The 144,179-nt window shown below is 35.5% G+C and overlaps 1 protein-coding gene across 1 annotated transcript; it reads right to left on the bottom strand.

Annotated features, from left to right (window-relative positions):
• Nucleotides 1-43,275: 43,275 nt before the first annotated feature.
• Nucleotides 43,276-122,502, bottom strand: Tecrl (trans-2,3-enoyl-CoA reductase-like). The gene is given in 12 exon segments (NM_001108860.1): nucleotides 43,276-43,515; nucleotides 44,250-44,295; nucleotides 44,648-44,733; nucleotides 48,015-48,072; nucleotides 53,859-53,902; nucleotides 55,811-55,883; nucleotides 58,329-58,434; nucleotides 65,882-65,997; nucleotides 78,302-78,405; nucleotides 81,458-81,502; nucleotides 108,300-108,351; nucleotides 122,079-122,502. Coding segments are annotated over 12 exon segments (1,086 nt in total). The 5' UTR covers nucleotides 122,307-122,502; the 3' UTR covers nucleotides 43,276-43,387.
• Nucleotides 122,503-144,179: the final 21,677 nt, after the last annotated feature.

Genomic DNA, 144,179 nt, shown 5'->3' with positions numbered 1-144,179 from the left:
TTAGACAAGATGGATGAAGCAAAGAAGTGCAGACCGACAGGAGCCGGATGTAGATCGCTCCTGAGAGACACAGCCAGAATACAGCAAATACAGAGGCGAATGCCAGCAGCAAACCACTGAACTGAGAATAGGTCCCCTGTTGAAGGAATCAGAGAAAGAACTGGAAGAGCTTGAAGGGGCTCGAGACCCCAAAAGTACAACAATGCCAAGCAACCAGAGCTTCCAGGGACTAAGCCACTACCTAAAGACTATACATGGACTGACCCTGGACTCTGACCCCATAGGTAGCAATGAACATCCTAGTAAGAGCACCAGTGGAAGGGGAAGCCCTGGGTCCTGCTAAGACTGAACCCCCAGTGAACTAGTCTATGGGGGGAGGGCGGCAATGGGGGGAGGGTTGGGAGGGGAACACATATAAGGAAGGGGAGGGGGGAGGGGGATGTTTGCCTTGAAACCGGGAAAGGGAATAATACTCGAAATGTATATAAGAAATACTCAAGTTAATAAAAAAAAAAAAAAAACCAAGGATGTACAACTTTCTCTGAGGTAAAATGCACAATCTTTTATGCACATGTCTTGGAGTAGAACAGTTGAGTATGTGATAGTTCTATTATTAGTTTAAAAAAATATCCACACTGATTCCCACAGTGGCTACATTTTATGATTTTACACTTTAGAGTTAAGGAAGACTAAAATTATGGTTATAGATATGTGCAACTATTACACAATAATATTTATAATTGCTTAAGTTCTATGTTATAAAAATTCCAATTATTTCTCTATCTTTACTTACATATACGTAATTTAAAATGTAACTAGGAATAAGTAAATGGACCAAATATGGAAAAATATAAACATTAAAAGCTTTACCTATTATAAATATGAAAGTCATTTTCCAATGGCTAAAATCATGTTTTTGGAAGTCAGTGTGGATAATAACGAAACTGATTAATCGTAAATATGATATGCTTGAAGGATGGTTATTCAAGAAAAAATAACAGAAGAACTACTAACATTTCTTTTGACATAAAATAGTTAATTTTTAATACTATGTTAAATGAATTTTAGTAATACTAAATTATTAAATTTTTTTATTAACTTGAGTATTTCTTATATACATTTCGAGTGTTATTCCCTTTCCCGGTTTACTTATGGGTGTTCCCCTCCCCACCCTCTCCCCATTGCCGCCCTCCCCCCAACAATCTAGTTCACTGGGGGTTCAGTCTTAGCAGGACCAAGGGCTTCCCCTTCCACTGGTGCTCTTACTGGAATATGCATTGCTACCTATGAGGTCAGAGTCCAGGGTCATTCCATGTATAGTCTTTAGGTAGTGGCTTAGTCCCTGGAAGCTCTGGTGGCTTGGCATTGTTGTACATATGGGGTCTCGGGCCCCTTCAAGCTCTTCCAGTTCTTTCTCTGATTCCTTCAACGGGGGTCCTATTCTCAGTTCAGTGGTTTGCTGCTGGCATTCGCCTCTGTATTTGCTGTATTCTGGCTGTGTCTCTCAGGAGCGATCTACATCTGGCTCCTGTTGGTCTGCACTTCTTTGCTTCATCCATCTTGTCTAATTGGATGGCTGTATATGTATGGGCCACATGTGGGGCAGGCTCTGAATGGGTGTTCCTTCAGTCTCTGTTTTAATCTTTGCCTCTCTATTCCCTGCCAAGGGTATTCTTGTTCCCCTTTTAAAGAAGGAGTGAAGCATTCACATTTTGATCATCCGTCTTAAGTTTCATGTGTTCTGTGCATCAAGGGTAATTCAAGCATTTGGGCTAATAGCCACTTATCAATGAGTGCATACCATGCATGTCTTTCTGTGATTGGGTTAGCTCACTCAGGATGATATTTTCCAGTTCAAACCATTTGCCCATGAATTTCATAAAATATCAAAAATATGTCATTGTTTTTGATAGCTGAGTAATATTCCATTGTGTAGATGTACCACACTTTCTGTATCCATTCCTCTGTTGAAGGGCATCTGGGTTCTTTCCAGCTTCTGGCTATTATAAATAAGGCTGCGATGAACATAGTGGAGCACATGTCTTTTTTATATGTTGGGGCATCTTTTGGGTATATACCCAAGAGAGGTATAGCTGGATGCTCAGGCAGTTAAATGTCCAATTTTCTGAGGAACCTCCAGACTGATTTCTAGAATGGTTTTACCAGTCTGCAACAATGGAGGAGTGTTCCTCTTTCTCCGCATCCTCGCCAGCATTTGCTGTCACCTGAGCTTTTTATCTTAGCCATTCTCACTGGCATGAGGTGAAATCTCAGGGTTGTTTTGATTTGCATTTCCCTTATGACTAAAGATTTTGAACATTTCTTTAGGTGTTTCTCAGCCATTCGGCATACCTCAGCTGTGAATTCTTTGTTTAGCTCTGAACCCCATTTTTTAATAGGCTTATTAGTCTCCCTGCAGTCTAACTTCTTGAGTTCTTTGTATATTTTGGATATAAGGCCTCTATCTGTTGTAGGATTGGTAAAGATCTTTTCCCAATCTGTTGGTTGCCGTTTTGTCCTAACCACAGTGTCCTTTGCCTTACAGAAGCTTTGCAGTTTTATGAGATCCATTTGTTGATTCTTGATCTTAGAGCATAAGCCATTGGTGTTTTGTTCAGGAAATTTTTTCCAGTGCCCATGTGTTCCAGATGCTTCCCTAGTTTTTCTTCTATTAGTTTGAGTGTGTCTGGTTTGATGTGGAGGTCCTTGATCCACTTGGACTTAAGCTTTGTACAGGGTGATAAGCATGGATTGATCTGCGTTCTTCTACATGTTGACCTCCAGTTGAACCAGCACCATTTGCTGAAAATGCTATCTTTTCTCCATTGGATCGTTTTGGCTCCTTTGTCAAAAATCAAGTGACCATAGGTGTGTGGGTTCATTTCTGGGTCTTCAATTCTATCCCATTGGTCTATCTGTCTGTCTCTGTACCAATACCATGCAGTTTTTATCACTATTGCTCTGTAATACTGCTTGAGTTCAGGGATAGTCATTCCCCCTGAATTCCTTTTATTTTTGAGGATAGTTTTAGCTGTCCTGGGTTTTTTGTTATTCCAGATGAATTTGCAAATAATCTAACTCTTTGAAGAATTGGATTGGTATTTTGAGGGGGATTACATTGAATCTGTAGATCGCTTTTGGTAAAATGTCCATTTTTACTATATTAATCCTGCCAATCCATGAGCATGGGAGATCTTTCCATCTTCTAAGGTCTTCTTCAATTTCTTTCTTCAGTGTCTTGAAGTTCTTATTGTACATATCTTTTACTTGCTTGGTTAAAGTCACACCGAGGTACTTTATATTATTTGGGTCTATTATGAAGGGTGTCGCTTCCCTAATTTCTTTCTCAGCTAGTTTTTCTTTTGTGTAGAGGAAAGCTACTGATTTATTTGAGTTAATTTTACACCCAGCCACTTTGCTGAAGTTGTTTATCAGCTTTAGTAGTTCTCTGGTGGAACTTTTGGGATCACTTAAATATACTATCATATCATCTGCAAATAGTGATATTTTGACTTCTTCTTTTCTGATCTGTTTCCCCTTGACCTCCTTTTGTTGTCTGATTGCTCTGGCTAGATCTTCAAGAACGATATTGAATAAGTAGGGAGAGAGTGGGCAGCCTTGTCTAGTCCCTGATTTTAGTGGGATTGCTTCAAGTTTCTCTCCATTTACTTTAATGTTAGCAAGGTTTGCTGTATATGGCTTTTACTATGTTTAGGTACGGGCCTTGAATTCCTATTCTTTCCAGGACTTTTATCATGAAGGGGTATTGAATTTTGTCAAATGCTTTCTCAGCATCTAATGAAATGATCATGTGGTTTTGTTCTTTCAGTTTGTTTATACAATGGATCATGTTGATTGTTTTCCGTATATTAAACCATCCCTGCATGCCTGGGATGAAGCCTACTTGATCATGGTGGATGATTGTCTTGATGTGCCCTTGGATTCGTTTTGCCAAAATTTTATTGTGTATTTTCGCGTCGATATTCATAAGGGAAATTGGTCTGAAGTTCTCTTTCTTTGTTGTGTCTTTGTGTGGTTTAGGTATAAGAGTAATTGTGGCTTCATAGAAGGAATTCAGTAGTGCTCCATCTGTTTCAATTTTGTGGAATAGTTTGGATAATATTGGTATGAGGTCTTCTATGAAGGTCTGATAGAATTCTGCAGTAAACCTGTCTGGACCTGGGCCCTTTTTGGTTGGGAGACCTTTAATGCCTGCTTCTATTTCCTTAGGAGTTATGGGGTTGTTTAACTGGTTTATCTATTTCTGATTTAACTTCGGTACCTGGTGTCTTTCTAGGAAATTGTCCATTTCCTGCAGATTTTCAAGTTTTGTTGAATATAGGCTTTTATAGTAAGATCTGATGATTTTTTGAATTTCCTATGAATCTGTAGTTATGTCTCCCTTTTCATTTCTGATTTTGTTAATTTGGACGCACTCTCTGTTGTCCTCTTGTTAGTCTGGCTAAGGGTTTATCTATCTTGTTGATTTTCTCAAAAAAAAAAAACAACTTTTGGTTCTGTTGATTCTTTCTATGGTCCTTTTTGTTTCTACTTGGTTGATTTCAGCTCTGAGTTTGATTATTTCCTGCCTTCTACTCCTCCTGGGTGTATTTGCTTCTTTTTGTTCTAGAGCTTTTAGGTGTGCTGTCAAGCTGCTGACATATGCTCTTTCCTGTTTCTTTCTGCAGGCACTCAGCACTATGAGTTTTCCTCTTAGCACAGCTTTCATTGTGTCCCATAATTTTGGGTATTTTGTACCTTCATTTTCATTAAATTATAAAAAGTTTTTAATTTCTTTCTTTATTTCTTCCTTGACCAGGTTATCATTGAGAAGAGCATTGTTCAATTTCCACATATATGTGGGCATTCTTCCCTTATTGTTATTGAAGACCAGTTTTAGGCCGTGGTGGTCCGATAGCACGCATGGGATTATTTCTATCTTTCTGTACCTGCTGAGGCCCGTTTTTTGACCAATTATATGGTCAATTTTGGAGAAAGTACCATGAGGAGCTGAGAAGAAGGTATATCCTTTTGCTTTAGGATAGAATGTTCTATAAATATCCGTTAAGTCCATTTGGCTCATGACTTCTCTTAGTCTGTCGACATCACTGTCTAATTTCTGTTTCCATGATCTGTCCATTGATGAGAGTGGGGTGTTGAAATCTCCCACTATTATTGTGTGAGGTGCAATGTGTGTTTTGAGCTTTAGTAAGGTTTCTTTTACGTATGTAGGTGCCCTTGTATTTGGGGCATAGATATTTAGGATTGAGAGTTCATCTTGGTGGATTTTTCCTTTGATGAATATGAAGTGTCCTTCCTTATCTTTTTTGATGACTTTTAGTTGAAAATTGATTTTATTTGATATTAGAATGGCTACTCCAGCTTGCTTCTTCCAACCATTTGCTTGGAAAGTTGTTTTCCAGCCTTTCACTCTGAGGTAGTGTCTGTCTTTGACTCTGAGGTGTGTTTCCTGTAGGCAGCAAAATTCAGGGTCCTCGTTGCGTATCCAGTTTGTTAATCTATGTCTTTTTATTGGGGAGTTGAAGCCATTGGTGTTGAGAGATATTAAGGAATAGTGATTATTGCTTCCTGTTATATTCATATTTGGATGTGAGGTTATGTTTGTGTGCTTTTCTTCTCTTTGTTTTATTGCCAAGACGATTAGTTTCTTGCTTCTTCTAGGGTATAGCTTGCCTCCTTATGTTGGGCTTTACCATTTATTATCCTTTATAGTGCTGGATTTGTAGAAAGATATTGTGTAAATTTGGTTTTGTCATGGAATATCTTGGTTTCTCCATCTATGTTAATTGAGAGTTTTGCAGGATAGTGTAACCTGGGCTGGCATTTGTGTTCTCTTAGGGTCTGTATGACATCAGTCCAGGATCTTCTGGCTTTCATAGTTTCTGGCGAAAAGTCTGGTGTGATTCTGATAGGTCTGCCTTTATATGTTACTTGACCTTTTTCCCTTACTGCTTTTAATATTCTTTCTTTATTTTGTGCGTTTGGTTTTTTGACTATTATGTGACGGGAGGTGTTTCTTTTCTGGTCCAATCTATTTGGAGTTCTGTAGGCTTCTTGTATGCCTATCGGTATCTCTTTTTTTAGGTTAGGGAAGTTTTCTTCTATGATTTTGTTGAAGATATTTACTGGTCCTTTGAGCTGGGAGTCTTCACTCTCTTCTATACCTATTATCCTTAGGTTTGATCTTCTCATTGAGTCCTGTATTTCCTGTATGTTTTGGACCAGTAGCTTTTTCCGCTTTACATTATCTTTGACAGTTGAGTCAATGATTTCTATGGAATCTTCTGCTCCTGAGATTCTCTCTTCCATCTCTTTTATTCTGTTGGTGAAGCTTGTATCTACAGCTCCTTGTCTCTTCTTTTGGTTTTCTATATCCAGGGTTGTTTCCATGTGTTCTTTCTTGATTGCTTCTATTTCCTTTTTAATTCCTTCAACTGTTTGATTGTGTTTTCCTGGAATTCTTTCAGGCATTTTTGTGATTCCTCTCTGTAGGCTTCTACTTGTTTATTAATGTTTTCCTGTGTTTCTCTAAGGGAGTTCTTCACGTCTTTCTTGAAGTCCTCCAGCATCATGATCAAATATGATTTTGAAACTAGATCTTGCTTTTCTGGTGTGTTTGGATGTTCCGTGTTTGTTTTGATGGGAGAATTGGGCTCCGATGGTGCCATGTAGTATTGGTTTCTGTTGCTTGGGTTCCTGCGCTTGCCTCTCGCCATCAGATTATCTCTAGTGTTGCTTTGTTCTGCTATTTCTGATAGTGGCTAGAGTGTGTCAGGAGTGCTGTAGACCTGTTTTCCTGTTTTCTTTCAGCCTGTTATGGGGACAGAGTGTTCTGCTTTCGGGTGTGTAGTTTTTCCTCTCTACAGGTCTTCAGCTGTTCCTGTGGGCCTGTGTCTTGAGTTCACCAGGCAGGTCACTTGCAGCAGAAAAGTTGGTCATACCTGTGGTCCCAAGGCTCAAGTTTGCTCGCGGGGTGCTGCCCATGAGCTCTCTGTGGTGGCAGCAACCAGGAAGATCTGCGCCGCCATTTCCGGGAGCTTCAGTGCACCAGGGTTCCAGATGGTGTTTGGTGTTTTCCTCTGGAATCAGTAATGTGCGCAGCATGCAGTCTCTTCTGGTTTCCCAGGCATGTCTGCCTCTCTGAAGGTTTAGCTCTCCCTCCCACGGGATTTGGTTGCAGAGAACTGTTTATCCGGTCTCTATTAAATATTTTTAATTGCAATGAAATGTACTAAATTTCTCAAATGAGAGGAAGTACTAATATTGAATTTTGATTTTTCACATTTCTTAATAAAATATTCCAGTTTCTAATGAAGTTAATCAATACTATATTTAGTAGTTTACAGGAAAACTATTTTATCTAAAACTTAATTTTTTATTTTTTACAGACTCATACTGAACTATTCAACTAAAACAGGCTCCTAGAAGCATATGGTACTAAAATAGATATTTAAAGAGCAGAGGAGGGCTGGGGATTTAGCTCAGTGGTAGAGCGCTTATCTAGGAAGCGCAAGGCCCTGGGTTCGGTCCCCAGCTCCGAAAAAAAGAACCAAAAAAAAAAAAAAATAAAGAGCAGAGGAGTATTTTTAATTCTGCAATGTACTAAACAATTAAAATGGAATATAATGTTATCATGTCCTTAAATGCTCATATATAAAATGTGTAGAAGTGAATGTCCACACATGAGATACAATTTTATATTTTATTATGTATTTTTATATATATTTAAAAATAGAAGTCTTTTATTACTTATATTGCCAATATAAATATGTATCATTTACATGTCTTGTGTCCACAGTGGCCAATCACCTCACCCTCTGCAGAATAATAAGTGTCCTTACTCTTTGAGCCATCTCCTCATCCTCCAAGCCCTTAATTATATACAGCAAAAGGACAGGAAGTCTAGTCATATTTCTTTTTGAAATATTGAACTCATTGCATCTAAATTTTAATTAGGATGTGAAAAGTGAATGTAATTGTTTGTAGATCAATATTTTGAGGAAATTTACAGAGAGTGTCAATATATAGTCCAGTGAGGATCATTCAATTAAAAACATATTTTTATTCATACATAAGATAACTGAGCAAATTCTGATTTTCAGTATAACAGTTGCCTGGAAACCAATGCATAGGAAGCTCATGAAATTGCCACATCACAAAAATTAAATAAAGTAAATAAAAATTAAATTAAATAAATAAAAATAAAATAAAGAAATTGTCACATCACAATTTGATAAATGCTATTAGTTTCCCATAATAGAGGCTGACTTTATTACCAATGATATTTATTCATATGACTGAGGAAAGGCATATTTGTATTGTTACTAAGGAGTTTACCAGTGAAGAGGGGGGAGTAGTGAAGGACTGGCTCAGCAGATAGCTGGACTAGAGTGTCACATGTAACAAACAGAACTAGGACCAACATACCAGGCTAAGTTCTCCAAAAGAATGAAACAAGGTGTTCCTTATACACATCTACACCTATTTGTATCTATTTTTATATCTATGCCTATCCATACATCTGACTTTATATCAATGACTCAGAAGATGAGTTTATATGACCAGGAATTAAATAACCTAAAAATGACCATCTGCTATCTGGAGCACTAAAGGAACATCTTAGAATAGGAAGCTAGAAGCCTTAGAGCAATACATACCGATAAGTCATTTCAGGCTTAATTTAAGGCCTGGTGACTGAAATCTGTGCCACCTTACTACACCTACTGATGAATGCACAATATAAAATGTCAGGAACCCCCAGTCCCAGGAACAATAGTATTAGCAAGTATCCCTGTTGCTACAGAAGAGTTGAGCACTTAGGAGGTTCTAGCTTTTTGGTTGCTTCATCTGTATCATCGAACTAATCATATTGTCCCACTCACTGCACTGAATTATGGGAATCAAATATTCCCTAACACTTCGGTACTAGGCTTAGTTGTGTCTTATCGGCAAGCCTCTGTGTAGAAGACTCATCACAGTTTCACTGAGGGCTTACTTCTCACTCAGGAGGACACAAGTGCACTCAGTTCCTAACCCAGTCATACTTAGATTTAGTTCATGCCTCTGAGCAGCTGAAACTTTCCACACTTACATAAACCTGAGCGAGTTGTGATAAGGAATTTTAAAAGACATGAAAACAACATGATTTATTTTGTACAGTACTAAGTTTTATGGTTGTTATGTGGTAAAAGCTGTCTGATACCGAAATGACATATGAATTCAACTCAGCCTATGACTACAGAGTAGCTACCTTAAGAGTTAGATGCATGGCTATAAACTTTAGCTCCAGCGAACTTGTCTATAAATATCATTTCTCAGTAAAGGACCCATTATACATTATAGATCACAGTAGGTCATCAAATATATGTTACTAGTAACTACATTTTAGTTATAACCGTCTGAATTAGCAATTGTAGACCTTGGTGAATGAGCCTTGCTCTCCAAAGTCGTGAGTCATCAAATAGTGGTATCCATATTGTTTTCAAGCATCAAAATCACCAGAACTTCAGAAAACTAGCATCATCCTATCAAGTCCTATCCATTGACTGTAACCAGAGAGGTATTCTCTGGTTTTGGATGAGAACTGAATGCTTTAACGGAAGAGTTTAGCTGATCCCTACAAACATGTTCTTTGGATTTGATTATTTGACAATAGAAAATGCATTGCTTAGAACATTATTCGTAGAGTCATACTGCTGGAACCATATCTAAATTGCTGCTTTGCTGAGCGAAATTTTCCCTTCCATATTTTCTTGGATATTAGAGATGTAATAGTTCAGTGAGCAGAAGAAGCAGCGAAGTCCCCCTACTTCAGTATGTAGCTATGCTTAGAGTCTTTGTAAATGAGACTTGGATGGGAAAGAGGTGCGTCCTCTATTTGCTTCTGCTAAATCGAGGACAAACCAATTTCCTTCCAGCAAACTATTCCACAATCAGTAAAATAGACATTAACTGTTTGGATTTGTTTTTAGTATTTTGCATCATGTGTCTTAAAGTACTCTAACCATCAATTCTTAATTTTAAGCTGAGATTCACCACCTGATTATCGCTTTCATTTCGGATTTTCTTCACAGTAAGTAGAGCAGCTACTAAAGTACAGACGATATATTCTGCTGGGTCTTAACATTCCTTCCAAGTATTCCATTTTATTCCAAACATACATCAGAGAAATGCATTGTTACCAGTCAAAGGTACTTAAAAGAATAAAAGCATTATACAGAAATATATTTTAACATTAAATTCTACACTTATTGTATAATGTGCATATTTCTGTTATTATACACAGTACTGAAGTTGTACACAATCTGTGGTAAGTTCCCTTCAATTGTAGCAGGTATCAAAGTATAACATAATAAGTAGAGTAAATTTCAGTAAACTATCAAATCTGAGAGGAGCTAAAGAAGAAGCACCAAATGAAAATAATGTGTTTTTCTGAATGGGATCCTGGAACTGAGAAAGAAAAAAGAAGTACCAGCCAATGATTTCTGGGTAAATTACAGGCTTTCATTAACAATAATGTTTAAGAAAGAGTCTTCCACTGTGCTATTCAAAAGGCTAATTAAGAAACACTGGGTGCAGAATATACAGGAAATATAAGTCATTGTAACAAAAATCTTATAATTATAACTTCTTTTCTAAATACTTTTAAATGAACAAGTTAGTTATTAATTATTATATTCCTGTAAAGGAAAAAAGTTAGGTTGATGTTACATTTGTCTGTGCTCCAACGAATTCCCTAACGCTGGAAGTTATCAACAAAGGTCACAACGTCATTCACTATTCTGGAAAAAGGTAAATGTAGCTGGAATGGTTGATATTGTCCACTTCATGGCATGTAGAGTCACTTAGAACATGTAATTATGACCATGCCTGTCAGGAAGATTCTGAATTATATTAATTGAGATATCAGAATTTATCCTGACTGTAAAAAACCATTCCATGGACTGGGTCTCAAACTGAATAAAAAGGGAGAAATGTCCAGCTGGCAGATCTGATTGCCCAGATGGGACTGCACCTTCAAACGGTGATTTAACACAAACCACTCTTTCTATACATTACTTCTTGTCAAATATTTGGGGACAGCAATAAAACAGTTGGTCTATTGGTATGGATATAAAGGGGCATTATGAAGGAGATAAGAGACTTCATATAGGCTTCTATTGTTTTGGTAAATAGTGGTGGTGGCAACATCATGGAAATTTAGTATGTAGAAATAAAACCAGTAAAGAAAAAAGATGAAAAATTTACTTTTCCACAGCTTCTCATTTTGCATACTCACACACAAGTTTATGTGTGTATTAGAAATATTAAACTAAACCATAGATGAATGCACTTGGCCAAGATCTTTACAAGAGACCTACTATGAACAGAATCTCATATTATGCATGATTTTCAAAACTATTTTCTATTGTGGAAATGATTAATACAATTGTTCATTTTCCTAATAAAAATAACTTTTGACAGATGTAATTGTGATAATGCATGATGATGAAAGTGTATCTCCTAAATTCTATGAGTCTGGAAGTGTGGCTGGAAATTCAGCCAGAGTTAATAATAGACCCATGCAGCCAATGATGGCTTAAGACTGCTGCTGTCCTATTATGCACTTAGTCTGTTTAACCTGCCTTTAGGAGAGTCATGAAACCAACCCCCTTACTTGCCTTGAATTCCTATGGAATCATCTTTGACAACCTTGGCTAAAGCATACATATAATTATAACCATTCAATTCTTCAGGCTTACTGCAATTTTTCATGAGTCCTTGAGACTCTGAATAACTTTTCTTGAGTCTATATGAAACTAAGTCACTGGAATGAAATATTAAATGGTTTCTAACTTCCATCAGGTGCAGGGTTAGGTGCATAAAACTGAATAGAAAGGAAACAAACCCTTGGGCCAACTGCTAAAACAAGCTATGATATTGGCTACACAGTAAATTATCTGAGTGATTATTTTAGTTAACCTTATGATAAAAAAGCCTAAAATCTCTTGAGATTCAAAATTATTTTCAAATAATACAGAGTCTATTTAATGATTTAAAATACTAATGAAAGATTATTGTGTTATGAAAACAAAGAATGGCAGTCAAACCTTAAATCTGAGTGAATTCTAACAACTTACCCTTCACCTAAAGTGGTGGAATATATTAAAACTAGGCCAAGGGGGGATCATAATATATTGATATCACATTAGAAAAGATATCAAGGACTTCCCATTAGCATAGCTCAAACAAACCCAAGAGTGAATTCTCTACTTTTCATCCAATGTCTTATGTCTCAGTGCAACTCATGGTCTTGGGTTCGTCTGTAGCTGTCTGTTGTATACTTCTCTATGTGACTGCCTGAGGTCTCATTCTCTGTCCCGGATTCTACATTCCTAACAAAGGGCTTTTTCTGTTTATTTTTGACAACATAAAAGATAACACATGGAGTGGAAATGCACAATAGATTATACAATTATTGAACAGTATCTTACAGAATGTGGAATTTCATTGACTCCAATTTTCTGGGTGCTTTTGTGAAGCCCTCGAAAAAGTAAACATGACAAGAAAACCAGTGCATCAACCTTTGTTGATAGGAACTGCTATTAACAGTAGTTCCTACCATGTAGGATGGATATTTATTCAGATCCACTCCTTACCTGTTTGTGGCTTTCAGAAAATGAGTGCTGTAGCACACGAAACATACATACAGCTGTCTCGATAGATCATGAAAGAGTGGTAACTTAAGATGACAACTATACATTAACGTACATTGTAAAGTGGAATTTCATCAGATATCCAGGCAAGCAAGTCAAGCTGCTTATAATATTGTTCTCTACTAAAGGTTGGTTGAAAAATAGGCTGAGAATATGGGGGGGTGGCGTAGGGAGGGGTAGAACATATGACCCTTAAATTTTAATGGCCATAAGATATATCATTAAATTCGTTCTGAAGTCCATCAAGCACTCCAGCGTCTTAGAGTATAAGATATTTTCACAGCAATGAATTACTACATTTGCCCTTAGGTATGCTGGCTTAGAAATTGTGAAAATGCGTTCCGCACTCTAAAGTAAAAGAAAAAAAAATACTCCAATTACAAAGTGTCATAAAACTGATGATACCGTTGAAAACACGTTTCTCATTTTCTGGGCTTTAAACTATTTTTTTTAACTCTCTTAGTAAAATGGGGTAATCACCAACTATGCCACAGCCGTAATTTACATACCGCCTGGACAATAGCTGCACTTGCAGATGTGTTTCTTGGTAATATTACACTTTCCCTTTAGGAAGCTGCAAGTGCTCGGTTGTGAAGCTGATGTCAGCAGATTCCTCCATTTTGATCTTCATAAGGTTATGCCTTGAAAATTAATGGGACAGCTCTATTTGAAATCAAAATCAATTTACTGTTTTCTACAGTGGAGAATGAATGAATTATCCAATACAATATGGGAGCCTATAACGACTCCATCTCATCTCACTGCTCTGCTTTTTAATAAACTGTTCGTGCTTTTCTCTTGCCTTTTATGACATCAAAGGGACTCTTCTGTAAAATTACAGCAATAAATTCCACCTTATGCTGGACAGTTTTTAGTTCTTCTTTTCTGTCTGTCATCTTGTTTTGCAAATAATCAAGACATGACAAAATTGATTAAAGATTTATCTTCTCTCCGTGAAATACTATAACTGCTTTACTTAGCAAAAATGAGCCATTGGAAAGCATAGCTAAGTTCAGAGCGAGCCTCGGCTATTTAACACACATAGAGAGAGCAGGCAATACTATAGTGAACCAAAATATTGCCTATATTACTGCAGAATATTAATTTTTTGGTATTTTTAGATAAGGTGAATTTAATTATTACCATCTCTCATTTGATTAAGGTACCAAACAGTTATAAAAAAGCATTGCCTACTACCATCTGCTGTCATATCTTTTAGAAATATGCAGAAGCAAAGAGACTAGTTGTAGTTTCGATACATAGTATATAATTCCTGACATAACCATAAATGCTAAAGGCAGACCCATCTCACAACTGTCACTACCTGAAGGTTAACATTGTCACCACAACACCAGCCACATTTATTTCTGTAATGACAAACTCTACAAGGTTTTAAAATTAAGAATCAACATTGCCATTAAGTAATTCAAGATGATCCACTATTTGAAAAAGATTTCCTATAAAAATGGAGATTCATTCAAAATTAGATGTTAATTGTTCTGATTTATTTCCATTATAACGGTCATCAGGTAACCGAAGACTTTGGAATGCATATTCCTCATCCTGTGCTCCCAAATAGCCTTCACATCTTCCCTGTAAACAGCTGACATTTCTAAAACAAGCACATAGGTGTGAATGTAGCAACACCATCTAGATTCAGTTTCGTTTCTGCCTTGCATTTTTTTAATTTGTATTAGTTTATCAACACTTGTTCAGCAAACTTAGACTAAAATTAAAAGGTGACCCAGCAGGACTGGGTGGTCACCAGGTCTGTGGGGATGGTGTGCTCTCACTTAGAGCTTTTCATTGGCACTTGGGTTGCTGTCCTTTCCTTACAAGTTGGTCTGCTGCTATACAAGGCTATGTCTCCTTTTCAAGTGCTCTGAGACAGTGAGTACTGTGTGGTAATGTGTCCTGGTCTGCAACTTCTGCTTCAAAATGTTCCATAAAGAACCTGCCTTGCTTATTTAATGGGAGCTCTTGATTTCCAAGGGACTTCTCAATCTATCACCAAGGTAATAAACAACAAATGTATGCAGCAATGCAGCATAAACAGTCTCTCTCTCTCTCTCTCTCTCTCTCTCTCTCTCTCTCTCTCTCTGTGTGTGTGTGTGTGTGTGTGTGTTTGTGTGTGTGTGTGTGTGTGTGTGTGTGTGACTGCCTGTCTCTGTCCCTGTCTGTCTCTGTCTCTGTCTCTGTCTGTCTATGTCTCTGTCTCTATCTGTCTCGGTCTCTCTCTGTCTCTGTCTCTGTCTCTCTCTCTTTCTCTCTCTCACACACACACACACACACACACACTCATACACACACATACATACTCACGCACATATATACACACACACACACACACACCTGTGTGTGTTTGGTAATTTTTCTTTTTCATAACAGCATTTAACTCTTTATAAATATGCCCACATTTTTGCACTCACTGCTACATTATCTCAAAAGTTACTTCACTGTAAATTTCCTACCACGTTTTACAATGTAGAACTAAATGACATGGAAATTTAGTCAGACAATCCCTATGTAATAATACCTATGTAAGTGTGTGTGATAGGAACCAGACATTTTCTTTAAAAAATAATAATTAAATAAAATTAAAATTACAAAAAAAGTGGCATTTGCCGCCATAGATAAAATGACACCACGCAAGCCATATATGTATTTTTATGATGAGACAGAGTGCCCACTGTAATTTTCTTGGCCATGAAAACAAGGATACTTATAAAGATAACTGATTTAAAAATTTACTATGCTGCCATTCATTTAATAAGACTTACTTTTTTAAAAAAATTTGTATTGTTGTCTTCTCACAATTTTCCTCCCTTTGAGACTTGGAATTGATATTAAACACTTAATTTACTTAAGTGCTTATTGTGAGATTCCTGTAAATTCTATAATTTTTGTGCTCAACCTTTTGGATTATGAGGCTCTAACCTTCTTTCTCAGTCACTTCACTCAATTTTGACAAATATAGAAATATTTGTCTCATAACTAATATTTGTCTAATGCCTACTACCATGCATGCCCTGTAGATTGCTGTCCGTAAGTAGGTGAGGCCAGGTGAAAGACAAGGCCAGAGCCTGTGATTGGACAGTGGGAAAGGAAGGATGGGCAGAGAGTTTTTGAGAGATGAAGAGATAGGAAAGAGAGGGATGGAGGAAGGAATATGGAGGAAGAGAAAGACGATCCAAATTCTGCATGGCTTTAAATAGCCACAGGTAGCTATGAATATCTTATTTGGGATGGATAATTACAGGACAATTTGTTTTATCTAGGTGGGCAGTTGATACCAATATCAACTGGCTCTGAATTCTTTTTGTGGACATTTTGTGGGGTGAGAACTTACTGACATAAATCTGATAAAGAAAAAAAAACAAGCCTCTAGAGTTGTTTTCTTTTTTAATTTTATTTTTCTTGGGTATTTTATGTATTTACATATCAAATGCTATCCCCCTTCCCCTCTCTCATCTCCCCTCCCCCTCTCCCTACTTCTATGAAGATGCTCCCACTCCCATCCATCCACTCCCCCCTCAATGCCCTGGCATTCTCCTACACTGGGGAAATGAGCCTTCACAGGACCAAGGGCTAGGAGGCTATTGATACTGAACAATGACATCCTTTGCTTCATATGCAGCTGGAGCCATGGACCCCTCCATGTGTGTACTCATTGGTTGGATGTTTAGTCCCTAGGAGTTGTTTGGGTCTGGTTGGTTGATATTGTTGTTCTTCCTATGGGGTTGCCAATTTTACTTGGATTATGGAGATCTGTGACTATAATCACAGGGGAAGGATGGCTGGCAATATGACCAGAGGCCACAGCAACAAAGCCATGAAATGGGCGGTTGATATATGGGGCTAGCCACGAAGACGGTGAGATGGCTGGGGCTAAAGTAGCCAGCTCTGGCATAGGATACTGCATTTTTAAAATAGTTAATGCAGCAATCCCCACCCAAACAAACCTTTTACTTATTGCTCTTCTGGCTTCTCCTCTCTGCTGTCTCTCCTGTGAACACTCCTGTCTCGCTCAGAAGCTTCCAATATTGGATGCTTCTCTATGGCTCCCTATATAACAATTATATTTTGAATTTCAATAGATGCCATCTTTCCTACTCACTGCTCATTCCAACATCTTTCAGGCAAGGACTGATAGAAAGAAAAGAACAGTGTGCTGGCCTAAGCTTTCTTTTAAACATTGTATGAATGTCTCTGTGTTTTCAATTGTTAATTCTGTAGTGACAGAGAGTTAAGTGCTAGGGGGATGGTATTGTCCTTTCCATGGGCCGACACTGGGTTTTCTATTTTGTGAATATCCATCCTTCCTCAACTGCCTAAAGGTGCCTGGAATTGAATCAGAGTTTATCACATTGGTAATCGGTTGTAATATAGGCCTCCAGCGGAGCAGAGAAGTATAGAGGTATAGAAGCAGATATAGAGGCAGACATAGAGGTATAGAAATAGTCATGTGGCAACAAGGCAGGTCATTGGTTAGATAACCATGTTAAATTAGATGAGTTAGCTGGGGACTTCCTAAAAAGAAGACATAGCTTTAAACTGTACAGAAGACTCTGTGTAATTATTTATACTCCTGGCAGGTCTGAAAAAGCCCTGTTACTTGAATGTTTGAGATTTAAATATTAACATATAGTATAAATTTTACGGTGGCCCTGTCAATAAGTATTGTGTAAAATTATGTACAAATTATTATAAATTGGCTTTAACAAACTCTCATTTTCTTGTTTTCTTCTTTTATCTTCCTTTTTATGACAAAGTGTTGTGTATTTCAGATGGACCTGGAACTTGCTGTCCCTCTGCCTTAGGATTCTTGCCACAGATTAGAAGAGTGTTTCACCATGCTAGCCCTTATGGATATTGTTCAAGTAAAGCCAGGCATTCAGCCATATCATTCAGACACTCAACTAACAGAACTATAACTCAAGCCCCAGCAAATAGCCTTAAGAGTAAAAACAAGACCTTTGATTCTATAAGTCTACATACTGAGACAATTATATGTATTGGGACCTTCAATGTCTTAAGGATTATTGAAATTAGTTATTATGGACCTTAGTGACATTTGTGAATAGGTAATAATTATGGTAGAATCATGCTGTCTCCTCAAAATAAATACCAGATAATTTAAAATTCTAAAATCTCAAATCTCTAAAAATTAAAACAACTTCAAAATAGCTAGTTCTCTTGAAGACTGAGTAGTAAGCAGTTCTGATAAAATGCAGAATGTGAATTGTGACATAATAAATCAGATTTACATGTTTGTAAAAACTCATTAAAGCAATAGGCTTATAGCATTCCATTAAGACGCAGCACCTGCTTTTGTTCAAGTTTGAGTTTGCAAGACAGTAAATTTAATCTTTTGCAACTCTAATCTCGTATCACACAGTTGTATGAAATATAAAATACATAAAAAGTAATCATGAAAACTGTTGACTCTGAAATATTTTTCTCTATATAAGGCTTTGTTTTAACTTTAAATGGGTGTTTCCTCAGTATTAAAGCTATCAAAAATACTTATGTTTTATGTTTCATTTTAGATCTAGGTAAATTTTACATATATTATCTTTTCATTTTATTTTGAACAAAAATTACATTTCAAAGATAATGCTTTTCTGAAAAAAAAAAGCTTGTGGCAAAATTATATCGTACATTGAAGACACAGAGAGGAAAATGAACAAAATGGCAAGCCAGCATAGAATCTATCGTTCTTCCTGAGCTGAGGTAAGCATTCCTAGCCAAATATTCAGAAGCAGGACAGTACTGAAGTGGATTACTTTCATTTATTTTTATTTTTTTATTAATCCTTTTATTTGTTTACATTTCAAATGATATGCCTCATTCCAGCCGTTGACAATAATAGGACAGTAATGGAATTCCAGGAGATGCCAAGCCAGATGGGCTGGCCTTTTGAATGGAATTGCTGGCTCTTTAAAGAGAACTGGGAGAATAGTCTTTCTGTCCCCTGTAACTTCTGTTTTTGCCAGGAAAGAACTCAGCATGCCTTCTCTCCAGAGGGTTTAACACTAAATATGCCATTTGGGATAGGCAGACTTTATTCAAACTAATCATCCTTGTGGACATAATAGCTTCCAGATCCTTGAGAAATAAAACCAGAATATTATAAATCATTTAACATATAATATTTGAGGAGAGCAGCTGCAAATAAACTAAGACTTGGGTTTAGAAATTTTTCATCTAATACAACTCCATACCAGAAGATGAGTTCATAAAAGACAGAAATTGTAATAGAGTTTGGAACAGAATCAGAGCCAATGCAACGAACATATATTAAATGGGGATTATTCGAATGGCTAGTCCAGCAGTAACTGTCTGTTAAATGCTCCAGAATTCACTATCTTGCGATGAAGGTCGAGAAATTGCCCACCAAGCGTGGTCTACAGTTTAATTTGAGTGTCCGGAGGCTATGGATTCTGATGTCAGAAAAGTCTTCACCAACAGCAACCAAAGGGTAGGTGGACTCTTGAACAGAGTGGGTGAATTTGCTAAGACATGAAAGCAATCAGATAAAAAGTAGAGTTTTCCCCAGATCTGCTGTCACTGGAAGACACTAACACATATTTGCACTGACTCTTACTACTGCAACTAACCTAATCTAGGAAATCTCTCACAGGTACATACAGAGACATGTTTTTTAGTTGACTCCAGACCCAGTCAAGTTAACAACACACAGACCATCACAAAGAAAATTATGCCCAACTTAAATAGTTTTAAGAATTAATATAGGCATATTAATCATGTGGCATTTAGCACTTAAATATTTATGATTAATTAATTTTTAATTTTATTAATCTTTTTTTATACTTTAGATTTTATCCCCCTCTGACTGTTCCACATTCCATACCTCCTCACACACACCCCTGCTCCATATCCAGGAGGATGTTCCCACCTCTTCGCCCCCCACCCCACCAGACCTTCTCACTCCCTGGGGCCTCCAGTCTCTTGAGGGTTAGGGGGTTAGGTGCGTCTTCTTGATTGGGTCCATACCCAGCAGTCCTCTGCTCTATATGTATTGTGGACCTCCTATCAGCTGGCCTTTGCAGGCTAGTTGGTGGCCCAGTGTCTTTGAGATCTTGGGGTCCAGGTTAGTTGAGACTGCTGATCCTCCAACAGGGTCGCCCTGTTCCTCATGAAAAGGTGCAACTTTTACATTCTACTGAAACAATCATCTACAAAAAAGTGATGGCTGTTCAGTGCAAACTGGTTGCTTTCGTTCATCAAAACTCTCCATCAAAATCATGGTAAAGTGGAGGTGTCTTGTTATTAAGGTTGTGTGAGTATGCATTTATATTTGTTTTTCAAACTCAATAATTCTCTGATATCTAATTGCCTTACAATTGCCTCTCACATATGAACCTAATGGGTGAAAGAGATTATATGATATAAGAGATGCTTTTGCAATTTCTATTAGAACTTTATTTAGAACGTTCAATGCTGACGGCGATAAGAAAAGCTGTAAGTATGCATCATCACAAAAGACAGAAAGAAAAACAATCCCTTCTTATCTGAATACAAATAATGGCTGAGCCACTGTAGCCTACTATTGCTGATAACAGGAGAGGTCATTTGAGACATATTTTCTGACAGAATGAGGACATTCATTTTATCCATGATTAGGTGAATAATGTCCCATGGCATTTTCTCCATTGATGCGACTTAGCAGTGACAGCCTCATTTGCTGTTCATCCTGACCTTCCCTTCATCCTCTCAGGATATCCCTCTCATATCAGAAATATACTTACCTTCTCCTTTCAGAAGCATATTTAAAATTATAGGTATCTTTGTATCTGTAAAGATAAACCGTGATTGTTTTCTAACTTACAATACACAAAGTTAACTCTTAGGTATATGATGAATTTCATTTTCTACTCCCTTGTCACAAGCATTTATATTTAAAACAATTTCAAACATTCTTTTTTTATATCCTAGAGAGATGACTCAGTTTGGAGGGGGCTTGCGACACAAGTATGAGTAACTAAGTTTAGATTAGCATCTCCAAGTCAAAAGGACAATGCCTAACTGTAATCTCACTGTGGTATTGTTGGGACTGGGCAGGAGAATCTTCTGACCTCATTGACCAGCCATAATAGATACAGTGTTAAAACTGACACTCAAGGTTAAATAAAGAAGCATAAGATAGGGGTTGAGAAACATCCAAATTTAATCTCTAGCCTCCACATGAAAACATACACAAGTTCATACAGATGTAAATACATCACAGACACACGCACAGAAACAGACACACACATGCACACACACTCTCTCTCACACACAAGGTCATGCTCGTCAACAGTATTCAGTAAAAGGTAAGGTTCTTGATGGGTGTGAGTTTGACTTCTGAATGTTAAAAAAGATACACAAGGGTTGTCTTCAGCAATATGGCCTTATCATCATTTAGGGAGAAAAGGCAATGGTCTTAACAATATTGCAAGTTATTTGGGATTTTCTATTGGGATTTTTAGCTGAAATGACACAATTAGATGAATGTTCACTAGGGTAAGAAAGATGTTTAGCTGGGGCTCTGTGTCTATATTTGATTGTCTATATGTCTTTCATAGATTTATTTGTTTTAAGAAATGTCCATACTGGTATGTTTCCATAGACCTCTTCACTAGCATTAAGTTCCGTGTATAGCCTACCTTATCACTTTCCTCAACACATCTTCCTACTCCTTCTTTTCCTTAGTCTTCTTCATGTCTCTTCATAACTTGATATTCAATTTTTCCTTCCTTGGGACATTCTCCTCATTCATTGTCCCTTAATTTGAACCTAACCTCTGTGGTTATACTGATTGTACTCACTGTGGTCATTGAATGTAGACTCAAAATTAGTTTGCATTGTACTTATGCAATTTAGTACACATTAAAAATCTTGAATTTGTGTTGATAAAAATCTATATCAATATGTAACATATATCTTGATATTTGAATTTGTACCATTTAAAATTAATTATAACTAGAAGAGAAAACAAAGCAAATTTACAAATGCATTACAAAAGCAAATGCTTTCTAATTTCCAAAACACACACACACCTACACACACACATACACACACACACACCTACACACCTACACACGCACACACACACACAGAGAGAGAGAGAGAGAGAGAAAATCAACAATGTAAATAGTTTTAGTGTCCCTAATGTTAGCATGAATAGTAGGATAAATCTTCCATTTATGACTGCAAAACAGATCTTAGAATACCTATGCATCAAGCATAAGGAAAAACATGGGGTAAACTGTAGAGGTTATGTACAATGAGTGTCTAGTTAGCATGCATGTAGATATTCAGACCCAGAAACTCAAGTTTCCCTACGTAACAAACTAGTAAAAACTTTAGCAAATTCTGGGTAAGAGAATTTCAAAACTTTTAACATAATGTAATTAAATTGTACAAATTAAGTAGAAATATATAGAATATGGTGAAAATTCCTTCCTTTCTAATAGCATTGTGAGCTAAAAACATGGTGGTAATGGAGGTGTTTTGGGTTTTGGCTTCATTATATCCCCAGTGACCAGTCTCTGGTGACTTAAGTTGTTTCCTAAATCTTCAAGAGAAGATTTTTTTTCTAAAGTCAATTGTGTCTGTTCCTAGACCTGGCAAAGAACAGTAACAAATAACCACTCTTAAAACTATAGTTTTTAAAGGTAATTCTCTTTGAAAAATGACTATGCTCATTTGGGAAGTTTTAAACTGGCAAATTTTAACATTTTAAACATTGTTGATGTTTTTATACATTATGTCTTAGTTAGAGTTTTATTGCTGTGAAGAGACAACACGACTACAGGAACTCTGTGAAAGGAAAGCAATAATGTGACGCTTGCTTACAGTTCAAAAGTTTATTTAGTCCATGATCATGCCAGGACTCAAGGTAGCATCTAGGCAGACATGCTCCTGAACAATTAACTAAGAGTTCTACATCTTGAGCCAAAGGCAGTCAGGAGGAGGCTGGTATTCCACACTGGGCTGAGCATGAGCTCAAGGAGACCTCAAAGCCCACAGAATGATATACTTCTTCCAACAAAACCATACCTATTCCAATATGGCGACACCTTTTAATAGTTCTGCTCCCCATGGGCTAATCATTGAAACATAGGAGTCTCAGGTAGTCAAACCTATTTAAACCATGAGAATTTCCTAGTTTCATTATTATTTATTTTAACCAGTCTTAAATAGATAAAAAGCACATATTATTCTATTAATTTTTTCCATACCAAATTTATGGCTGTTACAGAATTTATTTATTTATTTATTTATTTGATTCCATTTAGATATTTTCAATTGTACTTAATTGTGTCCTTAAAATATGTTTTATGCACATTTAAGCAAGTTGGGAATGTCCCTATATTTAGATCCCTTTTAAATCCATGGAGCACATAAATATTGATGATGACACTTATATGCATTTATCAATTGACATTTATTATGCAAGTTTCAAAGATTTATATTAAAATCTCAAAGCCAATATTGAACTTAACATTTCCCTAAATACCTCTTTCCATTTTTGTTATTTCGTATATATACTTTATGATTACTGAGGTTTTTATTGATTTAATCTTATCATATTTATATATAATTTTTAAACTGCTTGAAATATTTTTCTTAGTAAATTATTTGTTATTAACAAAGACACGCTCGTAGTTACAGCTTTCATAGTACATCACCTTAAGAATTTTACTTTATTTTTTCTTAAAATAATTGAGAATATGATACATCTCATTAGACTAAATTTCATATTTCATCTAGAATCTTCTTTTAAAATTGTTTTAAAAATTAAAGTTAAAATTTAAAAACTTTGAAATTGATTCATTTAAAATGATTTTCTCACTTTTATTTCAAAGAATAACCATCCATAGTAGTTTTACCTACAGCATATAAATCATTCCTTGTTTGTTGATTTCATGTATACTGATATGTAAATCTTAACAGCTTAATTTTGACTGCTCCTATTAAGATCTTACAGATATAATGAGTCTGGAGCAATAAAAAATCCCACTTTTTAATACACACGAAAAAATAACTAAAATGTTGTTCCAGTGAAGTGGGCTGCTGTTCTCCTTGTATATTTCAGACACAAATCTGCCAGATCTTTTGCTTACAAAACTGTTTTCCCAGTTTGTATGCTGCGTGTTCAAACTGCTAACATTTGCTCTGCAGAAGTATCTCATTTTATGTGGTCCAACCCGGTGGTATTTGGTATCTATTCCTGTACAAACTGAGTCCTATTCAAAAGGTCTTACGTATGTACCTTAATGTGTACTCTGTACTTTTCCCTTCTAAAAGTTTCAGAGTTTTGGATCTAACATTGAGATCAAAGATTCATACGAAACTAATCTGTGTGTGGCCTCGCCATCTTCTAACACCATCTCACTGACGCTAGATCTCCTCAGAAGACATGTATTGTGGGGTACACAAATAGTTGGTCTACAGCAAAAGTGGATTGTCTGATTTTATGCAGCACTGTATTGTGGGAAGATCAAGTGAATAAATATTCCTTATCTGTTATTATAAATAAAATATTTGAAATTCTGCAATCTTTTGAATGTGGCATGTGTAATTCATTGTTATTGATAAGGGTTATGCTACCAAATATGGTCTTCCATCTAATTGGAAAACATTCAACAGACATTTATCACTCATGCACTCCGTTCTAACACTGATAACATGAAATTAATTTTATAAAAACTTACGTATGAGTATAATAGTACCTTGTCTATTTTATTTTGCTTAATGTCTTTTAGGTTTCTTGTCACAAATGATGTTCTCAATGTTTTAAAACCAAATAATAATCTTCTGCATATATTTCTTTAATCCACTAATCAGTGTTAGACATTGTAATGGCTATTCCTGGTTGTCAACTTGACTGTATTTGGAAAGAAATACAATCCAGAATCGGAGGGCTCACCTGGGATCCAGATCTTTAGTCTGGAAGACACAAGTTTCTGACCTGGATCTTGGCATGGAGATCTCGAGGCAGAGTGGCTATGAAAAGCATAGGCCCAGGCAGGGTAGCACAAGCCTTTAATCCTCAGTACAAAGTCAGCCTGGGACAAGTCCCAGATCCAGGCATGGTGGTTCATACCTTTAATCTGGGCCATACCTTCTGCTAGAAACCTACATGAGGACATTAGAAGAAGAAAGATTTTCTCTTCTTCACTGCTTGCACTTATTGCCAGCACATCCATTGGAATCTACTTCTGCAGAAGACCAGCTGAAATGACTATCCTTGTGGGACTAAGCAACTGCTGGATTCTTGGGCTTCCGGTTCACAACTGACCACTGTTGGGGAGTTGGGGATGACTATAGACTGTAACTCATCATAATAAATTCCCTCAGTATAGAGAGACATTCCAGATGTTCTGTGATGCTAGAGAACCCTGACTAATACAGAAGTTGGTACCGAGAATGAGATATGATGGCTAGTATATGCTTGACCCAAGGACTGGCACTATTAGAAGATATGGCATTGTTGGAGTAGGTGTGTCACTGTGGGTGTGGGGTTTAAGAGTCCACACCAAGCTGCCTGGAAGTGAGTCTTCTACTAGCAGCCTTCAGATGAAGATGTAGAACTCTCAGCTCCTCCTGCACCATGCCTGCCTAGATGCTGCCATGCTCCTGCTTTGATGATAATGGACTGAACCTCTGAACCTGTAAACCAGCTCCAATTAAATGTTGTCCATGTAAGAGTTGCCATGGTCATGGTGTCTGTTCACAACAGTAAAACGCTAACTAAGACAAAAGTTGGTACTGGGAGTGGTTCTAGAACAGCAGAAGTATAAGCATAAATGTTTTAAGACTCTGAAGTCAGTTTAAAAATTTGCTAGAACTGTCTATTTCATTAGCACCTCTAACTACTAAAACCTCTCCAGATAATCTCTCCTGAGAGCTCTGAGAATATTGAAGGCCCATGGTGGAAACTATATTTCAAACTTAAAGAAGCTAATGCCTTTGATTATCTTGATCCATCCATTGTAACTGGCAATGAATTAGGTGACCCAGTATACCAAATTTTCTACAACTTGGGGGAAAATTTAGAAAATTATTTGCTGGCTTATTAGTCTTAGTATCTCTGGAAAAGAATGAGCTTATGATAATATTGAATGGTTCCAGTTGCAAATAAACAATATAAAGATTTCTAAATGTGACTGAAGAGAATCTTGTCTCCAAGAGCCATAGAGATCAAGTTGCAGAAAATCAAACTGAAGTTCTCATTATAAGGTTGGCTGAATTACAGTGAAAGTTCAAGTCTCAGCCTCAGAGGGTGTCAGCAATTAAAGTAAGGGCACTAATTGGCAAAGAATGGTATTCCCTAACTTGGGATGGCGATGTGTGGGAGGACTCTTTCGAAGCTGAGAACTTTGAAACTTCAGATTCTCAAGGATTTACCTTATCTGGTACCGTCAGCCCCACCTTTTGAAATAATGCCTTTTTTCCTATGAGGAAATTCATCCCTCAGAGTCTGATAAACCAGCAGTGACTTTTTCTAGTTTTTTTCTAGACCTATAATCAGACTCAAGGCAAAGCAGGCCCCTAGAGGGGAGATAGAAAGTATAGGCCATGAGGAAATGCACTACACCACTAAGGAACCTAATGAGTTCACTAATTCATTCAAGGAGAAGTCTGGAAAATATATGTGGGAATGGATTATAAGGGTGTGGGATAATGGTGGAACGAACATAAAATTAGTTCAGGCTGAGTTTATTGACATGGATCCTCTGAGTGGAAATGTTAGGTTTAATAAAGAAGCTCTCACAGTTTAAAAAAAAGTGTCAAAAGTTGGTTTGAATGACTGACTGAAGTGTTTATCAAAAGATGACCTACTGAAAGGAGTTGGAGATGCCTGATATCCCTTGGCTTAGTGTTGACAAAAAAAATTTAAGGCTCGGAGAAGTTGGAATGCTAGAGTGGATAAGTTGTGTAATAAAATCTAATCCTCTATGGTGGGAAGGCTAAGAAGATTGGCCCATCACGAATCCTGTAAGACACAAATTGGTATGAAGGGCACTAACACCTTTGAAGTGTTTTGCTTTTGCCCTTTTCCTGGTGTCAGATATTAGGGTTGGAGATGCTGCTACTCAATTGGATGAATTAGATGCAATGGGTTTAATTGGACCCTGAGGTAACAAGGGCCAGGTGGCAGCACTGAATCACTGAGACAAGGTGTTCGTAGTTATTGTAATGGGCAGATAGACAAAACAATGTTTATAATGACCTAGCCCATAATGGTCAGCACAGGAGAGGTGAAATTTATAAAGGCATGTCTCGTTTGGACCTTTAGTACTCGCTATAATCAATTGTAGTGTTTCCAGACATGAAATAGATAGGAACCCTACTGTATGTCTGTTTGATCTACATAAGCAGAAAATTTCTCAAACAAATGAAAGAAAGGCTACATTGGATGGTGGCAAAAGGCAATCTTGGCCTGTGAATCAATTTCAAGAAATGAGCCAGTTTGCAAACCCATAACCCCTTGAATGAAGGGATGGTCAGGTTTCTCTAAGGAAGGAACTTCGTAAGACACCCAAAAGTTTTGCTGTTAGCCTCTTTCCAGTTCTTCCTCAGAGGGACCTACAGTCTTTTGCAAGGGTAACTATACTGTGAGAAAGATATAATCAGTATCTATTGGATACTGGTTCTGAATTGACATTGATCCTAAGAGATCCCAAGAAACATTGTGGCTCTCCAGCTGTTAAAAAAAAAAAAGGCTTATGGATAACTGTTGATTAATGGAGTTGTGGCTGATGTCTGACGCACAGTAGGTCCAGTAGATTCTCAAACATATCCTATGATAATTTCCCCAGTTCCAGAATGTATAATTGAGATAGATTTAATTAGAAATTAGCAGAATTCTCACACTGGTTCCCTGACATGTGGAGTGAGGGCTATTATGGTTGGAATGGCTAAATGGAAGCCTTTAGAGTTACCTCTGCCTAGAAAATAGTGAATCAATAGTGAATAGTGAATAGTATTGTATTCCTGGAGGGATTGCAGAAGTTATTGCCACCATCAAGGACTTGAAAGATGCAGGGGTGGTGGTTCCACCACATCTCCCTTTATCTTCCTATCTAGAGTGCAGAAGACAGATGGATCATGGAAAATTGACAGTTAACTATTAAAACTAAATCAGGTAGGAACTCTGATTATAGCAGCTGTACCACATAGTTTCATTACTTGAGCAAATTAACAAATATTCTGGAACCTGTTGTACAGCTCTTGATCTAGTAAATGCCTTCTTCTCAGTACCTTTCTATAAGAACCTCCAGAAGCAATTTGCTATCAGTTGACAAGGCCAGCAGTATTTCTTTACAATTTCGTGTCAAGGATATAATATCTCTCCTGCCCTGTGTCATAACTTAGTCAAAAGGAATCTTGATCTTCTGTCTCTTCCACAAAATACCATAATGGTGCACTATATTGATGACATTATGCTGATTGGTCCAAGTGAGTAGGAAGTAGTAACCACTTTGGACTCATTGTTAATACATATACATACCAGAGGATGAGAAATAAATCCAACCAAAATTCAAGGATCATCTACGTCAGTGAAATTCAATAGGAGTCCAGTGATGTGGGACATGCAGAGATATTCCTTCTAAGGTGGAAGATAAGTTATTCCAACCGGCCCATCCCACCACCAGAAAAAGCACAACATTAGTGGGTCCATCTGGATTCTGGACACAGCACATTTTTCACTCGGGACTGTTACTCAGGCCCATTTACCAGGGGCCCCAGAAAGCTGCCAGCTTGTTTAGGGCCTGGGACAGGAGATGGCTCTTCAACAGGTCCAGGTTGCTATCCAGGTTGCTCTACCACTTAGAGCATGTGATCCAGCAGACCCAATGGTACTTAAGGTATCAGTAGATAAAGATGTTGTTTGAAGCCTCTAGCAGGCTCCTATAGGTAAATCACAGAAGAGACCTTTGGGATTTTAGAGAAAAGCTCTACTATCATCTGCAGACAGCTATTCTCCCTTTGAAAAACAGCTCTTGGCCTGCTATCGAGCCTTAGTGGAAACTGAATACTTGACAATAGCACAAGTTAGCATGCAACCTGAACTGCCATCATGAGCTGGGTGTTATCAGAACCCCCAAGCCATAAGGTAGAATGTGCACAGCAGCAGTCTATTATCAGATGTAGTGATATATGTGTGATCAGGTCCAAGCAGGTCCTGAAGGCACAAGCAAGTTACATGAAGAATTTGCTCAAATGCCTATGGTTTCTACTTCTGTTAAAATGCCATTTGTTGCCAAGCGTGCACCTGTAGCCTTATGGGGTTTTCTCTATGTTCAGCTGACTAAAGAAGAGAAGACTAGGATATGGTTTACTAATAGCTCGGCACATTATACAGGTACCACCCAGAAGTGTACAGCTTACAACTCCTTTTCCAGACAACCCTGAAAGATACAGGTGAAGGAAAATCTTCACAGTGGGAAGAACTTCAGGCAGTACTCATGGTATTACAGTTTGTTTGGAAGAAGAAATGGTCAGGTATATGATTGTTCACTGACACAAGGGCTCTAGCTAATGGATTGGTGAGAAAATTGGTGAGGAAGACATCTGGGGAAGAAGTATGTGGATAGATTTCTCCAAATGGGCAAAGGATGTGAAGATATTTGTGTCCCATGCAAATGCTGACCCATTCTGTGGACAGTCAGCCTCTTTCCCCAGCCATCCCTGTCACTAATCAATGGGCACATGAAAAAGTGTCTATAGTGGCCGAGATGGGGGTTATGTTTGAGCTCAACAACACTGACTTCCACTCATCAAGACTGACCTGGATACAGCTGCGGTTCAGTGTCAGATCCACCAACAGCAGAGACCAACACTGAGCACCAGATGTGACACCATTCCATGATGTGACCAGCCAGCCACCTAGTTGACTACATTGGACCACCTCTTCCATGGAAAGAACAACGTTTTGTTCTTATTGGAGTAGATATTTATTATGGTTATGGATTTGCTTTTCCTGCATGTAATGTTTCTGCCCAAACCACCTTAGGCACACGTACTTCAGAGAATACTCACCAGGGAGTTGAATTGTTTTATATGAATAGAAGGATTCAGAGGTTTGGAAGAGTGTGTGATCTTGTTGGGAAAGTGTATCACTAGGGATGGGCTTTGAGATTTCAAAAGCCTAAGCCATCCCAGTCTTGTCCTCTCTGCCTGCCGATCAGGATGTAGATCTCTTCTAATTCTCCAGCTCCATAACTAATATAAAAGTACTTTTTTTATTCACATGAACTAATTGTCTGCTCCCAACCTTCTTGCCAAATGAACTCATCCTCTCCAATACTTTCTGAACTCTGGCTGGCTGGTTCAACCCAACTGTTCTGACTCAAACTCCTCTTCAAGCTGACTCTAATTCAAACTGTCTTCTCTCAGCTCTTGACTGACTTAATTCCTCTAGTTGGCCTCAAACTAACTCCGTCAATCTGTTCTAATCTTCTAGCTCCTTCTTATTCTCTGGCTTCAGCTGCCTTTGCTGATCTGCACTGAACTGCAAGAACTCTGAAATGAACTCAACTCCTCTGCTCTGCACTCACTGCACTGATTGACTGACCGATCTCCACCAGCTGAACTGCCCTCCAATTGAGGCTTCTCCCTCCAATTAGAAGTCACTTCCCAACATGGTTTCTCCTTCTACAAACCCGAACTACATTCATTGTCTGGGAATAAAGGTATGTACTAAGGGTTTGTCTATATTCCAGCCTGAGGGATGAAAGATGCTTCTTTCCAGTTGGACCACATAGACCTAAAAGGTCTTAGGGTATGATCACTTGCCTAAGAAACTATGATGCTGGATTAAAATTCTACACAATTATTGTAATGGATTAAGCCTCTGAAACTGTAAACAAGTCCCCGACTAAATTATTACTTAAAAGAGTTGCCTTGGTCATGGTTATTTCTTCACAGTAATAGCAGTGAAGACATCACTCACTCCCCCTTTTTTGTAGTGCTAAGATCGGAGCCACAACACTTGGGATGCTAATTCTCACTCTTCAGCCATTTTATACATAGTAACTGATTTACCAGGGTGTGTTTTGGAACTGTGTCAAAAATATCTGAACATATTTTACACACACATACACCTTCATATTTATCCTCCTAGATTGATAGTAATTCAGCCTCCTAGATTAGAGTAATATAGTTTATTCAGCAAATATAAACGCATTTTACTAAGGTATTATTGAAGGATTGCCAAATATAAAGAATAAAAAAAATTCCTAGTGTTCCAAGAGCCTTCAGAATTTGTTAATATTTGCATCTTGTGGAGTCCATCTCTTTTGGGTAATGGAATCTCCGATTTATTTCAGTGCTATTAGAGGAGAGCAAATTGCTCAGGCATTCCCAGAACATTTGTAATTCCATCCACAAGCAGACCAAGAAGTTCTCTTTCATTTAGGATTAGTATCCTATAGCAGTTCTTGTCTACTAAAGTTACAGTAAACAACATTGACAACCAGCTGTTCCCTTCATATACCAAATCCAAACTGCTTCAAGTACATCATGACTTGGCTTAAACCTTCTCACTAATGTGAGTTTAAATGATATGATACAGTTCTCCGAAAGGAAAATTACATTTACAGTTACGAAAACCCCTTTTGGTAATACATGAATGAAAATATTATTGAACATTTAACTTGCTAAGTCTGCACTCGAACAGTGACAGGATACAGTGAGCCATTTCTTTCTTTATGGGATTTGACAGCTTGAAAAATTGTGAAGCATTATCTGCCTCAGTTGTTACATGTCAAATACACTAAGCATAAAATTGACAGATAAAAGTGAGTGGAAGCTGTCTCAGCAGATGACCTTTCAACTTTTAGTTTAATCCAGAGTTTTAAAAAATCTAAGGTTTGCTAAGATGCCGTGATACACACTCAAATCCCCTGAAAGAAGGACAAAATCAAGACTGATTGTGTTTTCTTGTGAGGAATATTTACTAAAACATTTAACTGGGATACAGAAATGAACATTAATATAGGGGTGCCACTTTTGATACTAGGTTCACAATATGACAACCCTTCTTACCTAAAATAATAAAAGAAAAACATTATGAATAATTTTAGTACTGTTTTTTTATAATATAGACTCTAAAGATATTGATTCTTTAAGTCTTGGAAACCGGGAAAGGGAATAACATTTGAAATGTAAATAAGAAATACCCAATTTAATAAAAATGGGAAAAAAGAAATATAAAGAAAAAGAGCTAGACACTTTCTCTTTCAAAAGCTAAAAGGCAAAGGATAAACTAAAAGCAGATGATCAGCTATTTCTCTAGTGAAAGTATGGGTATTGTTGTGTGATAGAAAGTGTTTCAATTTGAAAGAAATTTCCATCACATTTCTTTTAAAGATGCCATAGCCCCTCATATTTTAGATAAGCTTGTGATAACATAACTTTTTCTCAAAGTGTATGCCAGTCCAACCACTTCCATCAGCACAGGGCCGATGTAAAAGTGCAAGTGATCTTTTGTTGAGTTCTAGATAGACTGTTCTTCAAGTGGCTTTCTCATCTGAAGTAGCTAAACGACAATTCAAGCATTTGAAACAAGTTCAACTACCAAACAGATTTGAGTTTCTAAAATTACTTACATTACAATTAATTAAAAATACTTAAAAATGCAGATTTAGAAATGTGATTCAAAAGCCTTTAACCTACCTATATCATTTTTATTATTTGTGAACTACCTTTCAACATGGAAATGATTTCAGTTGCAAAAGAAACTGGACTGTGAACCATAATAGCCAATACTGCAATCATCAGGTCAATGACTTGAAGAAGATGTAAAATATCCTCATGAATTCTGCAAGTCACATTATTAACCACTGAAGGTCAATTTTAGCTGCCAGTTCTTTTTAGATATTTGTACGATAGCCACCCGTTCAATGTTTTTAACAGAAGCTCAGACCCTGTGCTACCATCAGTTGTTAAATAATTAACACTTTCAGATACGATGCTTCATTCTAATGAGGTGCATAGGCAAACTTTCACTATAACTACTTTTGATTGCTCCTATAATACTACATGATAAATGTTAAGACTGAAAGAATAATATGTTTGCTGATATAAAGCGAGACCAAAATTAGAAGCCACAAAATATGTCAATCATGAATTTTTCCAGTAGAAAATAGATTCACGAGTACAGATAGTATGTTATGAAGAAACTATAAAAAAGCATTATGCATACTTAATATAAAATGTGTACAATGTCACATATTCAAAATTTCATAGTGATGTTGCTAACACAATTCATAGTAGACTCACTCATCTTAATTAAAATTCAGAAATGATTATACATATTTGAAATAATGAATAGTTATAACTTTCACCATTTAAACTAATCCTAAGAATACCAATATAACACTTAAATATATAAATAGACACACACACACACACACACACACACATTATTCTAACCATGGCTTTATCTCTTTTCAGATCCTCTCCACTGTCCCATTTACTTTGCCTTCTTTCTCTCTCTTTAGAAAACAATAAGGCAAAAAGAAAAAACAAAAAAAAAAACAAATCAGAGAAAATAGAATAAAATTAGCAGAGAGACAGACACAGAGAGAGAAAAAGTAAAGAAATTAAAGAAGATAACCCGATACACATGCAGAGTCACACACGCACATATAAACCCATAAAACACACAAGCATGGGAAAACATGCAAAAAACCAGTAAGTTGTTAAAAGGTGACCAGACAAAACTTTATTGGATTAAAAACAAAAAGGTGTCTAAAATAACCATTGCATTTCTTTTGCATTGGTATTTATTCCTGCCCTTAAGCAAGCTTTGAATACTCAGTGAGATACTCCATTGTAGGAAAATAGTTTTTTCCATTGTAAGCAGTTTTTAACCAAAGATAGCATGAATTGCCATTCTGACACCTAGTTTCTTTACTGCCCTTGTTAGGGAAATGGAAATTTAAATGGAATATTTTAAACACCTTGGGCAAGCATTTTAGATGTCTAATTTTAGACTTGCTTCTGATAGAAAACCAAAGAAAATTGTTACCATAATCACATAGATTGATGCAAATGACTAAGTATCACATATGGTTTTGTTTGAGGAAAATAAAGAAGGGAAGGATTTCCATCTTCAGAATACTGGTTTCATTTCAAATCCCACTTTATATCAGGAGAGAAACACAAAAATTTGTCTTTTGAAAAAACATTACTTTTGAACTTTCACAGATGTTTTGCCTTGTAGTTTAATATTTTGCACTAATTCCAGGATTACTAATAACTGTAAGATGATTAAGAGGTGATCTATACCAGAATGAGTAAATAATTATGATAATGCTAAAAGATACAAAAGTCAATTTCTCTTTGATTTTTCAGCTGAGCACATGTAATGTTAAATTAAATATGCAACTTACATAAAGACTGTTAGATGTAAAATACATAAATACCTACAATATAGAATTTCATAAGCGTGTTTTTAATTCTAGTGAATGATATTTAAAAGAGAGCTAATTGAGAACATCTTTTTTTTACTTCTGCTCATTCAGTACACAATAATCAACTTCAGAGTTTTTAATGTTTTCTTCATCGCTTCGAATGTTATGAAGTAAGTTTTTAATGCATATCTTTTGAAATAAATATTTTCCTTCTAAGATATTTGAAGCTTAATTTTAATTTGGTATTTCAGTGGCTTGAATATTATAGTTATTACTTTTCTGTTGTGACACAACAGCCTAGCAAAATTGAACTCTTTATTTTATTTACATTTCAAATATTATTTCCCTTCCCAGTTTCCCCTCCACAAGCACTCTATACCCTTTTCCCCTCCCCCTGCCTCTATGAGGGTGCTTCCATATCTGCCCACCCACTCCTGCCTCAGGGGCCAAGTATTCCCTTATCTTGGATCATCAAGCATCTACAGCACCATGGGGTTCCCCTCCTAGTGATGTCAGATAAGGCCATCCTCTGCTACACATCCACTGGAGCCATGGGTACCCCCTGTGTACTCTTTGGTTGGTGGTTAGTACCTGGGAGCTTTGGAGTGGTGTTCTGGTTGGTTGATATTGTTGTTCTTCTTATGAAGTTGCAAACCCCTTCAGCTCCTTCAGTCGTTGTCCTAACTTCCCCAGTGGGGTCACTGTGCTCAGTCCAATGTTTGGCTGTGTACATCTGCATCTGTATTGGTTTCTCAGGGGACACCTCCTGTCAGAAAGCACTTCTTTGTATCAGCCATAGTGCTTGAGTTTGATGTCAGCAGATGGGATGGTTCCCTAGTTGGGGCAGTCTCCCTCCGGGTGGGCTTTCCTTCAGTTTCTGACTCACTCTTTGTCCCTGCATTTTCTTTTGACAGGAGGAATTCTGGATTAATATTTTTGAGATGAGTGGGTGGCCCCACCCGTCCACTGGGGGCAATTGATCACTTAGGACACAAGCTTGAAGTAATGACTATGTGTGAGGAAAAACTGAAGTCAGGAAGCTGATCGATCAGATTTCATCACCACACAGAAAGTAGAAAGTACACACAGGGAATGGGCCTAGGCAGTAAATTTTCAAGCCCAACCCCAGCGACATGCTTCCTCTATCAAGGCTCCCTCTCCTAAAGCTTTCATAATCGTCTCATACAGCACAGCATCATAGTTCAGACGCATGATCTCATGCAGGACATTTCACATAACCACAATGGGTATGGATTGTTTCCGATATCAATCAGTTCATGTGTTGAATGCATGGTCCTCTTTTCAATAGCGTTAAGAGGTAATGGAGACGAAAGATGAAGGTTCTAGTGGGAAGTAACTAAGTGACTGAGAAATATTGGTCTCTTGAAGCTTGCTCCTGAGAGCCTGGGAAGCCAGACAAGAGAACGCTGGCTTCCTTATCTTCTCTTGCTTTCTGTATTACCATGTGGTTCTTTTCTACATGCATTCCTATTAATGTTTTTGAACCTGATGTGTGGGTGATAGATGACCCAAAGCTGTACTGAGAACATCTGAAATTGTGAGGCCTTATTCACAAATAAAAAATGTGATGATCATTTCCTCTTACTCTAACATTTCTCAGATGATATATTTTTATAGCCTTGAATACACAACACCATTTGCTTCCCTCAGCATTTCTCAACTGCCTGTTGTTCTTGTCCAGATTGAGTTTCTTGTATGAATGGAATCCAGGCAGATGGATGGGATCACGTCATCAGGTTTCTATTAAAAGATAGTTCTATTTTAAATATTTTAAAGAAGAAGTTGTGAGAAAACAAGTACATTTGTTGCATAGTGGTATGTGTTAGGGTTCAAGAATAGCAGCATAAACCACATAGACTCTAATCTCAGTCAGTTAAAGATGGTTTATTGAGCACACATTCTAAGACTGATTAACCAGGGATGTTGCAGGAGGTCAGGATACAAAACTGCTAACTCCAGCAAATCCCAGGTTTTATCTGGGAGAAACAACACATAGGTGCATTGGCAACATTTACAACATTTGCAACATGTCTACACAAAGCAACTAGTCTTTAAACTAGTAGGCTCAGTCTAGAGACCAGGAGGCTAGGGGATCTTCAAAGACCACCGGGCTCCGTGATAAAGTACAACAAGACGTTATTTTGGTTAGGTTTTAATGTGTACCAGTATGCAACTGTAAGCCTATTTCTAGGAAATTTGCCAAAATTGTATAATGAGATATTTTAAAATGATAATAACAATAGTAATGGTAATAATGATAATAATCACTATGAATTATACGGTTATAGAACTGAAACTGATGTCTCATTGCAATTTTTAAATTCCACATTACCAGTACCAGAAACAGAAATGAACAAGATAATGAAACCTTGGATTTTCCTATGTATTGTGTTTGTAGGTGGGAGCCGTATCATTGTTCCTTAGTCACTGCTTTCAAAGTACATGAAAATTATTAAGGCTTAGTCCCTGTCTTTAAGAATCCTTTGGTTAGAATGTGTAGGACTGTAGGCAAATAAAAATTGCATTTGGAATACTATATGGTCATGAGCTTCTGTAGAGGAACATATGTGCTCAGCTTGAAGGCATGGGCCGCCATGGGAGGCTCCGTTATCAGTTCTTAAGAAGAGCCCAACTGGAGAAGGAAATGGGGGAATGGGGGAAGGTGGGTGGGAAGATGGTCCTGGGAGGAGAGAATAGAGTAGGGCTGCATCTGGAATGTTAAGTGAATACACACACGTACATACATACATACATACATACATACATACATACATAGAAACATACATAAGTAATTCAAAGAATAGCAGAACAGAGCCACAGAGTTGACTATTTTAGTCAGGTTAGCTGATGGGGCACATTCCAGACAGGAACAACCCCTCAGGGTTTACCACCTAACAACAACTTTAAAAAATCTTTTCACCCTCAAAATCACATCAGTAAAGATTATGTGTGCACCAGTTGGAAACCACTAATGTTTAAGGCATTAGAGATTATGTTTGAACCAATACAAGCTTGGGTGACTTTATTACTAGTGCATATTTTAAACTCAAACTCAGTAAGATAATTTATAATGTTCTAGAGAACAGACTGAGAGTTGTACAAGTTTCAGGTATAGAAAAACTTTTCCTTCCTCAAGTTTATTTTTTGTTTGAATTTAAGTTGACCTCTACATGTGGTCAAATCATCATGGCTCTTTTATTCAGGTACTTTGTTACATTCTCAGAAAACTCACTTATATAAAAGCCAAAACAAAATTTCATGGTAATAAAACTGTAAAATATTATTTTATTTGAATATCAGCAATCACATTGATAGTATTTATGAATTGTTTCTTTTAGGGAATTTTGCAAGGAAAAAATCATAACAGTAATATATTTTCCTCATGAAAATTTAAAAGAAACATTTATATGATTATGCATCAATAAGATTTCTATTATAAAATTATTAAAAATTTTCTATTTTATTTCATGCAGAATAAATAATTTCAGATATTCAAAGTAGTTTTCATTGTTTTGCATTTCTGAACGTTGTTGCATTAATTACAACCCATATTTGTGCCAATGATGTGGTTCCGTGTTAAAGGAGCTTGTCACAAAATATGAAATCATGGGATTAGCCCTGAAGCCCACATAGTAGGAGAAGAAACATGATGTGCACAACTTCTCTCATGTGTTCACACACATGCACACACACACACACACACACACACACACACACACGGATGCGTTCATACATTAAATAAAAATTTTAATATATTTAAATTCCAAGCATACTAAATTATGGAGTAAATCCTAAGTTTAGTAAATTGTGCTGTTTGAAAGGGACTATTAAATATAAAAAAAATACTACTGCGTACTAATTAATATGTGTAGAATATTATATTTGTACCTGAGTTTTCAAATATTGATTCATGCTGTATTTTTAAAGAATATATGAGTAGTATAGAAAAGTTAGGTATAAGAACAGAGGCAGAAGGAACACCCATTCAGAGCCTGCCTCACATGTGGTCCATACATATACAGCCACCAAACTAGATAAGATGGATGAAGCAAAGAACTGCAGGCCGACAGGAACCGGATGTAGATCTCTCTCAAGAGACAAACCCAGAATACAGCAAATACATAGGCGAATGCCAACAGCAAACCACTGAACTGAGAACGGGACCCCCGTTGAAGGAATCAGAGAAAGGACTGAAAGAGCTCGAAGGGGCTTGAGACCCCATATGAACAACAATGCCAAGCAACCAGAGCTTCCAGGGACTAAGCCACTGCACAAAGACTATACATGGACTGACCCTGGACTCCAACCTCATAGGTAGCAATGAATAGCCTAGTAAGAGCACCAGTGGAAGGGGAAGCCCTTGGTCCTACCAAGACTGAACCCCCAGTGAACGTGATTGTTGCGGGGAGGGTGGTAATGCGGGGAGGATGGGGAGGGGAAGCCCATATAGAAGGGGAGGGGTAGGGGTAAGGGGGATGTTAGCCCGGAAACCGGGAAGGGGAATAACAATCGAAATGTAAATAAGAAATACTCAAGTTAATAAAGATAAAAAATTAGTGATAATTTGGTTACTAGGTTAAATTCTCATACCTCTTTTGCAGAAGATAGCAGTTAAAAACTAAGGAAAAGTGTATCTTAAGATGCAACCCTCACGGGGTTGGGGATTTAGCTCAGTGGTAGAGCGCTTGCCTAGCAAGCGCAAGGCCCTGGGTTCGGTCCTCAGCTCCGAAAAAAAGAAAAAAGAAAAAAAAAAAAAAGATGCAACCCTCACAAGTTTGAGACCAGTCTGGCATACATAGACAGAATCCGGTCTCGGTTTTGTGATGAGAAACCTCTCAAAGAAATCAATAATAACAACAATAACAACAACAGCAACAATAATAATAAAAACAAGTAAAGGCAAACTAGTCTACTTTTGTATGTGTTAAATGGGAACAACTAAGCTATTATTTTCAGTTCAGAGAGCTGTTGATATACTTGAATGAAATACATTCATATCTCTTTGTCCTATGTTTAATAGACTTTTCACAGAGTTGTTTAAACTGTCTTTTATCCCCTAAGACACATTCTTCTCTGGTATGCACATGCATGGATCCATCCATAAGTCGTAACAAAGTGAAATGTTTAAAATGTAGTTGAACCTTATTTTTATTTTGTTTTTAATGAGCTAATTCTTTAGAATTTTGACGTATAATAAAATTAAAATGGTCGAAATCTATGGGAGTAGTATACAGTTGTAGAATTAAAGTATAAACAGAGTATAAAACTTTATCCTTTGAAGGTCTGAGATACAAAAGTATTGTTAATATTTTTCTTTATATCACGTTGGAGATCAACATAAAAACATATGAAGCAAATAGATAGAAAGACTGAGAAACATTTTTATTTGTTATTTTATTACAAAAATAGGTGTTTTATTATTCCTTTGTTATGCCAGAGTTTCTTTTCCTTGGTTAACATATTTGAAACTTAACTGTTAAGTTTTTATTTAGAGCATCCTTCATTCCTTCCCCGTGTAATGCTTTCTGATCTGATAATAAAATACAACAGAAACCTTTTGCTAAGTACAGAGTTACAGGGATAGATGATGGATTCTCAAACAAAACAGTCTTCAGGCAGGCTCTGATTCATACACGTACAGCAGGCACACATGAATGAGACTCAATCCACAGTCAGCAGACACAGCAAAGACACAGAAGTAAGAAGCACTTGAACCTTTGGCTTGAATGTGGCTTAACAACTTAAGTAGAAAATGCTTCGATTTCTTTCCTCATTGCAATGCCAATGTTTATTGGTGACTGAGTTTACGATGAATTCATTTATATAACTCATTATTGCAAATATTCGTATAATAAAAAAATAGTACTGTTTTTAAATATGGCAGTGTCAAATCAAGAGACAGTACAGGATGAGCAAAATAAACATATTTTAAGAGAGCAGTTGAGTCAGACTGTGAACCAGTATTGTATATGTGTTTGTATATATGTGTATGATATTTTTTAGAAAATGTACCTTCCTATTATCACAAATATAGTTATATTTGGCGTATAAGCTATTTTAAATAGCCGAGATTCTGAGTGTCACCACTGTGAACTTACTCAAATGGCTAGCTCCTCATTGTGTATGGGCACATCTACAACATTACAAGCTTTCTGATAGTGTCCCTCTCTTCTACATTATAGATGCCTATGGGGATACCTGAGACTTGTCTCTCTAAATGTTCACATATTTTTAGTCAATTATTGTGAAAATTATACCATGTGAAGCAGTTATAACAAGTAGAAGATTACTTATGAAGGAAAATCAAAATTTCAGCATTTTTCTGAGAAACCACACAGTTTTCCAAACTGGAAAAGAGATGTAATGACCGCAAGGAAAAGAGATCAGTTTCATGATTAGCTTGATTCTTTTTAATATATTAGACAAATCTTAACTCTATTCTGGCACCATATTAGATGTCTTTGTTTATTAATCGATTCAGAAATAGATATTCCTTGTTCCCACAAAAGTAGTTCTAAGGTCCTTGTACATTGATTTTGCAAATAATTCTGAGCATCACTTCACATTTTTCAAGCATCATCACTGAACTGTATTTAAAATGGATGTGCCTGTTAGCAGGGACTGCTGGCTTTGGGAATGCTTCTACACCTTTCTACATGAAGCTCATTGAAACAAAGGATGATTATAAGGTTCAACACAAATCTGGACAGAAATTAACTTTTAAGCAGCTTTAAAACTTGATTTTTAATTTTTATTGTTATGCACAGTTGGTACAAGTCATCTAAGGTACGAGTAACTTTACTTGAACCTATAAATCAGCACTTGATATAGTCTCTTTGAATATCTTGAGAAAAACAGAGATTTTTGTTGCTTTTATGCTTTAACAAAAATGTAAATAAAAGAATTATCATTATTAATTCAAAGAAAATTTTCATTTCAGGAGCAAAACTGCTATAATTGACATAAACCAACAGCTGAATATTGAGCTACACGGAGACGATAATTTTAATTTGAGTTGAAACATCTTAAAAATTTGATCCATTCCTGACAAGATGTCAATATGAAAACAAAAATCAGAAATTTTATTCCTTGGCTTAGGATTTAGACACAGCATTTTAATAAAGATATAAGCTTTATGTAAACCTCTTTCCTCAAGACTTAGATATTGATGATGATATAGATATGGAAAGATTGTAAGAGTACAGAAATGATAGAGAATTCCAAGGAAACAATGTCTTCAAACTCATCTGGCTGATAATGTGAGCTCACGGAAGTGAGAGAGAACCCACAAGTCAGCTGATCCGAGCCACATAAGTTTACAGCTCTGAGAGAGGGGTGAGAGAAAGAATAGGCAAAGAGTTGCAGGTACAAAGAGGTAGAGAGGTGGGGAGATCTGGGAGGAGTTTGGAGAGGAATATATTTAATAAAATTGTTTATCAATAAAAACAAAAGGAGAGCAAGCAAATGAACCCAAATATACTCTGAGAATAATTTGCGTATTATATGATATCTGGTTAGGTTGATAGAGTGAAGAATGAAGGTGAGAATGTCAGCTCATGCTTCAAGACCTTGGTTTTTATGTTTATCTTTTTCGCTACTTTACATAATTATATTTGACCTAAATTGTAGCACATTAAAACCATTACATTTTTGAAATTTCAGGATAACATCTTATTCTGAGAAAATATGGATAAAACCTAATGGTTCGATTAGATGAACTGTTCTGTTGCTTGTATGTGCATTAGAAATATTTTCCTATTTTATGATGTCTAATAAACTCAGTTGTCAAAAGTTTGAGTTCTAATCCATAGACAACCATTTTCAACAAACTTCAAACAGAATGTGAAAAGCTATGGTTGGTCAAGAGCAAATACTAAGCGTTTATGCTCAAGTTTATTTTCTACCTCTACTTGAGAATATGTCTGTTTTCCATTAAATTTTCCTATAAATGGACATTGATGAAATGAGGAAATAGCTTGTTTTGCTATGATATCAGGGACCAACCTGGTCTAGTCTCAAAGAGTATTTTTTCTTCATAAAAACAGACTAAATGAAATACAACTATAGAACAGCAAACTAAGAGATAAATTAGTCTGTGAAAGTGTCATTGGATATAAATATTCGACACATCTCTCTAAGTAGTCATTAATTTTAGTATTTTTGGTTTCGTAAATTAAATCGCTTTTGTTCCATGAGGAGAACATGTATTCTACAAACTTATAAAAGAGAGAAAGCTCTGGAGAAGACCACTGTATTAGTTAGAATTATCACCATATTATGTGCTTGCAGATTGAGCAATATACTGGGTGTTGAGGATTGGATATTTATTCCATATGTTCCATGGAGCGATAGGATAAAACAATGATATATGACATAAATTAGTGTTGTTTACACTACATGCATCAAATTGGTTTTTCATTAGTACCCTTACACTCTTTGTATTTCTATGACCTATGCCATATCTTCTTTATGTAAACCATGATGTGCCTGTCTATCAAGCTTTCATATTGATTTTTCAAAAATAAATGAATTTGAGATTTATCAATGCATATTAATATATGCATTTTTAGTAGTCTGGGGTCTTCAGTTTCCTGCAGTGATAGTATTTGATTGCTATTTTGAGGGTCAAACAATATAAAACTGGGAACATTTCAATGACAAAAAAAGTGTCACAAGGTCTAGGGACTAATAAAGGATGTTTCTGAGACTCAAATAGAAAATGGAAAGTTATCAAAACAAAAGTATTCTAAACACCGATCCAGGTGGCCAGCCCAGAAGCCTGATGGTTCAATTACTTTATGAAATAGTGCTATGAAATATTAAGGCAATAAGACTATTTTAAGATCAAGCTCTTGCAAATAATTCAGTGCTATTTTAATATTTATATTAATAATACTGCTTTACCTCTCTCATTCTAATTGCACTATTGGATCTCCATCATAAACTTGAACGGATTCTCACTCATGGCAGTCCTCCTGACTCAACTCTCAGTATGCTGGTAATTAGCCATGAGTCGCCAAAGCTTAGATTAATTCTTGCTTTTTTCATTACCTCTAGTTCGCAACAGAAATTTAGTTAAATTGCATTAATAACATCTGTGTGTTATTAAAATATTTTTATTCATTAATTATGATATCTAATCACTATTTTCTAATTCTTTTGAATGAATTGATATGCTGTACCTCTTGCTCAGATGAGCATAGCTATATTTACTTATAATATGAATGGAATTATGGCTGATTTCCTATGAACGTATGAGTTGAATTTCTTCCGATATATCTTATGCTTCTTTCGTGCCCACAAAGACATCTGGATGGTCATTAACATTGTAAAAATACCAACTGGAAGAAAAACAGAACAATCACATTATTATAATTCTGTAGATATAAAAAATGCTATTTTAAACAATAAAAATAATTGTAATAGAAAATATTGCCTAAATGTTTCATGTTTTCCTATTAAAGTCCTTTATATCTGTGACTTAGAATATTAGGTGTACAAAATTTATTTGAAGAATAAATAAAAAGAAGTTCTATAAAAGCTACTTATATATTACCTTCTCAGATATTTCTGAAATAAAACATGTCTTAATAAACTTCTACGTGCATATAACCATTTAAATACATTATATATGTAATAAATACTAAATTAATGATAAGTTATAACTGTTAATTGGAACAAAAAATAACATTGGCACTACGTATATTTCTTTAAGTGTATCACTCAGGTGAACAACATTCTTCCTCGTGTTAAAATATCCAGTGTTAAATATTATAAAATCAGCATTACCGAGGCAAATTTTAAAAGATGTGCACACAAGGTGTTGCTTCTAATTCCATACACAATCAACAAATAACTTCAATTCTGTTTCCTACTTTGATTAACTTTTGGTTATATAGGTAAAAATGATAAAAAAAATTCAGTGATTTAATGTTAAAATTACTCTCAAAATAAAAATGTATACATACTACACTCTTGAAAATACTTCAACATTAGTGAGAGTAATTTGTTTTCAGAAACTATTTTCCTACAGATGTAATCATTTTGATTAATTATCAATAAGTATTAAGATTACCTGGAAGTGTCTGGGTCATGATAGTGAAACTAATCCAGGTTCCGATCTGTTAATATAAAACCCCAAAGTTAACAGACATCCCTTGTTCATCTGGATAGTTCCTCACTTGTGGTCTTACAAATGAAATTCAAAAGCTCTAAACTTTAGAAACGTTATGTTACAAAACACCTGCACAAAATAACTTTTAAAAGTGAAAGCTATCAAGACCAAAAAAGGAAAAGATATTATTTTAAGATATTTGCTAAACTTAAAATTTGAATTAGGTAAAATATTATCATATCTGCCAATATATTGAGAAAAGATATATCTATTGATTGTACATAATGTATTCAAAGGTTAAAGTTGTGGGTTCATTATGTATAGAATGCAGTTCATTATTTAGTGTGCAAATACCATACCTCATAGGTGTAGTTAGGACAGGAAACCAGGAAAAACATCCATGTGAAGGGGTTATAAGTTGGACTCGGGAAACAAGCATTGCTCCCTTTTGGAAAGAAAAAAAGTCATTTATGTTGCAAATGCACTTATTCTGTATTACTTCATTTTGAGTACAATCATGTAACACATGAAATGTCATCTCTCCATAGCAATTTATTCTATAGATTTCTCAGCAAAACCCGTTTCAAATGTTATGACCTTTTGTTTCAGAGGGAATAGCTGTCATTTTCTACTATTTCTACATCTCTGTTGCTGCAGAATGATGAGATGCATAAGTATATTTAGCTGTTTAAGAAATTAATTGATAATTTTAATTGTTTTGTACAAAGCAACAGCTGCAACAGTTTTCTCTTCTTGGAGTATAAGATATGATTTTCTAATTCCATAGCTTTTTTCATTCTCTCAGTGTCAAAGTATACGTGCTTGGCATTGTAAAACCCTCAAAACTATTAAGAAAGTAAAAATCCAAAGGGAATTATATAATGAAGTCATTTGTGTCAGATGAATCTGATAGCATCGTGAGGATTATCCTGAATCCGTACAGTTAATATTCAGAAATGCCACACAAGTTATTGCAGCTAAGGATTCAGAAAAATTATTTACAACTTTCATTATATTTCTCATATTATCCCTTGATTTTTTTCATTAAATTTCTCCTAGTAAAATTCTTCTCAGGGAGCATTTTGGAAAATAAATTTATAATGATTTCAACTTGAACTTTGGGCTGTGACACTTGTAAAAGAAAATATGAATTACAAAATCACCATATTATATCTGTAGCAAAGTTTAATCAGAAAACAAATCACCTAATCTCATTTAGTTCCAAGTGTAATGTCATTGTAAAATGTCAATATGCTGTGTTCAATAATATATAACTGTGGTTGAAATACCAAGTGAAATATATATGAAGTAGCATGCAGATTCCTTTCTGAGTCATATTATGACAAGGATAAGTGTGCTGCTGATTCTCTTAGAAGATGTATGTAAACACGTTGTCTAATGGACATAGAGTAGTGAAAAGAAAGTTTATTTTGGAAGCTAATTCAGTGAGAAAGCATTACATTTTAGAGGGGATAGATGCACACGAGACAATCTGAGATAAGTTTCTGGGTAATGAATATTTATTTCATAATCATGGGACATTGATCAAGTGTTCAAAAGCCTACCTTTGAATGTGTTGTTTTACATGGTGACTGTGTCTTATAAACTATACATAATTATATTGATAATGATGTTTCAATATACACAGTTTTTGTTCATTATAATAATATGTATGTGCAGGTGCTATTAATTAGATACATTCTCCATTATTGCTTTCTCAAGTTACAATTATTTCTACTAAAGGAATATGGCAAGTTTCCTGTGTTTTTGGTGTTGATATGTGTTTCTGTGTGATGATGAATTTATTCTTTTGCCAATTTTTGACATAAGTTCTTTCCCTGAGCTCAGAGACAGCCAATTTGAAATTTTTCTGCGGCCAAAAAAAAAAAAAAAAAAAAAAAAAACTACCAGGAATTCTGTTTCAGTCTCACCAAGACTGAGATAACAAACATGCATCAAACATTTATGATATTTAATGTGGGTGCTAGGAATCAAAACTCATTCCCCATGCTTATGTAGTAAGCACATTACAGACTTAGTCTTTCTTCAGTCCCTGAATGTTAAATATTTTCTAAGATGAAATGGTATGCTGTACAGATCGAGCTCAAGACTTCAAGGCTTCTATTAACCAGTATTGCTGCCAGAACATTCAGCTCTCAACATGCCTATTTAGGCTTTCTTGACCAAAAAGAGAGACCTAGGGCAAGGTTCTGTCTAGATATTAGTGCTCTTAACATAAAGTTTTATCATTTTAAATTCAGAATGTATTGCAGCTCAACATTTTATGCTCATCCTATATTTGAAATGGTGAATGGAGAAATTTATTAAGATATCTATTAATCTCTAATTTCACTGTCACTTTTTCCTCCACATGTATGACATCACTTCCTGAAAAAGAATGTCTGAGTGTTCCTCTCCTCAAATCTGTATCCCAAGAAACCTACTCAGAATCCCCCCCCCCAGGAATTTCTTAAGAAAAAGATATCGGAATAATCTTTTAGTGTTGAAGAATTTTTCTGGAGAGCCTTCAGTAAATATAATATTAGACTTAGATAATATAGAGTATACTATTGCTTATGTAAGGCAGCAGTATCAATGGGCAGATATTCACTAGTGAAATGGTGATATGTAATAATGATGAGTGGGGCTCTTTGGCAACCTCAATACAGAGACTAGAACTAAGTTGAATTATGTAAATGTAATTAACAGTTTAAATATAGTAAAAAATGCAGATGATAATTGAAAATTAAAAGTAAAATATGCAGGCTTCTAAGGGCTTATTGATAGCAAGTGTGGTATGCCTATTTCCTCTCAATTGAAATCATCTTTGTTACATAGAGAAAGCTACTCATAAGACTTTGAAAGTATTCACACTCCCAAATCATCTTGTCAAGATAGCAGAAAAAGGGAAGATTCTTCAATTTTTTCAGTGAGACTCAGGATTGTAGGTTTTGTGAGTTCATACATGCTGGAGTGGATTTTTCATTGATTCATCTGCATGACTCTCACATGGTCCTATAAGACCCCTCATTCACGTGCCTGCTCATTACTCCAATAAATTCATTGTTTTCCCAAGATAGACTTATATGGAATGGTATCTTTGGTCTGTCGTGGTACTGTATCTAGGATAAACAAATGTCTATGATGTCTTCTAAGAAATGTCACAGAGACTGTGCAAAGAATGCTGATCACCTATTATGAAAAGACTGATAATACTCAAACTCTGGCCAGCATTAACTATGAAGTTCAATAAAGCCCTAAGACCACACTACTCCAGGCAAGCAGGGATAACTAAGTTGACTCACTGTTTAAATATTTTCCAAATTCTAGATTTCCTCAATGCTTGAGACTACAGAAGTGGCCCACTCATCCTTAATAAACGTTAATATCTTCTTTTCTAAAATGCAATCTAAAGAAAATTATCATGGAAAAAGCAGATACAATGAAAATTATAAATGAGGACATGTAGTTGGGAGGGAGATGTGATGTTGGATCCCGGAACTGATTGGAAGCATGGAGTGAAATATGATATGAAAAAATTCATGGTCTACAATATAAAAATTTCAAAGCATAAAAAATAAATTTTTAACGAACATATTCATCTTCCCTCCTATCTTTTGTCACCAGAAAGGATTCTATCAATTTGAAATCTATCTGACATATTTCTAGGTTTGCAGTGTGGGTACGTGAACTAACAAAGACCTTTATTAATATAAAATAATTAACCTGTGTGACTGGGATGAGCCAACACTGTATTGATGAAATGATTTCCAGCTTCACACATCTGCAAAATATATTAAATATTTTCAATGAGCAAAAGGGAATTTTACAAAAACATTGCATATCTAATCTACCAATAATTATTTACAGTAAGATAGAAGTTCCAAAGATATTCTTCACTACGTGGATAACGAGGTTCCAATGTCGTTATTATTCTGTCAACACTATCTGTGTTTAACATGTTTCCTGGGTACCCTAAACTTATTGTTTATGTAGCTAAAGATTGACTTAATAACAATATATGGTCTGAGTTCATTAACACTCAAGAGCAAATCTTTTAATGCGAAGATCACACCTTGATACCCTCTAGGTTTCAGCTCAGTTTCTAAGTTAATTGCAATACGAAGCAGCAGCATATAGACTGTGGCATGGTAATTCTTCATTGTCATTAGCCTGTTTCCAGTGTTTGAAAGCACAGCGATTGAGGCAGAAGCAGGTAAATGATGAACAGTTTGGTTGGGTAAGTAGCAGATAATGTAGCTAAAAATGAAGAATGGGTAAAAACATACGTGAAGGGAAGAGCAGCATCAGAAACAAACCATTTGTTATACGTTGTCATTGTGGTGACAGTGTCATTAGGAGTTTAAATTGTCTTGGAAAATAAAATACATTTTACTCTCCATATGAAGTCAGTGTGGCTATTACGAGTAGTAAGTGGGAATTAATCATTATTTTGTAAGTTAATAAAATTCTTACTAGGCAAATTAATTATTTGAAGTTAATGTTATGTTCATTATCCAGCGGAATATTATTTACTTAATAACCTATTATTTTGTTCAGTTACTATATGGATGAATATGCAATGAGAACTGACAATCACTTCTGTGTAACAGAATTGCTGAAGTGGTCATGCTCAATTTTTTTGCTGTTCAGTCTTATGCCTTTCTCATTAAATATTGTTGTCAATCAAATAAGAGACTTGGGAGAAGAAAAAGAAAGAAAAGAGGAGGAGGAAGAGATGTAGAAGTAAAATTAGGAAGAGGAAGAGAAGGAGGAGGAGGAGGAAGAGGAGGAGGATGAGGAGGAAGAGGAGGAGGAAGCGGAGGAGGAGCTCCAGTCAATAAATTTCAAAGGAAGACTTTTCACTTTTGTTTCTGGAATCTACCTCATTATCATAGTTTTACAATATGTCAATTGCTTCTAAATCCATAGAATTATTGCAAATTATTTTGTGAGCTTTGAACACCAGGGCACATTGAGTTTAGAGGAGTCAGAAGGTGGGGAACAGGCACTGGCATGAATGAAACTTGTGAGACTTGTTTCCCTCAGGAATTCTTTCTACACTTCTTTGGTATTATGTGGCTTAAATATTTAAATATTCATGTTCTCATAGTAGTTACTGATTTTAGTTTAAGTCACGACCATTTGAAGGGCCTGTTAAACAGTAATTTCTTTTAATTAAATCAAATATAATAAAAATTCTATATTAAATTTACTTTGCAGTTTTCCAACTTCAGATTATTTTAAAATTGCTTTATTTACACAGATCAGCTAAACTTAATTTTAACCACTGGTTTCTTGGTTATAGCCATATGGCTATACAATTGTTAGTTATATAAGTTGTTTCAGGTGATTTGAGATGGGATTAAAACAACAAATGACCTACTCTTGAATTTCAACTCAGTCCTTTATTAAAAAAATTGGTGCAAAATTATATGTATTGATTCTCATCATAGCCATGCTGAAAATGAAAGCACAGGCTTATTCTTCATTTTTGCTACATCAGTACATACAAAGTTTCCAAAAGCTGTTCTCTGGTTTTTCTAACTTATCACAGCAAGCCCCAGCTCTCTGCCTTTATTACAAGCTGTGATGTGTGATTCTATGCATCCTCCTGCCTAATCAAGTCCACCTTTTTCTGCTTGAGGCCCCTCCAAGCTCTTACAAGACAAACACCAGTAGTTACAGACAGCTGTCTTTTCCAAGAATACTTGCATTTTATCATAACAAGGAGAGAAAATTCAACTGAATAGATAACAAATGTTGATACTAGAGACAGAAAAGAAAACTCGAGTAAACAACCATTTGAACACTTAGCATACCTGCATGAAATTCCATTTCTTTCTGGTTTGTTAATAACTAAAGATGCTAAGAAAGGCAAGAGAACACCCATTGTCAGTAAAATGGTACCTATTCAAAAGATGGGCAAACCATGATTGCCTTTTCAAAATGAAAGCAAATGGAGTTGAAATGGAATTCAAAAATGTATTATTTATGCAAAGCAATCTGTTTTAGAATTTTTATTCTTTCCTTTTTGGTAGCTTTTGAAGCAGGTTGGTTTGGGAGAATGAAGTATGGACATATATACATGAAAACATTAATACGCAGTGTATTAAATTTAGAGCAGATAGAAAATACATATGAACTTCGAAGGAAAAGTAATTCTAAAATCTATATTGTTACCTGAATCTTATTTTTCCCGTTGTGTGATTCTTCTACATATTTTTTTATTAACTTGAGTATTTCTTATATACATTTCGAGTGTTATTCCCTTTCCCGGTATCCGGGCAAACATCCCCCTCCCCCTCCCCTTCCTTATGGGTGTTCCCCTCCCAACCCTCCCCCCATTGCCGCCCTCCCCCCATAGACTAGTTCACTGGGGGTTCAGTCTTAGCAGGACCCAGGGCTTCCCCTTCCACTGGTGCTCTTACTAGGATATTCATTGCTACCTATGGGGTCAGAGTCCAGGGTCAGTCCATGTATAGTCTTTAGGTAGTGGCTTAGTCCCTGGAAGCTCTGGTTGCTTGGCATTGTTGTACTTTTGGGGTCCGGAGCCCCTTCAAGCTCTTCCAGTTCTTTCTCTGATTCCTTCAATAGGGGACCTATTCTCAGTTCAGTGGTTTGATGCTGGCATTCGCCTCTGTATTTGCTGTATTCTGGCTGTGTTCTTCTACATATTTAAGAGGTCAACATGATATTTAAAGTTTGAAAAAGCACACAATAAAATACTTCTTAGACTGTAGCATTCATTTAGTAAGATCTCAATAAATATTTTATCAGTAGTCTCTGTCTTGACATTTAAATATATTTTATGACAATTTTGTGTAACTTGTGATAATTTTTCCTTAAGTATTATGTAACAAAATTGCAGTAGAAATGTGTGAAATGAAGCAGGAGGATTAATTATAGTTAATAGTTAATCAAAGGTCTATTCCTTCCTGAGGATGAAAGAAATCAAGCAAGTTGAGAAACAATTTTAATAGCATTCAATATGGTTTGAAATTTGTCTCAACAGGTAAAGCCTATTGTACATATCAATATCAATAAAAGCAAATATAACTTTTAAATGAATCTTAGCTTTCTTATATTCAATAGTATGTACAACAATAAAGAAAAATATAAAGTTTCACAACATAGCTTTTGTTCGAAAACGTGCAATTGAAGTATACATTTTCATTGAAATATACATTAATATATAAGTAACAATACATCTAATTATTTTCCTTTTCATCATTTTCACAATAACTTAGTACACTATGTACTGTTAGTTTAATTAAAGATAATTGACAAAACGAGTTAATGATTTTTTTACAAGTAAAATACACATACAGAATTCATATCATAATAAAAAACTTTTATACATGTTTGTTCATTTTATGAATGAATAAACCTTCTTTGAATTATCCAGTTATGTTTGCAATAATTTCAGATCTTCTGAATTTATATTTTATATCCATAATTGATCAGATCATTAAGTATTATGTTGTGTAATATTATCCATGACCTAAACTGAGTAAGAAATAATTACAAAATTTAAATCTGTCTGGCAAACATGTCTTATTATTTTTATTATATTTATTTATGTACATTCATTATTAAACCTATATATACATTTACACATTAAATAATATATTATATAATATGTACACAAATTAATAATGAACATTATTTTAAAATATTTATCACATATTAATAATATTATTGTAAGAATATCCTGAGCCAGCATTTCTCTCCACTTATTACCATGGTTTATATATTAAAGTGATTGAAAATTGACTTCTATTTACTAGTTTTGCTTTGTTGTTGACTAAAATTATATTATTTTCAACTATAAGGAAAAATATACAGTCATAAAATATAAATAAAATAAAAAATATAGAAATATAAAATATATAAAATTCTCTAATATCATCTCTATGTTCCTCTCCAGTACATTATAAATGAACTATATTTACTCTTACAAGCATTGAGTTAACGCACATTAGCTTGCTGGCCTTCACCAATTTTCCCAGCATTATCTCTAATATAGAATTGATAAATGTATATAAAAACAGGAATAGCTCAGCTGACAAGGAGAAAAACAAATTAGTTGCATGTTTCAAGTTTTTTAGAAGTTTGCTTATGTCTAATTATATATCAAGTACAATATGCTTTTAATATACATTTTGAAAAGCTATATTTATCTGTAAAATTTTATTTTTGCACTTGCCTTTCATATTTAACAGAAAAATTAATAAACTATAGCAAACTGGAGAAAATGCAATACATCAACATCACTGCATTAAGGAAATCATGTAAATAACAAAATACAGAAAATGAGATCATAAACTTGTTACAAACAGCAGAGGACTGAAGTATGACAAAGGATAAATTCGGAGCAACAACCAGAGGTGAACACTAGTACAAAACAGAGCCCAAAGTCAGCATGAGCTGAAACAGGTGGTTTTGCTTTTTTTTTTTTTTTTTTTTTGTGAACCTATTATTTCCAGGCCCAAACTTTTCTGAATACTTCATAGTTGAAAATTAGTTATAAAGACATTATAAAAAATGAAGCTATGAGCCTATTTTGTATGAACAATGTATAAGTATGAAGATTAAATATTTTAATGTCCTTAACATCATTTTGAAATTCTAAAATAAAAAATATGTCAAATTTACTGAATAAATATAGATAATAGTGTCCCACTATGTGCACATTTGTCCACTTATAAAATAACAGTGAACACATAGTAGGCACACTTAACAACCATGAAGTTAAGATAAACAGATAGATACTTTGTCTCTTGGAGTGATTTATTATAAGGGAAAAAATTTCATGTACTCAGGTCAAGTCTCATGAAATTCAATGATTAGCATGTGTACTTATATTAAATAGTGGGGAAGAAAATATATGGTGAGAACAATTTTAGAAAGAACCAGTTTTAGTACCACTAAATAAGTCAAACATATACTGACTTTTTCTACATACTGAATCAATAAAATGATAATGAATATTTTTGGATATTTATCTATTAAATTTGTGAAAATGTTTGTTATTAGAAGTTTGTGAATTCATAAAAGTGTGAATGATAAGAAGGATCATGGATCCTAATTTTTAACTGTTTACTATATTTCAAATAATTCTGGTTCTCTGTTCTAAGAGACAGGTAAATTTTATTAAGAATAGTTAAATAATCAGTAAATTATATAAACTTATTTACACATTTTTCCATTTTATAAGTATATGTGCAAAATATATACAATATAAGATAGATGTTTATTTTTTAAGTTATTTATTTTTATTTTATGTGTAATAGTGTTTTGTCTGTTTCATGTCTGTGTCAGGGTGGCAGATCTTGGAGTTACCGACATTTGCGAGCTGCTACGCAGTTACTGGGTTTTGAAACCAGGTACTTTGAAAGAATATTCAGTGCTCCTAACTGCTGAGCCATCTTTCCAGTCCTGAAATAAATATTTTTTTTGCATAGCTAAATACATTTTCTTCATACATACTGTCCTCTATCTTAGGTATTTGTATTTTTATTCATGCTAAATTTAGAACATCAATTAGATTTACTGTAGAATACATACCAAAAAATTGATAGCAGACACTATTATTTGCCTGTTTCCAAATGCTGCAAAGAAGAAAACGGTAATGAGATGATGCAAGATAATATTCCTCTCAGGATCACAGTCCTAAAGAAAGACATAACGCGGCATATTTACAAGGTCCAAACATTCACTAACCAAAACAATTGCCATAGAAATTTGAATATTTAATATACGTTTGAATTTCAAAATGTACAAATTAATTTTTGTTTAGTTATGTACTTTTCTTCTTATATTCTGCTAGTATCTAAAAAACAAATGGAATCTAAATTTATTTTGTGTAAGCTTTTGGAAAGCAGAGTGTGTCTTGCTAAGGTCCTGTTTTAACTACATATAGACAATGGCCCAGCAAAGAACAGCACATTTCAGTGTCCTTTTGTGTTTAATGATGTAATGAAAACGATCATATATTGTATTTTGTACCTTTCATATCTATTGTGTTAATTTTACAAATTTTGAGTGTGCTTTGCTATGTTATTGTTTGAAAAGCTTCCTAATTATCATGAGAAAAAGTAAAAGAGACATGACTTTTACATTTTTATTATATTTTATACCATTTGTAGACAGGTCTACACCTGTCCTATGCTGTGCATGTAGAGGTTATATATGTATTAATATGTAATATATAATATAAATATACACACATATATACATATGTATAAAACATACATAAACACGATGCAAAATATATAAATATAGACATATAATATACATCATGTGTGGTATTTTGTGTATATTTACTCATATGCAAATATTATATATTTATATATTGTATTATGATATAATAAATGCATTATAATTTTGTATATATAAAAATGTTTACGTATACACATGGACTAGAGTTCATTTAGTGCTGCTTGTGTGTACATGTTTTTCAGGCTGACCACTTAGGATTAGATGACGTCTCAAAGGTCTCATTTCTGGGGAAAACTGATTCTACCTTTCTTAACAATCATAATGAGGCAGTGGATAAGCTTTCTTTTAATATTTTTTAATCACTTCACTTTCTTTTTTCTGACGAATAACTAGCAATTTTCTTAGAATTTCTAGAGAAAATATCCATGTCAGTCAAATTTAGTTTTTCAAGACTACATGAAAATTTAAAGATTATGAAATAAAGCAGCTATGAACATAGTGGAGCATGTTTCTTTGTTGTATGTGGGGGCATCTTTTGGGTATATGCCCAGGAGAAGTATAGCTGGGTCCTCAGGTAGATCATTGTCCAATTTTTTGAGGAACCTCCAGACTGATTTCCAGAATGGTTGTACCAGTCTGCAATCCCACCAACAGTAGAGGAGTGTTCCTCTTTCTCCATATCCTGGCCAGCATCTGTTGTCACCTCAGTCTTTTATCTTAGCCATTCTGACTGGTGTGAGGTGGAATCTCAGGGTAGTTTTGATTTGAATTTCCCTGATGACTAAGGATGTTGAACATTTCTTTAGGTGCTTTTTGGCTATTCGAGATTCCTCAGCTGAGAATGTTTTGTTTAGCTCTGTATCCCATTTTTTAATAGGGTTATTTGGCTCTCTGGAGTCTGCATATGTAGCAGAGAATAGCCTTGTTGGGGGACCAGTGGAAAGGGAATCCCTTGGTCCTGCCAGGATTGGACCCCCAGTGCAGGGGAATACAGGGCGGGTTTAGTAAGGGGGATGGCAGTAAAGGGGATGTATAGGGGGAATATCCATATGGGGGAGGGGGATGGGATGGGATGAGGGCTTATGTACAGGAAACCGGAAAAGGGAATAACATTTGAAATTTAAGTAAAGAAATGTATCTAATAAAAATTTTAAAAAAGAAAAATGATTATGAAATATATGAAATTGAAAATTGGCATTTTCATTAATTTCTGTTAAGTATAAGACACACCCTTTTATGTAACTAAGAACTAAACTTGGATTTTAGCATGGCCTTAGTTAAAAAGAAATTGTACGTACATGGTGGCGTATATCTTGGGTGATTAATATAATAAGCCATCCAAGAAGTGAATCCCCAATAAAATGCACAACCCTACAAATTAAACAAGAGAAAATAAAAGTTATAAAAACAATATAATAAACAAAACGTTATTATCATTTAAATACCCGTGCATTTACATGGACACTCTCTTGTCTTAAAATTATTATTCTTGACTTTGTTATTTGAAAATTTATACTTATATTAAATGCATCTGATTACTGTAGCTTCTCATTTTCTTAATCTCTCTCCTTCCTCCTTTACAAACTTACTATTTGGCCTACATGCTCCCTTCCCTTCCCTTTCAATGTCTCTTGTGGGTTTTGTTGCTGTGGCTGTTGGCTTGTGTGTCTGTTCCTTCTATGAGACTCACAGAGTCTCAACAGGATCATCATCATACGTATGATCATCTCCTCAGTCAGCACAAATCTGAAGAAAATGAATGCCTTTCCCCAGAATCAATCAACAGTCATAGGAACTTATGCCTGATACTGTATTCCTGGTCAAAAACCAATGGCTGAGGCGGCTTTAAACTTTCCAGGTGAATTTACTATAGATGTTAAGGTAAAGTGACACTGTCTGAAGCTACCTTCTAAACATTTACATTTCTGCCCACAGACAAATGTTACCCCACTTTTAGTCAGAGAAATTTCTCCTTGACACTAGTGCTGGGCAATTCAAGGACATTGTTGGCTTTTCATTCCTGAACACGGTGTACATGCCCTCTGCCTCCTCTAAGTCTCAGGGTATTTTATTGAATTGACAGTATTTAGATTGTAAAAATGGGATGATACAAAGACTGTTTAATGCTGCTTTCTGTTCATGCTACAGACAATACAGAAATGTTTTCATAGACCATGGACTACCTACAATTGACTTAAACAATATTGTCACCTGTCCACCACATACCAGGGAGAGGCTCACAGGTTCTTGTTTACCCCCACTGAATTACTGGCTATTTCAGAACTTTTTTTTATAAAGTGGCCAAACTCAATACATGGAATGCTTCTGCCCAACAAAAAGCAGAATTTTACACTAAATTATGGTATCATTATGAAAATACATGACTTAGTTCAGGCTTTACAAATTTATAGGTATTTGAGACAAACGTTAATATTTTATAGTATATAATTATTTATTAAGAATGATTCTTTTCATCATGATAATAATAAACTGAAAGAAATGATCTATAGCAAAGTATTATCACTAAATAGAACAATCTCAACATAATCATCACCACTAATATACACTGATTAATTATAAAAGACAGTGTCAGACTTGATCACAGAAGCAAAAGCACTCACCTTGCACTATTACAAATTGAGAGTTCAGCAGTCTAGTTGTATAAGCATTCTAGAATTCACTGGGTTTTTTTTAGGTATTTGTATGAGAAAAATATTGTTAAGAGCATAAAATGTTAATAATAATCCAAATAAAAGATAAATTATATTAAATTTGAATTGAAAAATTGAGTTGTAGTGTTTCCTGATATGCATTTTCAATGTGGTGCTTGAAAACTTTCTTGAATTTTTTGGTAGTTTCTAGACCTTGGATATCTTTAGATTCTTACCTTTTGCTCGTGGCAGGTTCTAGCATCACATTGGATGCTATGATAATCATACAATACTATGCGGCTTTCTTCCACTTCAAATGGGTTTAAGGAATCAGATTCAATGCTAAAATGAATAAATTTCCATGCACGATCTACTTTATATCCTATGTTCCTGGATCATTTATTAACTAAGATTAAGTCACAAAAAAACACAAAAAAATAGTTGATATATGTGTACATATATACAGACATACATACATATGTCTGTATATGTGTGTGTGTGAATGTATGTACATACATGTCTGTTTATATATGTATATATATGGGTGTGCATATGAACATATGTACATATTTGTATATATTTGTATATAAAATGCATATCTAGACACATATGTGTATACATATATACATATATACACATATACACATATATACTCATATGTATACACACACACATATATACATATATATATATAATCACAACTAAAGAATGAAAGCCTAGTTTTGAGAAAAAGTGAATATTGAATAGATGATGATTTCTCTTCGTTCTTTGTTTTCTAACAAACATTAGATTAGAGGGAACCAAAGTTGGGAAAGTACCTCTCTAAGTTTTGAATGTAGGCAAGCCTTTGCGATAGTTCCTTGATTAATTACTGATGTGAAGGGGCTCAGGTCATTAAAGGTCTGGGCTCTCCGTGCAGGTGGTCCTGCTGTGCATAAGAAAGTCCTGCCTTGGCTTCCTTCAGTGAGTAACAGTAGAATAACTTTACAGTAGAAGGAAAAACCAATCCTTTATTTCCCTAGTTACTTGTGGTCACTGTGGGTTTTGTTTGTCTCTTTCTTTCTTTTGTCACAGCTACTGAAACCATAGCTAACACGATGATGCAACATAAACTGTGTTATATTTTGCAATATAAATCAAACCCACAAAGCATCTTAATGCTCACCTTTATCAAGTTTTTCATAGGACTATGTCCTGTAGAAACTTTGTGAACAAATAAAGTTTCCAGAAGGAGTCGGATGTAGTGGATACAGTGGCAGAAACAAGCCAAGCTAGAAAATAAACAAGTTAATAAATAATTAACTGCTTTCCCGGAACACACACTGCTGGATTGTTTGATTTTTAAAAAGGTCTTTTAGTTCTTAAGATTTTCTGACAGGCATAGATTATAAACTGTGCACATGGTTCCCTGTATCTTCTTGCCGTGGTCTGCCACAGTAAATTCTTGGACTCTACAGTCTTACTTCTGCTGTCATGTCATATACATATATATGTACATATGTATACATACATTATGCGTGTACATACATATTATGCCTGTATAATACAACTTTTGACAAATCATAGCAAATATTTTAATTTTTAAAGTATATCATAATGTCTCATTAGCAAGAAATCTTATTTAATGCTAATTAGGTATAAATATTTACTTGTTTTTTCTAAACAATTTAAAATTTTATTTAATAAATAAAATAACAAATAAAAATATATTGAAATCACTTCTGATATCAGAAATATTGCACAACCATGAATGTTTTCATAATCATATGCCCTAGGAAGTAGCCTAAATCTAATAATTAACAATGTGTTCATAAGAAATTGCCTAGAGATTGAAGCAGATAATGAACAAGTTTAAAAATAACCCATGCCTATGTTGAGAGTAGTTGACATTTTGCAATATTCAAAATTACTTTTTAATTGTTTGCTTGTCCTTGTGCAAGTCCTACAAGATTGAGAAAGTTTGAATTTCATATTCTATGCTGTCTTACTGCAGCCTGTCTTTGGTAGGTTTTGACTACCTGACACATTGCCACATTTGTGTCTTTATAGGCTTGCTTCCCTGTTTTTAAGGCTCCTCTTTTTGCCATTTTTATATAACTCCTATTTCAAAAGTAAATGCCAGATGCCTTTTAGCATGGCCAATTTTCTTAGACAGACTTTCTACTAACACATTTAACTATTTTTTTGTAAGTGAAAGGTAAAATTTTTTTAATATCTGAATTTTCTTTAATGTATTTGACAGTGTCTTTTAAAAGCCTTAAAGAAGCTTTTCAGCTTCATGAGGTCCCATTTATCAATTGTTGATCTTAAAGCCTGAATCGCTGGTGTTCTGCTCAGGAAATTGTCCCCATGCCAATGAGTTCGAGGTTCTTTCTCACTTTCTCTTCTATTAGATTCAGTCTCCCTGATTTTCAGTTGAGGTCCTTGATCCACTAAGACATAACTTTGTGCAAGGTGATAAATCTGGATCTGTTTTCATTCTCCTACATGCAGACTACCAGTTTTACCAGTACCTTTTATTGAAGATGCTTTCTTTTTATCCACTTTATGTTTTTGCCTTCTTTGTCAAAGATCGAGTGTCTATAAGTGTGTGGTTTTACTTCTGGGTCTTTGATTATTTTCTATTGATCCACCTATCTGTCTCTCTACCATACCAATACCATGTTGTTTACATCACTATTGCTCTGGAGTATGGCTTGAGATCAGGGTTGGTGATTGCTCTATTGATCCACCTATCTGTCTCTCTACCATATCAATACCATGTTGTTTACATCACTATTGCTCTGGAGTATGGCTTGAGATCACGGTTGGTGATTGCTCTTGAAGTTCTTTTGTGGTTGAGAATTGGTTTGGCTATCCTGAGTTTTTTGTTTTTCCACATGAAGTTGATAATTGCTCTTTCCAAGTCTGTGAATAATTGTATTGAAGTTTTGATGGGATTGCATTGAATCTATAGATTGCTTTAGGTAAGATGACCATCTTCACTATGTTAATCCTACCAATCTATGAGCATGGCAGATCTTCCCATTGTCTGAGGTCTTCTTTGATTTCTTTTTTCAGGGATTCGAATTTATTGTCTTACAGAACTTTCATTTGCTTGGTAAGAGTTACAAGATATTTTATACTATTTGTGGCATTTGTGAAGGGTTTTGTTTCCCTAATCTCTTTCTTAGCCTACTTGTCGTTTGTATCAAAGAAGGATACTTGTTTGTTTGAGTTAATTTTATATCCTGCCACATTGCTAAAGTTGTTTATCAGCTATACGGATTCCTTGTGGTCACTTACGTATACTATCATATCATCTGGAAATAGTGATACTTTGACTTCCTCCTTTCTGATTTGTATTCCCTTGGTCTACTTTTGCTCTAGCTAGAGGGCTAGTACTCAAGTTATATAAGTAAATCAAGAAGTGAGCCTTCAAAAAGCCCAAATAAACCCCATTAAAAGTGGGGTACAGCTCTAAACAGAATTCACAACAGAAGAATCTCAAATGGCTAAGAAACACTTAAAGAAATATCCAGTGGCCTTAGTTATCAGAGAAATGCAGATGAAGACAACCCTGATATTTCACCTTACACCAATCAGAATGTACAGGATCAAAAACTGAAGTGAAAACAAATGCTGGCGAGGATGTGGAGAAAGAACAACACTGCTCCATAAGGAATTGCAAACTGGAACAGCCACTCTGGAAATCAATCTGGAAGTTTGTCAGAAAATGTGAAATAGTTCTACCTGAAGATCCAGCTGTACCATTCTTGGGCATAAACCCAAAAGATGCCTGACCATACCACAAGGACATGTGTCCCCTCTTTTTAATAGCAGCCTAATTTGTAATAGCCAGAAGCTGAAAACAACCCAGATGTCCCACAACTGAAGAATAGATACAGAAAATGTCTTTCATTTAGACAATGGAGTAGTGCTCAGCTATCAATAAAAAGGACATCATGAAATTTGCAGGCAAATGGATGGAAATAGAAAATATCCTGAGTGAGGCAACCCAGACCCAAATGGATATGCATGGCATGTATTTATTCACTGATAAGATATTAGCCAAAAAGTACAGAATACCTAGGATATAACCTATAGACCATAAGAAATGTAACAAACAGAAAGGCCCAAGTGAGGATCCTTCAATCCCACTTAGAAGGGAGAATTAAATAATCATAGGAGTCAGAAGGAGGGAGGGCTATGGCTGGGAAAGGGGAGGGAGAAGAAAAAAGGGGAACAGGATCAGGTACGGGGTGGGGGCGATTAGGAGAGAAGTCCATAGGGCCAGGAGAATGAATGGAAATAAGCAGCCTCAGGGGATGAGAGATGGGCGAAGCTTCTAGAAAGTCCCAGAAACCAGGGAGTTAAAAGTCTGTCAGAACTCAGTGGGAGTGATCTTAGCCAAAATGCCCAACACTGAGAAGAGGAAACTCAATGAGTCTACCACCAGTAGATAGTCATGGCCTCAAGTGGAAAGACAGGTTTACTAAACCACAGTCAAAATTTCTGACCCAGAATTGTTCCTATCTAAAAAACCTACAGGGATAAAATTTGAGAAGAGACTGAAGGTAATGCAGTTCCATGATTGGCCGCACTTGGGATCCATCTCACGTTGGGGCGGGAGGAAGGTACCAAGGCCTAACCCTATTACTGATGCTTTGATGCTTCTAAACGGTGCCCTGGCATAGCTGAGAGGCCCTACCAGCAGCTGACTTGAGACAGACATAGATACTTACACCCAAGTATTGGATTGATTTTGGGGACTTCTATGGTTGAGTTAGGGGCCAGACTGAAGAATCTGAATCGGAGAGCAACCCCATAGGAAGAGCAGCAGTCTCAACTAACCCAAACTCCAGGGAGCTCCCAGAGGCTGAGCCACCAATCAGGAACAGACATGGGCCAGTGCGGGGGGGCCCCTGGCACAAATACAGCAGAGATCCGCTTAGACAGGCATCAGTGGGAGAAGATTTATTTAATTTTGTATAGACTTTAGGCACCAGGGAAGCAGAAAGCCTGCAGTGGGTGGCATCCTCTAGGCAGCAAAATGGAGGAGGAATGGGATGAGAAACTGTGGGAGGGGTGAGTGAGAAGGGACAATGACTGAAATTAAAAAAAAAACAGAACAATAATAAAATATATTTCAAATAAAATCAGTGATTATACTTTAAGCAGTTCAGTAGAGTAAAAATTTAAACTCTTCATTTATGTCATATAATATAAGCCATTTAATGTATCATAGCAAGGGCTTACTTTAGTTAAATAAAAATATTTGGAATAGTAGTAAGAGTAGAGATAATACATCAATAATCACCACATACTGCTAAGCACTGGTTTGCAATAGCAGGCAAAATTCCCTCCTTTCTGATGGGCCTTCAGTGGAATTAATGGTGTGTTGGCAATCACCAAGATGTAAATGCCACTATTCTACCTTTGACGATATTTTGCTAAGCTGATCTTTGAAGTGGTTTGTAAATTTTACGGTTAGATAGGCTATTGACTGCTTTTCTTAGGCTCCTTCTATCCTTCCTTACATTACTATGACATCTGGTCCTCAGGGAAAGTTTGCCAGGGAAGTTCCAACTGGACCTCTCAAAGGGGTGCGTCCAAAGTTTGTGGTGTATTCCGTAAAATGGCCTTCATTTGAGATCTTTGAAGTGTCCAAAAGTAATCACAACAGCCTATATTAATGCAGTTTTCTTACTTATTCTTATCAACAATTTGATATAAGCGTGTTCTTGGTCTTTACCAGTGCCATTTTGAGATCATTTGCCTTAGAATCTTGCAAAACATTTTCATAAATCTCTGACCGCTCAAGGTTATTTTTTTAAATAAAAGGACTCTTATGTTACTACAATGATATTAATTGTGGAAGCTTAACATATTTTGAGCTTTGGAAAACATGTAATACAGATGGAATTGTTACTAATATGTTATCAAACATGCTGCGTGTGTTTAAGAATAGTAATCACTATCAGTCAGTTCATTGGAAAATAAAATTATTCATCTTCCTAACTGTACCGAATATTCAAAATATGCTAGGATTCATTCTTAAAATACAAGAGTTATTGTGTTCTTCAGAGGTACTAAACTTATTCTCTAACTTAGACTTTTTCTTTAATCGAAGAAAAGTGAAGAGGTTTATAGTTCAAAGCTTCCTTGGCAAGTCTATCATTACTAAGAATCAGTTTCCTGTTGTCTCTTCTGAGGGGCTACAGCAGTCACCCTATTGTTCCTACAGTGTACTAAATGGCTTTAAAGCACACATCACTTTCATATGAACAATATCCAGATTTACCAATTGAAATCTAACCCACTAAATACCCAAAATGAAATAAATATTTATGCAATGAGTTTACCTATCAAATCATTCAAATTATTATAATGAATGTTTTGCATAAACTATGACATGTCAACAATTTATGGCACGTATTTTGGAAATTAAATTAAATTTAGAAAAAATATCAGAAATGATCATAGAAACATAGTTTAAAGATAAGAAACTGTTTACACACAGGTCAAAGTAGTAAGGTTTATGAAAGTAATTGGAATGGCTACTCTGAGTGAACAATATTGATGATATTGACATCGTCCCTGAAATGTAGTTAATAGAGGGGATGGTGCGAGAATTGGGAATGTCATGGTTGAACCACTTGTATAAAGAAATGCAGGGGGAGTCAGAAATGCATGGCTGAGTCTCAGTGTCTATAATGAGATAAAAATGTAAGGATGGAATTTGATGTCTTGTATAGCATCCACAGGATCTCAATGTTCTTTCTTAATTCCTTTGAGATACTTTTAAGTCACAGAATTTGAAGGTTGATTTTTTCTTAACCATATTTTTACAGTTCATCTTAGCCAAAGGCCTAGAAGAAATCCTTTGTACACGTTTTTAATGTTATGTTTTGAAGAAACACACCCCTTTTCTCTAACGTGCACATCTTCTCAGGCATGGACATAGATAGGGGGAAGAATAAAGGATGTTTTGTTTTCTCATCAGCCTATCTACCATAGTTACATAGCATGTCTTGCTAACTTTTCTATTTCTTAAATGAACCAGTCACATTCAAGTAACTACTACATTATTCTGGGTTTCAACTTATTAAAAGTATCCAATAAAATATCCTTTTCCACAGTTAAATTCTTTTTTATCTCCCTATGTAACACTGAAATCTTTTTAAACAATCTCAGCTTTAAGTATATCTTCTGGTTTTTAATTGCCTGACTTGTGTTGTTTATTGTTTGCTATTGCTTTCTATTCCTACTTGAGGTACAATGGACAAATGTAAAGTGGTTCGTATTTTATCATTCTCTAAAATGTATTGTTCTATATTAGATTCTACACCAGTGGTTTTTAGCTCAATATTTGTGAGGGGAATACTTGCTTGGTAAGGAAAGTCCTAATTTGAAGATGACATGATTTGAGATTATTCAACTTTATTATTTTTAACAGACTTAATTCATTTTGCTTTTTCTGTATAAAAGCCCTTATATGATAGTCACAGTTGGAGCTTGAGTCCTCTGAATGGAAATTTTGGTGAGGATTTTCACAGATGGTCAGTGAATTCCTGATAAGGAGGTTTGGTGTGCAGTCTGTGTCCATAGGTCTGAGGTAAAAGTCTTGCAGATGGCAACAAAGGTGGCCATGACAAAGTTGCAGTGGCAGTTCACCCTGTGGCTGATGAGTAACATCATTAATACTGGCCGTCAGCAACAGCATCTTGGGCACAGAAGCCGAGATGAAGGGAGTGCCTCTGGGAGCAGTGACGAGCACACAGACACAGCAGCTTGTCATTCTGCTTGGTTTAAGGTAGGGTTGCCCAGTCTTGTTTCTGAAGTAGCCTCTCCACACAGGGCTGATGGAAACTTTGACCAAGGCAGTAGCCCTGTAGTAATGACTATCTTTGATTCTTGGACCACTTATTACCAAGACTGGCATGGCTGTTGTAGTCCCCAGTAGCATCAAAAGCCTTGAAACTGCTCTTCTGGCCAGCCTAACCCAACTTCGTCACTGGCATGATTTTTAGAAACTAATTTTTAAGGATTCTTCCAGGAAAAAGTCAATAATCTTGGGTTCCTTAAGAGACATGTAGATCTCCTCTAAGGATTTGACTTTCATAATAAACACCTTGTCTTGATGTTCACCTCTAAGAGCCCCTCGGCTTTGTCCTCAGTGGTTAAGACTGCTACAGAATCCTCCAAGAGAGGCACAAAAACTCTTGAGTCCACTTGCCTTCGCAATGCAACACTGTTATCCAAAATGCTTTGTTTTTAAGGCAAGGTTCTCTGTGCTGCCTTGGCTGTGCTAATATTCATAGATCAGGCTGTCCTCAAACTCACAACACTGGAATTAAAGGTTTGCTCCTCTATGCTAGGCTCTTTAATTCCATTATATAAAATTTATATGGCTTAGTAATATTATACTATGAACCTAGAATGTTTTTTTCCTGTCCTATGCTGTACAGTTCCAATCTTCCTGATGTTTGGAGGCAGCTATGACTCAGCCATGCATGTGATGAGAAGGTGAATACCTGATCCCTTACAGTGTAATAAGAACTAAGATGCATTGGTCCAAATGTTAGATTTATTTTAACTTCTAGTGTGCCTTTAACTAATAATGCAATTATGGAGAATTATTATTAATAATTAATAATTAATAATAATTATTATTATTAAGTTATCTCATTATTAGGGCTACATTTGTCACCCTCGTGTTTCCCATGTGTCACTTACTGTACCACAGTGTGTCGGGGCCATCTAAAGCTCTCTTTGACATCATATATGTATGAGCTCCTCAAATAAAAAAGAAGGTATATTAACAGAGGTCCTGAGTATTCAGCCAAAAAGACCTGAAAATAGAAAATAGACTTAGATTAAAATTTTTTTATAAATATTTTAAGCTTCATGTGCATTCATGAGCATTGGTCAAATACATGATATAGTGAAATATAATAGCAGATACTGACTTGTAAAAACAAATAGGCTAGATATGGCTCCTCATAACTCTTCCTCAGAGGAATCCACTTAGAGATAAGAAGAATGGATAATGTAGACATTATTTTAAAAATGATTTTAAACAACCATTTTATTGTAATGAAACAGCAAATGAAAACATCCAAAGTTAGATTAATGTATCTACTTACACAATCATTTGCCCAGTACCAAAGTCCGTGCATCTGCATGAACTTTTAAATCATTGTAACAGTCACTGTAAGGCAGTAAGTTTCACTAAAGGTTTCATAGTATCACTATTCATTACACTTTTAGGCACTTATCCCTCACAAAACAAAATATTTGAAATAAGAAAAGCAATAGTGTTATATCCTCTGATGTTGACCTTCGTAACAAATAGTGCAAAAGCATCCTATCTGATTAAGGAAATGCATTAAATTGTGCTTTAATTCTGCCCTGCTCAATCTATATCCTCTATGAAGTGCTCCATTAACTGAAAAGAGCACATGAAAACATTTATGTTTCCTTTTTGTTGCCTTATTCTCCCTCCACATATTTCCTTTATGAAATCGACTAGCTTTACAATCATTAAAAACAAAATGATAAAACTTATCTATTAGAAACATTGCACTTTACAATATATAACTTTAGGTTTCAGTTATGCATAATCTGCATTTACTTGGGAAGAATCTGAATGACAGATTTTCTACATTATATTGTTCTATCGGCATGTCTGCCAGGATTGTTTTATTTAAGTTAATTGATCTAGAAAAGCCCAGCCTACAGTGTACAATACTTAATATGAGTCAAGGAGATCATGAGTCTCCTTGGCCAGTCTAGGTTATTGAATAATACTAAATACTTACACAAGTATATTATTACATAGGTGTGTAAATATGTATTATGTATACGTATATATTTTGGCTTAGATGATGGAATATGTAATATTATTATATACTTATGCATACATTTTTACGTTTTTAGTTATAATTCTGAATATCAAACAAGACAGATTAGCAATAAGAAAAACTGTAAAACTTGACTGTTTCTCTAAAATAAATTCCACATAAGAATTTATATTAATTTATGGCTTATGCAGTCCCTTCTTATTGCATTGTGAACAGATGATTCTGCTTACATGCTGGCTCTCGTCTGTCTGCCAGCATTCAGGAGGATGGGCCAGCAAAATTGCCATGAGTTTGAAACCAGATGAGATAAAATATGAGACACTATACCAGCAAGACAGAGGAGGGAGAGAGAGAGAGAGAGAGAAGAGAGAGACAGAGACAGAGTGAGACACACAGAGAAACAAAGAGACAGAAAGAGGAATGAATAGAGAAAGAGACAGTGAGGTTATTAATCATTGTGAATGTCCCATATGTTTCAGATAATGTTTTGTAGTAAAAAGGCTGTTTCCATTATATAAAAATGTTTAAATGTTTATTCCAATGCCATCTGATTTAACAAAATCAAATTTTAGCAAATTCTATATGATATATCAATATTAAAAATATTGTGGATAATAGTGAAATTTGATGAAAAGCCACTATATTTAAGCTAATAAAATTTTATCAGATATTATGAATAAAGTTCTTGGGAGTCAAAGGAAATTAAAATATGTTTTTTTTTCTCTTTGTCATCTCTTAAATAAAATTCAGGACTGTATGCTCACAGACATGAATACAATTTAAAAGCCAATATTTTATCACCAATACTTCGCATGCTGAAACATAGCAGTTCAAATGGGAACTCGATGTGAATTATAAATCTTGAATACACTAGAGAATGAAACCGACTTTTGGGCAATGTCTCAAAATATTCATTTGAGGGCAAATGAAAGAAAAGATAAAAGATACTTTATTAAACATAAAAAGTTATCAAAATTGTTTTATGATAAAAAAAGGACTGCATACATATATTACTGTGGTAGCTTACAAAATAGAATTCGTTTTCTGATGAAAAATAAAAAGAGCCCAGATGCTTACGCATGCAGAAGCCAAGCAAGTGATAAGTACTCACAAAGTCTGGAAACTCGACCATAAACAGTAAGGACTTGATGTTTATTTCAGATTCACAAATTCACAAAGAAATCCTAATTAATTGATTTTATATTGTGTTAATATGCTTTTCCCTCTTTTGTTTCTCCTCGTTAAACATATGAAATAGATTTTTTTGAATTTTTTGTTTGTTTGTTTTGTTTTGTTTTTGAAATTGTATTCCTTTAAGTAGACAATGGATGTCCTTTTGTGTCTTAGGGGCACCTTTGGAATCTTCATCTTGGTGAATTGTTTTCTTTTCTTATCTGTAGAATATTTACTATAGGGCCCCATCACACTAAAACCTGTATAGTTAAGTTCCGTATATAAAACTTCACTGTATTAGCATAGAAAGTAAATACTTTCTCCACTCTGGCATCTGGGTTATGTATATTAGTTGATACAATCTACATGTTGTCAGAATCCTGTGTCCTGTGTTCATTTAAACATGAGAAAAAACCACATTTGTATGTGTTCTTGTTAGATACCGCCATGTTCTTATTAGAGAGAAGAAGGTTGATAGATGTTTGAGTGTGTTGATTGAATACCATCAAGTATTCAATGACCATGTGAATTACCATAAAGAGACAGAAATGTTTCCATAAAAATAATTTTAAAAACATTAGTTACAAATTAGGTAATTTTGTGCTTAAACTTTCTTTAGTAAATTTATAATTTTTTGAAAATTATCTTTACTTTTATTATTATTATGCAGTTGATAGTTTGCTTTCTTATTTTATGTTTGACTTTACTTCTGAGAACAAATTAAATAGCATACCTCAGAATAATTGGAAATCAACAATAAAAACACTGTGGAATTAAACAGCTGTTAAACAAATGACAGCTGTGAATTAAATTGTTTGTAGTTTCCCAAGAGTAAGATCACTTTGCATTAGTAAGTGCCATCTACTATGGTATCATATTAGACAAGTATTACTTTCTTTTCTTTGTCTTTATTCCAACTCTCATGTGAATAATCCATTATGTAAATCATCCGTATGCACTAAGCAAATCCAACAAATCATAATAGTGAGTTAAAAGTAAAAATCTAATCAAAGCACTGTTTTAAGGTATTTCCAGGAATGAGAAGATGTTGAGTCATTACAAACCTAGATTAACTTGTTATGTTGCTGTTGTTATATTGTTGTTGTTATGTTGCTGTTGTTGTAGTTGTTGTTGTTATGTCGCTGTTGTTATAGTTGTTGTTGTTATAGTTGTTGTTATGTTGTTGTTATAGTGTTGTTGTTATGTTGTGATGTTATAGTTGTTGTGTTGTTGTTATGTTGCTGTGGTTATAGTTGTTGTTGTTATGTTGCTGTTGTTTTGTTGTTGTTATAGTTGTTGTTGTTATGTTGCTGTTGTTATAGTTGTTGTTATGTTGTTGTTATAGTGTTGTTATGTTGTGATGTTATAGTTGTTGTGTTGTTGTTATGTTGCTGTGGTTATAGTTGTTGTTGTTATGTTGCTGTTGTTTTGTTGTTGTTATAGTTGTTGTTGTTATGTTGCTGTTGTTATAGTTGTTGTTATGTTGTTGTTGTTATAGTTGTAAAAATATTCTCTGGAGCCGTGATTGAGTATGACTACGAAGCTTTGAGGATCATAAAAAAAAAAACAGCAGCACACTTTTTCAACCTTTTTTATAAAGAAATATTTAAAACAATATATGCTATCTATCAAGACTAAAGGTGACCTTAAAAATAGTTGTCTCCACAAAAAATATCTAAATAAGCAATTGTTTCAGTCATGGGCTTCATAAAGAATTTCCAATGTCATTAATGCCACTATTTATCTGGAATAAGTTAAATTGTCTTAATGTTCAATTTCATCTTGATTTTGAGAATTCATTAATATTTTTATAGAAAAACCCTACATTTATCCTAAATTTATGTACATTAGAACTGGAGATATCATGATTCAAATCAAGAATAACATCATATCTTAAGACATAAACTTATTGGAGATTCAAATAACAGGATTAACATACTTGTGCTTACATGCATATAACTTTGTGCTCAAGGAAGAAAAGGGAAAGATAGAAAATGTAGATACTGAAAATTATCAAATGTAGTATCAGTGAATATTTTTTCCCAATCTGTAGGGTGCCAATTTGCCATATTGATGGTGTCCTTTGCCTTACAGAAGCTTCTAAGTCTCATCAGGCCCCATTTATCATATCTAGCATATATAAAGAACTCAAGAAATTAATCTCAAAAAAACCCAAAATAATTTCTCAAAGAATTTGGTATAAACGGACATTATAATTCTAGAAGTTAAAAGTAGTTGTTTTCACTTAAAATAAATATATCAAAATATTAAAAAAATAAATAAAAAGAGGTTAAACAGAATTCTCAACAAAGGAATCCCAAATGACTAAAAGCACTTAAAGAAACATTCACCATCTTTAGTCATCAGGGAAATGCAAATCAAAATGATCCTGAGATCACACCAATCAGAATAGCTAAGATCAAAACAAAAGTGACAACATATGTTGGTGAGGATGTGGAGAAAGAGGAACACTCCTGCCTTTCTGGTGGGATTGCAAACTGGTACAACCACTCTGGGAATCTGGTGGTTCCTCAGAAAATTGGAAATAGTTCTATCTGAAGACCCAGCTATACATTCCTGGGCATATACTTGAAAGTTGCTCCACCATGTTAATTACAACTTTCTTTATAATAGCCAGAAGCTGGAAACAACCCAGATGTCCCTCAACCAAAGAATGGATACAGAAAATATCATTCCTTTATACAATAAAATACTATTTAGCTATTAAAAACAAGGATATCATGATTTTTGCAGGCAAATTAATGGAACTAGAAAATATTATCCTGATCAAGGTAATCAAGACCCTAAAGGGCAAGCATCATTTGTACTCACTGATAAGTGGATATTAGCTAAAAAGTACAGAATATCCATGATAAGACCCAAAGATCATATGAAGTCAAACATGAAAGAAAGCCATAATGAGGATGCTTCAATCCCACTTAGAAGGGGGAAAATCATGGAAGGCAGAGGGAGGGAGGGAAGAGAGCAGAAGAGGGGAAGGAGAGGGGAGGGGGAAAGGAGAACAGGTATTGGGTGGGGGGAACAGAAGAGAAGCACAAAGGGACAGAGAATGAATGGAAATATATAGTTTCTGGGTGTGGGAGGTAGGGAGATGCTCTAGAAAATCCCAGAAAACTGAGATGTGGGAGACTTCCCAGAGTCAATGTGGTGTCCTGAGTCAAAATGCCCAACAATGGGGAGAGGAAACGTGAGGAGTCCTCCTCCACTAGATAGACAGGCCCCAAGTGCAGGAACTGGTTGCCAATCCACAGTCAAAATTTCTGACTCATAATTGTTCCTGTCTAAAAGAACTGCAGGGACAAAATGGAGAAGACACTGAATGAAAGGAGGTCTAGTGACAGGTCCAAATTGGCATCCATCTAATTGCTGGGGGTCACGGGTTGGGAGTGATGTGAGTACAAAGGCCTGACCCTCTTACTCACATTATGATGAGCTAATCCTATGTGTATGAATTAAACGTAGGAGTCAATATAAAACACTGAAATTATGTCTTCAAAAAATGTTGTTAAATCCCCTTGTACTCAAGCTCAACAATTTTTCCATGAGGAGAAATTAATTTCAAATCATATATCCAGGAAGTAACAGGGTGAATATTTTAGGAAGAGCACTAAAAATTCAAGAGGGCCCCAAACAATTAAGTACACATATAATAGCACCCAATAATAAATCATTGAAGACCATCACATTTCCAATGACCTGAATTATAGATATGTAAAATAAATTGATAACAATTAAATAAAATCTAATATTCATGAAACAGGGTTATTCCCAAGGAAACAAGACTTAGAGAAAAGTAAATATTTTTCCCAAACCTATGTGATCCCATGTGAAGCATTCTCTAAATATAAGAAATAAATTGCATAAGAAAAGATCAGTTGTTAATAATTAAGAAACAACTGACCACTCAGAAATAGTATGATAGATCAGCAACTTCTTGGTGATTAAATAAATTTGTATCTTGAATTACATAGCCCAAACTAGAGTATATGCTAGAGAAAAATAGCTTAGAGCTATTAATGCATACACACACAGTGATGAATGCAAAAATGATGAAAATTAGTATTGTTAGATAACAGGGTGTGGTGAAAATAGGTTTTGAGCAATCATCAAAGTCATTTAGTGAAGAAGAAATGTTTCATTATTTGTTGACCACAAATATTTCATATAAGGTGCATGTTAAACTACAATTTCATTTTGGTACATCTAACAATTTCTATTGACGCTACAAAATGAATTATTGTTGTTATGCATTGAATATTTTATAAATGTTATGTTGGAGAAAATATGTCCATTATACAATTTAGTGGACACAAAGTAGTTGTGGTTGCAATGTTTTATTTTTAGCACTTAGTAAATTGACCCATTTAGGGCCAAAGAGTATGTGAATCATAAGACTGATTTCAAAGTGCCAAAAAATTTCCTGAGCCTTCTTTGTTGTGTAGATAACTTCTCTCTCAAATAATTGTCCAGTGCAGTTATCAAAGAATTCTACTTTACTGCTTCTCTTCTTCATTGCTTAGGCTGCTAGTGAAGCTGGAAACTTCTAATGATTTTGGGCTGAAGCCTCTCACCTTGAGACAATCCCTATGAAGAAAATTTACTCTTCATCATAAGTTTGCTCAAAAAATCTTAGAATATTTGAATCTTTGTAGGTTATATCTACCTATCTGTAATATCATTAACTAAGCATGCTATAGCTCCATATTAAATATTATATTTTTAAAAACATATGCATCAGTAGTTTCAACTTAACATTCCTGTTTCCAAAGAATATTATTTTAAATTTAATTTTTAAATTTAATTACTGACAATTTAATTACCCAAAGGCTCCACAGTACTTGAACATTAAAAGAAATTTATAATGAGAAAGACCCCTCTATAATCAGACTTCTCACCAGAGACTATGAAAGCCAGAAGATCCTGGACAGGTGTCATACAGACACTAAAAGAACACAAATGCCAGCCCAAGTTACTGTATCCAGCAGAATTCTCAATTAACAGAGATGGAGAAACCAAGAAATTCCATGACAAAACCAAATTTACACAATATCTTTCTACAAATCCAGCCCTAAAAAGGATAATAAATGGTAAAGCCCAACACAAGGAGGAAAGCTACACCCTAGACAAAGCAAGAAACTAATTGTTTTGCAACAAACAGAAGATAAGCATAAACTTAATCTCACATCCAAGCATGAATATCAGAGTAGAAGGCAGGAAATAATCAAACTCAGGACTGAAATCAACCAAGTAGAAACGAAAAGGACTATACGATCAATCAACAAAACCAGGAGCTGGTCCTTTGAGAAAATCAGCAAGATAGTAGACCCTTAGCCAGACTAACCAGAGGTCACAGAGAGTGTATCCAAATTAACAAAGTCAGAAATGAAAAGGGAGACAGAACAACAGAATCTGAAGAAATTTAAAAAAATCATCAGATTCTACTACAAAAGCATATATTCAACAAAACTGGATAATCTGGAGGAAATGGACAATTTTCTGGACAGATACCAGGTACCAAAGTTAAATCAGGAACAAATAAATCATCTAAACCACCCTGTAACTCCTAAAGAAATAGAAGTAGTCATTAAAAGTCTCCGAACCAAAAAGAGTCCAGGTCCAGATGGTTTTAGTGCAGAATTCTATCAGACCTGCATAGAAGACCTCATATCAAGACTGTCCAAACTATTCCACAAAACAGAAACAGACGGAGCACTACCAAATTTCTTCTATGAAGCCACAATTACTCTTATACTGAAACCACACAAAGACCCAACACATGAATTTCAGACCAATTTCCATTATGAATATTGATGCAAAAACACTCAATAAAATTCTAGCAAATCAAATCCAAGAACACATCAAAACAATCATCCATCATGATCAAGTAGGCTTCATCCTACTGATGCAGACATGGTTTAATACACGAAAATTCATCAATATAATCCATTATATAAAGAAACTCAAAGATAAGAACCACATGATCATTTTATTAGATGCCGAGAAAGCATTAGATAAAATTCAACACCCCTTCGTTATAAAAATCCTGGAAAGATCAGGAATTCGAGGCCCATATCTAAACCCAGTAAAAGCAATATACAGCTAACCAGTAGCTAATATCAAATTAAATGGAGAGAAACTTGAAGCAATTCCACTAAAATCTGAGACTAGACAAGGCTACCCAATCTCTCCCTACTTATTCAATATAGTATTCGAAGTCCTAGCCAGAGCAATCAGAAAATGAAAGGAGGCCAAAGGGATACAAATTTGAAGGGAAGAAATCAAAATATCACTATTTGCAGATTATATGATAATATATTTAAGTGATCCCAAAAGTTCAATCAGAGAAATACTTATCCTGATAAACAACTTCACCAAAGTGTTGGGGTATAAAATTAACTCAAACAAATCAGTAGCCTTCCTCTACTCAAAGGATAAACAGGCTGAGAAAGAAATTGAAGAAATGACACCCTTCACAAGAGTCCCAAATAATATATCATACCTTGGTGTGACTTTAACAAAGCAAGTGAAAGATCTGTATGACTTCAAGTCTCTGAAGAAAGAAATTGAGGAAGATCTCAGAAGATGGAAAGATCTTTCATGCTCATGGATTGGCAGGATTAATATAGTAAAGATTGCCATTTTGCCAAAAACAATCTACAGATTCAAAGCAATCCCCATCAAAATTCCTACTCAATTCTTTATAGAGATAGAAAGAGTAATTTGCAAGTTCATTTGGAATAACAAAAAACACAGGATAGTAAAAACTATACTCAACAATAAAAGAACTTCTGGGGGAATCACCATCCCTGACTTCAAGCAGTATTACAGAGCAATAGTCGTAAAAACTGGTATTGGTACAGAGACAGGCAGATAGACCAGTGGAATAGAATTGAAGACTCAGAAAGGAACCCATACACCTATGATCACTTGATCTTTGACAAAGGAGCTAAAACTATCCAATGGAAGAAAGATGTAGAACAATGCAAATCTATCCATTCCTATCATGCTGTACAAGGCTTAAGTCCAAGTGGATCAAGGAACTCCACACCAAACCAGATACACTCAAACTAATAGAAGAAAAAGTGGGGAAGAGTCTCGAACACATGGGCACTAAGGAAACTTCCTGAAGAAAACACCAATGGCTTATATTCTAGGATCATGAATTGACAAATGGGACCTCATAAAACTGCAAAGCTTCTGTAAGGCAAAAGAAACTGTCATTAGGACAAAACGGCAACCAACAGAGTTGGAAAAAAATCTTTACCAATCCTACATCTGATAGAGGGCTAATATCCCAAATATACAAAGAACTCAAGAAGGTACACTCCAGAGAGCCAAATAACCCTATTAAAATGGGGTACAGGGCTAAACAAAATATTTTCAGCTGAGGGTTATTGAACGGTCAAAAAGCCCCTAAAAAATGTTCAACATGGTTAGTTATCAGGGAAATGCAATCAAAACAACTCTGAGGTTACACCTCACACCAGTCAGAATGGCAAAGATAAAAAACTCAGGTGACAGCAGATGCTGGCAAGGATGTGGAGAAAGAGGACCACTCCACAATGTTGTTGGGGTTGAAAACTGGTACAACCACTCTTGAAATTAGTCTGGAGGTTCCTAAGAAAATTGGACATTCCACTACTGGAGGACCCAGCTGTACCTATCTTGGGCATTTACCCAAAACATACTTCAACATACAACAGAGACACATGCTCCACTATATTCATAGCAGCCTTATTTATAATAGCAAGTAGTTGGAAGGAACCCAGATGCCCTTCAACAGAGGAATGGATACAGAAAATGTGGTACATCTACACAATGGAGTTCTACTCAGCTATCAAAAATGACTTTATGAAATCCGTAGGCAAGTGGAATGAACTAGAAAATATCATCCTGAGTGAAGTAACTCAATGACAGAAAAACACACTTGGTACGCACTCATTGATAATGGATATTAGCCCAAAAGCTCAAACTACCCAAGATGCAATCCATAGACCACAGGAAGCTCAAGAAGGAGGATGACCAAAATATGGATGCTCCCACTCCTTCTTAAAAGGGGAAAAATATCTATAGGAGGGAATATGGAAGCAAAGTTTTGAGCAGCGACTGAAGGAATGGCCATTCAGAGCCTGCCCCACGTGTGGCTGATACATCTACAGCCACCAAAACTAGATAAGATAGATGAAAGCTAAAAAAATGTATGGTGAAAGGGACCGGATATAGATCTCTCCTGAGAGCCACATCCAGAGGATGTCCAATACAGAGGTCAATAGTAGCAGCAAACCACTGAACTGAGAACAGCACCCCCTTTGGAGGAATTAGAGGAAGGATTAAAAGAGTTGAAGGACCCTGGGTTTGATCCCCAGCTCCGAAAAAAAGAAAAAAAAAAGAGTTGAAGGAACTTGCAACCCCATAAGAACAACAATGCCAACCAATCAGAGCTTTCAGAGACTAAACCATTACAGAAAGACTATACATAGACTAACCCAGGGCTCCAACTGCATATGTAGCAGAGAACAGCCTTGTTGGGGCATAAGGGAAGGGGAAGCCCTTGGTCCTGCCAAGGTTGGACCCCCAGGACAGGAGAATATGGGGGGTGTGGTAAAGGGGATGTATTGGGGGAATACCTGTATGGGGGGAGGGTAGGGATAGTGGCTTATGGATAGGAACGTGGGAAAGGGAATGACATTTGAAATATAAGTAAAGAAATTATCAATTAAAAAAGAAAAGAATTAACTTGGAAAGGTAATAAATACAGCAACACTTTAATTAATAAATATAAACATAAATGTATGCTTAGAGAAAGTTTTTAACATATAACTGAGCATCCATGATTATTAGATTTTTTTACAATACTCATTTGTTTATTTAACATCTATGTCTTTATAGCATAGACATGCATTGCTTGTGAAAACCCCAAGAAGGTCATGGGCTGAGAATAATGAGAAGTGTGGTGGGTACAGAGAATTGAACCTGGAACCTTTGCCAGCTTTAAGTGCTGAGCTGTCTCTCCATTCCCCTATTTATCAATTTTAAAATTAAGTGTATTAAAAAACTACTCAAAACATTATGAATGATAAACCTAATTTTAGTGTCAATAAAACAAAATCTATCTGAATTATAAAAAAACTGGAAATAAAAAACTTTACAAATATATTACATTGTAATGCAAAACATAAGTGTTCATTTTTGAAGAGAATACATGAAAGATGCCTATTGTGAAATGAAAATGTTGACAGAGAAGGAAACACTCTCCGCATATCATTGTAAGAATTGCTTATCACCTTTGATTTTTCTTTGCACTAAGAGATCTATGGAGCTTACTTTGACTGCGGAAACTTTCTATTAATTGATTGCATTGATCATGAATCATTCAATCTCTTGGAGTGGTTTCAAGAACTTCCCCCTTTTATTTCCATTAATGTAGTCCTCCTGTTTCTAAATCATTACATTCAGAGGTAGCAATTTTAAGAACTACCTTCCAAAAAATAAAAAAATAAAATAAAGTAGGCAAGAGAATGTACCTATAAGTCCAAAGTTAGAACAACACCACTCAACAAAAAACAAAGTAAACAATGGACCCCTCTTTTTCAGTAGAATAATATGAAAAAAATTGCTTTCTTTCTTTATACCACAAAAATATAGTGTTTCGATAAAACTTTGTCCAGCGATTTTGGAATAACTATAGAAAAATGTTACAGATCTATGAGGAAGTTCTTTTGAAATATGGTGGTCTTCAATGATTTATTATTATGTATTATTATCTATGTACATAATTATTTAATTATTTTTGGATCCCCTTGAATTTTTTAGCTCTTCATAAAGTCTTCCCACAGTTTCTTCCTGAGTATATGATTTAATTAATTTCTCCTCAATATGCCAGAAATTCTTCAGTTTGAGTGCAGAGGAAATTAACATTTTCTTAAAGACACATTTGCAGTGTAGAATTTCAATATCAATGTATTTGACAGAAATGGTCAGAGATTAACTTAACTGAGTAGGGCACTGGGTTCAACTCCTGTCACTTAAATAAAACAAAGCCTAAAGAATAAACATAAAATTAAAAAAAACGAGATCATAGGTTCCAACGGACACTTACTGTGGTCCAACCAACTTGCTGACCCAAGTCTGTAAAATAGAGTGTGATAATTGAAGAAGCTGCAACACTTTGAATCGTGATATAATCCTTCAAGTACGGACCACCTAAAGTAAAAGCAATGAAGAAATAATATTTAAATATTATTTCATGACCCAGTCACAAAAAGTTTCTTAATATGAAACTGGTAACTACTTAGTTTTAACCAGTCTGTATTATATAGCAAATCTGAATATTATCAGACGAACCATTTTATTTGAGTAATTTATATACCAATGTTCCTGATACACAGTTTTCCAAAAGCATCAAAATGTACTGTCTTTAGCCTTAGTTAAAAGAAAGCAATGACCCTCAAGAATTTTCCTATGAAAGTTCAACTCAACCATTGCTTGAGTTAAGCTCTAGTGTATCTTAGAGAGAAAACCTAGATAATTTATATATTACTATGAATATATTGTGTTTTTATATAGAGAGAGTGAATGAAGATTGCTCTTACATTTCATTTTTTACTTATATAATAACAACAAGGAGTGAACATGACATAGAAAGCAATTTGAAATCAAAATAGTCAATATTACTATAACAATCAAACCTAAGATCATAGAATGTTTGTAAGATCAAATATTTGGATGTTTTTGTATCTTTTTTTGATTTGTATATTTATTGGGTTCTTTAAAAGAGAAATAAATTTGTATTGTTCTGTTTTCTTTGTAAACATAGGAATAAAGCATTGGAATATTTGTTTTTAATGTATTCTCAGCAATAGGACATTGTGAAAAGAAACTAGGTAAATAATCTCTCTCTCTCTCTCTCTCTCTCTCTCTCTCTCTCTCTCTCTCTCTTCCCCTCTCTTCCTGTGTGATTTATGTGTTTGTGCATTCTCTTAGACATGTGTGGGTGGAAGACAGAAACTGTTCTCAGTAATCTCCTTTAATTTTCCATCTACTTTTAAACTCCCAGGATCTTCCTGGTAATACCTCCCTTAGCCAGTACTCACTTGCCCCAAGTCTACATCTGCTGTGAGTACAGAGGATACACATTTGCATAACAAACCCTTTTCTCTCTGAGTCATTTTTCCCTCTAATGCCTAGTTCTACTCTCTAATTTAGGAGTAAGGAGTTCTGTCCTTTGCCTTCCCAGAAATTGTCACTATCTAAAGAAAAGTATACAGAGACAGTGTGCAAGCCAAGACAATGGACTTGCCACCCCTCATAGATCAAGCTTTATCTATTTAAGAGCCCATGATTTTCTTCCCAAGCAAGCTCAGGGCAAGCCTGTCTTCAGATAATTGCTCTAAACAATAGGCTCAATTCAGGAACACACCCTACATTTAGGTATTTGGCATGGATTTTGTATGCAAGGTGTGCACTACAATTTTCCATATTGGTAGTTATGAAATCAAAATCTGCTTATACCCATGTTTCAGTTTCTTAATATAGCATTTCAATGATATTAACTACTAGAAATTCAAGTCTACCAACTGGAACTCTGGGAAGCAGTAACACAGTAAAACAGTGTGGACAAAATTAATTTAATTCTGTGCCATTTTAAGTATGTCATGGGTATCTTCTTTCTGACTCTCAGAAGATGGATGGTCTCCTGATTGCTTTAGTCAACAGATTATCTGAGAAAGAGCTTGACAGTTCTAAAGCTAGGCCTCAAAATTCTTGACCGCCTCTTTTCTTATTCATATGGTCTGTTTGTTCTACTAAAGGGAAGGAAGCACATTGCTTGTCTCACAGTAGAGTTCTTGTGATTCTGTGCATACAAGATCAGTCATATGCTAATGGGTGATTTCAGCAGACTGTATGAGTCTAGCTATAGTCAACGAATTACAACCAGTTCAAAGAGCCACTGGGTAAATGTATGTTTGCTACTTAGTACACAAAAATTATATTAAGTTTGTTTTTTAACAGTATCTATTGGATGAGAAAATTAAGATTATAATTTCATGGGGCAATTGTTCATTATGCAAATTACACTATCAAATGCATTCAAGGAGCGCTTCTCAGTAGTCATGGTACCGATTTGCTCAGACTCACCGTTTCCTCTTTTATGGTAGTGCTTGAGGTTATTATATATTCATAAAAAAACGTTGATCGTAACTTTTAGCCTAATGGAACTGCGATGGTGGCTCTGCTCTTGCAAAAGTTGGCTGCTTTTCTAGAAGACCCAAGTACTGATGCCGCACTCATGCTGAGTAAAACTGTCTGTAATTTTAACTCTAGAAGATTCTACAATACACTGCTAACTTCAGTTAAATAATTCATTCTTTCCCTCAAAAAGGTAAATACTCAAATTTCTATCCAAACAGGTACTTAGAAGTTTTATTTTGCTCAATCCACTACCTGGTCCCAAAGTTTTAAGCCACCAGAAGATTTGTGCTAACACATAAATCCTTTAGTCCCATAGAGTATGCTTTAAATGGAAATTCTATTTGACACTGATGCCTGTGGCACTCTCACACAGACGTTTTTTGTGTTAGGAATTTGTTTGAATAATGCAAACATTCATTTAGTATAAGCCATACATTGTGGAGGACCATAAAAATAAGACATATATATGGTCATATATGTAGTGACAAAACAGTGTCTTTAAACTTTTTTTTTTGAGAAATAGGAATTTGACTTAAACTCTAGTGAAATTTAAGAATGATGAATATTAGCAAAGGAAGAAAAAATTCAATGTGTGTGAGGTGGCAACTCCTTAATAGGTGCTACTATAAAACACGACTAAAATTTTAAAAATGCACTCTACACACCTTGCAAATATCTAATTCTATCCACAGCTCTCATATAAACATAATGTTTTAAATGCTAGGTTGAGATCAATATCAATATTGGTGCAATATCAATAGAATTAGATTTTAAGTAAGACTCATTTTTACATTTGTATATTTATCTGTTGAAATTACTTCTATGAGAGAATGTTGCATTTTTCCCAAGTTCATTAATTTTTTGCCCCCCTTTCTCATAGTATTCTATTTGTTAAATCAAAATGGAATTTTCAAAAACTAATGTTCAATGATAAAAGGGAGAAACACTGAAGTGTTGGATTCAAATGAAATAGTATTTACATGTACACATTAGGTAATAAATGAGTTGACTTCTGAGGACAGATTCTCAATTATGTAAATTGATTGGTTGAAATTGGTCTTACCATATTCTAGTTGTAGGCCAATTCGAGAAGGGTACCACTTTGGACCTGTACAGTGAAAAATAACATTTAATCAGTAAACACAGAGACTTAGCTTTAAAACTTAGAGGGAAGACACGATCTTTATGAGAAAGGAAATAAGGTAGGTACTCAGTATCAAACACTCAGAGTAGTGGGAGGGTACTGGATCAAATTCTGACCTGACTATGAAGATATGCTCAGGTTATGAGCATGAACCAATTCTTGTGGTCCCAGAGAGCCAAGGTAGATAGTGTAATTAATTCTTCAATAATAATTTTTACATATTTATTTCACTGGAAATTTCTCTAGCTTTGGCACCTGAAAATAATTCTTCATTTGGAGTAAGTGCTCTGTCAGCATAAGACCCACAGTCTTAGACTATCCCTCAGAATGTCTACAGAAGTGAAGAGCTCCGTTAAAATAATATGAATGATCGACTTGGAATGTTGTGACTATATCAATAATTACAGGAATATCAATTTAAAATTTCTTTTTCAGCAACCTATATGAACAGATAGAATAATACTTTCTTTTCAAGAAGTCCTTAACATTTTAATAACATATTTCCATATTGAAAAATGATTTTTAAATTCAAAGATAGCCTGTTTCTACTGAAAATAAATTTTATGCAATTCTATTTAATGTCTATTGAAGTAAATGTTGAACAATTTTATCTAATTTTTAATGATAGATTAAATAAGTGTATTTTCAAGGAAATTCTTCCATTATTTATTTCCCCAAAATACATTTTAACTATTATCAACAGTGGGAACAATTTGGGCACACAAGGACAGTACCATCATCCTGAAGGCTCAACCAGAATTAGGAGTGCAAGGTCAGCCTGAGCTACATAGCACCATCCCGAGTTGTTAAAGTAAATACGTTTAAAAAGCAAACGTTTTAATTTTTTTATTTTTTTCCATCTTTATTAACTTGAGTATTTCTTATTTACATTTCGATTGTTATTCCCCTCCCCCCCCATAACTGCCCTCCCCCCAACAATCACGTTCTCTGGGGGTTCAGTCTTGGCAGGACCAAGGGCTTCCCCTTACACTGGTGCTCTTACTAGGCTATTCATTGCTACCTATGGGGTCAGAGTCCAGGGTCAGTCCATGTACAGTCTTTGGGTAGTGGCTTAGTCCCTGGAAGCTCTGGTTGGTTGGCATTGTTGTTCATATGGTGTCTCGAGTCCCTTCAAGTTCTTCCAGTCCTTTCTCTGATTCCTTCAACGGGGGTCTCGTTCTCAGTTCAGTGGTTTGCTGCTGGCATTCGCCTATGTATTTGCTGTATTCTGGCTGTGTCTCTCAAATGTTTTAATAATTAGAAGTGGTAAAGTTGTGCACTACTGAAATAAAAGAGTGAACTATTTCTGAGTTTACATCAAAAGGTACTTGTGTAAGGAGATTGTCATGGGAAAAATCTTAAATAATTTTTGATAAACTAAAGGGTACTTAGGTTTAATCATAAACAAAGTTAGGGGTGATGATTATGAAGTTTACACACAAATACTGCGACATCACTTTAGGATATGCTCCAGATAAAGCCATTGTTTTCTCACCCTTTGCACTATCTCACTACTTATGACTTATATATTCATTTGAAGTTTAATTTGTAAGCTACCACTATTTATTGAAAAAGTTTAAAAGGAGTTCTGCTACATTGTGATCTTCAGACAAGTAACATATGATGTAACAAAATGCCATAGAAAAGTCAACAGTTTTAATTTATCATGTGTGACAATTGATATTGAACCAAGTACAAGCCATTTGATTAGCATTTTAATGATAGTAATTGAGCTCCTATGTAATTTATACATAAGTAATCAGGTTCTGTTTATTTTAATAATATTCATTGAAAACATCACTTTCTTTTTTACATATTTTTAAATTTTATTTTTCTTGGATATTTTATGTATTTATATTTCAAATGTTTTCCACTTAATATGTCACTTTCTATAACAACTTATAATGCCATCTTGGATGGAAATGCCAAAGCAAAAATAACTATTGTTCTAAATATTTACATATATTTGTGTGTCTATGTATATGTATACATGTATAGTATGAATAGACACATACACAGATACATATATACATGCACATGAACATACAAATATATAATATATAATAAAACACACAAACACATACACATATACATATATACACATATATATATATACATACACATAAACAAGTTGTATACATATATATGTGTGTGTGTATCTATATGTGTATGGAGTGTATTATATCAAGAAATCAATTTGCAATTTTTTCAACTTGTGTGTGTGTGTGTCTGTCTATCTGTATAAGGGACTTCAATTATGTAACAGATCTTAGCATGTTTAAATAGCTTGAAGATATAAACAACGCTGATATTGGGTTACGGTGTCACAGGTAAATTATCATTATAAGAGTCTCCCCAATAAAAATGAATAGTTGAAAGAGAAAACTTGCATAATAGCTATCGTATTCTGATCACACCTTAAAAATCATTCCTAGCATTATTCAATAACACTGTGAAAAATAATGGAGCTTTGCTACAAGTAAAATATATTTCATTACATTACTTATCGCTGATGATTCACTAGGCAAGTAAAGATAACAGAGTCAATGTACTTACAACATTGTAACATCTTTTGAAAAAGGCAATGCATATGAAAAATCAAACTGGATAGACAAATAGTATCCATTTTATTTTGAAATTGTATCAGAAATAATATAACTTAATGCAGCATGTGCCCAATAACACAGATTAATTCCCCATTCACTCCTAGGAAATGACCAAAGGCAGGAGAGCACCAGCAGGTCTTAAATGCTTTTTGATTACAAACACTTGAGCAAAACATTGTGTCATCACCCTAATGTATCTTTTATACTGTAAAAAGAATATAACATTAGAATTAAATAATGTGGGATACTTTTAAAATCGAATAGAAATATTTTTACATATCTTTTTGACCTGTGAAATAAACTTGACTTAATGTACAGTAACTTTCCAGATTGAATCAAAATAATTGGAAATCTCATTGAAAACTCACTGTGAACTTGATGGCTGCCAGGTGCGTCTCAAATGACATCCTATTCTAGGTAAACTTTCTAAGACGGCCAAGTAAATTGAGACCATAAAGCGAGTGTGTTAGCAGAGCATTGGCGTTATAAAGGAGAGAGAATTTTCTAAACACACGATATAATAGACACATTGTGATCATATTAAATAAAAATATACACGAGCTTCACACCTGTTTCATTTTTCAGAACGTACAGAACGGTAAAAATGAGATATTCATGGGAAGCATGAACATGATAAATAGTGGTGGTTTTTATGAGATTTTTCAGAAATTTAGCATGTGTTCATCTGAAAGAGGGATGTTCAGAAATGAAAGCGATGCCTAACCCACCCCTCAAAATGTTAAATAGCCAGACCCGGTGAGAGAGAGACCCAACCGCCTGGTCAGGTGGGCACTCCTGAGGCTGCAGAGCAGAAGAGACCACCAACACTGCTCACCCCTGCCCACATCCCTGGCCCAAGAGGAAACTGTATAAGGCCTCTGGGCTCCCGTGGGGGAGGGCCCAGGAGCGGCAGGACCCCTGCCTGAGACACCGCTGGAACCTGAAGGAAACAGACCGGATAAACAGTTCTCTGCACCCAAATCCCGTGGGAGGGAGAGCTAAACCTTCAGAGAGGCAGACAAGCCTGGAAAACCAGAAGAGACTGCTCCCTGCACACACATCTCGGATGCCAGAGGAAAAAGCCAAAGACCATCTGGAACCCTGGTGCACTGAAGCTCCCGGAAGGGGCGGCACAGGTCTTCCTGGTTGCTGCCGCTGCAGAGAGCCCCTGGACAGCACCCCACGAGCAAACCTGAGCCTCGGGACCACAGGTAAGACCAAATTTTCTGCTGCAAGAAAGCTGCCTGGTGAACTCAAGACACAGGCCCACAGGAACAGCTGAAGACCTGTAGAGAGGAAAAACTACACGCCCGAAAGCAGAACACTCTGTCCCCATAACTGACTGAAAGAGAGGAAAACAGGTCTACAGCACTCCTGACACACAGGCTTATAGGACAGTCTAGCCACTGTCAGAAATAGCAGAACAAAGTAAGACTAGAGATAATCTGATGGCGAGAGGCAAGCGCAGGAACCCAAGCAACAGAAACCAAGACTACATGCCATCATCGGAGCCCAATTCTCCCACCAAAACAAACATGGAATATCCAAACACACCAGAAAAGCAAGATCTAGTTTCAAAATCATATTTGATCATGATGCTGGAGGACTTCAGGAAAGACCTGAACACACTTAGGGAAGCACAGGAAAACATTAATAAACAAGTAAAAGCCTACAGAGAGGAATCGCAAAAATCCCTGAAAGAATTCCAGGAAAACACAATCAAACAGTTGAAGGAATTAAAAATGGAAATAGAAGCAATCAAGAAAGAACACATGGAAACAACCCTGGATATAGAAAACCAAAAGAAGAGACAAGGAGCTGTAGATACAAGCTTCACCAACAGAATACAAGAGATGGAAGAGAGAATCTCAGGAGCAGAAGATTCCATAGAAATCATTGACTCAACTGTCAAAGATAATGTAAAGCGGAAAAAGCTACTGGTCCAAAACATACAGGAAATCCAGGACTCAATGAGAAGATCAAACCTAAGGATAATAGGTATAGAAGAGAGTGAAGACTCCCAGCTCAAAGGACCAGTAAATATCTTCAACAAAATCATAGAAGAAAACTTCCCTAACCTAAAAAAAGAGATACCCATAGACATACAGGAAGCCTACAGAACTCCAAATAGATTGGACCAGAAAAGAAACACCTCCCGTCACATAATTGTCAAAACACCAAACGCACAAAATAAAGAAAGAATATTAAAAGCAGTAAGGGAAAAAGGTCAAGTAACATATAAAGGGAGACCTATCAGAATCACACCAGACTTCTCGCCAGAAACTATGAAGGCCAGAAGATCCTGGACTGATGTTATACAGACCCTAAGAGAACACAAATGCCAGCCCAGATTACTGTATCCAGCAAAACTCTCAATTAACATTGATGGAGAAACCAAGATATTCCATGACAAAACCAAATTTACACAATATCTTTCTACAAATCCAGCACTACAAAGGATAATAAATGGTAAAGCCCAACATAAGGAGGCAAGCTATACCCTAGAAGAAGCAAGAAACTAATCGTCTTGGCAACAAAACAAAGAGAATGAAAGCACACAAACATAACCTCACATCAAATATGAATATAACGGGAAGCAATAATCACTATTCCTTAATATCTCTCAATATCAATGGCCTCAACTCCCCAATAAAAAGACATAGATTAACAAACTGGATACGCAACGAGGACCCTGCATTCTGCTGCCTACAGGAAACACACCTCAGAGACAAAGACAGACACTATCTCAGAGTGAAAGGCTGGAAAACAACTTTCCAAGCAAATGGTCAGAAGAAGCAAGCTGGAGTAGCCATTCTAATATCAAATAAAATCAATTTCCAACTAAAAGTCATCAAAAAAGATAAGGAAGGACACTTCATATTCATCAAAGGAAAAATCAACCAAGATGAACTCTCAATCCTAAATATCTATGCCCCAAATACAAGGGCACCTACATATGTAAAAGAAACCTTACTAAAGCTCAAAACACACATTGCACCTCACACAATAATAGTGGGAGATTTCAACACCCCACTCTCATCAATGGACAGATCATGGAAACAGAAATTAAACAGTGATGTAGACAGACTAAGAGAAGTCATGAGCCAAATGGACTTAACGGATATTTATAGAACATTCTATCCTAAAGCAAAAGGATATACCTTCTTCTCAGCTCCTCATGGTACTTTCTCCAAAATTGACCATATAATTGGTCAAAAAACGGGCCTCAACAGGTACAGAAAGATAGAAATAATCCCATGCGTGCTATCGGACCACCACGGCCTAAAACTGGTCTTCAATAACAATAAGGGAAGAATGCCCACATATACTTGGAAATTGAACAATGCTCTACTCAATGATAACCTGGTCAAGGAAGAAATAAAGAAAGAAATTAAAAACTTTTTAGAATTTAATGAAAATGAAGATACAACATACTCAAACTTATGGGACACAATGAAAGCTGTGCTAAGAGGAAAACTCATAGCGCTGAGTGCCTGCAGAAAGAAACAGGAAAGAGCATATGTCAGCAGCTTGACAGCACACCTAAAAGCTCTAGAACAAAAAGAAGCAAATACACCCAGGAGGAGTAGAAGGCAGGAAATAATCAAACTCAGAGCTGAAATCAACCAAGTAGAAACAAAAAGGACCATAGAAAGAATCAACAGAACCAAAAGTTGGTTCTTTGAGAAAATCAACAAGATAGATAAACCCTTAGCCAGACTAACGAGAGGACACAGAGAGTGTGTCCAAATTAACAAAATCAGAAATGAAAAGGGAGACATAACTACAGATTCGGAGGAAATTCAAAAAATCATCAGATCTTACTATAAAAACCTATATTCAACAAAATTTGAAAATCTTCAGGAAATGGACAATTTCCTAGACAGATACCAGGTATCGAAGTTAAATCAGGAACAGATAAACCAGTTAAACAACCCCATAACTCCTAAGGAAATAGAAGCAGTCATTAAAGGTCTCCCAACCAAAAAGAGCCCAGGTCCAGACGGGTTTAGTGCAGAATTCTATCAAACCTTCATAGAAGACCTCATACCAATATTATCCAAACTATTCCACAAAATTGAAACAGATGGAGCCCTACCGAATTCCTTCTATGAAGCCACAATTACTCTTATACCTAAACCACACAAAGACACAACAAAGAAAGAGAACTTCAGACCAATTTCCCTTATGAATATCGACGCAAAAATACTCAATAAAATTCTGGCAAACCGAATTCAAGAGCACATCAAAACAATCATCCACCATGATCAAGTAGGCTTCATCCCAGGCATGCAGGGATGGTTTAATATACGGAAAACCATCAACGTGATCCATTATATAAACAAACTGAAAGAACAGAACCACATGATCATTTCATTAGATGCTGAGAAAGCATTTGACAAAATTCAACACCCCTTCATGATAAAAGTCCTGGAAAGAATAGGAATTCAAGGCCCATACCTAAACATAGTAAAAGCCATATACAGCAAACCAGTTGCTAACATTAAACTAAATGGAGAGAAACTTGAAGCAATCCCACTAAAATCAGGGACTAGACAAGGCTGCCCACTCTCTCCCTACTTATTCAATATAGTTCTTGAAGTTCTAGCCAGAGCAATCAGACAACAAAAGGAGATCAAAGGGATACAGATCGGAAAAGAAGAGGTCAAAATATCACTATTTGCAGATGACATGATAGTATATTTAAGTGATCCCAAAAGTTCCACCAGAGAACTACTAAAGCTGATAAACAACTTCAGCAAAGTGGCTGGGTATAAAATTAACTCAAATAAATCAGTTGCCTTCCTCTATACAAAAGAGAAACAAGCCGAGAAAGAAATTAGGGAAACGACACCCTTCATAATAGACCCAAATAATATGAAGTACCTCGGTGTGACTTTAACCAAGCAAGTAAAAGATCTGTACAATAAGAACTTCAAGACACTGAGGAAAGAAATTGAAGAAGACCTCAGAAGATGGAAAGATCTCCCATGCTCATGGATTGGCAGGATTAATATGGTAAAAATGGCCATTTTACCAAAAGCAATCTACAGATTCAATGCAATCCCCATCAAAATACCAATCCAATTCTTCAAAGAGTTAGACAGAACAATTTGCAAATTCATCTGGAATAACAAAAAACCCAGGATAGCTAAAGCTATCCTCAACAATAAAAGGACTTCAGGGGGAATCACTATCCCTGAACTCAAGCAGTATTACAGAGCAATAGTGATAAAAACTGCATGGTATTGGTACAGAGACAGACAGATAGACCAATGGAATAGAATTGAAGACCCAGAAATGAACCCACACACCTATGGTCACTTGATTTTTGACAAAGGAGCCAAAACCATCCAATGGAAAAAAGATAGCATTTTCAGCAAATGGTGCTGGTTCAACTGGAGGGCAACATGTAGAAGAATGCAGATCGATCCATGCTTATCACCCTGTACAAAGCTTAAGTCCAAGTGGATCAAGGACCTCCACATCAAACCAGACACACTCAAACTAATAGAAGAAAAACTAGGGAAGCATCTGGAACACATGGGCACTGGAAAAAATTTCCTGAACAAAACACCAATGGCTTATGCTCTAAGATCAAGAATCGACAAATGGGATCTCATAAAACTGCAAAGCTTCTGTAAGGCAAAGGACACTGTGGTAAGGACAAAACGGCAACCAACAGATTGGGAAAAGATCTTTACCAATCCTACAACAGATAGAGGCCTTATTTCCAAAATATACAAAGAACTCAAGAAGTTAGACCACAGGGAAACAAATAACCCTATTAAAAAATGGGGTTCAGAGCTAAACAAAGAATTCACAGCTGAGGAATGCCGAATGGCTGAGAAACACCTAAAGAAATGTTCAACATCTTTAGTCATAAGGGAAATGCAAATCAAAACAACCCTGAGATTTCACCTCACACCAGTGCGATTGGCTAAGATCAAAAACTCAGGTGACAGCAGATGCTGGCGAGGATGTGGAGAATGAGGAACACTCCTCCATTGTTGGTGGGATTGCAGACTGGTAAAACCATTCTGGAAATCAGTCTGGAGGTTCCTCAGAAAATTGGACATTGAACTGCCTGAGGATCCAGCTATACCTCTCTTGGGCATATACCCAAAAGATGCCTCAACATATAAAAGAGACACGTGCTCCACTATGTTCATCGCAGCCTTATTTATAATAGCCAGAAGCTGGAAAGAACCCAGATGCCCTTCAACAGAGGAATGGATACAGAAAATGTGGTACATCTACACAATGGAATATTACTCAGCTATCAAAAACAACGGCTTTATGAAATTCGTAGGCAAATGGTTGGAACTGGAAAATATCATCCTGAGTGAGCTAACCCAATCACAGAAAGACATACATGGTATGCACTCATTGATAAGTGGCTATTAGCCCAAATGCTTGAATTACCCTAGATCCCTAGAACAAACGAAACTCAAGACGGATGATCAAAATGTGAATGCTTCACTCCTTCTTTAAATGAGGAAAAAGATTACCCTTGGCAGGGAAGGGAGAGGCAAAGATTAAAACAGAGACTGAAGGAACACCCATTCAGAGCCTGCCCCACAGGTGGCCCATACATATACAGCCACCCAATTGGACAAGATGGATGAAGCAAAGAAGTGCAGACCGACAGGAGCCGGATGTAGATCGCTCCTGAGAGACACAGCCAGAATACAGCAAATATAGAGGCGAATGCCAGCAGCAAACCACTGAACTGAGAATAGGTCCCCTATTGAAGGAATCAGAGAAAGAACTGGAAGAGCTTGAAGGGGCTCGAGACCCCAAAAGTACAACAATGCCAAGCAACCAGAGCTTCCAGGGACTAAGCCACTATCTAAAGACTATACATGGACTGACCCTGGACTCTGACCCCATAGGTAGCAATGAATATCCTAGTAAGAGCACCAGTGGAAGGGGAAGCCCTGGGTCCTGCTAAGACTGAACCCCCAGTGAACTAGTCTATGGGGGGAGGGCGGCAATGGGGGGAGGGTTGGGAGGGGAACACCCAAAAGGAAGGGGAGGGGGGAGGGGGATGTTTGCCCGGAAACCGGGAAAGGGAATAACACTCGAAATGTATATAAGAAATACTCAAGTTAATAAAAAAAAAAAAAGAAAAGAAAAATTGAAGGTCCACTCACCTTAGAAGAAAGACCACAAAACACCAAAAGGAATGTTCATCCAATGACAATGAAAAAAATAAAATTAAAATAAAGCAAGAAGGGGCAGAGGAGCTGATGGGAAGGGAGGCAAGATGTGAAGAGGTGAAGCCAGGCCAGGTAGGAAGCATGTCCGATGTATCTTGGTGAAAGCCCTTGCCTTTACACCTGTCACAGTGGCTCAACTCCTTAGAGAATGGGGAGGGGGAGGAGGGTCATGAGGGGGAAGATGGGTGATATGGGATAGGACACAATAAAAAAAAAAATGTTAAATAAACCAGCCACAGTTATTTAAGAGACTAGCTAGAGGCTTAATTGGAGGAAAATAGATTTTTATACGTGGTAAGCATGTCTTTATACTGAAAGGAGTGGCAATTGGATTCTTATCATTGATGTGTATCACACACATATGTTGGAATTAATGTACAGTAACTTTCTAGATTAAATCAAAATAATTGGAGGTCTGAATGAAAACCCATTGTGAACTTAACAGTTAACAGGCACATTTCAGATAACGCCCCATTCAAGATAATCTTTTGAAGACAACCAAGTAAACTGAGAGCATAAGCAAGGGTGTTAGAAAAGCTTCACCAGGCTAAAGGAAGATGCTTTCCTAAATATAAGTGAAAATAGTTACATTCTTCTCAAATTAAAGTGTATGTGTGCATCATACACATATATACATATATATACATATACATACATGTGTATATACATATCCATCATATCCATCATATGAACACATATATACACAAATATATGATTGGATATAAAACATAAAAATTAGGAAAAAGTTTGTTTTATCCACATTGTAGGATATCAATAAAATAAGTATGGAATTCAGTGAATATAGAGACTATGAAACCAAACAGTGTTTTCACTGCACTCACCAATTAGTTTTAGTGGATACTTTATTTTTATTTTGATTCTAAATATTTTATTCTCTCTGCTTTAAAATTTTAAAGTGTTGTTTCTATATAGAGTTTATATATACAATACATATAAATGATATATAAAATTATTTAGTATGTATATTATATATAACATTTGTATAGAAATATATATAAAGACTGATATTTAATTATAGAATTACATAATATTATATGTAATATATGTGACATATTTTAATTATATATTATAAATATATAATTATATATATGTAATACTCACAAAGTCTTTCCCTAATGACCATTGACATCTTTTGCAGGGTTACAAACACTATGAACAATTTTTCAACAAAGGTGTGTGCCTCCTTTTATTTTTTGGTGCTTGTGTTTCAGCAATTATATTTTCACATCGCCTCACATACATAAAAGTATTTTGTGTTCTTCATATTTTTCTGGTTGCTTTTATCTGTGTAGATTTCCGATTTATAGTTCACTCACTATTTTATAAGATCTTAAAAGATCATTAGACCATCTTTGAGTTTAAAAAATAATTTCTTCCTTTTAGAATTAAGACATCATAGAAAAGAATAACATCGAAAGAAGACACTGAGCAAATAAAGTATCATACACAATTATAACATAAAATTATAACAATATAACTATTCTAAATATAGAATAGTTTTTAATTTGCTTATGGAAGATAATATTGATAGTCATTATTATCCTTGTAATGAACAAAAAAATTTAAAAATAATAATGCAAATTCTGTGAATTATTCTCATTTTAACTTATAATTCCATGACTTATTTATGAAGGACCTTGAAATAGTGATCTTATATCTTAAAAAGGGAAGCTGTTTTATTTGAAAGTAGCATAAGTTCACAAAACTATCTTTCTATTTTTATAAATATTTCCCCAATAACTGCCGCTGTTTTCTCTTTCTGTTATTGGTAGCAGCCTAGAGTTTAGCTTTCCTGTAGCCGAAAGCCCCATTGCAATGTGAAATTTTTATTTTCACAAAATAAACTCGCTACACAGAGATAACAAAGCTATAAAGAAAGCACAAAGACAGGATGTCTTTTGTGTAATGCAATAATGCAGTTGCTACAGTATTTTATGAGTCAGTACCAACAGGGCATAACTTCTGGTGCTTTTTTTTGTCAAAACTAACATAACACATCACCTGAAATGACTCCTTGATGTGCTCCAACCTCTGGCTTCTTTGTTAGTTCTCTAAAATAATTGTTTCATTTGTTGGGAGTGATGCACTCACTACACAGTTTCAGTATAATTAGACATACATGTACTCATGGCAAACCATTGCCTCGCAGTTTTATAAATACCACAGACATAATGAGCTAATCAAGCTAAACTGGACTGTGATTCCAGGCAGGCACTTCGGGTTTAATATGAGATGTGGAACAGTGTTTATGAATCTGTAAGAAAGAAAGAAGTGTTTGCGTCCTCCTCCCCAACCACTGAAACTATTTCATGCAAATCAGCAACCATAAAATGGGAACACTTTTGCATACTAAAAAAGCAAAAAAAAATGTAATGGCTAGAATGTAATGTAATGTTGATATTACAGTGCTTGGGTAAGAGAAACAGGATAGCATAGAAGTATATAATCAATATTGCAGAGCAAATGTCTTTTCAGGAAGATAGAGACATGGTTTAAATAAGAAAACTCAAATAAATAAAGAAAAATGAACCTGAATAAACAAAGACTCTGACCTATTAAGAAATAGGAGGATAACCTAAAATAATATAACGATCTCAAATCTCTGGCATGTTTCTTCTCTGCAAGGATTTCCAGAAGTTTGTGCTCAGAACGAATAAATGAAGTGCAGAACACCTAGGTCATTCACTCAGAGGGTAGCTATGACTACCAGCTCTTAACATTGGGTTAGAAAGAAAGAGGCAAACTAATCTTTAAAAAGTCATGTATCATGAAAATTTCTACAGTCAACTAACCTATATATAGACCCATAAATCTAAAAACAATTTATGTCAGAGATTTATTTTCTGTCACTTTTGTCTCTCTGTCTCTGTCTCTCTTTATACATATACATATATAGCTATATGATGTATATCACTATAACTTTTAGATGGTGGCTTGTTCTGGTTTTGAAATAAGAATATGAAACCTGAAATGAATTTTTCAATGTGAGAAACTCTGTACACATAAAATACTTCAGTGTATAATATCTTGTATCACTTAGAAACCCAACCAAAGAATAAAAGCAGTCCTGGTGAGATATGTTTGCAATCTTATCACTTGGGAGGTAGAGTCAGGAAGATCAGGAGTTCAAAATCACCCTGTGCTATATAGATAGTTTAAGTGCCACCTGGTATAAGGAAACCCATCTCAGTAAAACAATTGCGCGCGCGCGCACACACACACACACACACACACACACACACACACACACACACACAGACACCAAAGAGAAAACAAGTAGCAAAAAGATTTCAGAAAAAGCCTGAGGTTAAAGAGAGCAAATTTATATAATACATAAACATTACTAGTCAGTGTTAAAAACAAGGTGCTTACAGTTACAAGTATATTTATCATAAGTGCATCCACTACTTAAAATCTGATGACTTTGAGGTTTGAATAAAGATATTAAAAACTAATACAAATAGCCCAGACCAAAGAGCAATTAGTCTGAGAAGCATGAGAAATCAGAGAAAAGAAGCATTAGGACTGAAAAATGCCCACTAAGAACTTCAAATTTTCATGTTCTTCATTGTCTCAAAAATGAACGGTTGATGATACCTACATGGAATCAATGTGCAACAAGCAACATTTAATTGGGTGAGATGAATATTACTTGAACCCAGCAAAAGTGAGATGACACTAATAAAGCCTACCATGATTCTCAAAGTAACCAGTAAATGGCAGCTGAGACCTATGGAATTTGAGCAATGAAGCTAGCTTACGTGTAGGCTGTCACGATTCACCCTGTGGAACATCTGGATAGAACAAAATGGCAGAGGAAAAGTAAGTTTGCTCTCTGCTTGACCTAGCACACCAATCTTCCTTTCTCACGTTAAGCACTTCTGGTTCTTGATCACCGAAGGATACATGTGGGGATCCAGTTGTTGACACTGATAGCCTCATAGATTGGTTTTGGTGTTTCAGTGGAAGGCAACAGATGTTGACATATTTCAATCACTGGAAGAAATCTCTTTAGATCAATTTCTTTATGTCAATTGTTCTCTCTCTTTCTCAGTAGTTATAAATATGTAGATATCTCCATGTAGTATTGGCCATGTGGTAAAGCAGGACTAATATACATATTACTTAGCTGTGTAAACTGCTGGGCACTAGTAGTGATGAAATCCGTACAAGTTAATGAAAGAGTGTCAAGGTTTCTGAAAGTCTACAACAAAGCTGATATTATTGGGAATCTTGCTAAGGTCGATGAGCTTCAACTTCAATTCATTTTTGGACTTTTCAAATGCAGGATTATTCTGTAATAAGAATAACTGCACTCATTCAGAAGACTGCACATTGTTGCCCCACAAAACCTTGTCACATATGAAATGGCTGGTGCTCAAGGTGCTTAGAGAAGAGCTCCCATGCTACCTGGACTCATAACACATCGGTGCATGCCTTGTTTGGAACAGCTTAACATGTGCAGTTTATTTTCTACTCTCTCTTTGATTTCAGTGGTTTTCCCCATGTAAAAGATCTCCACATGTGGCTGTTCCTCAATGATTATCTTTATACAAAATGTCCCTGAATAGTAGCACTTGCTTCTTTTACACAACCAGTCTCTAGGTAGAATAATAATCAAATATTCGCAATATTCAAAAATTATTACTCCACTATGTTCCTTTTGAGAGCTATCTCTCCTGAACAGATTCTCATGCTTGGCAAAGTTAATAGGACTTCAATCCGTTTCAGTCCACTCATTGCTGCTCATTTCTCTTTCTAGGAGTATATTCCTCGATACTCAATCAGCTGTAAAATATCTTTCAAGTTCAACACAAGAAAAGGCCTGTAAGTTCATGCATCAGTCTTTACAATCCTGCCTTACAAAATCTTCCTGTTCACAAAAATGTTAGCTCCGTAGTTATCCCTTTATTGCTACAATGTAGAGAGGCTACAGCAACCTGTTCCAGTGTCCAGAGATAGAACAGGAATCTGTGATGCATATCGAGTAACTCACACTTCTGTAAATAGCACTTGACTCTCTCCTCGAAGACTACTTAGCCTTTCCTAGAGTCCATAAGCTAGCGAGTGTGTCCAAATGCTCATACAGTATGTGTATCCAGGAGCACTGAGTCCTTAGAACTGTCTTTCTTGTGATTTAGCCACCTCCATTCTTTTGAAAATAAACTAGGAAACATGATACTACTAAAATAAAGCTACAGATCCAATCATATCTTCATATAATTCTAGTACATCATTCACAGAAGTAAAAAAAATCAGTCTTACAATTATGGAAATTTATGGATATTCACACTCAAATACACACACATGAACACACACACACACACACACACACACACACACTGCGGGGCAGGGCTATGAGTATGCAAACAATTCCAAGCCTAAGGAAAGTCAGAGACATCACATTCCCTAAATGAAAATGATATTAACCATAGTGATAAAGATATCACGCTATCATGATACTGGCACAAACAGATGGATAAACCAATGGAGCATTATGAAGGCTCAGAGATAAATTTCTTTGACTATAGAAGCCTAAGCTTTAACAAAGGATGCCTGTGGAAAGATACCATCCTTTCAGGTAGTGGTGATGGCAACAAAGTGCATATGCAATCAAATGGATAAAATTAGATCCACTTCTCTTGTGCACAAAATATCAATTGAAACTGCATCAGAGAACTTAATTTAAGGCACGAAACAATACAATTGTTAAACAGAAAAAAAAAGTAAACAGTTAGGGACATAGTTGCAGGTGAAAAATTAGTGTGAATAGAATCACAATAGTAATGGATATAGCCACAAAGGTTGGCCAAATGAAATACATGGAATAAAGACATCCTTAGAGAAAAGAAACCATCAATGGCATAAGTGGACAGCCCAGAAAATGAGAGAAAATCATTACCTTTAGACAAAGAGGAAATATCTATAGTATTTGAAGAACAGAAAACATTAATCATCAAAGGAACAAAGCTGCCGATGCATAAATGGACCAATAGGAAAAAAGCAGGCAACTGTCAAAAAAGAGCTACAGGTAATTATTAGAAAAATATAAAAGTGTAGCCAGGTATGGCTTTAATATAGTACTCTGGAGGTAGAGGAAGGTGGGTCTGTGAAAGTTAGAGGCCAATCGGAATTTACAGTGAATTACAGCTTAGCCCGGACTATTAAAAAAAAAGAACTTTTCTAAAAACAAATCTAAATTAAAGTGGTCAATCATGCTAGAAATCAGAGACTTGTGGATATGCAAATTTAAATTACTTTGAAATATCAACTCATGCTAGTGAAACCAGTCACTATCAGAAAAATAAGATTAAAACTATCACTGAAGAAAATATGAGGAAAGAAAAACCCGCATATAGTTGGAGGGAGACTAAAGCACAGCTTCTCTGTGAATTAACTGGGCAATTTCTAAAACATTGAAAATAGAATTATCTTATGGCCCTCCTATACCACTCTTGCTCACATAATCAAGGAAGGCCATGTCATGAGCTTAAGGCTATTCCTTATGGATGCCCAGAAAAACATAGTTCACCAGCTCATTTCAATTTTCTTTTAGAATTAGTGACAACGAAGCTAGGAAAGTTCCCCAAAACATGGAATAGCAATGATACACACACACACACACACACACACACACACACACACACACACACACACACAGATGTTTAAAGATAAGAATATTTTTCTGAAATTTCTTTATTGGTACATTAAATATTTTTTAAATGAAAACCACTTTCCCTTGAAAATATTGGAAGCATTTTAATTTTGGTCACGTATTACCTAAAGATAAATGAAAATTTCCATACTTCTAAGTAGTACTAAATATTCAGAGGTATTTCTTCTGTAAAACTTGCATAAATTTTATTAACTTTTAAATGTCTTACTAACTATACCTTGAGCAAATTCCAGAAAAGAAATTCAAGAAATGTCAATGCTTTGTAGAGATAAGCAGTTTGTAGGTGTTCTTTAAGATTTTATAAGTTACTCAATTAAGGAGGATATCAGTTTTCTCATTATTTCTTGAAATTTACTCAATAGTTTTTGGATTGCCTCCCTTCCGTGTCTTGAGTTATGCAAATTTTTGAGACTGTATACTGAATGACAGAAACAAAGTGTGAATAAAGGCAGAATTGAATAGATATTAACTTTAAGAAGTTTACTGATAAGATGTTACAGTCACTAACTCCCTTCCCCTCTTCTGTAAAGATCTGGAACTTAATGGGGACTGCTCCAGGTCACTTCCTAAACTTGGCTTTTTCTCCCTTTGTTCCCTTGGTAACTCAGAAACAGTAATAGCAGTAAAAATATTTGATTTTTTAAATGTTCTTTTTCAGTTATTAAAGAAAAGCATTAAAAGGAAATCAACCAGATGAATTAAATTCTGTGCCGAAAAATGTTGTACTCAAGAAAGTAAAAAAACAATGTGCACTTATTTCCAAATTCAGAAATTATCAAAAATTTTCTTTCTTAATTAAGAATCAGTAAACCTCAAAAGCAAAATTAAACTGTTCAGCATATTATAATTCTTCAGTAGAAATTCGTCCCATCTGTAAAAATGTATATATGACAGATACATTCAGGAGTCAGCATAAGAATTCAGCAGTTAAAATCTCTTTCAGCTAAGTCTGACAACAGGCATACAATCCACAGTGTTTACCTATTGTAGAAAAGAGTACTAATTCATAAAACATGTCCTATGACTTCCACTCTCATGCCATGGTACACATGTACGAATCCATATATTCATACACATACACACAAAAATAAATACCAAAATAAAATTTTAAAATCCATTCAGAACAACTATGTACAGGGTCTGTCTTAGACATGAGCATCATAAATTGTCTGCATGATGAATCATTGGTATAATAAAGAATTTAAAGAAAAGTCGGGAAAACATATTCCAAAACATTCATCTTAATAGATATAATAGAGTTTTCCGGAAATAAAACTATTTTCTTAAAATTATTTTTCATCAGTGATTAGCAAGCAAATGAAAGCAAGAGAGGGAGAGAGAGAGAGAGAGAGAATTTTCTAGTACAATTCATAAGTTCCAGTCCATTAGTCAAACATAAAGTACTTAAAAGTTGTAGACTGAAGCTTGCTTATTAGATGGTTGCAGAAAGAAGAGCATGTTTACAAAGTGATGGAAAGGCACAAACGACTGAGAAATGTCAGGCCAGCATCCTGGTATATCTGATCTAGGAAAGACTATATCTTGTTGAAGAACAGCAAAACATAACAATTGTTTCAGTGTTTTCACACAAGATGCTTCCACAAAACAAATGTATCAATATATTTTTCTTTGAGGATTCAAAAAAAAATAAGATTTTAAGAATTAAATTCTAAAAGCAACACAGTATGTCTAAAAAGCAGTTAAGAATTAAAGAGAAAATTTAATCCAACACTGTGATTGTTCTGGCAAGGGATAACATCTAAAGATCTTTTAGGTTAATGTGATCAGGCTAGAATGCAAATATGCTCTGAATTACAGTCATAACTTCCTAAAATCCAGATGTATGTTTAGTATATATCTTGTTTAGGATTAACCCTAACAATTATTAAGTAAGGCTAATTTATAGAAGAAAGTAGCCATCTTTGAAAGTGATTTCTAGATGCACCTAACCCTCAAGAGATTGTAGTCCCCAGAAAGTTTAGGTCTGGTGAGGTGGGGACATCCTTGTTGAGACATGGGGGGGGGGCGCTGTTGGGGGTGTGTGGACTTGGAGGGGAATAAAATCTGGAATGTAAAATTAAATATATAAATAAAATAAAAAGAAAGAGAAAGTGAGAGGGGCAGAAAAAGTGATGAATCAGACAAAAATTGACAGAATGAGTCAGAGGTAGGATATGTTCAACTCTTATGAGAACAGCATAACAAAGAGAGGTTACTCTGAAGAAGATCTCAGAAGATGGAAAGACCTACCATGATCATGGATTGGCAAGATTACTCTAGTAAAAATGACCATTTTGCCAAAAGCAATCTACAGATTCAATGCAATCCCCATCAAAATTCCAGCAAAATTTTTTTATAGAGATAGAAAGAGCAATTTGAAAATTCATTTGGAATAACCAAAAACCCAGGATAGCAAAAACTGTACTCAACAATGAAAGAACTTCTGGGGGAATCACCATCCCTGACTTCAAGCAGTATTACAAAGCAATAGTGATAAAAAAAAAAAACTGTATGGTATTGGTACAGAGAAAGGCAGATAGAGCAGTGGATTAGAATTGAAGACCCAGAAATGAACCCACTTATCTATGGTCAGTTGATCTTTGACCAAGTAGCTAAAGCCATCCAATGGAAAAAAAAAGATAGCATTTTCATCAAATGGTGCTGGTTCAACTGGAGGTCAGCATGTAGAAGAATGCAGATCGATCCATGCTTATCACCCTGTACAAAGCTTAAGTCCAAGTGGATCAAGGACCTCCACACCAAACCAGATACACTCAAACTAATAGAAGAAAAAGTGGGGAAGATTCTCGAACACATGGGCACTGGAGAAAATTTCCTGAACAAAACACCAATGGTTTATGCTGTAAGAATCGACAAATGGGACCTCATAAAACTGGACATGGTTGGGCACCATTGGAAGGAGAATCCTTTGGTCCTGCCAAGGTTGGACCCCAGTGTAAGGGAATGTTGGGGGTGGGGTAAGAAGGGGTGGATGAGGAGGGGAACACACTTATAGAAGAAGGGGAGGGAGAGGGATTAGGGGGCTTATGGACAGGAAACCGGGAAAGGGAATAACATTTGAAATGTAAATAAAGAAATATCCAATTACAAAAATTAAGGTTATGACAGGCAAAAAAAAAAAAAGAAAAGAAAAGAAAGGAAGCATGCAATGAAAGATAACAAGCAGCAAGCAGCTGTGGTTTGTGATGAGTTCGCATTGGAATTTTACAGAAACAGTTTTACCTCCAGGTTGCAGAGAGAACAAATTCACACAATAAAGTCAGAATGAGCCAGAGAATAAGTAGTAGCCAGATGATTAGAATATTTGTCAAAGTTAGCAGGAAACTAGCCAGAGCAAGTCAGTCAGAAGCCGAAAGAAGCTGATTGAATCAGTCAGCTTGGAAGCTTCCTTGCCTAAGCCTAGGGATAGAGCAGAGAAGGAAATGCTATAGGAACAGCCCAGACCCTGCAGTCATATAGCTCGTGTGTGTCTCTCTTCTCACTTCATCTAAGGAAATGAAAGTGACAATTACAAAGAATTACAGTGACATAATGTGTATATTATCTTAGATAAGCTCATGCAGGCCATTGCTCTCACATTCAAAGACCCTCACCAAGCATGCTCATGTGTTTATGCATAGACCTAAGTATTAGAGGCAAACGTGGTTACTGTTCTCTGTGATGCTTATGACAAGGACAAATGACAGGATGATCTCAAGTAGCAGTAGAGTCTGTTTCAGTAGTTTTTTTGTAAATCATAAACTTTTATATATTGAAGTTGTAGTTTTGAAGAACAAGTTTGTGAAAAATACTATGAATAATGCATGACTTTTTTCAGGAACTGAATATTAGTGTAAGGAATGTCAGTACATGCAGATATGATAGCCAAATATTGTAAGGTGTATTTGGAAAGTGTTGATTACTACAGCATTACAGTAAAAGTCAGAAAGGACAGCATTGGGATGTTTGTATCACAAAAACCAAGAAAATGATGCTGGAAATACACGGGAATGAACAATGCATAAATATAGCTAATGGAAGTGATCATATATATCATATATAGTGTTATGAATATTGGATATATTTGTCAGATGTGGAGTTATGAGCTATATCTGGATATACAAAAGGCTCAACATCAGTGAATACCCTGTAAATTTGACATAGAATATGAGAGAAAATTGTTTGTTATAATCCACAATATCAAGATTGAGTAACCGAATTTAGTTCCTAATTAAGTAGTTATTAAATGATAGATTATCAAATAAGCTAGAAATTGAGCATGCTAAACATAGCTTGCTACAGGATATGAAGATGGCATGCAAATATAGAGGTGAGGGTTTGATATGCAGCAGAAAATATGGAATGGAGCAAGGCACACTTCACCTTTTAATTATTTTAAGCCACGGTACAGTTTATACCTTGAAAGTGAAAAGCCCACTGGGACAAAAATCAGAAATAAGACAAAATCAGAAAGATCAAAAAGGATGAAGTCTTAAAATTAGGAAGGTAAGATTTATTGAATACCTAATTTTCATCAATAAGCACCAAGAAAATTCAAATCAAAGCTTCATTGAATGTCCTTCTCACTGTAGCCATGATTACGTTGACCAAGAAAAAGGAATCGCTGCCACTCTGTAAGCAGGGAAGAAAACTTTATATTCTATGTCTTGCAATCTAACTTGGTTCAGGCACTGTGAAAAATACCTATAAAGAAAAAAATAAAGAAAAAAAAGGAAGAAAACAAAGAAACAAACCCATTATCCATAACTCCCAGCTCTCCCATATGTAGCTACTGAGGCGGTTTGAATAAAAATGGCCCTCAAAGGCTAATATGGAGTGGTGTGGTATATTGGGAGGTGTGGCCACGTTACAGGAGGTGTGGCCTTTGGGAGGAGCTGTATCACTAGAGGGTGGGCTTTGAGGTCTCAGAAGTTCCATCCTGACCACTGTGTTACTGTCAGTTTCTGCTGCCTGCAGATCTGAGGGTAGAACTCTCACCTACCTCTCTAGCTCCACATCTGTCTGCATGCGCCCACGCTTCCTGCCATGAGAGAAAAAGGACTAAACGTCTAAAGCATAATCCGGGCCCAGTTAAATGTGTTTCTTGTAACATTTGCCTTGGTCACAGTGCCTCTTCACTGCCATAAAACCCAAAACAGATAATTCCTCCAACACGTCAAGACCAGAGACACCTGAATATGTACATTTATGCAAACACTATTTTCAATAACCAAGGAATAGATTTATTCTAGGTTCCAATTTACCATTACAGTAATGAATAAAATGTGGTGTATACACAGTGAGATTTTTACATGGCCCTGAAGAAGAAAATATTCCATTTGTAGGAAAATATGGATAGAATTAAGGATCAATATATTCATAAATAAGTCAATCCCATAAACACAAAAGACTTGTCTCACATGTATTCATGTGTCTTATAAGGTATTTGTGTTTCTTATGTATAAACATACATATATATATGTATATATAGATATATATATATGGGGAGAGAGAGAAAGAGAGAGAGAAAGAGAGAGAGATTCTTAGAGATGAAAAGTGAAAGAGAAGATAGGAGAAAAGAAAAACTGAAATATATATACTAACAAAGAAATTATTATTAATATCACAATGAAAAGCTGCTGTACAGAAAACATGTCAATGAATTTAGTTAACAAAATATTTTTTTTCTTGTAAGAAACAAAGTCTGCTGTTTGGAATGGTTTCTTTATTCATTTAGTGTCTTAAGACATTAATAATTCTAATTTTAGACTCCAGGGCCTGAAGACAAATAGTATGAAAAAGACATGACATGATGTTAATTAAGAATCAGAAAAGAAAGGTTATAAGCCCTAAAATGTGTGGATTTTCATGGATAAAGTTATTTTCCCATAAATGTATATGTGGTACTTTGAATCATTATGGCCCCCATACACTAATGTGTTTTTTTAATAATTGTCCATTAGGTAGTTGCACTATTAAGAGGTTTGCCCTTGTTGGAATGCATAGCCTTGATGGAGGAAGTGTGTCACTTTGAAGGTGGACTTTGAGGTCTTACACACTTAAGCTATGACCAGTATATATCATAGTCTCCTTTTGCTGCTTGTAAATTAGTTTGGAGAACTCTCAGCTTCTTCTCCAGAACGGTTGCCTAAAACTGTCATGTTCCCCAAAATGAGGATAACGGACAAAACCTCTGCAACTGTAAGCCACCCCCAAACAAATGTTCTCGCCTATAAGTGTTTCCATGGTCAGGGTATCTCTTCACAGCAATGGAAATCATAATTAAGGCAGTATGTAATGAACTTGAAAACATTCCATATGCAGCCACCAAACCCAGACACCTGCCAAGAAGTGCTTGCTGACAGGAGTCTGATATAGATGTCTCCTGAGAGGCTCTGCCAGAGCCTTACTGATACAGATGGGGATGCTTGCAGCCAACCGTTGGACTGAGCACGGGGACCTCAATGGAGGAGTTAGGGGAAGGACTGAAGGATCTGAAGGGGTTTGCAACCCCATAGGAAGAATAACACCAACCAACCAGACACTCTGCCCCCAAAGCTCCCAGGAACTAAACCACCAACCAAAGAATACACAAGGAGGAACCCATGGCTCCAGCTGCCTATGTAGCAGATGATGGGCCTTGTAGGGTATCAATGGCAGGGGAGCCCTTGGTCCTGTGATGGCTTGATGCTTCAGGGAATACTAGGGCAGAGTGTGTGGATGGGTGAGTGGGTGAACACCCATGTGGAGTAGGGGGAAATGGGTAGGATGAGGGAGGCATGGGAAGGGAAACAGAGAAGGAGGATAACTTTTATACCTCTCCTGGGCATATACCCAAATGATGCTCCAACATACAACAAAGGAACATGCTCCACTATGTTCATAGCAGCCTTATTTATAATAGCCAGAATCTGGAAAGAACTCAGATGTCTTTCAGCAGAGGAATGGATTCAAAAAAATGTGGTAAATCTACACGATGGAATACTACTCAGCAAACAAAAACAATTAGCTTGAAGGGGCTCGAGACCCCATATGAACAACAATGTCAACCAACCAGAGCTTCCAGGGACTAAGCCACTACCCAAAGACTATACATGCACTGACCCTGGACTCTGACCTCACAGGTAGCAATGAATAGCCTAGTAAGAGCACCAGTGGAAGGGGAAGGACTTGGTCCTGCCAAGACTGAACCCCCAGTGAACGTGATTGTTGGGGGGAAGGCGGTAATGGGGGAGGATGGGGAGGGGAACACCAATAAAGAAGTGGAGGGGGAGGGGTTAGGGGGATGTTGGCCAGGAAACAGGGGAAGGGAATAACAATCAAAATGTAAATAAGAAATACTCAAGTTAATAAAGATTAAAAAAAAAGTTTTAATTGTGATTGGCTATCCATGCCTTGCTCACAAAAAAGTAATAATAATAATAATAATAATAATAATAATAATAATAAATATATATTTAATTCTGTATAGGCAACTTTCTTATAATATGAATGATGTTACTATTTGCACTGCACTGTGACTGAACTTGTCATAGCATGGGGATGGCTACATATAAACCTATATATCAATTAAAATTTTCTATTTTTTAAAGAAATAATTTAATTATTCATTGAGTTTAGCTTCAATTTTCATACAATGAATCAATATATGATTATGAATTAGAATATATTCTCCAAAATACAAGTTCTGTTCAATAAAACATGTTAAAATGCATCTTTAAAATTATATGATATAGGCCCTTCCAGCCAGTGCCATCTGCCAGGACAGAGTACCAGCTTGTCTGATTCTCTGAAGACACCACAGTCTCAAGGCCTCCAGAAGGTACTTCACTCTCAGGACAGTTTTTCCTCTACACACAGGACAACAGACCCCACAGTCTGAAGGCCTCCCAGGAGAACAGCTACAAGCAGGGCAGCATCTTGACTTCCTCTCTGAAGACCCAACAGTCTGAAGGCCTCACAGGAGGTCGGCTACAGCTAGGGCTACAGGCCTACCAGGAGACTGGCAGGAACCCAGGGTCACAGGAGGGAAGCTCCAGACAGAGACACCCAGACCAGCAAACACCAGGTATAACCAGATGGTGAGACACAAGTGCAAGAACATAAGAAACAGAAGCCATTATAAGAACAAAACCTGGTTCTCCCACCCCAGGAAGCCCTGGACACACCAACACAACTGAAAATCAGGAAACTGACCTAAAATTCTATCTCATGAAGAGAGTAGAGTCCTTTAAAAGAGATGTAAATAATTCATTGAAATAAATACAGGAAACACGAGTAAACAACTAGAAGCCCCTGAAGAGGAAACAAATAAATCTCTTAAAGAAATACAAGAAAACACAATCAAAAAGGTGAAGCAATTGAAGAAAGCATTCCAAGATCTAAAAGTACAAGTAGAAACAATAAAGAAAACACAAATGGAGGTAACCTTGAAATGGAAAAATTAGGAAAAAGGTCAGGAATTACAGATGTAAGCATCACCAGCTGAATATAAACATCAACTGACTCAATTCTCCAATAAAAAGTTGTAAACTAATAGACTGGATATGCACACAGGATCTAGCATTTTGCTGCATACAAGAAACACACTTCAATATCAAAGGCAGACGCTACCTTAGAATAAAAGGCTGGAAAAAAGTCTTCGAATCAAGTAGTCTGAAGTAACAACTAGAGTTGCCATCCTAATATCCAATGAAATGAATTTTCAACAGTTATCAAGCGATGAGGAAGGACACTTTATATTCATCAAAGGAAACTTTCACTAAGAGAAAGTCTCAATTATGAACATCTATGCCCCAAATGCAATGGCATCCACATTTGTTAAAGAAACTTTACTAAAGCTCAAAACTCACATTGAGCCCCACACAGTAATAATGGTAGACATCAATATCACACTCTCAATGATGGACAGGTCATTGAAACAGAAACTAAAGAGAGACACAGTGAAACTAATAGAGGTTTTGAACCAAATGGATTTAACAGACATCTTCAGAACATTTTACTCTAAAACAAAAGAATATACTGCCTTCTCAGTACATCACAGTACCTTCTCCGAAATTGACCATATAATTGGTCACAAAACTGCTGGGAAGGCCAGCAGTCTCAACTGACCTGGATCCCCCGAGATCTCTCAAACACTGAGCCAGCAACCAGGCAGCGTCCACCAGCTGATACGAAGCCCCGAAACATATAAAGCAGAGGGCTTCCTGGTTTGGATTCAGTGAGAGAAGATGCACCTAACTCTCTCTAGAGAGACTTGAGGCCCCGGGGAGTCGGGAGGTCAGGTGGGAGGAATGGAGGTGGGAGGGTAGGTTCATCCTCTTGGACACTGTGGGGGCGAGGTATGGAATAGGGAGTGGATGGAGCAGGCTGGGAAGAGTATGAAATCTGGACTGTAAATAAGGAGTAAAAAGTAAAAATAAATAAAATTTTAAAAATTATGAAAGTATGGAATCTAATGATATATCCTAATCCTCAAGGCAGTGGCCCATTATTATATATCAATACAAGTTTATAAATAATAAATGCACCTCACTGAAAAACTTTCATGACAGAAATGAGCTATGCATATAGGGAATCATCTATTTGGAAAACATCTCTACCATTGACCTCTTTAAATAGTCAAATTTGTAATTTCCAGTAATTTTATTTTCATTTTTTGAGAATTAGAATGAATTCATTATAAAGGCTATATAGAGAGTATATATACATGTATGCAAAATGCAAATATTTTCAAGCAATTTATGGGGATATTTGTTTTCAAAACAAAGTTACCCATCAATAGGTTTAAGCACTGTAATTTATAGGTTTTTAAAAATAGTTTTTATGGAATAAGTTTGACTTATTTAAATAGTTGGAATAAAATCATTGTTTAACATTTTGTTCTATTATAAAAGAAATGATTTTACAGTTAATGTCTTTATATTTTAAAATGTCTTCATTACAAGGAACATTGAACTACACATTAAAACAATTTTGTATATACTTTAAATTAAGAAACTGAAGATTTTTCTTGGGGTATTGTTCACAAGATACGCACCTGGCTCATGAATAGTGGCATGAATTTTTATAACCAGTACTGAAAAAGCTGTTGAATATTAAACGTCAAAATGTGTATGAAATGTAAGGGTCATTCATTACATTTAATAATTACTAATTACTGAATTTCTTAGAGAAAATATTTGAGCCAATTTGAAAATATGTTAACACATGTTTTAATAAATAATAAAACTCACATGCTTTGTGAAACTTCTGTTTGACATCATAAATAGTTGACGTTTGTGTTACCTGAAAGAAGGAAAACAATTATAAGAAAAACATGATGATTGCTAAACAAATATTTAATAAGCTGACATTGGTAAAATGTCATTAAATTTAAATTTTAATAACTTTAAATTTTTTATTGGATATTTTTTATTTACATTTTAAATGTTATTCCCTTTCCCGGTTTCCCAGACATAAGCCCCCTCTTCCATCCCTCTCCCCTTCTTCTATAAGGGTGTTCCCCTTTTTAAATTCTACTTTAATACTACATTTGAAATTTTTATTTACATACACCAATAGTAGTTTAAGTACAATCAACATATTCCTCTAAAGCATGTCTTTAAAATTTTCATCTTTTCAAAATATTGGGTTTCTGTTCTCAACAATAAGAAGAATATTGAGTAAAAAGTTTGACTGATTAAAACGAAGCAAAATGATTTATTGAGAGACAGGTGCTGTATGATGTGCATTTGACTCATACAGAAGATACATTAAAACTTTTATGATACATAGAACCGTTTTGAAACAAGTCGTTAACATGATCTCATTATTCAATTTATGGTATAATGTTCCACAACAATTCTCAACTGACTACAATAAAAGTACACTAAAACACATACATCATATAATAGGTTTACCGAATTTTTATCTCTATTTACTGAAAATAACTCATTTACAAATGCACCTGGGTTTTACTTATTTACATTTGGAAATTACTGATGCTAACAGTTTCATCCTAATACATCAAGCCATGATAGTGCTTCTTGACTTTCAGTTTACATCAATTTTCAGAGTTCAAAATTCTTTTTTACCACTCATTCCTTTCATTTACTAATGAATAGTCTTTGAAAGTACAAAATAATATCACTTATTATGACTTGATTTTTTTTTCTCCAGTGGTTTAGGAGATTGGTGAAATATATGGTTATCATGTAAGTAAACATGGTTAACAAGATTGGGTGATTGATTTCTATATATGGATATTTTAAAAATAATTCAAAAGATGCATGAGAGATCATGCACAATAATAGTTATCCAATTACTTTGCAATGCATTACAGTCAAACTACAGTTAACAATAGATATATTTAGTTTATGTTCCCTGCTTACTGAAATTATGACCAATATCTCAGTACTGTTAAGATGTTTATGTTATTGACAGCTACCACCCTTGGCACAGACCCAGGTAGGCTACCTGTACTTTCCTTCCCTTATTCCTTTCTGATGCCCAGTTTTTCTTATGCTTCTCACTGAAAATGCCTCACTCCATCCTCCTGACCCATGCCCATCTCTTTGGCACTGGGCTGCCAATCCTGGTACAGAAGCAGACTACTCATAGTTCTTCATCTTCTCACTGCCTCAGCTATTCACCCCATTCTTTTGTGACAACCCATCTAATCAGACTCACTGTCTTCTATGGAGCTCACAGCTATCACTATTGGTAGAGACCAGTGCACACTAACTATGCCCTCCTTTATTTATTCCATTCTGACTCCCTTAGGGTACCAATATTCTCGCCTTTGCTGCCCAATTCAGCCTGTCCTCCCAGATCACTCGATTCCCTTGAGACTCACTGCCTTCTGTGGTAGAACAAGGGTTACCTATTTCTCTGTTCTTTCAATTCTCCATGGAGCTGGATACCAAACACTCCTGTATAAACCTCACAACTCAGTCCAGTTTCACTACCACAAAGCACACAATTAATTTGGGTCTTCTCCGAGTACTAACCAAGATTTCCAGTCAGCACTTCAGATCTGTTTTCAGTTGGAATCTGAACACTAAAACTCAAGTGACGCCAACACTGAAAGATATCACTATGATACTGATACACAAGATTTCATACCGTATAATAGCAATCAAAGACCTGAACACCCACATGGCGTCAAGAAACATCATACACATTTTAACTCCAGATACAAAGATATACGCTCAAAAACACAGAAACATACAAGTGAGATAATATGCCTTTTCCAGAAACCAAAACTCCTATTTTAATATTCTCTTAAAAACTAGTTTGGCTAAAGTATAAGACAATGATTTCAAGATAGGAACTATGAATGAGGTCAAGGACTTCAAAGAGGTTATGAATAAATACCTCAAAGAAGACATTATAAAAATGAATTAAGGAAAACAATTCAAGATATGAAAATATAATCTCATAAAGAAACTGAATCATTAAATGAGAAATTGAAATATAAGTTTAAGTAAGACACTCAAGAAATAAAGCAAAATCTTAGGGGAAGTCTTACTAACAGATTGAATAAAGTGGGAGAAATAATTTCAGATTCTGAAGAGAAGGTAGAAGAAATCAATTGGAGGATCCATAAACAAAGTATGGAAAGTTTGTGACTGCTAAGTCAATGCCCCAGTAACTTTCTCTGAGTGGCCTTTCCCTTTCAGACAGTTTTCATGAATCTCCTACAGGATAACTGAATATCACATTAATTTAGTCATTGTCATAAGTCATTGTTATATATACAAATAAAGAAATACTTGTGTGTTTCTCTTCTTTTGCGTTTGTTGTGAGAAGATTCATGAGTGTGTTAATACACACACAAAAAAACATACATGATATGTATTCACTGATAAGTGTATATTAGTCCCAAAACTCACAATACCCTTGATTTACTACACAGACCATATGGCGCTTATGCAGAAGGAAGACGCGGGTGTGGATGCTTCAGTTCTACATTGAGTTGGGAATAGGATGAGAATGGGAAGTGGAGGAAAAGGAACCTGGGAGTGAGAGGGGACAGGGAGGAAATAAGGGGGCTGCATCAGGTACTGGAGAGGACCAGAAAGAGGCACAGAGGGTCAGAAAATTGAATACCAAAATTTAGCAGTGGGGGATGAAGAATTTGGGACAGCCACCAGGGAAATGTGAAGCTACCAAGACCCATTAGGGATGACGTTAACTGAAATGGACAGTAAAGGGGAGATAGAACCTGTAGAGACCACCTCCAGTAGATAGGCAAACCCCCATCCAATTGATGGGGCCACCCACCCATCTCAAAGTTTTTAATCTAGAAGTGTTCTCATTCAAAGGAAAGACAGATACAAAAATGGAGACAAGACTGAAGGAAGAGCCATCAGGACACTGCCCCACCTCGGGATCCATTCTTTCTGCAGATACCAAACCCAACAGTGCTGCTGTTACCAAGAGGTGCTTGCTGATAGGAACCCGGTGTGGCTGTTCCTTGGAAGGTTCTTCCAGTAACTGACCAATGCAGATGTGGATGCTTGGAGTCAACCATCTTCCTGAGCTCAGGGACCCCAGCAGGGATCTGGTGGAAGGACTGGAGGAACAGACAGGAATTGTAACCCCATAGAAAGAACAATGTCAGCTGGCCTGACCACCCAGTGCTCCCAGGGACTAGACTACCAACCAAAGAGTGTACAGGAAGGGATTCATATGGTTCCAGATACATATGTAGCAGAGGATGCCCTTGTCTGATGTCAACGGCAAGGGATGCCCTTGGTCCTGTGGAGATTTGATGCCCCAGCGTAGTTGGATGCTGGAGGAGTGGGGAGAGAGAAGGTGGGTGGTTTATGGAGCACCCTCATAGAGGCAAAGTGGAGGAGCGAGAGCATGGATGTGGGATGGGAAATCATTTGAGATGTAAACGAATGGAATGATGAATTAATGAATGAATCAATGAATAAATCAATCAATGACTCAATGACTCAATGAATCAATGAAAGACAAACTCCCAAACTGGAAACTTTGAAATTATCATCATTAACATTTCTTATAAGAAATCAATCACAAACTAATAAGCGAGGAAGGTAAAGCTTTCTAATTGGACCAAGTATGTGCATATGAAATTTAGCAGATTGCAGTTGAGGCTTGACTCACTGCTCATTTACTAACATTTACGTTGATGAAAGCAAAATTTCCTGCAAAAAATTGAAAGTTGTGACTACATTTCCCATCTGTTGTTCTTTTTAAATAAACTATTCATACTATCTCTGCTTGCATAACTATATTTTTCTCATGTGTCCTAGAGCTACTAAAATTGAACAGACATCTCTGATGTACTGTCAACAGTATCTTTTTGAAAATGAAGTTGTTATAAAAAGAACAACAGCCATTTCAACCTGTTTTTTAAAAATTTGCAATTTTTGATCCAGAAATCATCTGTGAATATTGGGAAACTGTTCTCCCAAGTATAAAAGAAAACAGAATAAAGATAAGTTGATAACAAATGTTTAAATATTAAGATGTTATAACACTCCTCGGAGGAATGCATAATACACTCGAACAGGCTTCAGTGACTAGCAAGAACTGCCACTTAGTAGTTTTAAAACAGAAGGAAAAACATTGCCCCAAGAGTATCATACCAAGGATTAACCTAGAAAAGAACAGCAACATCTGTAAATTTCTATTATAAATTTTTAGTTTATAATATTGGATAATAAGCTGAAAAATTGCCTTAGAATTTATAAGAATTTCTTAAACGAGCAAGTAACATTTTAGTACTGAGATTAATAAAATCCCAGCTTATTTAAGATTTCATTTTCAATTAAGTTTTTACTTAAGAAATAGTGGAACAGATTCTTAGCTAAACAGTTCTCTAGACAGAAGATCTTATCTATTACTCTGTGGCTGTGGATGTAAATCATCTCCTGGGCTTGCTTTGAAGGCAGGAAAGCCTATGTTTGATCTCCAGCACCACATCAAACAGTAGGATGGGTGCTCCTTTCCTCCTAGCACTTATAAACCGAAGGTGGAGGATTCGAACATTCAGAGTCAGTTTCAGAAACACTGCAAGCCTGAAGCCAGTCTGAGTGATATAAAATTGTCTCACAAGGCAAGCTGCGTGAAACTCTACAGAAAACGTGTATAGATTATTACTATTAATTAATAAATTAAATAGGAATATAAGCTGTTCAGTATGAATTATCTGTTAAGTCAATATCTATTATCGATTACATATTCATTTGCAAGTATATGATTCTTCTATCATAAAACATTTATGTATCATAGTAATCCTTCCACAGATACCAAATATACCTTTCTGTCAAAAGTTGAGCACTAATATGTATGTTAACTTCTCTCAAACATGTACCCTAGAAATTTAAGAAATATAGGCATCTGAATAAATATGATTATAAACAATAACAAAATAGTTCTAGTAAGTTACATGAAACATTTACTAGAAGTGCAGCTTAAGACAGAAAACTAAAGAAAAATATTTTTAAAAAATAATTTTAAAGGTTTACAGTTTTCCCATGTTCAGAGTAGATTTAGCATCACATCTGTACTGACTTAGGTTTGATTTCTGATTAAATTAAGTTCAGATTGTAACTTTTATTCAGGGATGTTTATGACAAGCAGGTAATAAATCTGTATCCAGTGATGCATTAACCTGTACAGACAAATAAATAGCTCATCAAGAAAGCAATTTGTCAAATGCCTTTCTAGAAAAATTGCTAATTACGTAAGATTAGGAGTTTCACAATCAAATAATGGACAACTGCAAAGTTACAGGCCTTCAAAGAGGAAAAAAAATTTAAATGTTCATTTCAGAAGCTTTAAAAGCACATAATGACAAAGATAAACGGTCACAAGAGCACAATTCTTAATTAATTCCTGATTTATACAAATTGAAAAGAGAATGGAAACAGAAGTATAACATTCTTTTAACAAAAAGAAAGAACAATGCCAGATGCACAGACAATTCAAAACAAATCTCTTGAAAAGAAGATACCTGACTCTCAAACACATCACACTGTAACTGATGGGTCCATCAGGTCACTTCCTTAAATCTCAGCAGATTAACAGGGCTTATTTAGCATCAAAATACACCAATAAAGCATGATTCTAGTGGTTTGGAGCCTGAGAAATTTGCACATAGAAAAACCTTAAGGGGACAACTTTTTTATTTGCTTTCTTGGGTAAACTCGTCTAAGGCATCTTTATTGCATGATGGCTTTTGTTAAAACTTCAAAGGTCAACAGAGTAGAGCACTTAGAGGGCATAATTGTTCCTTTAGGAAATTGCCATGCTGTCATGATGACCTTCCCATGTGGTGAAGGCATTGGGCACATTAAATGGAAGAGTTTTCATTAGCTCTTCTAAATATCATAATATGTATACATATACATTTGCACATGGAGGCCATGGAGGAATGCTATTTACTGGCTTGCTTCCCCTGGCTTGGTGAGCTTGCTCTCTTATAGAACAAGACTACCAGCCCAGGGACGGCACCACACACAATGGGCTCGGTCCTCCTCGCTTGATCACTAGTTGAGAAAATGCCTTACAGGTAGATCTCATGAAGGCATTTCCACAAGTGAGGCTCCTTTTTCTGTAATAACTACGGCTTGTGTCAAGTTGACACACAAAACTAGCCAGTGCGCGCACACACACACACACACACACACACACACACACACACACATACACACACACACACACACACATATATATATATATATATATATATGCAAAACAAAACAAAAAACATCATTAAAAAATACTGTAGTGGAACTCACCTAGAACCATGTTTATAGTTTATTTTTTAAAAAGTTTGTGTTATGTTTACTTGTGTCAAATGACACGTACATGCCATTTGAAATAATAGGAATATCTGGAGTGTGAAAAGACTTTGGTTCAGTGTGAGCTCAAGCTAGTGTCTGAGACAATGGCTCACTTCTGGAATATAATCAGTATGCAGCGTTTCCTTACTTGGTTTCTGGGAGTTCCTCACATATCAACAGGCATTGATGTTCAGGCTCTTATATCAAATGAGCATGACATTCACAAAGATTCCATGTACTTCCTCTCATTTACTTTGACCCATCCTTCAGTTACTTTAAGTATGTAATGTATGACAAACAAGATGCAAATAATCGCTTTGACTTTCAGAGAATGATGATGGCATCAAAGATTCGGCATGTGTACTCTGTACTGTAGAGAGGCTCTTTTTCTGTAAATCTTAATCTGTGGGTGATCAAATCTGCAACGAAGAGCTCATTAAAATAGAAGGAGGAATACTTGTTGAAGAAAGTGCATATAAGCAGCAGAGCAGAGAGTAAAAAGAAAATCTTAAAGAAAGGAGAAGATGAATATGAATAAAAGTTTTTTAAGATTAAAGGATTGCAAAATATTTTTGAGTTTATTTAACAATAGTCAATTCAACAAACTTTAATGAGTATACCTTCACATAACTGGCCATGCTGATTTGGGTAGGATTGTAGAAGGATTCAATGCCTTTGGCTCAAAAGGCTGATGAGTGTTGAGAGTTTAATGGACTATTCTGGGGAAACTTCGGAGATGGGATGGCTAGGGAAATGGAGCCATAGGAGACTTTGCATGTGAAGAGTTAGAGTGAAGTTTGGGATTCCTTCCAGACTTATCAGAGCCAATTGTATTTGAATGGAGAGACTGTGGAAGTGAAACCTTTACTTTCCTATGAAAATAGATGCAGGGTAGTTGGACTTATTAGGAAGAGACCAGTATCATAACGAAGAAACCTTCTGGTAAGTACTTCCTTGGGATAGCTCATAGGGGATATTATTTACAGATGGCGAACCTTGCCCCTCAATCTGTCAAACAAACTTACCATAGGTAAATTTCTCCCATGCAGTATTGGTTCTGATGGCATCAACGCAGCAGAAACAACAGAGTCGTGATGACAGAACATGACATGGACGATGGCTTAGTAATTAGGGAGCATATTACTCTTCTATGTGATCATGACTTTGTTCCCAATATCCGTGTAGTGTATTTTATAATTATATGTAACTCTACATCCACAATTCTGAAACTACTTCTCTGCACAGGCATTTGTACCTGCACCTATGTACACATACACACACATGCACACACACAGAGAAAGAGAGAAAGTACATACACACTAATTAAAATAAAATAAAATCAATACTGCTTATGAGAGCAGAGGTAGAGTTTGAGTTAGGACAAGTAATTTTTCAAAGAACTTCTATCTAAACAATAGACTTCTCCACAAAGCCTCTTCCCTATCGATTGTTAAATCAGTTCCGGACAGAATTTCCCTAAAACCAACAACTAACACACTCTGGTTGATTTGACAAAGAATATTTAATAAAAAGAATACTTATAGTATTTTCTATTTTAAAATGTATTATTATTACATATGGGCATGATGTATGTGTTAGTACGCATGCTAGCCTTTCTACTTGTCTGAGCCAAAAAAGGAAAGGAAGTAAATCATTATAATTTAAGCCAGTAAATTATATCTGTCCTCGGTCCGGAACTGTTCTAGGACATGAAGCAGCGTCTTCCCTGCACCCCCTCCATCTATGTCAACCAAACATACTTTGCAGATTATCATATCCCCTACTTTCTATGTATCCAGTTCGCTATCCACTGTTGATCAAATGCACATAAATATTATGTTTGCAAGGAGGGTCCCTTCTTCACAAATTGCTAAGCCCTCCATCTCACTCATTGTAGAGATTTCCATTGTATAGCCAACACATAGTTTAAACATAAAAAGTTTCTCTTACATAGCAATATATTTAAATGTAAATGTAGACTTAACTTGGTTAAATATACACAATAAAAAACTGTAATATAACAACTAAACTTATGAAGATGGTCCCTGTCACTAATGGGTTGATGGAGAGGGAAATATTTGTTGGCCAATTAGGTTTAAAATTGAATTTAAATAGTTGTTAAGATTAAAAAATTTTGGAGGTCTTTACAGAACAAGCAGAAAATGCTTATTAAAGCACCAGTAGTTAAAAATAACTAAAAGAAGATTTTTTACGTTTTCCATACAAAACTATGATGAGTATTTATTTTATTGTTCCTATATATCTAAATATACTACATGTATGTTTCTTATATAAATAGTGTGTTATCTATTGATATGACAATTAGCCTAATATCTTATTCCACAATGCATACATCTCTCATAGTAGCCCATAATACCCATAAGTACACACTAGTGTTATGTCAAATAAAAATGCTATGGAACTTAAAAAATGGAAATATGCTTTTCAATAATTTTGTGATTTCTTTTTTTAGTTTTGATATGAGGGCTTTTGCTTGTCTTATTGAATATCATTTATCTTGTCTGGTTGATGTCTCTTAGAGGCCTGCACTTTTCTGAAGTAAGCAGAGGGAGAGTGGATCTGGGGGAAACTGGAGATATGGGAGGGCTGGGAGGTACACAGAGAGAGGAAAATGTAGGTCATCATGTAATATTTGAGAGAAAAATCTATTTTCAATAAAATAAATTAAAGGGATATTAAGTCATAATTTATTGTTTTACTAACATAAGGCTAATGTTTTATTCATTTTTACTATTTAACTAATGTAACTTTATTTCACATATGTAAAAACATAAACTATACAAAACCCTTCGGCTATATCAACTCGTTGGGAAAATACATAGTTTAGTGTTTCCTATGCTATAAAGAGTAAATGATAGTATTCCATTTTGAGAATTAAGATATATTGAGCAATTAAAGAAATCACTCAGCTTTCTAATAACATTCTGATATATCTGAATTACATATTCATAAGCTGCTCGCCATATTTTTCTATAGCACAGAAAATGCAGGAAAAAAAAACTAAGCAGAGAGGAATAATTGTGGAAGAAAGGGAGGATACTGGTGAGAGGTAGAAGAAAAGAAGTAAGACCTGTTATTGACATTAATGTAAAATTTTGGAAAAAATACCTAGAAATCTCTCGAAAAATACATAACCATTTTAGATCAGATAAAATTAACACACTGGCTAAAATTTGCAAAATATATTTAAAGTGGCACCACTTACAGTTTTAAATATTTTTCAGAATTTTGGATACAGTATTTAAAGACACTATTTAAGGCAGTCTAATTCTAACATTATCTCTACTGCTCTGTGGCAGTAGGTCATAGGTGGACAATTGGAGAGGTGTTCGTGCTTTGTTTTTATGAGTCATTTAAAAAGATTCTCTTGGACAGAAGGGTAAACAAAAATACAATAACCTCTGTCTCTTTTGAATAAAGATCAAGGAGAACAGAATGGGAAGACATTAGACTATCTATCACTCACATTGCTTTCTGCCCTTGCTCGTTCTTGAAAGAGTGACTTAGCAGCAGGCCAGCTTCTGGCATTTTTAGATATAGGAGCCAAAGATAAGAGCTGTGTTAATGATTCACCATTTCCTTAAAATTATTTTTATGCAGCATCTTCTATTTTGATGTTCCAACAATCTCTTAGCAATGACATTAAACAATGTATTTAAAATTCCTCATTGTATCATCGTTAATAATTTATGTTGCTTTAGTCATTCATAAAAAACTTAATTAATAAACATCTAGATGACTCAAGAAAATTATGACATCCTTACCATCATATTAAAATTTTCTACTGATTAATGATACACTAATTTAAGGATAAATTTTATTCAACTATCTTTAGAGTAAATGCAGAGAAATCTTTCAATAATGGAATAATGTAAAAGAATGTCTTCCTGTGGGGATAGATTTATATTTGCCTTAATTACAGCTAGGAAATCACAAACCATTTTATACTGCTCCAACTTAAAACTATCATTCTAGAAGAATAGAACAATATCCAGACTCTTGAATGGGGGTCATCTACTAAATACATAACCATTAAAACTGTACCAAGCTCTTGATCTAAATGCAAAAGATGCCGAAGGGAAAGAAACAATAAAACCTGTGAGTTTGTAAATCCAACATACTGTAATCAGACCAAATTTGGAAGGAAAAATAATCTTCTATAGTAACACCTGAGGAGACTATGGAGGGAAGGCATGTTGGAACATATTAAAGGCTCAGCCTCAGAAACAGCCTGAGGGAAAATGTGACAGGGAAATCCAAAAGGAAGGCATGGCCTAGTTACCAGGTGGAGTGTATTATCTGACACAATGTAACAGCTAGCTCTGGTTGCCATGTAGGGAACACACTGTAGGTGATAATGACATATGCAGGCTGCAGATTTGAGCACCCTGGCAGTGGAAGTGGCAGGGATTTGTCACAGCCTGGATATACTTTGAAGGTATTGTCAAGAAGATGGATTGTGTGTGGAGCATGAGATTAAGGGATGAGTCATGACTCCCACAAGTAGCTAAAGAGCTTTGTAGGGTAGTTTCCGTTTATTTACTTGGAGATCTCTAGGGAAGCTAATTAGTGGAAGAGCTACACAGAGCTCACTCCTGGAATTTGGAAATACTATTTTAAACTAAATATATCAAATATCTTATCAAATCACAAATCTGTCATAGTAAAATAAATGTATTAGCCTTCATTTCTTTAAAGTTCATATGAAGAAATACTGTATGTCTAAATCACAAGTATAATTAAAATATAACTTTGTTCACACCATGTTTAAGGCACTGTCCTAAGATGTCCCACGTATTATCAGCTTCAGATATGCTAAACTATGCATGACTAGTAAAAGATACAGACACATAGGAGAGGATGGAGACCATGATGATGATAGACAGACAGATAGGTGGTAGGTTGGATCATAAATGCCTGATGAGTTGGATGACGATGAATCAACAGAGATCAAAAGTAAGTACATTAATTTTTAGAAAGTCAAAGAAGTACTGTTATAGTAAAATGGTTTTGGCGTTAAACACAAGTATCCTGAAAAGATTTCTATTTGGTTAATAATAGAAGATGCTGCAATCCCACTGTGACAGTGTGATTGTAAGGACTGGGATTCAGCAGTCTTTCCACTGCTGCTCTGGATTCTGTAAATTCCAGTTCTGAGAACTAAGGAAGATAAAGGCCTGGGTGAGTTGGACCTGGATAGAATAAGAGAAGAGAAGCACAGAGAGTAACAAGAAGAAGACTCGAAAACGTGACATTTCATATTTACTCTATACTTTTCATGAGAAAGATCAAAAAAAGTATAAAACTACCAATCAAAATCAGCTATTATAATTAAAACTTCAAATTATTTGAAATTATTAAAGGACAACCAAAACTGTACTTTTATCCATCTCTTTACTTTCATGCACCTTCATCATGATGGAACCCTCTTATGACACAAAACAAAACAAAACAAAACAAAACAATCGCAGAGTAACCACTCTTAACAGTGCAAAACCAGAGGTTTAATCTAATATGCCAAAATCTTATAACATGTGTAAATGGATGTGGCAGCTAGTAGTGCTTAGCTGGCTTAGTATCCACTGTGCTCTGGGTTGGCTTTTCCAAAAGGAAGGAAAACAAACAAACAAACAAACAAACAAACAAACAGTGGGGCAATGGGTATAAAGGAAGAGAAGAATGAAAGAAAATTGAAAGTAGGGTGGTGAGGAATCCAAAGTCAACTCTTTATTAGAATAGTTGTTTCTATAAAATTATACCACTTAGATGTGAGCCCCAGGATTTTACAGTTGAAGGGTGAGATTCCTAAGAGGGTAGTTTCCTATTATTTTATATTATTTTTCTTTTCAGTTTAATTAATATCTATGAAAATGAAATTTACTCTTATTTCTTCAAGGATGATATCAGATATGAGAATGATAATTAACAAGTGTTTACCTTTCTTACTTTAAGGTAAAAATCCTTATACTCTCTGCCATTTGCTATTGTTTAACTCAATCATTTGAACGTTTTATCCATTCAGACATTTAATAGGAAAATGTTGCAAATGTCAGCTGTTTCTAGAAAAGACTTCGAGTTACAACAATTTTCTTATTCCTACAATAATGTTTCAAAAATCAAAGGAAATACTTTTATATCAAACAGAAACAGATTACATGAAGCCAATAGATAGAATTTTCTTTATCATAAAACATATTTCTCACTTACAGAAATATAGATGTATATGATTTGCAACTATGTACACGTAGATGATTGGAATCTCCTTAGTGTTACTTGTGACCTGTATTAAAATATACCAACTTATAGGTTTTTTTGTACCTAAAAGTAAGTCATTATGTACAAGTAGTAAATTACCGCTATTACCAGAGTTAGTAATTTCAAAGATATATAATGTTTTTGACAGTTATGAAGAGCAGTGAACAGTACTCTTATCTAGCAGTCCACCTGCAGCATGTGTAAATAGAATAAGTGATTGGATATTTTGTTTTGACAAACAACAACCAGTAGTGTTTCTATAAAACAAAATATATGAGTTTTTTGAAAATATCAGTGCTGTAATGAATTAAAGTTGCTGTCTTTTCAAATATATGAAAAACATTTTGATGTATGATACATGCCCTTAAATCTCCAATAAACATATGTTCTTACTCCATTTTTCTAATCTAAGCTATACAGATTACAGCATTCTTCTTGAAACATCTGTGCCTGCAGATGCAGAGAGAGAGGACACTTTAAAAGCTACATTCTTTAAGAATTTAAAGACTGCTCTTAAAAAGGTAAAATCTTTAGAAAAGTAAAGAAAATTAAACAGTATACTAAAATGTTTACAATTTGGACACATAGTAAATACTTTTAATTTTTTTTTATTTTTGCTTCCTATTTTCTACAAATACTTCTGAAATGTTATAGGTTTTATTGCTATAACATCATGAAAAGAAAAAATTTTGTTGTGTTTTGTTCTGTTTTTACTTATGGATTATGGGCAGTAAGCAGAAATTAAAATGATTATGGTAAATATGAAAATGATGCAAATGTTTCTTCTTGATACAGTATATAAGGCATCTTCTTTTTCACTCAAGAATTAAGTTTGATAATTAGAAAATGCATTCAGCAAAGTCCTGTCTTTTAATTTTGAAGTCAGTAATTTTGAGTCTAATAAGAAACATTTAAGAAGAAAATAAAGCTTACCTTATCCACAATACATATCTGTTTTCTTGTATGAGCATCCAGTATTTCGATCTCAAAGTGAGTCGTTTTTGAATGTTTGACTGCTGTAGTAGTTTTTAGCGGGCCTGCTGAGAGTACAAGTTGTGACAAGGAGTGGAAATTTCTTGTATTATTCTTCATTGTGGACTGTGGAAGTCCCTGGAATAATAATTCCCTCTTGCGTTCCAGGGACTTGTGCCTTTTGAACATTTTGTGAACTAGCAGGGGAATCTGGCATGTAAACAGGAGACACTTGCACGAGTCCTCCCGTTGCGCCTGTTAAATACTGCTGTGGACGCCCTGGAGGTCAAGTGGCATGCCATTCCAGCGGTCTAGTTTTATTTAGCAGGCTAGAAAACAATGTCTGATCTGATTTCTATATATAACACTATTGAGAACTGCTGCAGTGGAGTGCATTGACTTCTGCATTTGAATTATTTCTTGCTTTCTCTCTTTATCTCTGCTACTTATGAGCACTCTTATCTGGAATTCCAAAGCAAAGAAGAACAGAGTGCTTTTATTATCTCTCAGTTCCCGATACAGTAATCTTCAAACCTATTACATCCTGGTTCGCATTCATCCAATATTATACTCTAGCAGGATAACACCATATACAGTCAATTATAAAGCTTGCAAAATATTATAGGATATATGTAAATTCAGTCTACAGTTAAGGTCATAACATATACATAAAGCCAATTATAGGATGAGTTTCACTTAGTGACAGAATTAGAAACATTGCTTAGAATGAAAAAAAAAAACTGGCAGGCATCATATATTGTAACCACATAAAAGACAAACTGAGATACAATTGAACAATACTCTTAAATATATATATATATATACATACATATGTATATATGCATATATATGTTATTTATGAGCATATGTGTGTTTATATGGATATATTTATATATAAGATATATATCTTTATCTATATAAAAAGATATATAAAGAAACATACATATATATGTAAACACACATACATTTGTGTGCATATATATATATATTAGTCATGTGTGTGTGAGAGAGAAAGAAATAGGGAGAGAGAGAGAGAGAGAGAGAGAGAGAGAGAGAGAGAGAGAGAGAGAGACTCATGTTTGACAGATGTAAAGAGAAAATTCTGTGTATACCTGAATTATTGTTTGGACAAAAAACATTCAGAAAACTGAAGAACAGGCAGGACATGGCATATGATTAAGACAATTTATTAGGGATAATCATCAGTTTGAAAAGGGATTTAAATTAGAAGAAACTGCATGGACAGTAAATGTTAAAACTATTCATGATATACTCAAGCCAGAGAACTAGCTCTGTGAGTAAGGGACCTTACAACCAAGACTGAAGATCCGATGAGGGGCCTAGGATCCCCATGGTAGAATGAGAAAACTAAGTTATAAACTGCCCTCTGACACACATAGGCTTCTCAACACCCAACACAAATACTTACACACACACACACACACACACACACTATAATTTAAAGATTAAAGATTACAAGATACAACACACTCATCTCAATTTGTTTAAAATGGTTAGGGGGCTGATGAACAGGAAACCAGGAAAGGGAATAACATTTGAAATGTAAATAATACCCAATTTAATAAAAATGGAAGGAAAATAAAGTAAGAAAAAATAAACTGTTCTCAAAATGTAAAGTATGACATAGAAATCCATCCAAAAATATTTGATAATAACAATAATCATTATAGAAAGGGAAAATGGTAGGGGAAGTCATAGCTTAAAGGTAGAAAATTATATATATATATATATATATATATATGTATAAATATTTTATATATATATATTTATGTATATATAAATCTGTAATTACTTGTTTAAAGTATGAGAAAATAAAAACAAATTTTGAATCTAGAAGTAATTTCGAATGTAAAGTGCAATCAGATTTTCTTAGTTGATTTATGTAATGCAGTTAACAATGACTTATCACATACATGACATCAGCAAATTAAAAAAATTTGTGGTCATTCTAAAAACTGATTAAATATCAGGGATAAAACACAATCTTCATTTTAATGAAATGTGGTTATAATAAATTGTAAATGAGACTTCAAAAGGTACATCATTTTTCTGGTCTTATTATTTTGTCTTCTTTAACAAGAAAAATTAATTACTTCCTTATGTCAGAAACAAATTCATTTGGGGTCATTTTTTATTAACTTATGTTTATATTTTGAGTATGTGTGTGTGCCTGCTTGTTCACCACTATAAGTGCCCACAGATGTCTGAAGGTGGTTTGGATCTTCTGGGAGGAGAGGTTTTGGCACGTGTCAGTCATTTGAAATACTTAGAATCAAACTAAGGTCCTCTGCAAGAGCCGACAATGGTCTAAACTGCTGATCCATCTCCCCAGCACTTCATTGGTTCACTTCATAAAAAAATCGAACTTTGTAGAACAATGTTAATATATAGAAACAATTTAACATTATTTTTATAATTTTAGTTTAGTTTTTAATTATGACTATATCTATTTGCAAAGATTATAAATATGTCTGCGCACATAAGCAGAATACCACATAAGCCAGAATAAGAGACAGATCCTGAGAAGGCAGAGAGAGGTGAAGGAGTTGCGAACTGAGAACAGAACTCTAGTTCTCTGCAAAAACTTTAAGAACGGAAAGCCTTTCATGGGTGCTAACGTGCCCTGGCACATCAAGTCTCAGCAAGACTAGACATATTCCTTCCCCACTGAGGCCAAACAAGGGAGCCCAGCTAGGGGATAGGGACCCAAGGCGAGGCAAGGGAGTGAGAGTTAGGATTTGTTCAACTTCTTAGAAGACTCATATGGAGAGCAAGCTGCATATTGCTACATATGTGCAGGGACCAAGAGATCAACTCCAAGCCTTCTGTTTGGTATACTGTAATTGAAGAACCAATTGGAGGATTATTTTCAAGGTCAGGGCTTGAGTTTTAAATTCTGAGATGAGAACAATGAATGGTATCTTGTTCACCCAGGTATAGTATTACATAGAATAACATGGGATGCAAAGTGCCTTGTAATGTCCATAAATATTTCTCAATGGCTTGAGTCCTTGAGAACATTTTATTTTTTTATGCTCAACATATTGTTCATAAACAATACTTTAGAAAGTCACTTTCTAGTTGAAATTTCTTAGTATATTTTCTTTACAGATTAATTTTGGTCCTTTTGCTTGCCATACAAACATTGTGTCTTACTATGGTGTTTTTATCTTTGTGCTTTTCTCTCCCAATCCACCAGTCCTAATCTTCTGCCTCCAACTCCTGGCAGTCTCCTTCTATCGGCTTTCCTCCCATATACATCTGTTTGTTAAACCCTTACCTCCATTTTCAATACTACTTGGTCCCTTGTTGTGTAACTTAGACTTAACCTTACACCTTCAAAGTTGAAGTTACTTTAAGTTCATAATACTCCATGGTAAGGGTTAAATATGTGCTCTCTTGTATGAAGTTTTATGCTAGGACGGAGGACCTCCCCTTCCTTTGCTGTCAGGCAATGTCATTTGCCCCTGCATAGGGGGATGCTGGAGCAGTATGGTTGGAAAGTGTGGGTGGGTGGGGGAGCATTCCCATACAGGCAAAGGGGAAAGGGGAGGGCAGAGGTGGTGTGTGTGTTGGGGATTGGTGGAGAAGTAACCTGGAAGTAGGATATCATAGGTTGAGAAGTTGGTGTAGGGGTAACCAGGAAGTGGGATATCATTTGAGATGAGTTTCTATGCTGGCTTTTGCATACATTTGAATGGCAGGCTTAGTAGACAACAGAAAAAAATGTTAGGTAATCATAAATCTCCTGTAATGTATTTAAACTGCACCAACATTAAATGGCAGTTCATTTCATTCCACATTTTCCTTAACAATTTGCATTTGTTGAGATTATAGAATTCAGAAATAGTATTGTGAATTATGCTACCATAACTCATTGTTTGAGCAAAAAGATAATCTGAAGGTACTCATGTCACATTAGCATTTGCTAATGGGCTTGGTCTCATGCTTTTGTACATATATACTTTGTATGATTCCTAACTACTGAGTTTTAAGCCTAAAATCTCAGAAATATTGGCTATTTCTTAAATATGTTTTATAAATCTATACTTCTGGTTGGTAGGCTGTATTGGAATTGTATTAGAAACTTCTTTTTTTTTAATCTGAATCATATGTATAAAATTGAATACAGTGGATATCAGAACTGAGAAACACTGTATGTGACCAAATAGATAAGAGTGTTCAACTAGTTAATAAAACTGCAGACAGTCAGTCCTCAGGATTAATTAGCCAGAGAAGAATGAGAGAAAATGATGTATGGGCAGGCATATGATATCACAATTCTAAAGTTTTCTGAAGTAAATGTTAAAAAATAACTTGAAGCAAATTCCCCAGAGTTCCGCATCAGTAGGGCTGTGAAGCACATTTCTTTTTTCTTTTCTTTTTTTGTCTTTATTAACTTTAGTATTTCTTATTTACATTTCGATTGTTATTCCCCTTCCCGGTTTCTGGGCCAACATCCCCCTAATCCCTTCCCCTCCCCTTCTATATAGGCTTCCCCTCCCCATCCTTCCCCCATTACCACCCTCCCCACAACAATCACATTAACTGGTGGTTCAGTCTTGGCAGGACCAAGGGCTTCCCCTTCCACTGGTTCTCTTACTAGGCTATTCATTCCTACCTATGAGGTCAGAGTCCAGGGTCAGTCCATGTATAGTCTTTGGGTAGTGGCTTAGTCCCTGGAAGCTCTGGTTGGTTGGCATTGGTGTTCACATGGGGTCTCGAGCCCCTTCAAGCACTTCCAGTCCTTTCTCTGATTCCTTCAATAGGGGTCCCGTTCTCAGTTCAGTGGTTTGCTGCTGGCATTCGCCTGTGTGTTTGCTGTATTCTGGCTGTGTCTCTCAGGAGAGATCTACATCCGGTTCCTGTCGGCCTGCACTTCTTTGCTTCATCCATCTTATCTAGTTTGGTGGCTGTATATGTATGGGCCACATGTGGGGCAGGCTCTGAATGGGTGTTTCTTCTGCTTCTGTTCTAAACTTTGCCTCCCTATTCCCTGCCAAGGGTATTCTTGTTCCCCTTTTAAAGAAGGAGTGAAGCATTCACATTTTGATCATCCGTCTTGAGATTCATTTGTTCTGTGCATCTAGGGAAATTCAAGCATTTGGGCTAATAGCCACTTATCAATGAGTGCATACCATGTGTGTTTTCCTGTGATTGGGTTACCTCACTCAGGATGATATTTTCCAGTTCCATCCATTTGCCTATGAATTTCATAAAGTCATTGTTTTTGATAGCTGAGTAATATTTCAAAATGACACTTTCCCTTAAATCAAATGCTCTGTATCCATTCTTCTGTTGAGAGACATCTAGGCTGCTTCCACTTTCTGCCTATTATGAAGAATGCTGCTGTGAACATAGTGGAATGCATGTCCTTGGGGTATGGTGGAGCATCTTCTGGGTATATGCCGAGATGTGGTCTAGCTGGGTCTTCAGGTAGAACTATTTCCAATTTTCTAAGAAACTGAAAGATTGATTTCCAGAGTACTGTACCAGCTTGCAATCCCAGCAGTTATGCAAAAGTGTTCCTCTTTCTCCACATCCTTGCCAGCATGTGCTATAACTTGAGTTTTTGATCTTACCATTCTGATTGGTGTCAGGTGGAATCTCAGGGATATTTTGATTTGCATTTACCTAGTGACTCCTTCCTTATTCTTCTGTGATAATTCTCTATTTAGATCTGTACCCCATTTTTAATTGGGTTATTTATTTTTGGAGTCTAACTTCTTGAATTGTTTATATATTTTGATATTATCCCTCTATTGGATGTAGGGTTAGTAAAGATCTTTTCCCAGTTTATGGGTTGCTGCTTTGTCCTATTAATGGTGTCTTTTGCCTTATAGAAGCTTTTCCATTTTAAGAGGTCCCATGTATCAATTGTTATTCCGCTATTAAAAGCAAGGACATCATGAAATTTACAGCCAAATCGGTGGAACTAGAAGATATCATACTGAGTGAGATATACATGGTATATATTCACTGATAAGTGAATATTAGCCAAAAAGTACAGAATACCCATGATACATCCCACAGACCTTAAGAAGTTAAATAAGAAGGAAGGCCCAAGTGAGGATGCTCCAATCCCACTTAGAAGAGGGAACAAAATAATCATGGGAGCAGAGGGAGAGAGGACATGAGTGGGAGATGGGATGGGGAAGGAGAAAAGATGACAGGGTCAGATACGATCAGAGACAGAATAGAAGCCCAGAGGGCCAAGAGAGTGAATGGAAATATACATCTTCTCTGGATGGGGGTGAGGGTGTGGAGGAAACCTCTAGAAAATCCTAGAGACTTGGGATATGAGATTCGCCCAGGACTCAATGTGGGTGACCTTAGACGGAATCCACTCATCCTAAAGTTATCATCCTGTCTACTTTGCATATGACTGCAATCCACATATCCCTGTCCTCTCCTGTTTCTCTTCCTTATCCTCCTCCTCATACCCTCCTATTCCACTTCCTCCTTCACTCCATTCTTCCCTTCCTCTTCTTCTTGACTTTCTACTTCCTAAGTGTTTCTTCTGTTTGACTGCACATCATTCTGACATAATTGCATTTGTAGAACACACCGTCTTTCCTGTCTCACTGTAGTTAGTCTTCCAGGCACAGTATCATTGGAGACTGTTATAACTGAAGAGAATATACTGATCTCTAAGGTCTGCGACATTTTGAGTAGTGTTCCTTCATCAACAGATTAATCATGGTGGGGGAAATAGTCTGGGTAGCCTTCTAATATATTTTTAAATTTTATTTGTTTAAATAAGTCATATAAAAGAATGTGCTCATCAGTCCAACTTGACCAGTTTATCTCTACAAATTTGTTCCCTTTTCCATCTTTATTACATCTTAAAAACAGACCGCCAACCTATAGGCATGGAGTTTGTCTACAGAAAGGACTAAAGGAAACTTGGAGTTAGTGACATTCTGGGTAAATGTGCATTTTGACATCTGGATGCCCTTCAACTATTGGCCTACTTTAAACTGGCAAAACCATAGTCTAGATGGGCCAGTCTCAAAAGGGATGGCAAAGATTTCTTTGGGAGTCCAGATATGATGACTTGTGGGTGATCGTTCAGTGTATGTAAAGACTAGCTGCTGCAGCTATGGCTCCAGGATACTCGCAGGCTGAGATGGCTCAACTGAAATTCTCCATTAAGAGTAGGAAGGTCCTGCCTTTTGCTTTGCCTAATAAATTTGCTGAGATTCTTGGCTGTGGTGGTTAGACAACCCTATCTACTCTAGCTTCATTTATATGCTTTTATATGCATTTATATGCATTTATATGTCTTTTCTTTGTTTGCTCCTATCCTTTAGCCAGGATTTTGGGACTCAAGCTAGGTGGGTCACATTAATCTATTCAACACATTATTTTTTCTAAGTGCTTAGCACACCATATTATCTAAGAAATTATTACAGATGTGTATTGATTTAGAGATGAAGAAAAGGACAGAGAACAGCAATTTTATCATCTATCTAAAACTTACTGTAGATGGATAGGATAGGTCTCAGTTTTGTCCCTAGCACTGGGGCTGAGGGATGAGAACTGCTCTGCCGTTCCAGGTCAGCCTTGGCTACAGTCTGAGGAGATGTATCTTCAAAACAGAGAACAGAGTCAAATTCGTAGCAAATGCAATCAGCAACTATTAAGTTTATAAAATATTTCTAAATTTTATAAAAGCATTTAGAAGTTATATTTATTTTAACAAAATTAGGAATACTCTAATGTACTCCCTCTCGTGGTCTCTCTCATTTTTAAATTCTAAATCCTAATTACACAGCAGTTCTTTTTCTAAATTTCTATGTACTGCTTCTCCTACCTAATTAAATGAACCTCAGACAGTGTCAGTATTTCATGTAAGCTACATTGTTGCTGAGTGTATGGAAAAATTATATGATTTATTCACACAGTATTTCTTGTAAAGAAAAATACTGAATAGAATATAAAAATGGAAGTCAGGATATATATATATATATATATATATATATATATATATGTATATATATACATATATATATCATGATATAATATAAAAATAGGGTGGGAAAATTCCTAAGCACTAAAAATTACTGTTTTTACTTAATATATTAATAATACTATATTTACAATTAAAATACCAGTAATAGTGACTGATCCAGAATAATAACCTTTGCAGTTTTCACTGTCAAGCTATTTTTGTTTACAAGTGTTTTTTTACTTAAGATTTCAATTTTAAAATATGCTTTTTATTTGAGTGCAGTGATCACTGGAAATTCATCTTAGTTTTCATCATATCGGACTTCCTGTGTGTGAAGAGAATTCTGGAATGACCTGGACTATCAAGAAATTGGTTCTTCTGATTCAAATGTTTTGACTAAGAAAAAGAGAACACTAAGTTTTTGTTCAGATAAAGTTATATAATAATTTTGATAATTTTATTCATAGGGGTTCTCTAAAGGAACAGCACTGAAAATGCATATTTTAATGAAAGATAATTTAAGAAAATATTTACAGGAATAGCAAACATAGTAGTAGAGCATATGCTGTCTAATAAGGATCATCTACATGTAGCTGATGCTTCAAATCAGGTAGCCACTAATCAATGATCTAAAGTCAATCCATGGAGCTGGTTTTCTTCAGAACACAATGGAAAACTGATTACTTTTGAGTTTAATGTCAGCAGGGGTTTTAAGGGCAGCAACTGTCCGTGATCCACTCATCTGCAAGAAGGAAAACAAAAATTTAAAACTATATTTTCTTGAAACTTTTACTATGTTTTTATTAAGTTACTCCATTTATTAATTAGTCTACCATCTATATATCTATTGAGCAATATATTCCCTCCCATATTGAAAGAACCTAATGGATCAATGCACCCTGATTGCTAAGAATTGAAATGAGTGAAAATCATAACCTACTTATGGGACACATAAACAAGTACTAAAGAATAATGTGTAAACAATGTCTCATGGCACAGAAATATTTGTAATTTGTATCCCTTTTGCCATTTTGAGTAAGAGAATAATGTTGGTACACTGGGTGATGACCTAGAACCCAGAGGCCTCTGTTGAAGAAGCACCCAACTTTCCTATAGACACCTACTCATATGACTTCATTGACATCAGTGCTACAGAAGTTCTAAGGAACAATCAATAGGGTCAGCAGGATGTGTTTATACATATGTGTGTTTGTATATAGTAAAAATCCAAAAACAGTCATGATTTTGAGAGATAAATTCATGGGAAGAGTTGGAGTGGGAAACAGAAGGTTAGATGTGATGAAAATTAAAACAAAGAAAGAAACCAACAATTATATATTGGACCTCTTTTTATGTGGACCAGAAATATAAAAGCTGCCACCCACTCTGAGAGAGGGTCCTGTCTTTTAAGTCAGCCATGTAAGGCAGTGCGCTACAGACTCACCTAGAAGTCTTTCTCTTAGTTAACTATACAACCTTTCGAGGAGACAGCCAGGTTAAACATCACATTCATATTTAGCTGTATATTCTATTTCTCTTTGTGTTTCTTTTTTCCTTTTTTCTCATTTTGGTCTAATTATATGGTTTTTGAAAAGGAACAACAGAAAAATTAAGGAAATAAGTTGAAATTTTAAGAAATTCTCCTTCACCAACTACCTTTAGCTATAATTTTAAAACAGTGTGTGTGTGCTACAATTGAAGTCTCTGCTCTGAAGTCTCTTGCTTTCAGAAATACATACATCATGTCTGTCTGGGTTGCACGGTAACTGTTTCTTTGCTGGGTTCCTTTGGGTTCCTAAGCCTTCAACTTCGTCTACTAAATAAGGTGGTACGTCTACAGTATTCTAAGGCTGAGGATATACAAACGTTGCAAAACTCTAGGGAAGTACAAATTTAGACAACCACTCATTCAGCTACCCATCTAAACTATGGACGTTGGCATTAGAAGTAAGGCAGTATGGCTTCCTTTTCTAAGTCAAGGTCATAGTTCAGACTCTAGAGCAGACCTGCAGATAGGGGACAAGCTTGTCGAAACTGTAACTTTTCAAGTATCTAGTATTGGTGGGCTCCAAACTGATAAGAGTTTTCTGAAACTTTCCCAGAAATTTATCTTTGAAGGAAATTCAGAGTCACATTTGTTGAACTCAAATACCAAGTAAACAAATTAATATCAAAGAGGCAACTTAATATAAACAAGCTAACATAAAGTCCCTCTTTTCTTTTGTGCCATGTCTGATCTCCAAATCATCCTTGGTTCCAGCATCTGTCTTACTACATATTTAGTAAGCCTCGAAAGCAAAGCAAGAGGTTCCCAGGAGTCAACAGGGATGACATTAGCTGAAACAGCCAACCAAGGAGAGATAGAACCAATAGGGACCCCAGTAGATAGTCAGGGACCCTAGTTGACGGATAGGGTCACCCACCCATCTCAAAATTTTTAACCCAGAATTTTTTCTGTCTAACTGAAATGTAGGGACAAAAATGGAACAGAGACAGAATAAAAGGCGACCAAAGACCACCCCACCTAGGGATCTATCCCATCTGGAGACAAAAAGCTCGCACATTATTGTTGATGCCAAGACGTGCTTGTTGACAGGAGCATGGTAAGGCTGTTCCCTTGTATGGCTGTATTAGTACAGATGTAGATACAGCCAACCATGCTGAACCTGGGGACTCCAATGGAAGACTTAGCGGAAGAACTGAAGGAGCTGAAGCGTATGGTAACTCCATATGAAGAACAATATCAACTAACTGGACCACCCAGAGCTCCCAGGGACTAAACTACCAACCAGAGTATACATGGAGGGATCCATGGCTTTAGTTACATATGTAAAAGAGTATTGCATTATCTGGCATTAGTGGGAAGTGGCTTTATGCCTCCCCAGAGTAGGGGGATACTAGAGAGGTGAGGTAGGAGTGGAGGAGTTGGTGGGGGAGCTGCTCATAGAGGCAAAGGGGAGAAGGATGGGATGGGGGATTTTCCGAAGGCAAACCGGGAAGGGGAACAACATTTGAAATATAAATTTAAAAATAACCAATACATATATATATATATATATATATAGATAGATAGATAGATAGATAGATAGATAGATAGATAGACAGACAGATAGACAGATAAAAAGGCAACATTTTCTGAACTGTTACTTCTATCTTTACTCAGGGTTCCTACAAGTGATCAGTTATGCTACAGATCTCACACACTTTGGCTGTACCTTTTAAAAATTGTACTTTATTTTCCTAGGTCTTTTCCTTGTAATTTATTTTATATAGAAATCCTCTGCCAGAACGAATCAAGCATGTTATTGTAGATCTGCAATTAATTTTATCCTGTTTTTCTTAAAAGAGAATCCCCCTGAGTATGCAGTCGTCAGGAAGCAGGTATCTGAAGAAGACGACACTTGGACATTATTGCTGTATTTGCCCCCATTAAGACAGCATCAACAACTTGCTGTTATTTTTTTTTTCAAAGTAATCTGTCTCCTTTCCTTTTCTTCCCCATTATATACCTGGTCTTGTTTTTCCTTTTGTTTTAAGCCTGCTTTCCATACCTTTTTATATCAGTGGAAAGAGAAGTTCATGTTTTATTTTGAACATTATTTTCAGATCATTCTGAACAACAGATGATGTTGACCATTCTTTAATTTTGTGGATTCACCTATAAGAATAACATTACTCTAAAAGCAATAAGCAGTTCATATCTAAAAATAATTTAGTTATATTATAGAATAATTTGGTTTATTAATTTAAGTAGTCTAACGTGTAAGTTCAAAGAGTATCATTGAATTATTTCATTATGTACAACTATATTATGGTGCATTTTAAGAGAAAGTTAATATAACACAATTTTAACCTAGTTTAAAAATTAAACGACTATCTTCTAGAACAAAATTTTGCAACTTGACTTTATTATATAAGAAAGTCAAAATAAAGAATATTTTTAAAGTACTGCTTACTAACTCTAAATTTTCAAAATTCACTATCAGGAAATGATTATGGCTTTCAAAGGCATAGTCCCCATCCTCATAGTCATTGTAATGTCAGCACTGCATATTAAGTTAATGTGTCATTCAATAACTAAAGAATCTTAAAATGAGCAAAGTATGAAATAATCATTAAGAATTGTTTTCCAAATATTGCCTATATTGTGAGAAAAAAATCCTGAGATGTTTTAATCTGGGGACATATTCAGAGTTGTCCTGAAGGGGCACAGGATCTTCAGGTTTCAGGAGAGCCAACAGCACGCTTCCAAGTATCACAAGGTGGAACCAACTTTCACAAAAACAGAGATGATTTGACCTTACATTTGGTTACGAGGTGACTGTCAATGTCCGAGTTTATAATATTATCTTAGGTAGGTGCTGAGTTGAAAATAGGGTGGAAAGCCATTTTTAGAAGAATAAGACCAATTAGATTTTACTTTAATTTTCTATGTAAGAATAACAAAGACCCTTCCTTACAAGGTGACAATGTTGAAGATGTGAAGTAAAGGTCTCTACAAACAGCAAATTGGAATCTCTGCTATGCTGTGTACAGAGAACTATGACTCCCGACAGGGAGAGTTTGCATTCCCAGAAAATCATGAGTCCAACATGTTACGTAAATATCGTGGGTCTTTCTCCTCATTAATGCCTTTTAATAGTGAATCACTGCATCAAAGATATGTATATTCACATTACATATCTGTAACTTCCCCATTCATAATTTACTAATTTATGTAATCCTTCATACTATGTATAACTTACAATCACATTCCGTTAAAATAGTTTGTTGTAATTTGCTATGAGAATTATGCATAAAAGTATGCCTCAAAGCTGGTTTAATACCTTCACCAATTTGATTAAATTTATGTAGCAAACTTAGTTTAAAATACTTTGTAAAATGTCACACAATTTGACCTCTGACTGTTTTAAATATAACTTGCCTTTGATTTTTTTTATTTCTGCAATAAATTATTATATGCCAATTTGTCGTTTCTTGTTTTTAGAACATTGAAACTTCTCATATTCTTAGAATTCTATTTTATATGGGATGAGCATGGAAATCTGATAGGAAAGTATCCTTACTATCAGAATTGTTTACCACAAAGAAATGAGTATCACATACTTTTCAAAATGGAGTATTTTGTAACATAATGGGGTGAGTTATGAAAGTGTCATATGTTTATAAAATTAGCTTTGTGTCCAATATTACATGAATCTAGCTTTCTGTATATCTCAGGCATTGTCTCTGACAGATTAGTCAAAATCAAAACTTTATCATATACTGCTTATTTTTAAACCAGACCATTTAAAATATTTAATAATAATAATATAAATCTATCATGGAGAAAATTTTATATTGCATTTTATAATATGAAAATTAATTAGTTTCACAAGAATGCAGCCATCTATGCATGGTTTGTTTTTAATTTTACTGAATTTCAAGAGGTTAGAGTTTATTCAGGGTTGAATTACTTATGTGTCTGCTTGAGCACCATCAGAACATTTTATCTGCCACAAAGTTTAACTTTTCTTTAATGCATTCCCTAAATATAATTTGTATCCATGGCCTTTGCAGGCTTCTAATAGTGTTCATCATTCCATTAAAACAAGTGTCCAAAGAATATATTGGTTCATTAAGATGTGTACCTAAATAAATTATGGAACCAGAAGAAATATACAAACAATATATACTCTTTATGTAAATAAGAATTTGTTGCTTGTAATATGATTGTTAGTCAGTGGTATAATATGTATATATATTCACCAAGCTAAACAATTAATTGCGTTTAGTTATTTTACTTTCTGAAAATTAAATTACCTAACAATGTAATGATTTAGTAATATTTGTATATAGCATATGTATATATAACCTATTTATGTGTTTTTCATTATATATGATATATATTTATTTATGCTTTGATAAATACTATGTGTTCAAAGGCACCTCAAATAAATATGTTTGACATTCAGCTACCAAAGTGTTTCTCAAATTTAAATATATAGTCAGCAGAACTGTTGCTTTGAACACTTATTTATGACACTAAATACTTTAATTTTTAGTAATCCTTTAGCATAGCAATAAAAATTCAAATGCACCAAAAGTAAATAGAAACTATACTAAAGCATTTAGGTATCTCTAAAACAACTTTGCTTTAAATCGAAACCCAGTATACTTTCTAGTATTTTATATGGCCCTTTCATATAAGTAGCATGGTTGAACCAATTAAAAAGTCCATTCCTTATCCTCACTATACTGTACAGCATGAAAGCAATCTTGATGGGAAGTACACAGCATCTGGGAATTAACCATATGTTAAACACTATTTATATGGATATAATTCTATCATTGTTTATAATTAGCAATTATACTCTGTTCCACTAGAAATCAGTTCATAAGATGAAAGGGTATGATTCAATGAGGATAAATAACTACACCTCTCTTTCAACAAAGGCACTGTGGTTTTTATGGAGGATTCAGAATAGGGAAAAACATTTTTTTCTTCAGAAAGAGCAATCCAGTTGCATATTCCACAGAAATTCACTCTGCCTGTGTTATGACTGCTCATAAATTTCTATTTAAATTTCCTCACCTCTCAATCCCTGTTTCAATTATCTGAACTTGAGTGGCCAGTATACCATTAGTCTGAGTCGGTGAAAGAGGGAATCAATATATACTACCAACATTTTAGATTAGTCAGTTAAAGTTTTTGTTTGTTTTTGTTTTTTTAATATTGATCTTAAACTGTTTCTAAATGACTTGTGGAAGTATTTAGTTAAATACTAAACAGAAAGAAAGCTTGACACCTTCAAAGAATTCACTTAAAAATAATGTCCAGACAGCAGATGCTGGCGAGGATGTGGAGAAAGAGGAACACTCCTCCATTGTTGGTGGGATTGCAGACTGGTACAACCATTCTGGAAATCAGTCTGGAGGTTCCTCAGAAAATTGGACATTGAACTGCCTGAGGATCCAGCTATACCTCTCTTGGGCATATACCCAAAAGATGCCTCAACATATAAAAGAGACACGTGCTCCACTATGTTCATCGCAGCCTTATTTATAATAGCCAGAAGCTGGAAAGAACCCAGATGCCCTTCAACAGAGGAATGGATACAGAAAATGTGGTACATCTACACAATGGAATATTACTCAGCTATCAAAAACAACGACTTTATGAAATTCGTAGGCAAATGGTTGGAACTGGAAAATATCATCCTGAGTGAGCTAACCCAATCACAGAAAGACATACATGGTATGCACTCATTGATAAGTGGCTATTATCCCAAATGCTTGAATTACCCTAGATCCCTAGAACAAACGAAACTCAAGATGGATGATCAAAATGTGAATGCTTCACTCCTTCTTTAAATGAGGAAAAAGAATACCCTTGGCAGGGAATAGAGAGGCAAAGATTAAAACAGAGACTGAAGGAACACCCATTCAGAGCCTGCCCCACATGTGGCCCATACATATAGAGCCACCCAATTAGACAAGATGGATGAAGCAAAGAAGTGCAGACCGACAGGAGCCGGATGTAGATCGCTCCTGAGAGACACAGCCAGAATACAGCAAACACAGAGGCGAATGCCAGCAGCAAACCACTGAACTGAGAATAGGTCCCCCGTTGAAGGAATCAGAGAAAGAACTGGAAGAGCTTGAAGGGGCTCGAGACCCCAAAAGTACAACAATGCCAAGCAACCAGAGCTTCCAGGGACTAAGCCATTACCTAAAGACTATACATGGACTGAGCCTGGACTCTGACCCCATAGATAGCAATGAATATCCTAGTAAGAGCACCAGTGGAAGGGGAAGCCCTGGGTCCTGCTAAGACTGAACCCCCAGTGAACTAGTCTATGGGGGGAGGGCGGCAATGGGGGGAGGGTTGGGAGGGGAACACCCATAAGGAAGGGGAGGGGGGAGGGGGATGTTTGCCCGGAAACCGGGAAAGGGAATAACACTCGAAATGTATATAAGAAATACTCAAGTTAATAAAAAAAAAAATAATGTCCAGAGCTCCAAAAAAATCATTACCAACATTTTCCAATGTGAACTACAGTGAACCAGAAATGTATCTATATTTAAAATTAAAGATTAAGTCAATTTAATTATAATTTTTACTTCAGGGACACAGGAAGAGAATGGAAATATCAAAATAAAACAAATTTGCCTCATTTATTTAACAATTCTTAAAAACTAATGAACAAACAAGTATAACAAAACCTGTTATTGCTTCATTTTTTTATTATGAAACACACTAAACAAGAGTGACAATAAAATCCATACCTTGTCAGCTAGTCATTGTTTTGCAATCATCTCCTTTGCGATTAGACTATTTCCACCCAGCATGGAAGCTTCTTAATCAGGAAGCTATACAATCAACATAGTTCCAGGTAGTCCCTGAAACTGAACAGATGCACTAGGATGCTCCTTGTCAAAATAAAAGTTGAAATTTTCTCTCAGATGAAGTGGAGCCAAGATGCAAAGACTCTCAGATCAGAGAAGCTTGCCTGAAAGAGGCACGAAACAGCCAAAATGCTGGAAGATTACATCAACTAAACCACACAGAAGGGGCTTTCTCCCACCTTTTGATTGTTATGTAAATTGTGCAGTAAACTCAAGGTTCCTTGCTTTGTGACCTAAGAACCTGATGTTGGTGATAACTATGTCTTTGATTTTGCAGAGCGTATCAAAACTTGTAGCATAGCTTTGCCATCCATTACACACTTAGCTTTCCTCTTGGACCAACTACACTCCATGACTGCAGCTCAAATTGGTGGATTCCCCACAGTCCTGAGATCCCCAATATACTAGGATTCCATGGCAACCGAGGCTTCATCATCCCTAATGGCTTCTCAAGGACTCTTCAGATTTTCAGGACTGACCTGGCTTTAGCCTTGCTCCATGATCACTTAAGTTTTAAAACCATTAACACTTAGATTACTCATGCATTAACTGAATATTGATGCAAACTAAAAATGCTGCCTGACTTACTTGGACCATTTCCTGCTTGCTTGAACTGGAGGAAACAATTTCCTCTCGACCCAATGGAGCATAGTAGAATTAAGAATGTTCCGGATTCTTATCAGTCACAGCTTATCCTTTGGTTTCAAATTGTTCGGTTTCCTGTTGTCTAGATGAAACACAAAAGGAACATAGTGGTTTCTTATGTCTTTGAAAATGACCGCTGGTTCTTCACTTCAGCATGATTACCACACACAGATTAACCAAGTATTACACAAACGGCACATACATCAAGTCTCAGTGCAGGCGTTACTTCCTCTGGAAAATTTAGACATCAGTGATTTTTATCTTTCAAGCAGTTTCTAAAATAACTCATTAAGCTCTGTGCACTCGATGACATTTCTAGCCAAAGTTCTAAAATCGTTCATATTTCAACCCCAAATCAACTCGGTCAATTTTGTCATAGCAAGGACCTTACTTCCCTGCCATCAATTTCTATTCTAACTTTCCTTCTGTTTCTATGATTAAATTTCTTGACCAAAGGCTTATTTGGCCTGTAATTACAGTTATTATCTGTATTTCTGTTTCAATTCTCTGTAATTTCTTCAAGTACCACCACTCCCTCCTCAGTTATATTTAACTTGAACAACCTTGTCATGTTCAACTTAGTGCTCAGTATATATCCTGTGCATTATTAGTCAGTCACCAGGTCTGTCATGCTGCATAATTCTATACTGTCCATAATTCTAGTAAAGTGAAACATTTGCCCATTAATCTCACATTCCCAAAGTTCTTCATCCTTTACATCTCCATCCTATACTCATAAAATTCTATGTACTGACTCAAGAGAAATAATTTCCCATTGTCCCAATGAAAGAATTCATCTCAAGTGTATGGACTTCTTATCAATCACTGATAACATTTGGCTACACAGTGATCAGCTCCTTATTATCCCAATGAAACACATAATCATCCCCATTGTCATGTTTTTGGGGTTCAAAATACTCTTAAATTGCTTAACATTATTTTCACCTTCCCTTTTAAACGTAATTGTTATTAAATTATATAGTAGAGAGTATCACTATAACACTTGATTACCTCCCAAGTTAAAAGGAAGGCTTTTCTAATAAAGACTTGGTGCTTGTAAACTTAGGACTTGGAGCTGGAAGCGACTTGAAAGCCTCCTCTCTGATTACAAGTATTCACGATAACGAGAGGTGATATGCAATAGTTCATTTCAGCCATAATGTCTATGCCCACAACAACAGACAAATATACCTACTGGTACAGTAATGATGCTTATACTAGTGCTAACAGCTGTTTGATTGAACTCACGATCTATTTGACAGAAAGAAATTCAATCCTGGTACTAAACTCTTAGCCAAATGCATGTGGATAGGGAGATCATGTATCATAGAGGACAACCACCGACTTGACACTTTAACAGTGTAATTCCTAACTGCTTTCTAACTCCTTATCCTTATTCCCACAGAGAAGTGTAGTGCTTATCTCTCATTAAAGAAGTTTCTTTTTGCAGTTGCAGGAGACCATTGTAAAAAGCCAGAAAGAGACAAAATGAGAAGAATTTCCAGCTCAGTGACTCTCAAACTGTACCCCACAACACTTAAAAGTTGAGGTTGCTGAATAACCCCTTCACAGAGATCACCTAAGACCATTGGAAAACACAGATATTCACATTACTACTCACAACAGAATCAAAATTACTTATGACATAGCATAAAAATAAACTTATGATTGCAGTTCACTACAGCATGAGGAACTGTTTTAAAGGGCAGAAGTATTAAGAAGGCTGGGAACCACTGATCTAGCTGACCACAGGGTACCCTGCCCAAACCGATGTACCACAGTGCAACTCCTAGACATTCGGCTCAGGAAACATTGAAGAAGAGATTGCAAGACCAAGAATATCAGGAATTCTTCTTAGAGATGGTGTATTATGTGACAGGAAAGCTGCTTCTATGAATCTGAACAAGATGGCTAACATAAACTCTCTTTATAATTCACAGTCCTACCAAGAAATGATTTAAACTACTATGAATATTCCTGGGATTTGATTCAGAAGTTACTATCCCTTGAGGAAAGCTCCAGGGATAGAGTAAGACTTCAGAGAAAAGTTGAGTTAGTATGCATTTCTAAAGAGAGATAGGTCTTATCACTGAATTATAAGTACCCATGCAGGAAAATAATTGAGTTTCAAGTGTCAGAGTAACAGAATTAGCAAAGAAGGTCAGAGAAAAGGAAGTGACCTTGGATACTGGTATGAGAGAAGTGTTGAGAATTTCATGGATGAGTGGGAATGATAGTTGTTTGAGTATGGAATGTTGACTGTGGTAGATATGTTGATATGATTAAATACAATTGAAGCAATATACCTTCAAGTTTTAGTACAGGAAAGATATTTTCCAAGATTCAATATGAATAACTAGTACCAGTATTGTATTACTGTCTGCTCTATCTAATAATGTATTTCATGATTCCATGGAGCATTCCCATAGAATTTATTTTAATTAATAATATTTTAAATTAACCTATATAAAGCTCTGAGATTGATCTATATACATATTTAATGCTTAAAATTATGGTACATTGAACAAAGAACATAATGGTCCTAACATTAAATTATTGTATGACAATATTTATTCCTTCTTCTGAGAATTTAGCTTTTAGTAATTTACTTAAGTATCATTATTTTTTTAATCGTTAAAATATCTGTTATTGCTATGTATCCACATGTGGAATAACAAATCTCTGGAGTACTCATAAATTAAAAGCTACATGTATGTGTGTGGTTGTGTAAATTAAATTAATAGACATTTGAAAGCATTCTGTGTAGAATGAGATACAGAATACCCGTAATATTCTAATGCAAGGTATCTAATCAAGTTAAACCAAAAAACAAAAACTGCATGCGGAAAAGTAGAAGAATATTGCATAATAATAAATGTATATATAACAAAAAAGAAAATAATTTTCTATTAACAAAACAGTAGCTTAATACAAATTTATTTACTGGATATGCAAACACAGCTAGACATTTTCATATGATTTTTCAACCTTATTTATTAAAAGGTAACAATGATCATTATGTTTAATCATAAGAGTTTGTCAATCATATTAAAACACAGTGCTAAGACGATTTAAAATGAATTTCAGGATGCTACTTATTCTTCAAGGATAATAACCTTTTCACCTTGAAAGCTAAACAAGGTTTTATCCTCTATGTTTTTATTGCATAATATCAGTATGAGCGAGAACAATTTAGGGACTATCAGACCAACTAAATGAGCTTTGTCATCTTCAAATCAATACGAAACTCTCAGCTTCTATCTGTCAAAAATTAAAATTGTGAACAGGATCCAGAAGGGCTATGATTCTTTTTTTCATTGATTAATATATTTCCTTTTTTTTTTTTTTGGCCAGGAGATTGCTGCAGAATTGCAATCTACGTGAATAATTAATTGGCTAGTCTTGTTATTTTCCTGTCTCGTAGGAATGAGTATGTGACACCTATGTTTATGTAGGACAAATAGGCTTCTTTTATCATCTTGCTAACATTTTCCCCTATTTTCTTTTCAATTACCATGCAAATGAAAGTAGCCTTATTAATGCTGCCAACAGATTTTATTCCAAAAAAAAAAAAAAATTGGAGTTAGCAACATTCTAGGGTATATGACAAGTGCTGCAAATTTTACAGCTTGCAGAAAATAAACTTAATTTGGTATAATTAATCCATAATCAAATACAAACACTTAATAAAAACTCCACAAGTCATATATATTTCCATATGAGAAGATTCTAATATAGATGTTCCAATGTAGATTGCTGCTGCTTCCTGAAACAAGCAGTTAAGAACCATTTGCAGTTTAGATAACAGGGGGGCATATCCCCGTCCTTGAGAATTAGATTTAGTCATAAATACAATGAATTTAGTTTATGTTTAATGTAAGCTAGCTTTTAAGTGTAAGATAGAGTCAGGCTAGTTTTTCAGTAAACATTTGTTTATTATTTGAGCCAAAATTCATTGTTTAATTTGGAGAGTTAAAATTTATTCAAATGAGTGAAAATTATAATAACCAATATAATGTTTAAATAAACATATTTACACTTAATGTTCTTTTTAAATGCTATGACTATTTGGTGAGGGTGCAGCCTCAATGTCAGGTGAAACCCCAGTCATACAGGTAAGTTGAGGCTTGACACCACAAAGAGAGACTATGAGAGGTTACTAGTGAAAGTGCAGTCCACTTTTAGCAGATGACCCCAGGGATCTAGAGATGACAGTACCATGGGATAACCACGCAGAACTTCAGCAGCAATGGATTGGAGCCATCCAGAGCCTAGAAGATAGGGTGTGTCAACAGAGTGTAGAACTAGAACAAACCTTTTGGAAGGGATGCAGAAAATTATGTGTGGATCCCAGACATTGGGCATTGTGTTATTAATACTGTTGGTGTTTGACTGTGAGTGATTCAGATTGTGACGTGCTTTAGTTCTTCCGCCTGGGGGAAGGCATTTGGCTTAATTTTTCCTTTACAGTAGCCCACATCTTGAACTTTTAAAAGAAATCTGAGATTTTTAAAGAGATTGAATATTTTAAAGATACTGAAAATTTAATATGTTTTAATTCGTCAAGAATGCAGGACTTTTAAAGTTATTTGCATTACTAATGTGAGATCTTGCACATTGTGAGGTGAATGGAAATGTAAGAGTTGTGTTTGTTTCAGCTTAACAAGGGGTTAGTTGTACTGCCTGGTTTTGTGTGTCAACTTAACACAGCTTGATTTCAGTTAGGAAATGCTTCCAAGAAATGCAGTGTTGGGTACTTTCTCAACTAGGGATCAATGGAGGAGAGCCCAGCCCATTGGTACCATCCCTGGGCTAGAGATGCTGGACTCTACAAGAAGGCAAGCTGCAAAAGTCAGAGGAAGCAAGCCAGTAAGCAACATTCTTACATGGCCTCTGCATCAGCTCTGACCTCCAGGTGTTAGCCCTGCTTGAATTTCTGTCCTGACTTCCTTCAGGGATGGACTATGATTAAGTTAATCATTTGTTCCTCAACTTGCTTTTTGGTCAAGGTGTTTCATCACAGGAATAGAAATCTTAGGTAAGACCACCCTGGA

Source organism: Rattus norvegicus, chromosome 14, assembly GCF_021556685.1.
Source record: "Rattus norvegicus strain SHRSP/BbbUtx chromosome 14, alternate assembly SHRSP_T2T, whole genome shotgun sequence".
NCBI classification, from domain to species: domain Eukaryota; kingdom Metazoa; phylum Chordata; class Mammalia; order Rodentia; family Muridae; genus Rattus; species Rattus norvegicus.
Note: the sequence above shows the minus strand (reverse complement) of the source record. Positions and strands in the feature narration are given on the sequence as shown.